A 144179-nucleotide genomic window follows, 5' to 3' on the forward strand; every position below is an offset into this window, starting at 1 on the left:
TCCCGAATAGGGCTGGACGTCATTTACGTTCACGTCGAATCCAATACGTCCTTGCGGCGTACTTTGGCGCAATGCACACTGGGATATTTTACGGACGGCGCATGCGCCGTTAAAAAAAAACGTGAAAAACGTGGGGTCAAGTAAAATTTTAATATAACACTCCCCCAACATCCCCATTTGAATTAGGTGGCCTTTCGCCGCAACACATACGTTACGCCGCCGTAAATAAGGGCGCAAGTTCTTTATGAATACAAAACTTGCGCCCAAAGTTACAGCGGCGTAACGTATCGGAGATACGTTACGCCGGAAGAAAGATACGCTCAGGTATCTGAATCCGGCCCACTGTCTTTTATGTTGCGCATCAAGACCTTCGGGTAAGACTGCGTAGGTTAAGCATTTTAATAAATAAATAAACCTTCCTTAGCAAGTGATGTCAGATGAATGTGGAACCAATTTCTGTATAGTTTACAGAAACCAATCATATTCTTTTCATTCCATATAAACTAGTTCTGAAGAGGAAATGGTGTCAATGTGTTTTCACTTTTTTGTTGAAAAACAGATCCAATGGAAGTGTGTCATGGTGGCTTTACGTCCTTCTCCTCCTAGATCAAATACATTTAGGACAGTGGGTAGAGTTGTGACATTTCTGGTCCACTTGTAAATTACCCATTCAGCATAATTCAGTCTCTACCATATACACCCAGCAATAAATCCTAAATCCTTGGCAAACAGTGCCTTGAAAAAGTATTCATACCCCTTGACATTTTCCACATTTGTCATGTTACAACCAATAACATAAATGTATTTTATTGGGATTTTATGTGATAGACCAACACAAAGTGGCCCATAATTGTGAAGTGGAAGGAAAATGATAAATGGTTTTCAACATTTTTTATAAAAAATATGTGAAAAGTGTGGTGTACATTTTTATGGCGCCCACCTGAGTCAGGCATCACATGATGTGAAACATGTCAGCCACCTTTTCCTGTTGTTCACTTAATTTTGACTGTATCGCTTTGGTTGTTTTTTGGATTTTATTTGTACAATAAAGACATTGGCCCAGATTCAGTAAGCAATTGCGCCTGCGTAACCATAGGTTACGCAGTGCAATTGCTGACTTGCGCCGGCGTAACGAGTTCTCCTGATTCAGAGAACTCGTTACGCCGACTGCAGCCTAAAATCTGCGTGGCATAAGGCTCTTATGCCACGCAGATTTTAGGCTGCATTCTTGCGTTGACCGCTAGGGGGCGCTCCCATTGTGGTCAGCGTATAGTATGCATATTGCATACTTACGCCGATTCACAATGTTGCGCGGGCCCTGCGTACGCAAGGTACGGAGTTTCCGTACGGCATCTTTAGCGTAAGGCTGCCCCTTCTTATAGTAGGGGCAGCCAATGCTAAAGTATAGCCGCCGTTCCCGCGACGTAAAATTTGAATTTCACGTCGTTTGCGTAAGTGATTCGTGAATGGCGCTGGGCGCCATTCACGTTCACTTTGAAGCAAATGACGTCCTTGCAACGTCATTTGCCACAATGCACGTCAGGAAAGTTTCCTGACGGGAACGCGCCTAATTTAAATGATTCCCGCCCCCGGCGGGATCATTTACATTGCGCGCGCTTACGCCGGGCAATTTTGCCAGCGCGCCCTCGCAATTTACGAAGCTACTGCTCCGTGAATCGAGGGCAGCGCAAAATATTTGCGTGGGCGCAGGGCAAAATCGTTGCCCTGCGCCTCCGCAAATATAGCGCAGATCTCTTTGAATCTGGGCCCTTGTTTTAAGGAGTGTGGCAGTCCAGGATCTTCTTCTATCCCATGCAAACGGGAAGCACCACTTTAATAATAAACTATTCAATTATAGGTATTGGAATTTCCTTTCAATTTGACTAACTGTTAGTGAACGTAATGAAAAAATAATTTATCCAAAGTTACTAATTATGCGAAATAACGAATGCAGCATATAAACGAATAGAACGTAACAAATACAAATGCATGTGAAGTTGCAAATTATATTTTTTAGGTCTGGCGGTGTGGCGACGTGGTGATTGACAATGGATTTATTAAACATGTGCAATTTGTTTCTTTCCGTTTCGTTTTTCGTCAAAATTCTGCATTTTTGTTCATTTGGGTGCATCCGAATGAAGGAAAAACTATATTACACATTTTTTTCGAAAACACATTTTATAACTGAACGAAAACTCGAAAATCAGAAAATCAGAAAGAACGAGAATAAGAACGAAAATTAAAAAGTTCGAAAATCAGAAGGAATGAAAAATATTTGAATACATTTGATTTTCGTATTTTCTATTATATCCAAATTATTAAAGAGGAAGTAAACCCTCTCTTTAAAAAAAAAAAAAAAAAAAACCCTGCATGACAAAGGTATAATGAGCTAGTATGCATAGCATACTAGCTCATTATAAATTACTTACCTGAGAACGGAGCCCCCGCAGCGGTCCAGGGACACCTCATCCGTCGCTGCCATGATACCCAGAGTGACTTCCGGGTATCACTGCTCCGGCGCTGTGACTGGCCGGAGCAGCGATGATGTCACTCCCGTGAATACGCGTGGGAGCCTCCACTAACGGCATGATGCCGTTAGTAGCGGCACGCCCAGTGCACCTGCGCGCTGTTGTCTACGGCGCATGCGCTGTAGACATTGGTGCCGTCTTTCTTGGGGATATCTCCTTAACCGTGTAGGTTAAGGAGATATTTGTTGCACCTACAGGTAAGCCTTAATCTAGGCTTACCTGTAGGTCAAAGTGGTCTGTGAGGGTTTACAACCACATTAACCATTATTAAAGTTTTTTAATTATTGTTATTATTTATTAATAATAATAATAAAAAAACTATAGCAATACTTTAACTATAATAATAACAATAATAATAATTTAAAAACTTTAATAATGGTTAAAGTGGTTGTAAACCCTCACAGACCACCTCAAGAGATAAGCTGGTTGGCTAAGGCTGCATTCACACCTGACGTTCGGCGTTTTTTTCGGCGTTTTTTTCCGGCGTTTTGTCGCGCGTATTCATGCTTATTTGCGCGTTTGCATACAGCGTTGTCCGACGTTTTTGTACTTTGACGTTTTTTATTTTAGCCAATAGGAAAAACTATCATCTTTTCATCACTTGTTGCTATGTTGGTAGATTTTTTTAATCTTCTGCATGGGCGACAAGTTCTATTGATTAAAGCGTCGAAACGCCCGTAGCAAACGCCCGTTGTCGCGCAAGTCGCTTGAATCGAGCGTTTCCATTACTTTCTATGGGAAAGGGAAACGCTCAAATACCCCCAAACCGCCCGATACGCGCAACAAAAAAGGGTCCGGAACTTTTTTTGGCTACAGGTGATGGGCGTCAGGCGCATCAGCGTTCAGATGTGAACCATCCCCATAGACTTTCAAGTATTTTGGTCCCTCTGGCGTTTGTGAGCGTCGCGCTACAGGCGACAAAACGCCTAGGTGTGAATGGGCTCTAAGATATTAAGTAAGATACATCACTCTCTATACTGCCCATTCAAAAGAACGATTCAAGAACACAACATTACGAACAGACAAAGAAACAAATTTACGAACATACGAATGAAAATGCAGACATACGAAATTCCGAACATACATTAAAACGAAATTACGAATCTACAAAATTACGAACACACGAATGAAATACGAACATACTAAATTACGAACAGACAAAGGATTGAAAATACGGAATGCAAATAATTTCTTTATAGATGTCATTTTCGTTCTTTTACTCTTTCGGTGTTTCGTATTTTCGTAAGTTTGTCCATTCGTACGTTCGTATTTTCACATGTTGGTTATTTTGTTTATTCGTAATTTAATAATTTTCGTATTTTGGTTCTTTCAGCTACTTGGATGCTCGAATTGATCCGAATGTACGAATACTAACAAATTTGTACGAAAATACATTTGTTACGAACCGAATCGCACATGTCTAATGAACACTGCTCCAAGCAGTTATCCCATAGTTACACCATCCCAGGTGACAAGCACAGGTGCTGGCTTTGCACGTAACATCAAATTCAGAAGAAAGAATCTGGATGGCCTTTATTGAAATCCAATATGATCCATGCAGTTATAGGACATCAGAGATACAGGAACCAAATGGATAATGCGTTTCACACAACCTATGGATGCTTAGTTATAGCTAATAGGAAGCAGGTAGAACATCCATATATATGGGAATAAACGTCCAATCACAAGGCTGTTAGAAAGAAAAAATCACCTTTGTATATGGTCAAGACTGGTTCCCAAAGTACTGTATATTGAAAACACATGGGAGAATGTAGGTGCAAAGAACATGAGATTTAAACATGGTTAAACCAAAAATAAATTGTTCTTGTCACAAGCCTGCACCAATCTCAGGGTCTTTCAATCCATAATTATATACTGTACATAGATCAACTAAACATATACATGTGCATATAAAAATAAATGAATAGAAACATCACACAGATAGATATAAGCTACTGATGAACCAAACTCAATCTAACCCTTCACTCCAAGATACTTTAGACCCATAATGACCTTCTCCATAAATCCACCTGATACTTTTAGTTAAATACGTGACGTAGGTCCTCCCTCTCCTAAACAGGGGAAGAAAGAGGAGGACCACTCTCGAGATATCTAAGTACATGCCTAAAACTTTTGGACTTGGCTGTTCTGAATGTATTTCATAAATTCCTGTTGGTGGAGACTGAGAAGTGCACCCCCCTAACAACTTTCTTCACCCATCATGCCTCCCCATTCTCCACCCCCCCCCCCTCTTTTACCCGCTTTCTCTTCTTCCTCTCTTTTGGTTTACATCTTCACTAGGGATGAGCTTCGAGTTCGAGTCGAACTCATGTTCGACTCGAACATTGCCTGTTCAGCGAACAACGAACAATTAGGGGTGTTCGCGGCAAATTCGAAAAGCCACGGAACACCCTGTTAAAGTCTATGGGAGAAATCTAAAGTGTTAATTTTAAAGGCTAATATGCAAGTTATTGTCCTAAAAAGTGTTTGGGGACCTGGGTCCTGTCCCAGGAAACATGTATCAATGCAAAAAAAAAAGTTTAAAAATGGCCGTTTTTTCAGGAGCAGTGAATTTAATAATGCTAAAAGTGAAACAATAAAAGTGTAATATTACTTTAAATTTCGTACCTGGGGGGGGGGTGTAAAGTCAGCATGTGACCCGTACATAGAACTGTCCCTGCACAAAGTGTAATTTCTGAAAGAAAAAAAATCATTTAAAACCGGCTTTGCGGCTCTAATGAATTGTCGGCTCTGGCAATTCAGAGATGATTCATTCATAAAAAATAAAGCGTGGGGGTCCCCCCAAATTCCATTAACAGGCCCTTCAGGTCTGATATGGATATTAAGGGGAACCCCGCCGTCTATTTAAAAAAAAATGACGTGGGGTTCCCCCCAAATATCCATACCAGACCCTTCAGGTCTGGTGTGGATTTTAAGGGGAACTCCACCCCAAATTTAAAAAAAAATGGCGTGGAGTTCCCCCAAAAATCCACACCAGACCCTTATCCGAGCACGTTAACCTGGCCGGCCGCAGAAAAGAGGGGGGGACAGAGTGCGGCCCCCCCCCTCTCCTGAACCGCACCAGGCCACATGCCCTCAACATGGGGAGGATGTCCCCATGTTGATGGGGACAAGGGCCTCATCCCCACAACCCTTGCCCGGTGGTTGTGGGGGTCTGCGGGCGGGGGGCTTATCAGAATCTGGAAGACCCCTTTAACAAAGGGGACCCCCAGATCCTGGCCCCCCCTATGTGAATTGGTAATGGGGTATACTGTACCTCTACCATTTCACGAAGGAAGTGTAAATAGTTAAAAGAAAACACACAGACACCGTAGAAAAAATTCCTTTATTAATAAATAAAAAACTCCAGCGGTGGTAATCCACTCTTGATGCGGCTCCCTGCTCCAACGTTGTCTTCTATCCAGCGACGGATGATCTCTCCAGCGACGGGTGATCAGCGGTCCGGTCCATCGATGAGAAGATCCATCAGTCCAGAGCGCAGCAGGCGAGCTCCTCTCTCTCCGCTGGACACAGCCCAGCGGAATGACGCGCTGGAGCTTTGACATTTCTTATATAGGGGAAGCGGCCACCCGTCACGTGACCCCGCCCCCTCTGACGCACCCTCGTATGTCACTGGGAAAGCCTGGTCTTTCCCAGTGATAGGCGGCACTTATGGGCACTGACTGGTGGCTGGAGCTGATGCGCACTTATAGGTGGCACTGACAGGTGGCTGGCACTGATAGGTGGCACTTGTGGGCACTGATAGATGGCACTTGTGGGCACTGATAGATGGCACTGATTGAACTGATAGGTGGCACTTCTGGGCACAAGGAAAATATTAATTTAAAAAAAACTATGCTGCAATGCCCATTTTGGTACACCCTGCACTCTTGTTACATCCAGCCCGAACTATATGGGCTGGGTGTAACAAGATGTCTGCTGCTGGCATAGGCATGTTCAGCCGCTGACGGCGACCGAATGTGACAGCACCGGTCACCGATCCTGATGAGGCTGCGCCCTACACCCCTGCCAGCTTACCAAGTTCCACTGCATGTCTCGCTCTCCACCCGCCCTCTCCGTCCACAAGCTCTGCCTGCCCTCTCCTTCCACAGGCTCTGCCCGCCCTCTACGTCCACAGGCTCTGTCCGCCCCCTCTGTCCACAGGCTTCACCCTCTCCATCCACAGGCTCCACCTGCCCTCTCCGTATACAGGCTCCTCCCGCCCTCTCCATCCACAGACTCTGCCCACCAACCAGGTATCGGTTAAGGCATCAGGAGCATTCACGCGAGTACAAGTACTCGCGCAAATGCTCGGTATCGGTCCCGATACCGATACTAATATCGGTATCTGGACAACCCTAGTAACTATCAATATGCTTTACCAACTCTGTTCAACAATGTTGTAAACCCACACTCTTTTTTCTACTAATAAAATATTGTGGAATAAAAAAAAAACATAAAGGTACAAAAAATCAGAAAATATTTTTTCAATGAATAAAATATCCATGATATCATGGAGTTACAGAGGTGAGATATATTGAAAAAATCCAGACCTAATATAAAAAAATAATGGCCCGGATTCAGATAGGAGATACGAAGGCGTATCTCCTGATACGCCGTCGGATCTCTGAGTGCGGGCCGTCGTATCTATGCGCCTGATTCAGAGAATCAGTTACGCATAGATTTCCCAAAGATCCGACTGGTGTAAGTGTCTTACACCGTCGTATCTTAGGCTGCATATTTACACTGGCCGCTAGGTGGCACTTCCGTATATTTCCGCGAGGAATATGCAAATTAGGTAGTTACGCCGATTTAGAAACGTACGTCCGGCCGGCGCATTTTTTTACGTTGTTTACGTTAGGCTTTTTTCGGCGTATAGTTACCCCTGCTATATGACGCGTATCCTATGTTAAGTATGGCCGTCGTTCCCGCGTCGAGTTTTGAAAATTTTACGTTGTTTGCGTAAGTCGTTCGCGAATAGGGCTGGACGTAATTTACGTTCACGTTGAAAGCAATGGCGTTTTGCGGCGGAATTTCGAGCATGCGCACTGGGATTTTTTCACGAACGACGCATGCGCCGTTCACAAAAAAAACGTAAAATACGCGGGGTCAAGTGAAATTTAAATAAAACACGCCCTCAACATCCCCATTTGAATTAGGCGGGCTTAAGCCGCCACACATACGTTACGCAGCCGTAACTAAGGGCGCAAGTTCTTTCTGCATACGGAACTTGCGCCCAAAGTTACGGCGGCGTTACACCAGCAGAAAGATCCGCTGATCTTTCTGAATCCAGCCCAATATATCTACACACTGGCCCAGATTCAGGTAGATTTGCCCATTAGTTGCACATGTGAAGAGCAGCTGATTTGCTCTGCGCTGGGGCAAATTGGAAAGATTGCCACCTGATTCAGGATTCCTTTTGTCTGCTAACTTGCTCCTTTGTAAGGCAAAAATCAGGGCCTAAGGCAGCGCAAGTGAAAGTGGGTGTGCCCTATGCAAATGATCTTTTTTTCCACTCAGCAGTGGTTTGCGCCTATTTTCAGGGCAAATTCTGCCCAGCTGCTTGCACTGAGCAAATAAATAGGGGCAGACCTGCGCAGGTCCTGTGCAAAATTACATCCTGCTTGTTCCACCCCCCCCTGAGCAAGGTAATTTTGCCCTTTTTTCTGAGATGGCACCTCCTGATAAGAAAAAAAAAAGAAAAGCAAATTTTGTCTCCGCTGAGATGGATATACTGCTTGCGGCACTGACGCGCCATACTGCCGTTCTTTTTGGTTCAGAGCGGAAGAATACCACTGTAGCCCAAAGGAGGGCAATATATGAGGCTATTACATTGGACATAAATGCCCTGGGCATTGAGAAGAGGTCCTGGGAGGACATACAAAATTTTTTTACTGACATGCGTCGTTGAGTCAGGGACAAAATTGTCCTAATCAGAAAGCATAGCAGGGGCACGGGAGGAGGACCAGCCTGCTCTTTACGATTAAATCCAGAGGAGGAGGTTATCGCACAGAGTTTAGCGCTGGAGCAGGTGGAGGGAGTCCCAGGCTATGACTCCACTGTTGGGGACTTGGGGACTGGTAAGTTTTTTTTCTCATATTTGCTGTGTATCATGGGAGGGGGTAGAAGGGAACATATGAGGGGGTAGAAGGGAAGATGTAAAAAGTTTTTATTTCTCATATCTGCTGTGTATCATGGGAGAGGGTAGAAGGGAACATATGAGGGGGTAGAAGGGAAGATGTAAAAAGTTTTTATTTCTCATATCTGCTGTGTATCATGGGAGGGGGTAGAAGGAAACATGTGATAAGTGTGTTGCTCCAGCAACATATTTTTTTTGTGTCATCCACAGATGTTGATGATGAGGCTGGGCCATCGTTGGCTGTAGGGCGACCCACGCGATCCCCAGAACATCATGGGGTGCAGTCAGGCCCTCTGCAGATCCTGGGCATGTTGGTGGAGGAGGATATCGCCCATAGTCCATCTAGGGGGGAGGAAGTGGTGGAGGAGTCCATTATCCTCAACCTGGATGAATCTGTGTACCTCCAGGAGGATCCCACCATCCCTGACCTCCCCACCACCCCCCCCCGACCATAACGTCACCCCCCTCCAGTGTGGCCCCCTCCCCTGCTTCTCCCTCAGTTCATGCCCCAGCCTCTCCTCCAAGGAAGGCTCTATGTAAAACCGGGGGGTGTACCCTCCAGCCTCCGTGAAGGTCTGCAGGAGGAGCAGGCCCGGCATAACCGCCATATAGGGGACATGGTGGGAGATTTGAGGCGGGTGGCGGACAGCCTGGCATCCTCCTCCTCCTCTCTGCAGCAGGCCCTCACCCTGCATGCTGACCGGGGGATACGAGATACTGAGAGCTTGGAGGAAGTCAGTGCCAACTGTGGAGCCATGGTCACCTGCATGGTCGAGCAGCAGGGCACCATCGCTTTGCTAACAGCGGAGGTGAGCAGGTTGGCAGGTGCGGTGGAGGCCAACACTGTTGCTGTGCGGGAGGAGGGGAGATTAACCCGGCGGCAGCAGAGGACCAATACCACCCGGCAGCTGCGGATGTTGGCCCAAACCAACAGCGTGCTCACCCGCCTGGCCAACGCCATGGAGGGCATGCAGGCACCACCTGCCAGGAGTGAGGAAGTAGGGGTTGATGCTCCTCCCCCCCTCCATCCCCACCCCATGCTCCATCCCCACCACAGGCTCCATCCCCACCACAGGCTCCATCCTCAGCCCATGCTCAACCACGCAGACTGAGGAGCCAGAGCCGGGGCACCCTTGGCACAAGGATGTCCAAAAAATATATATATATTTTCCTTTTATTTTTTGTATTTTTTTACCTATTGCTGCTCATATAATGAGCTTTTTCTATTTATTTTGATTATGCTTATATTTTTTTTTTTGGGGGGGATATTTTTTTTTTGCTCAGATTATGAGCTTTTCTATATTTAGTTTATGCTCAAAGTTTTTTTTTTTTTTTTGTAGTCCCTACACACGGGGAGGAGTGCTGTAGTTGCTCTCCAGCTGACCTGTGGCCATCTGTTGCTAACTTGCCCCTGCTTTTATAAAGTGCAAACTTGCCACGGCCAAACAGCTTGCGCGCTTTGGGAGCAAAATGCTCCTCACACGCGCAAGTTTATGAATCAGTGGCAGTTCCTAATTTGCATATTTGCTGAGGGAAAACCATGAGAGCGCAAGTTGCTCCCTGAGCAAAATTGCCCCTTAATTGCGCCGGGGCAGAGAAACTGCCTCCGTGCAAAAATGGCACATTTCAGGCTTAGCTTGCTTTCTGGGTCACCCGCAAATTTGCCTGGGAGCAAATCCGTACTTGCGCGGCGCAAATCACACTTGCTCCCGCGCAAGTCGTACCTGAATCTGGGCCAATGACAATAGGGTCAAAAATGCATACTAATTCATATATATCGAAAAAACCTCTGGCAAATCCATGTTAGCTACTTTTAGCAAATCCTGAAAGTACACTTTAATGATAATTTCATACTTAAACACAAAATGAAGGATGTATTCCTTAATGGCCCATTCAATTATTCCTCAAGAAACCAATTAGTAACAGACTTGTTTGTTGTTTTCTTGTTGCAAATAATTAATGATCTGCTCTGGGATGGATGGGAATTGCTCCCAAGATAAAGCAATATATTATAAAAAGGATTTCAGATTCCCATATAGAAGCCCTCATATCAGACAGGTGTGAATTCAGGAGAGGTGAGAAAATTACATATCAAATGGAAGCCAAAGTCTATTTATTGCTCAGTTTTGAAACACTTCAATGCAGGACTTTTTTACCACCTCCATACCGGGGGGCCTATTCTGGCACCTCTCTCCTACATGTACAAATCATCATTCTTTTGCTAGAAAATTACTCAGAACCCCCAAACATTATATATGTTTTTTTTATCAGACACCCTAGGGAATAAAATGGCGGTCATTGCAAAGTTTTATCTTGCACAGTATTTGCGCAATCATTTTTCAAACGCCTTTTTTTTTGGAAAAAAATGGTTTCATGAACTAAAAAATAACAAAACAGTAAAGTTAGCCCAATTATTTTTTTTTAAATATGAAAGATGATGTTACGCTGAGTAAATAGATACCTAACATGTCATGCTTTAAAATTGCGCACACTCATGTAATGGCGCCAAACTTCGGTACTTAAAAATCTCCATAGGCAACGCTTTGAAAATGTTTACAGGTTACAAGTTTAGAGTTACAGAGGAGGTCTAGCACTAGAATTCATAAATTCACAAATTCTGGCTCAAACGCACGCAGGGATACCTCACATATGTGGTTTGAACGGCATTTACTAATGTGGGTGGGACTTACGTGTGCGGTCGCTTCTGGGCGCAAGCTACCGGGGACAGGGGCGTTTAAATTTTCTTTTTCTTATTTATTTTTTTATTTTACTTAATTTCTTTTTATTTTTACACTTTTTTTAACATTTTTTTTTTATAATTTTTTGCCCATCACAAGGAATGTAAACATCCCTTGTAATAGGAATCTATTGTGACAGGTCCTCTTCATGGAGAGATGCGGGGTCAATAAGACCACTCATCTCTCCTCCAGGATAGAAAGCATGAGATTGGGAAAAAAAATTCACCAATCTCATGTTTACTAGCCGCAATCGCGGCTTTGTTTACTTCTGGGAACCCGGGCGTGACGTCATCACATCGCGCCCGGCCTCTGACGGTCATAGAGATAACTGGTGACCATCTGGTCACCAGACATCTATATGCTCGTCATGTGACAAGACACCGGCGCCGGACGATTCTTTCCCCCCTTCCGCCAATGACACGGGAGAGCCCAGGGAAGGCGGCGGGAGGGGGGAATGTCCCCTCCCGCCGCCTATAAGAACGATCATGCGCCTGAACTGCCGCTATGATTGTTCTTACCGTGCGCAGAATCGCCGGCAGAAGAGAAGGATATCTGAATGATGCCTCTAGCTGCAGGCATCATTCAGATATCCCCCCACAAAGCCCAGGCCGTCATATGACGTCCACCCAGGGTGGTAGATCCCATCTGTGGACGTCATATTACTATGGCGGGGTATTGAAGTGGTTAAACAAAATTAAGACAATTTCCATCACGATGCACCAGATTTTTTTTTTTTTTATTAAAGGCAAAGTGCAGTGTATTTTTACTGAGCACATTTTTTGTTATATCTGAGGAATTTGCCTTAACGCATTTTTTTTTTATATGGCACCATTTTTGCAAGATTGTGCTTTTTAGTATCAAATATAGAGATTTGTATTTTTTTTTATTATTATTTAGTAATTTTTATTTTTTTTAAAATGTTCTTCCCGAATGCAACTTTAAATATAGCACTAATACAGTTAGGCCCCGTACACACGACCAAACATGTATGCTGAAACTGGTCCGCGGGCCAGTTTCAGCATACATGTTCGGTCGTGTGTAGGCGCGAGCGGGCCGAATTCCAGCAAACATTTGCCTGCCGGGCCTTTTCCCAGCAGACAAATATTCCTGGACATGTTTTAAAACCGTCCGCTGGAATCCTGCCCACTCGGACATGTACGGTCGTCAGTACAGACCTACCGTACATGTCCAGGCGCCCGCCGTCCCTCGCATGCGTCGAATGACTTCGACGCATGCGTGGAAGCCTTTAAATGGCAGGCCCGCCCACGTCTCTGCGTCATCGCCGCGGCGACGACGCGGACACGCCCCGCGTATTGTTTACGCGCGGACTTCTGTACGGACCGGTTTCATCGTACATGTTTGCTCGTGTGTACCGGGCCTTACAATTCCGAACAGAGATTTGTAATTTTTCTTTGTACGCCATCCAGTTCTGGTCACCAGTCCTCTGGAAAGATGTCCTGGAACTGGAGAGAGTCCAGAGAAGGTCAACAAAGCAAATGAGCGGGCTGGAGGACCAGAGTTGTGAGGAACGACAATCGTTAAACTTATTCTCCCTGGAGAAGATGCTTAAGAGGCGATATGGTTGCAATATACACTGAACATTAACTTTAACCACTTCCCGACCCCCGCATGTACATATACGTCCACAATATGGCACGTACAGGCACATGGGCGTACACGTACGTCCTCGCCTATTATCGGGTGGGGGGTCCGATCGGGACCCCCCCCGCTACATGCGGAGTTCGGGTCCGCTCGGGGAGCGATCCGGGACCACGGCGCGGCTATTTGTTTATAGCCGCTCCATCGCGATCGCTCCCCGGAGCTGAAGAACGAGGAGAGCCGTGTGTAAACACGGCTTCCCCGTCCTTCACTATGGCGGCGCATCGATCGCGTCATTCCCTTTATAGGGAAGACACGATCGATGACGTCATTCCTACAGCCACACCCCCAAACAGTTGTAAACACATACTAGGTGCACCCTAACTCCTACAGCGCCACCTGTGGTTAACTCCCAAACTGCAACTGTCATTTTCACAATAAAGAATGCAATTTAAATGCATTTTTTGCTGTGAAAATGACAATGGTCCCAAAAATGTGTCAAAATTGTCCGAAGTGTCCGCCATAATGTCGCAGTCACGAAAAAAATTGCTGATCGCCGCCATTAGTAGTAAAAAAAATAAAATAAATAAAAATGCAATAAAACTATCCCCTATTTTGTAAACACTATAAATTTTGCGCAAACCAATCGATAAACGCTTATTGCGATTTTTTTTACTAAAAATAGGTAGAAGAATACGTATCGGCCTAAACTGAGGAAAAAAAATGTTTTTATATATGTTTTTGGGGGATATTTATTACAGCAAAAAGTAAAAAATATTGCTTTTTTTTCAAAATTGTCGCTCTATTTTTGTTTATAGCGCAAAAACTAAAAACCGCAGATGTGATCAAATACCACCAAAAGAAAGCTCTATTTGTGGGGAAAAAAGGACGCCAATTTTGTTTGGGAGCCACGTCGCACGACCGCGCAATTGTCTGTTAAAGCGACGCAGTCCCGAACTGTAAAAACACCTTGGGTCTTTAGGCTGCATATTGGTCCGGGGCTTAAGTGGTTAATGGCATCCCAGTCTTATGCCGCGTACACACGGTCGGAATTTCTGACGGAAAAAGTCAGACGGAATTTTTTCATCGGATATTGGAACCGTGTGTATGCCCCTTGCATCCCATTTATATAGGCATCACCGTCCCATCATGCTCCGGTAGGTACCCGCCGGAGCATGATGGGACGGTGATGCCTATATAAATACCAGAAGCGGCATTTCGACTCGAAATGCCCCCAGTGGCGGATGCGGTACTGCATCCTAAGATCCGGCAGTGTAAGTCCCTTACAGATGTCGGATCTTCTACCTAACTTTGGAAAACTGCTTCTGAGGATCAGTTCCAAAGTTAGAACCAGAGATACGACGGCTTACGCCGGAGTATCTCTTTTGAGGATTAAGGCCCATAGTGTACATTTAAATGGCGATTCTAGCATAGGGAAAAAAAAATATTCCATCTCAGATCACTTAAGAAGTTGGACGAGAAGCGGTTTGACCTTAAATTACGCAGGGGGTTCCTTACTGTTGGAGTGATATGGGTGTGAAACTCCCTTCCACAATTGGTGGTGTCAGCAGGAAGTGTTGATAATTTAAAAAAACACTTATATGAACATCTAAAGCCCTGTACACATGACTGGCAACACCGTCAGGAAAAAACTTTGGTTTTCTCGACGGGATTCCTGGCAGGCATTCCCTGAAAAGCCGTGTATACACACGACCACACAAAAACCCGCCATTCTTTTGAATGGCAAGAACGCAGTGACGTCATCGACTTCGACGAGCCAGTGTCTCGTCACATTCGATTCCGTCACCGCTATCTTGCTACACCCCAGACTAATGTATGCTACCGCGCATGCGTCAAAATGTTATCGAGCATGCATGGTTCCTCTACCCTGCAGGTAAGCATACAGACGACCGGTTTTCTCAGCAGGAAACACTCTGCCGGGAATCCCGATGGGAAAATAGTGAGCAGGTTCTCTATTTTCCAGTCGGGATTCCCGGCTGTTTTCCTGATGGGAAAACTGCTAGGGAGCATACACAGGGCCAAATGCTCTCCTGGCAGTTTTCCTGCTGGGAAAACCAGTCGTGTGTACGAGGCTTTAGGGTATGCAACATACAGGGAAGTGTTAAATGGAGTCATACAGTAAATACAGTACATACACATGGCCTAGGAAATGCCTTTGTTTCACCAGACAAAAGCTGTATACCTACACGTGAATTCCTTGCCGATGGCACATCTGAACCTTTAAATACACAATTGTATTGTGCAGCTTCTGATTATTATCTGCCGTTCGCGTTTCACCTGGGTCCTAGGGCCCCCTTATCTTAATATTTTAATACACAGTCAAAACAGCTCCACCTCTGCAGTTGCCCCCCCCCCCCCAGGTCGCCGCGGGAGAGTATCCTCCGCGGTTGGCTGCTGGCTCCTTAGCGAGTGGTTGTTCTTTGTATAGAATTCTCCTGACGAAGCAACCCTGTTGCGAAACTAGTTGAGATCCTACATTGTATGACCCCCCTCTTCTCACCGCCACCCTGTGCTCAGGGTTTATTCCATCTCAGTGACCTGTACGGTTGGTCGTGCAATATGTCCATCGCTGTACATTGTTTTTTTATGTATTTCATGGTTTTGTATGTCCTTTGTTTTTTGATACCATGCTAAATAAAACTGATATATACCTTTTATCATTACTACCTTCTCTTTCTACTTTCTCTTTATTTAGTACCAATATAGTCAATCTGCCCTTACTTCCCCTTTTTGGTCTTTTGGGCTTTTGGGGTCCCCTTAGTCCTTACTCTATTTCAAATTGATTCTCGGGATGATGGTACTACTACTCTTTTTCTATTATTTACACTAAGAGGCTTATATTTAAATCACAGTACATACACACTCATACACACACACACACCTACACATGTTGACATGCATGGACTGGTGTCTTTATTCAACCTTACCAATGACGTAACTATGTAAATACTGTATGTAATTCAGTCTTATAAATAATACTTTTAAATGGCACCTCAGCATACCTCCCTAATGCAAAAATGGGAAACGGCTTACTTTTCAGAATTTCAGATGTTCGAAAAGTTTGTGGAGGGAAGAATCTCCAAACCCTGATTAAGGGAACTCTGGTCCTGAATGATGCTAAGCCACATGCATGGGAGTCTTGAAAAGCAGCAGGAAGGAAGCAGAGATCGCTAAGGTGGTGTGAAGTGGTTCACAACTGTGAAAAAGGGTGGACTCTCTAGAGAACTGAGATTCTGGTTTACTGAACTCCTACAACTTGTCTTGTACCCCCAAAACAAGTATGAACTCCATTCCCCAGTGAGCCATGTTGTATGGCTTTCCTTATACCAGGAGCAGTGGCGGCTGGTGGTAATTTTTTGGGGGAAGCAGAAAAGAGTGCACCCACACCCCCCCCCATCTGGTCAGTCAGTCATCTATGGTGTGCAGCGCTTAACCCGGACGACAGGTGGTGGGCATCATGGGTGGCTTCCCCTTCTCTCCTCCGTGGGCATTACGATGGCTTCCGTCTCCTCCCTCCTCCTCCCTCCTCCCTTCCGCCAATCAGAATGCTTCTTCTTTTCGGCCATTTGGGAAACGCTTAACAGACCCGCTTTCTGGTTGACTGGGAAGAGAATCAGTGTGAAAATAGCGAATTTTCATAAAGTATTGTCACACAACTGGGTGGGCTCGGTTCACAGTGCTCTGCGACATGAGCCCACCCTTTTTTGAAGCCTATTAGAGCCTTTGGCATACCACAGGGAAAGGGAGTCACCGCTTCAGGTGGGTCTTCTAAGCAATCAAGAACCTCTCAGGAAACCGAGGGTACCGGCAATGCACTAGGCAAATGATAGAAACTTCAAAAGGATGGACAACCGCACTCCAAAAAAACTCTTGAGTTGTCTTTATTTGTAAAATCAATAGAAAATGCACCACATAATGCAGCAAAAAATGGGAAAAGAATAACCTACGCGTTTCACACTGTCTCAGTGCTTATTCATGGCCATCCCACGTGGGGTCCGGGCACATGGATAGTGGGGCGGCACCCATGTGCTCTTAATAAACGGGCCCCCCCTGACCAGGAGTGTAAATTGTTTGCTTTACTTTTTCTGATGAAATCCATTTGTGTTTGCTTGTTTTGAAGAGACTAATAAAAACGTTTTTCTTTTACAGACGGCTTGCTGGTGATCTTGGGTCATACTGTATATATGACTGTAGATGCCGCTGTAGATTAGCAGTTTTTTTTCTCAAAGCAGTCAAGAGGAAGCCAGGCAGCCAAGCACAAAGCAACATTTAACTCATTCCAGATCAATAGTCAGTCTACGCTTGGTATATTTTGGATTTTTATTTTTGAAGAATTTGAGATGGAGAAGGGGTGGTATGGGGGATACTCCAATTTTTCTATTTGCTTGTGTTAGGAAATTTCATCTTGCCATGTCTTTGTGAATAGTCTGTATGCAGGCTCAAATACAGCCAAGGCCAAGGTTCTGTATTCTCATTCACCCAGGGGAATACAGCACACAGTCACTAAAAACCCTGGGCTTAGGTCAGAACTCATAATGACTTTGGATCACCTACCAGTATCCACCAGACACCCTTCAGTGTGCTTTCCGGACCAGGTCCCCAGATGAGGAAACCCTTGATTCGCTCCAGAAGGGATCTCAAGAGATAGGCCCCCAGGACCTTGGTGAATAGCTGTTGGACCCAGGATGGCTGTTGCAGGTGAGGGTAGCCATCCCCTACCCAGATGGGTCGATTCCCTACAACAAAGAGAAGAAGGAACCCCTCTAAATCTCAGACTATTTATATGCCTGGACAAACTTCACCAGGGATTGGCTGCAGCACAATGAATATTCAGGATGAGATTTGCCTTGCCCACCTCTCTATGCTCCAGAAATCTCTGAAACCAATGGTGTCTGCTGACAGAAGAATGTCAGCAGGACAACCCTGGATCCGGAGGCTGGGTAAGTATCTAAACTCTGCTTAGAACAACAGGAAGTAAGCAGGGGCAGAGAAAAATAAAATAGGGGGGGGTAGGCTAAAGGTCCTCTCTAAGTGACAGAACATACCATATTTATTGGGGTAAAGCGTACACCGGCGTAAAGGCACGCACCCCAAACCTAGAAGGGAATTTTAAGGGGAAAAAAAGAAATACTTACAGTTTGAATGCCCCTCGTCTGTGTCTTGCCCGGCGTCCATCAGCGGCCTTGTCTGGTCCGGCGTCCATCTGCGGCCTTGGTGGTGTCCTCCCCTCTTCTCCCGCGCTGCTCCCCTCTTCTCCTGCGCTGTCTCTGAGCGCCGCCGCCGACATATACAGAGCGCAGTACACTCGGCTAGGCTCGGCCACGCTCGGCTCCTCTCTCATAAAGGCTAGGAGGCGGGACAGGGCATGACCGCGAGCGGAGCCGAGCGTGGTCGAGCTTAGCCGAGTGTAGCCGAGTGTACTGCGCTCGGTATATGTCGGCGGCGGCGCTCAGACAATTTATTCCCTGATTTTAAGTGGAAAAAAGTGTGCGTTATACGCCAATATATACGGTAAATACAAAGAACATGAAATTAAATAAAAAAAACTACCCATAATTACACCTTCTACCTTAAAAAGAAAAGTCCAAAACATTTTTTTCTAAGCAATAAGCGAAATTAAGGTGCAAATTTATAAAGCATACAATTGGTCATTTACCAACAGTCACTGCATGGGAATCAAGCAATAGCATTTAAAACAAATACACCAGGAAGAGAATGTTTGGTGAATGTCCCAATCGCTGCTTTATAAATATGCCAAGAATGTTACACAGTGAAATCAAAACTGTGCTAAAATCACTCCACACCCCATTCTCTCTCTTTCTCTTCTCAAGAAACAAAGCTGCACTGGCGGAAATATACAGAAAGAAACCCCTTACAAAAAGAAACAAGGTGGATATCATTGTTCTCCTTAAAATGACAGTTCCCTGGTTATCATGAGGATCCAATGTCTTCAATACATCTTCAATACATCCAATGACGTGGAACAAGTATACTGACCATAGATGTTTACTTCATTCTACTGACTGAGAAGGTAATGAAGCTAGAGTCAGCCCGATGATTATTCTTCGATATTCTAATGAGATTAGCTATGACAGCCTACGTATTTCTCTTGGTATAGGTTTCCTGGAAAAAAAAAACATATTCATATTATCCAATATTTAAGTTAATTTTTTATCTCTAAAGGAAGAGCTCAATGGCCATGGAAAACAACACACAGGTGACCGTGTTTGTATTTTCTGGACTGACCGATAATGATAAACTCATCCCGTTTCTCTTTGCTTTTTTCTTACTGGTGTACCTCGTGACCATAATCGGAAACATTGGCATTATTATTCTTGTCCTTGTTGCCTCCAACCTCCACACTCCAATGTATTACTTCTTGAGTTGTCTCTCAGCAGTTGACCTCTTCTACTCTACATCTGTCACTCCTAAAATGTTGTCTGACCTTCCAACCCTCAGGAAGACCATATCGTTTAATGGTTGTGCCGTCCAATTTTTCTTTTTTGCTGGCCTAGCAGGAACTGAGGTTTTCCTACTCTCCAGTATGTCTTATGACCGCTACACTGCTATCTGCCACCCTCTTCACTATGTTTCCATCATGACCAAAGGCAAATGTTTGTCTCTTGCCAGTCTTTCATTCTTACTGGGCTTCTCTCAGTCAGTTGTGCACACCAGCTGCATGTTCAGTCTACGGTTCTGTGGCTCAAATCTTATAGAACATTTCTACTGTGACGTCACGCCCATACTCCGATTGTCTTGTTCCAAAACACTTCTTTGCAACATGTTAGCTATTCTCTCTGTTGGTTGTTTTTGTTTTTTTTCACTGTCAACAATCCTGGTCTCTTATGTTTTTATCTTTACCACCATACTACGTATAAAATCTTCTGAAGGACAACAGAAAGCTTTCAGCACCTGCTCTTCTCATCTCATGTGCACCGGCGTCTTATTTGTTTCAGTTTTTATTACTTATTTGCGTTCCCCTTCCAGTGCCTTGGACAAAAAAGACAAAGTGGCCTCTGTCTTTTATTCTGTAATGACCCCAATGTTGAACCCTCTTATTTACAGCTTGAGGAACCAAGAGGTGAAAAAGGCCATCGTGCAAGCATGCAAGCGAAAAAGTAAAACATAAAATAAAATACATTTTAGATAAACTTTAAGTATATTATTCATTTTTTTTTTTCATATTTAACATTTTAAAGGGGTTGTAAAGGTAAATGTTTTTTCACCTTAATGCATCCTATGCATTAAGGTGAAAAAACATCCGACGGTAAAGCCCCCCCCCCCCCGAGCCCCCGTTTTACTTACCTGACCCTTCGAAAGTCCCGGGCACGTCCATGTGATCTTCTTCGGTTCCCAGCCTGGCCATTGATTGGCTAGGCTGGGCAGATTGATAGCAGCGCAGCCATTGGCTGGTGCTGCTGTCAATCACAGCGGATGACGAGGCGCGCCGGGGGGTGGGGGTGAGTGATACAGTCGACGGCTATGCCCGCCGCTGTATCATGGGAGTGCGCTCGCAAAAGCTTTCCACCATGCGAGCTCGCATGAAGGTAGAAAGCTTTTGCGAGGAGGAGGCGAGACAGCCGCCGAGGGACCCCAGAAGACCGGATTCGGGGACACTCTGTGCAAAATGAGCTGCACAGTGGAGGTAAGTATAACATGTTTGTTATTTAAAAAAAAAATGTTTTGCCTTTAGTGACCCTTTAACATTTCAGTGGCAATTACAAGCTGCAAAGAGGGATTGAGTATACTATTGCTATTTTTCTCTTTTTTTTTTGTTAAGTTAAAATTTGGAAGAGGGAAATTTTAACTATATCTATGCAATCCGTAAATTCCTCTCCTGTATCAGCCAATTCACTCTTTTCTACATAATGTAAATGTAAAGTGGTTGTAAAGGCAGATTTTTTTTTATTTGAATGCATTCTATGCATTAAGATAAAAAACCTCCCCTCATCCCCCCAATACTTAACTGAGCCCCATCTGTCATGGAGATAAGGCTGTACGCAGAGCGCACAGCATATCTCCTGTGCTAATAAAATTTTGTGTAATGATATAATGCATCTTACCCATCATTCTATTTCCTGTATATCCCCAAGTAAACAGACATCACCACAGCTTACGTCTCAGCTCCATCAGCATGACTGCCCTCTGCCTAGCATTCTTGGCTTTTTATTCGTAAATGACAAAAGCTATGACAAACAGGAAGTGATGGCTCTAGCAGCCAATCGGTTCCTCCATGGGAAGTGACATCACAGGATATGACCTAACAAGAAATCCTTCCAACAGGGTGAGTTAATACAAACAACCAGTCCTATGGGTGTGTCTGATCTGAGACAGAGTTTATTGCCTTTCCTGAATTCCAGTAAACAAAGGAAGCCGCATGGCTTTCAAACATGGACTCCGTCTCTGACCATAACAACCCAAAGACTCCCGTATTTCCGCTGATAGGAATCCTTATTCTGCTTTCTTCCAGAAAACAACGCATACCCAGATTATACTACCGTTCCTTGTGGATGGGAGGCTATCTGCAGGTGTACACTACGAATCTCCACCTGTGCTGATCAGACACCGAGCAGAGACAAGAGCGTACATCCACCTATAACCGATAATGTCCTTGCAGAGCGAAACATATCCCCCCCAGATGAATGTATGTGCCAATGCACAGGGGCCCTTTTGCTGGCGGACACATCCCCTCTCTGCAAACACCTCTCTCCAACCCCAGGAAGTTTTCCACTACCAGATGGGACTTAACCAGCGTCAGTCTGACCCAGTCAGCTCTTTAGAGCAGGCTGCAGGAGTACTAACACTGGGCGTCACTATGACAATACGTATTAAATACATCTTCATAACATTTCCACAACACTTCTCAATCCAAAAACACAAATGCCTCAGCCGTCTGGTACCTCCTGATTGACTGAGACACAGCAGTGGCATCATTGGCTCCAATCAAAGTCAGTTAGTCAATCAGGAGAAGGACACACAGAGCAGCAGCTTGGCTTGGGTGTCCCCATAGCAAGCTGCTTCCTGTGGGGGCACTCGACAGGAAGGAGGGGCCAGGAGCACCGACGAGGGATCAGAGAAGAGGAGGAAACAGCCTGCTCTGAGTATAACATGTTTGTTATTTTAAAGAAGAAAAAAAAGGCTTCTGTATCACTTTTACCTTTTGTTTCCATACACACTTCACCTGCTTCTCAATCCATTATACTAAAGAGCAACCCTATCTATGCCAAAAGATGCCAGCATCAAGATCCCAAGGACAAAATGTACTTTGTATCACTAGAGATGAGTGATCCTCTGAAAAGTCTGATCATTTAGAGTTCTGCTGAACTTTTTACAAACTCTGTAAAGTTTTACATTTACAATTTCCAAACTGAAGGTTCCATTTAATCAATGGAAACCCAACACTGGCTCAAGAAAATGTGCAGAAATGTTATAAGATTGTGCAGAATGTTTTGTGAAACTCAGGGCGGTCTGGCCTGATGATGAGTTGATGGGGCCAAAAAACAACCTAGCACACTTCTTTTAAAAATTGTTTCAGGAATATTAAGGTAAAAGGGTGGGAGCTTGTGGCAGTGTTAGTCAATTTAAATGTACAGTAAGGGGCCATCAGCCTTTGGAATAGACTTTGGTCCCTTTTTCCCAGTAGCCTTTTTCAAATCTGAACTTCCAAAAATAGAGATTGGATTGGATGGAGAGCATCTGTAAACAGCAATTTTCAAGTCCCAATCTAAAGTCTTTTGCAGACTCTAAAGGCCTGTACACACGATCTGTTTGTCTGATGAAAACAGACCAATGGAGCGTTTTCATCGGACAAACCGATCGTCTGTGGGCCCCAATCGGTTTGTTTTCCATTGGTGAAAAAAAATAGAACATGTTTTAAAATGTTCCTATGGATAAAAAAACGATAAAAAAAAAACGATCGTCTGTGTGGAAGTCCATAGGTCGAAAATCCATGCATGCTGAGAATCAAGTCGACACATGCTCGAAAGCATTGAATTTCGTTTTTCTCAGCACGTCGTAGTGTTTGATATCACAGCGTTTGGACACGGTCGGATTTTTGACCGATGGTGTGTAGGCAAGACTGATGAAAGTCAGCTTCATCGGATATACAATGAAAAAATCCATCAGATTAGATTCCATCAGATATCCGATCTTGTGTACAGGGCTTGACTGGTATTCTTCTGAGATTGTCCTGTATTTGTCTCCATCCATCTTCCCATAAACTCTGACCATCTTCCCTGTCTCTGCTAAAGTAAAGCATCCCCACAACATTATGCTGCCACCACTACATTTCACAGTGGGGATGGTGTGTTCAGGGTGATGTGCAGTGTTAGTTTTCTGCCACACATAGCGTTTTGCTTTTAGGCCAAAAAGTTAGATTTTGGTCTCATCTGACCTGAGCACCTTCTTCCACATGTTTGCTGTGTCCCCTCCCCCACATGGCTTCTCACAAACTGCAAACAGGACTTCTTATGGCTTTTTATTAACAATGGCTTTCTTCTTGCCACTCTTCCATAAAGGCCAGATTTGTGGAGAGCACGACTAATAGTTGTCCTGTGAACAGATTCTCCCACCTGAGCTGTGGATCTCTGCAGCTCCTTCAGAGTTACCATGGAGCTCTTGGCTGCTTCCCTGATTAATGCTCTCCTTGCCGGGCCCGGTCAGTTTAGGAGGAAGGCCATGTCTTGGTAGGTTTTCAGTTTTGCCATACTATTTTCATTTTTGGATTATGCCTTACACTGCACAGCCAATTAACATTGACCTAGCACAGCAAAGCTCTATGTATAGCACAGAAGGGCACATTATTTAGTACATTATAGATTGACTATCCATGTGTCAGCAATGCATTTATAACACCACACACACTGGCAGATGCATGCTGGGAAACCTGCCTTTTATAGTGATATGGCTGGCTGGCTCATTCTACAGCCCCCATTATTAGCCATTCTAAGTCAACTGACCTAAGTTCAGAGGCAAGGAAGAACATTACTGGTCATTTTCTGCTATGGTAGTGAAAGGTCACATAAGTTTGCCATTTTTCCAAACTGTGAATGACTTCCTTTTGCTTGACTGAAGCTCGTCTCTACCCAACAACTTATCAGATTCCACAGGCTACAGGTGATCAAATTCCTTTACAACCTGCCACTAACACATCAAAATCTTCTGTCCATGACAGTGGATGTCAGCCTCCTAAACAGGGCTGGACTGGGACAAAAATTTGGCCCTGGACTTCATCCAGACCGGCCCACTTTAATTCAATAAAATGAAAAAAATCTCGCCCACCAAAAGGCCCCTACATCCATTATTGTATATGATGAGAGGGTGAGAGAGAGGGGAATGAGAGAGAGAGGGAGGGTTGAGGGAAAGGGGGTGAGTGTAAGAAAAATAGAGTGAGTGTAAAAGAGAGGGGGTGAGTGTAGGACCCCTTTTTACACTGAGGCGTTTTTTAGGTGCTTTTGGGCGCCTGTAAAGCGACTGAAAAATGCTTCCGCTGCAGTCCCAGTGTGAAAGCCTGAGTGCTTTCACACTGGGGCGCTGCCAGGGCGTTAAAAAAAGTCCTCCAAGCAGCATCTCTGTTTTAAAAAACGGCCCACTGAGCCATCGGCCCACCGGGAAACTCCCTGTAGTCCCTATGGCCAGTCCATCCCTGCTCCAAAATGTCTCTCTTATACATCTGAACATTAATTGAAGATTCAAGGAAGTAAAGAAGACAAAAAAGCCTGCTCCACATGAAGGTGAAAAGCATGATTAGTCGTGTTGGCAAAGGTATGGTGGGATTCGAGGAAAAAGAAGTGATGCAGGAGGAGAAGCAGGAAATTAAGGGGGAGGAGAAGGAGTAGAATATAGTGTGTATATATGTATATATATATATATATATATATATATATATATATATATATATATATATATATATATTCATATTCACTATATTACCAAAAGTATTGTGACACCTGCCTTCACCCACACATGAACTTTAATGGCATACCAGTCTCAGTCCGTAGGGTTCAATATTGAGTCGGCCCTCCCTTAACACCTATCAGCTTCAACTCTTCTAAGAAGGCCATCCACAAGGTTTAGGAGTGTGTCTATGGGAATGTTCTTTCTTTTTTCTTTTCCAGAAGCGCTTTTGGGAGGTCATTTTGGAGGTCAGGCACCAATGTTGGAGAGAAGCCTTGGCTCACAGTCTGCACTCGAATTCATCCCAAAGGTGTTCTATCGGATTGAGGTCAGGGACTGTGCAAGCCAGTCAAGTTCCTTCAACCCAATAGAATACCTTTGGGACAAATTAGATAGGAGAATGCCAGCCAGGACTTCTTGTCCAACATCAGTGCCTGACCTCACAAATGTACTTCTGGAAGAATGATCAGACATTCCCATAGACACTCCTAAACCTTGTGGACAGCCTTCCCAGAAGAGTTGAAGCTGTTATAGCTGCAAAGGGTGGGCCAACTCAATATTGAACCCTACGGACTAATGCCACGTACACACGATCATTTTTCAGCATGAAAAAAAACTTAGTTTTTAAAAACGTCATTTAAAATGATTGTGTGTGGGCTGCACATCGTTTTTCAGGTTCTGAAAAACGAAAACAAATCTTTTAAGGTCGTTTTAAACAATGTCATTTTTCGGGTTGTAAAAAATGATCGTGTGTGGGCTAAAACGACGTAAAAAACCTGAGCATGCTCAGAAGCAAGTTATGAGAAGGGAGCGCTCGTTCTGATAAAACTACCATTCGTAATGGAGTAAGCACATTTATCACGCTGTAACAGACAGAAAAGCGCAAATCGTCTTTTACTAACACAGGATTAGCTAAAGCAGCCCCAAGGGTGGCGCCATCCGCATGGAACTTCCCCTTTATAGTGCCGTCGTACGGTGTTGTACGTCACCGCGCTTTGCTAGAGCATTTTTTAAAAACGATGGTGTGTGGGCAACATCGTTTTAATGATGAAGTTGGAAAAACGTTGTTTTTTTTTCATGCTGAAAAAGGATCGTGTATACGCGGCATAAGACTGGGATGCCATTAAAGTTTATGTGCATGTAAAGGCAGGCGTCCCAATACTTTTGTTAATATTGTGTATATTATATATGTATATAAATATATATGTATAAAAATATATATATAAAACAGAGACATTTCAAAAGTGCCTGGCCTCTGCAGTGAGCACTCAAACTACCACATCAAAAACATTTTCTTTTGTTTTTGCACTAACATCCAAAGCTTTCGGGGTTTACCCCTTTCTTCAAGGTCCAAGCAGTACTTTGAAGAAGCTGGACCTTGAAGAAAGGGGTACACCCCGAAAGTTTGTCCTGAAAATTGGATGTTAGTGCAGATTAAAAAAAAAAAGGATCTCTGACAGTAATTGTTTTTGTTGCAAGTGAACTAATACAAAAAATATATATATATATTAATATGCACACATAACAGTGAAAAAAAATGTGCTCTATCCTTTTTAAATAACGTGTCCCCTAAATTCATGTGCGCAATACTATTTAATACATATACACAATAAATTAATAAAAACAAGTCCAAAAGCATTGAATTAAATTTTTCTTTCCAAGTGCTTCAAACTAACGTATTTATCGACGTATACTGTGCACTTTTTTGCCCTGAAAATCAGGGCAAAATCGTGGGTGCGCGATATTGTTCGAGTTTGAATACTGCACCGGCATATAACGAGCGCAGTACACTCGTGTATAGTCGGGCAGTCTCGGCTCCTCTCGCGCTGACGTCCTGGACGTACAGGACGTCAGCGCGAGAGTAGCCGAGCCTGCCCGAGTGTACTGCGCTCGCTATATGCCGGCGCAGTATTCAAACTCGGCGCAGGAAAGCGGGAAACGAGTGGGGAGGACGCCGCAGAAGGATGCCAGACCCGACAAAGAGGACACCTGAAGCCGCAGACGGACGCCGGACCCGATGAGGCCGCCGATGGACGCCGCGCAAGACACCAAACTGTAAGTACAAAAATCTTTTTTTTCACAGGAATTTCGGGGCAAATTTAGGGGTGCGTGCTATACGCGGGAGCGCGCTATACCCCAATAAATATGGTAATATAAGGTCTGAAGAGAGAATACATTCTGCTCCTCTAATCTTTCCTCATAGTTGAGCTCCTTCAGGTTGTGAACAAGCAAGCTATCACTTGTGAACGCGTCTACAATTGCCTGTATCTGTCTGACCCTTATGACAATAAAGATGACATCAAGATAAGTTGGAGTTCCAGTGTGCGACCAATTTCTTGTTTTATTCATCTTCCATGGTGATGAGCTGAGGTCTGCACCTCTGATCTACCTTGCACCTGATTCTGCCGGGAGCGGTGTGCTCCTCCTTGTTCTGAGCTCCTCCATGCCTCTTATCAGTTTGGCTGCCGTCATTTTGAATAAAATTTTAATTAACACACATACATATAGACTCTTACAATAAATAAAACGCACCTCGTGACGTAACGCCGTAGGGAGATTGAGGCCAGCGCATACCGGAAGGAGCGGAGGGAACAGTAAGACAGCGGACAACGCTGCAGTTTACCCTTACTGGCTTGCTATTATTTTATTCATTGTAAAGCCTCGTACACACGATAGGTTAACCAGAGGACAACGGTCTGAAGGACCGTTCTCATCGGTTAAATGATAAAGCTGACTGGTGGTCCGTCACGCCTACACACCATCGGTTAAATAACCGATCGTGTCAGAACGCGGTGACGTAAAACACAACGACGCGCTGAAAAAAACTAAGTTCAATGCTTCCAAGCATGCGTCGACTTGATTCTGAGCATGCGTGGATTTTTAACCAATGGTCGTGCCTACTAACGATTGTTTTTTTCCCATCGGTTAGGAATCCATCGTTTAAATTTAAAGCAAGTTGGCTTTTTTTTAACCTATGGGGCCCACACACGATCGGTTTTGACCGATGAAAACGGTCCATCAGACCGTTGTCCTCTGTTTAACCTATCGTGTGTACGAGGCCTTACTTGTCTTCTATGTTTCTAAGAAAAGGTCAGGGTAGGGGATCTTTAGATAATCTTTAAAGTTCACTTTAATGATAATTTCATAATTAAACACAAAATGAAGGATGTATTCCTTAATGGCCCATTCAATTATTCCTCAAGAAACCAATTAGTAACAGACTTGTTTGTTGTTTTCTTGTTGCAAATAATTAATGATCTGCTCTGGGATGGATGGGAATTGCTCCCGAGATAAAGCAATATATTATAAAAAGGATTTCAGGTTCCCATAAACAGAAGCCCTCATATCAGACAGATGTGAATTCAGGAGAGGTGAGAAAATTACATATCAAATGGTAACCAGACAAAGTCTATTTATTGTTCAGTTTTGAAACAAAATGAAGACAATTTCCATCACGATACACTTTTTTTTTAGTTGCTGCACTATTTTCAGATTGTTTTATATTAAAGGGAAAGTGCAGTGTATTTTTAGTGAGCAAATGATTTGTGTTATATCTGAAGTATTTACCTTAAAGCTATTTTTTTTAATGGCACCATTTTTACAAGCTTGTGCTTTTTTGTATCAAACGTAGAGACTTGTAATTTTTGCGTATGCCGTCCAGTTCTGGTCACCAGTCCTCAGGAAAGATGCGCTGAAACTGGAGAGAGTCCAGAGAAGGACAAAGCTAATAAGGGGGCTGGACTACCAGAAGAGACACTGAGCCCAGGTTCACACTGGGTACGATTTGCTTTGATTTGAGATGCGATTTCACATGTGAAATCGCATCTCAAATCGGCGGCATTTGCCGGCAATTGTCGGCAATGACACCGTCCTAATCGGTGTACTACTTTTTGAGATTTTGGCCCGCGATTTACATTGGCATCTGTGCAGAAACCTGCACAGATGTCTCTTAAATCGGGACTGCAGCGGGAGTGAAATTGTGCGAGTTCAGCTGAACTTGCACGGCTTCACTCCCGCAGCCCAGTGTGAACCAGGGCTGAAAAGGTGGTATGATTGCAATATCACTATATTCCAGTCTTCGTCCATAAGGTTCAATTTTGAGTTGGTCCACCCCTTTCCAGCTATAACAGCTTCAACTCTTCTGGGAAGGCTGTCCACAAGGTTTAGGTGTGTGTCTATGGGAATGTTTGATCATTCTTCCAGAAGAGCATTTGTGAGGTCAAGCACTGATGTTGTACAAGAAGGCCTGGCTGGCATTCTCCTATCAAATTCATCCCAATAGTGCTCTATCGGGTTGAGGTAAAGACTCTGTGCAGGCCAGTAAAGTTCCTCCACCCCAAACTCACTCATCCAGGTTTATGGACCTTGCTTTGTGCTGTGGTGCACAGTCATGTTGGAACAGGAAGGAGTCATCCCCAAATTGCTCCCACAAAGTTGAGAGCATGAAATGGTCCAAAATATCTTGGTATGCTGATGCCTGGAACTAAGAGGCCAAGCCCAACCCCTGAAAAACAACCCCACACCATAATCCCCCCTCCACCAAATGATTTGGACCAGTGCACAAAGCAAGGTCCATAAAGACACGGATGAGCGAGTTTGGGGTGGAGGAACCAGACTGTCCTGACTTCAGCCTGATAGAACACCTTTGGGATGAATTAGAGCACAGACTGTGAGCCAGGACTTCTCGTGCAACATCAGTGCTTGGCCTCACAAGAATGGTCAAACATTCCCATAGACACACTCCTAAACCTTGTGGACAGCCTTCCCAGAAAAGTTGAAGCTGTTATTGCTGCAACGGTTGGGCCAACTGAATATTGAACCCTACGGACTAAGACTGGGATGCCATTAAATTTCATGTGCGTCTGAAGGCAGGTATCCCAATACTTTTGGTAATATAGTGTACATCTAAATGGTGATTCTAGCATAGGAAAAAAAATCCAGTCTCAGATTACTTAAAGCGGAGCTCCACCCTAAAGTGGAACTCCCGCTGATCGGAACCCTCCCTACCTATGGTGTCACATTTGACACCTTTCAGGGGGGTGCAGATATATGTCTAAAGACAGGTATTTGCACCCACTTCCGGCCACAGTCTGCGGGAAGACTGCGGGCAGGACGTCACCTCCCGTCCTTCCCCCCGTTGTGCTCTGGGAACACTCGGCTCCCAGAGCACAGCGGGAGCCAATCAGCAGGCGCAGCGCAACTCGCGCATGCGCCGCAGGGAACCGGGCAGTGAAGCCGGAGCGCTTCTTTTCCTGGTTCCCTCACCGAGGATGGCGGCAGGGCAGCAGAGTGACGACCGATCGCTCGTCCTTTGCTGCGGACGGCACTGGACTCCAGGAGAGGTAAGTGTGCCGATATTAAAAGTCAGCAGCTGCAGTATTTGTAGCTGCTGACTTTTAATATTTTTTTTTTCAGCGGACATCCTCTTTAAGAAGACATGCGGCCACTCAATGAAGTTGAACGAGAAGCGATTTGACCTTAAACTACGGGTTTGTTACTGTTAGAGCGGTAAGGATACAAAACTCCCTTCCAAAATTGGTGGTGTCAGCGGGAAGTGTTGATAACTTTAACAAAAATCTAAGGGAATTAAATATACAGGGGCATGGGAAATGGTAGAGACATACAGTAACTACAGAACATACACACTCAAATACACACACCTACACAGGTTGAACTGGATGGACTGGTGTCTTTATTCAACCTTACCAATGATGTGACTATGTAAATACTGTATGTAAATCAATGTTTGTTAACCGGTTCCCGACCGGCTCACACAGATATACTGTGGCAGAATGGCTCTTCTGGGTGAAATCCTGTGTATATATACGGCTTCACCCAGGACAACCACCAGAGGGTGCGCGAGTGCAGACGGAGGCCCCATCATTGGGCAGCCAAATCTTCCGGGGCTGAAGCGGTTAAAATAAGTCTATATAAATAATAATTTTAAATGGCACCTCAATACACCTCCCCAATGCATAAATGGGAACCAGCTTACCTTTCAGAATTTCAGTTTTGGGAGGGAAGAATCTCCAAACCCTGACTATGGGGACTATGGTCCTGAATGATGTTAAGCCACGTGTGTGGGAAGCTTGAAAAGCAGCAGAAAGAAAGCAGAGGTCGCTGGGGTAGTGTGGACTGGTTCACAGCTGTAAATAAGGGTGGACTCTCTGGAGAACTGAGATTCTGGTTTACTGAACACCTGCGGCTTGTCTTGTACCCCCAAATCAAGTGGGAACCCTAAACCCCAGTGTGGGACTAGGAGATTGGCAGTGAGCCATGTTGTATGGGTTTCCTTATACCAGAAGTGTAAATGGTTTACTCTACCTTTTTGCTGACGAAATACATTTGAGTTTGCTTGTTTTGAAGAGACCAATAAAGACAATTTACTTTTACAAGCAGCTTGCTTGTGCTATCGGGTCCTATATATGACTGTAGCACTAGCCCTGGTGGTGCCTCTGTAGATTAGCAGGTTCTTTCTCAAAGCAGTGCAGAGGCAGCCAGACACACAGCAACATTTCACTCATTCTGGCTCAATAATCAGTCTACGCTTGGAATATTTTGGATTTTTATTTTTGAAGAATTTGAGATAGTGAATAGTGTTGAGCAGAATATGCCATATTCGATTTCGCGATATATCTCGAATATATATTCGAATATTCGAGATATATTCGCTAAATTCGAATATTCGTGATATTTTATCGAAAGTAAATGATTGCGATTTTTCGCTATTGCGAATGCGAAAATAATTGCGATTTTTTGATAACTGCGGTAGGAGCACTCTGATTGGCTCAGAATATTCGTGATATTTTATCGAAATATCGCAACATGCGAATGCGATATTTATTGCGCAATTTCGAGAAATGCTGGAGGAGCGCTCTGATTGGCTCAGAATATTCGTGATATTTTATCGAAATATCGCAACATGCGAATGCGATATTTATTGCGCAATTTCGAGAAATGCTGTAGGAGCACTCTGATTGGCTCAGAATATTCGTGATATTTTACAATACAAAATAATTGCGAATATTCGGCAAATGCGGAAGGAGCACTCTGATTGGCTCAGAATATTCTTGATATTTTACAATACAAAATAATTGCGAATATTCGGCAAATGCAGAAGGAGCACTCTGATTGGCTCAGAATATTCTTGATATTTTACAATACAAAATAATTGCGAATATTCGGCAAATGCAGAAGGAGCACTCTGATTGGCTCAGAATATTCTTGATATTTTACAATACAAAATAATTGCGAATATTCGGCAAATGCGGAAGGAGCACTCTGATTGGCTCAGAATATTCTTGATATTTTACAATAGAAAATAAAAAGTGTTTTGCATTGGTGGTGATTCTTTACTCTATCCATCTGTCACAGCCGTTTGTCAATCAAACACCTTAAAGATTGAACACGTTCATGCTGCATGCTTTGGACTTTTTTTCACTTCACATATCAAAGACATTTTTATGAAAGATTATTTTTCTATTATTGGGACTATATTTCTTTATATATTTGTTTCACTGTGTATTTCACAAGTTATTTGCGCTTGCTTATTTTATAATTTGCCCACATGTCTTGTCACTAGACATATTTTTTATTCTTGTAGAGCGACTCCATTTTCTGTCTTGTATTAATTTATGTTGTATAACATTTTTGAGTTGCTGCTGTATTCTCCCCTTTTTTAAGGTATGCGCAATTTTTTCCTTCTTACAAAAAATAATAATATCAAACATACAAATATTCATAACATACACATACACATACACAAAGCCCCCCCCTTTTGCATCAGAGACAATCAGAGTTCTCCTACCACAGTTATCGAAAATTCGCAATCATTTTCGCATTCGCAATAGCGAAAAATCGCAATTTTTTTTTTTTCAATTTGGCAACATAATAGGATCGCCTCAGCTTAGCTACTCGGCCCAGGGTCTCTAATCATACCAGCAATGCTTTTAGACGTCGATAGGATGTGATCTGTTTTAAAAATCAAATTGAAAAAATGCGAATATTCGGAATTGCGAATATTCACCGCGAAATTCGAAATATAGCGCGATTTCTCGAATATGCTATATTCGAGTCGAATATTCGCAATGCGAATATTCGTGAGCAACACTAATAGTGAATGGGTGGTATGGGATACTCCAAATTTCCTTTTTGCTTGTGTTGGGACATTTCACCTTGCCATGTCTTTGTCTTGAATAATCCGTACGCAGGCTCAAATACAGAAAGTGTTACAAAATCTGCTCTTTGGAAGCTGTAACGGAATGGCCTGTGACACCCAAAGACTTTTAAATGATGAGGGGTACTCCTGTGCCAGCGTCACTAATGACTCTTGGGTCTAGGGTCACCATGTGCCCCTTTTGGGCATAGGGTGACTGAGAAACGATAATTCATGTTTTGCAGGATATCTTGGAATACTACAAGTTGTTCTGAACTCAACAGGTTAATTGAAAGACGTTAATTCCCTCCAACACCCTGGCTGACTATTATGGGATGTCTTAAGTGTCTTGCTGTGATTACATTTTGTGTCCATTGTACTAATTAAGTCTGTAAAGGTCAATGTTTCATTCAATGTGGGGACACATGCTTTTTAGGTGTTAATTGCGTCTGCTCCTGGACATTCCATTGTGAGATGCTAATACATTCTGTGTCCATTGTGCTAATTAGGTCTGCTCCTAAGACCTTTCATTATGTATGCTAATAACACTGTTTTGTGTGACTTGTCAAGCTGTATGTGGAGACGGGCTGTCTGGATAATGACTAATCATTAACTCAACTGAATGTCATTGTCTAAGAGAATGTGTATGAAGCCCCATTGTGTGATGGTTTGGGGGTGGAGTGTTTCTTTGTCCCTGTGATTAACTGTAACTTGCTTGTACTGTATATACAGTAAGAAAGCTAAGATACCATTAAAAGTATTCGTTCATACATTTTGAAACCAGTAACAGAGCTTGTCAGTCTCGTTATTCTGGGAAATGGAATGGATCGTGTCTGATGTCTGCTGGATTGTAGATTGTCGGATAAGCTGTCGTGGTTGATGGAATGAAATATCGTAAACAGTGGTGACTGTTACAGAAGCTAACCCAGGTCGGGGTTCTGTATACTCATGGGGGATCCAGCAAACAGTCACTAAATCCCTGGGTTTAGGTCAGTATGCACAATGACTCCAGATCACCGGATGCCTCCTTCCAGTATCCACCAGACACCCTTCAGCAAGCTTTCTGGCTAGGTCCCCACATCCAGAAGGGATCCCAAGAGATAGGCCCCCAGCCCTACCACAGCTGGGACCTCAGTGAATGGCTGCAGGAACCAGGATAGCAGCTGCAGATGAGGGTAGCCACCCCCGACCCAGATGGGTGGATTCCCTAAAACAAAGAGAAGAAAAAGGAACCCTGCTTTAAATCTCAGACTAATTATATGCCTGGGCACACTTTACCAGGGATTGGCTGGAGCACAATGAATTTGCCTTGCCCAACTCTCTATGTTCCAGAAACCTCTGGAAGACAGGGAAGAGCAATTAAACCCACAGTCTGAGACCCATAACAGCGAAAAGCAATCAAAGACTACCCCACTGACAAAAAAGGATGCCTAAAATAACTTAATTTGCCTACCTTCCTAGCAACCTGACTAGGAGGGTGCTATATGACAAAGCATACACAGGGTTGTAAATGTCTCCCAGGGGGTAAATTTAAACTATTCTGTACTTGAGTCAAGAAGAGACCCCCATATTACTTACTGTATTTATAGCGTATAACACTCACTTTTTTACCCTGAAAATAGAGGCTAAACAGTGCCTGCGTGTTATACGCAGGGGGCTGTGGAAAGTATTTTCCTGAAACTTACCTATGAAAGTTAGGGTGCGTGTTATACGCCGATAAATGCGGTAGTTTATGTTACATTACATTTACATTACATTTCCCTTCTTTTGACAAAATTAAATCCATCATTCCATAGCCCTCTACTTTCCCTATCCAACCAACTATTCTAGTTTAGTCACCATTGTTTTATATGTGCTTGTTTTTTTTGGGTTGTTTTTTTCAGAGATTGGCTTACTTAACATTTTGTAGAAATTAAAAAAAAAAAGTATCATTGACAGTACTCAATTATTTTTGTTGACAAAAAAAATGTCAGTTAAAAAAGGAAATACAAAAACTAAATTAAAGCAGACCTTCACCCTCTATGAACCTCTCCCCTCTCTCTACCCTTCCTCCCATCCTCTTCGTGAAACTTTTTTTTAAATGTATCTTCTTTTTGTAAAAAAAGTGGGGTTACACCCCTCAGTGCACGTCATTTGCCTAGACGAATGACGTGCATAGTCACATATCCCAGGAGGCTTTTAGTCATTCATTCAGAAATAGGAGGGGGGCAGGCCTAGTGGCGCGTCATAACAAAGCCATACCGACTGAAACCCAGAAGAGCCGGCGGGTCTCTTGATGAGGTCACAAGTAAGATGACAATACGGGGGCCCAGCAATGTCTGCTGACAGAAGGATGTCAGCGGAACAAGCCTGGATTCGGTGGCCGGGTGAGGATCCGAACTCTGCCTATAACAACAGGAGGTAAGTAAAAAAGGGGGGGGGGCTGAAGGGCTTCTTTAACCACTTCAGCCCCAGAAGAAATTACCCCCTTCCTGACCAGAGCACTGTTTGCGATACGGCACTGTGTCATTTTAACTGACAATTGCGCGGTCGTACAACATTGCACCCAAACAAAATTGATGTCCTTTTTTTCCCACAAATAGAGCTTCCTTTTGGTGGTATTTGATCACCTGTGCGTTTTTCATTTTTTGCGCTATAAACAAAAAAAAAGCGACAATTTAAAAAAAAAAAGCAATATTTTCGACTTTTTGCTATAATAAATATTCCCCCCCCCCAAAAAAAAAATATATATATATATATATATATATATATATATATATATATATATATATATATATATATATATATAAAATCCTCAGTTTAGGCCGATATATATTCTTCTACATATTTTTGGTAAAAAAAAAATGCAATAAGCGTATATTGATTGGTTTGAGCAAAAGTTATAGCGTCTACAAAATAGGGGATAGTAATTATTTTTATAGGCAATGGCGGTGATTTTTATATAGCGACTGCGACATTATGGCAGACACATCGGACACTTTTGACGCTATTTCGGGACCATTGTCATTTATGCAGCGATCAGTTCTATAAAAATGCACTGATTGCAGCGTTAATGACACTGGCAGGGAAGGAGTTAAACACTAGGGGGCGCTGAAGGGGTTAAGTGTGTCCTAGGGAGTGATTCTAACTGTGGGGGACTGGACTACCAGTGACACGACAGTGATCCCTGCTCCCGATGACAGAGAGCAGTAGATCACTGTCCTGTAATTCGGCAGAACAGGGAAATGCTTTGTTTACATAGGCATCTCCCTGTTCTGCTGCTCCGTGACACGATCGCGGGACACCGGCGAACATCGAGTCCACGGGTCCCGTGGGCACGGTCATGGAGCACGCGGAGGGCGTTTTAAAGGGGACGTACTTGTACGCCCATTTGCCCAGCCGAGGCATTGTGCCGACGTATATCATCGTGCGCTGGTTGGCATGTGGTTAAGTGACAGAACATAAATACAAAGAACATGAAATTAAATCAAGTTAAGTCAAATTAAGTCTTGCTAGATCACTTCGGGCTGGACCCTTTTGCAGGTGTAGCTATGTAAAACATAAAAAAAAAATCCCTATACTGTTTAACCACTTAAGGACCGCCTCCTGCACATATACGTCGGCAGAATGGCACGGCTGGGCACAAGCACGTACAGGTACATCCTCTTTAAGTGCCCGCGCGCCCGCGACCCGGTCCGAAGCTCCGTGACCGCGGGACCCGATCACCGCTGGAGTCCCCACGATCGGTCCCCGGAGCTGAAGAACAGGGAAAGCTGCTGGAAATATACAGAAACTAAAACTCTTTTACAAAGAGAAATAAGATGGATATCATTGTTCTCCTAAAAATTGCAGTTGCCTGGTTATCATGAAGATTCAGGCCCGGATTCACAAAGGACTTACGACAGCGTATCTCCACGTACGCCGTCGTAAGTCCGAATGTGCACCGTCGTATCTATGCGGCTGATTCTTAGAATCAGTTACGCATTGATTTGGCCAAGATGCGAGCGGCGTAAGTCTCCTATGCCGTCGTATCTTGGGGTGCATATTTACGCTGGCCGCTAGGTGGCGCTTTCGTTGATTTCCGCGTTGAATATGCAAATGAGCTAGATACGCCGATTCACGAACGTACGTGCGCCCGGCGTATCAAGATACGTTGTTTACGTAAGGCGTCTGACCGGCGTAAAGTTACCCCTCATAAAGCAGGGGTAAGTCATGTTAGGTATGGATGTCGGAAACGTCCGAACAGCATCGTATTTTACGTCGTTTGCGTAAGTCGTCCGTAAATGGGGCTAAGCATTGAGCGGGCGTAATTTACTTTGAAAATTCGACATGATACTGAGCATGCGCTCGCATGCGCCGTTCATTAAGCGCGTCATTTACGTGGGGTCATGAATCATTTACATACAACACGCCCCCTACCAGCCTAGTTTGAATTAGGCGGGCTTACGCCGGCCCGTTTACACTACGCCGCCGTAACTTAGAGCGCAAGTTCTTTCTGAATACAGGACCTGCTGCTCTAATTTACGGTGGCGTAGTGTATCTGAGATACGCTACGCCCGCCTAAAGATAGGCGCTTCTTTGTGAATCTGGCCCTCAGTGTCTTCAATACATCCTGATGTGGAACAAGTATACTGACCATAGATGTTTACTTCATTCTACTGACTGAGAAGGTAATGACTATACAAAAAGTAAAAACTGCGATATTATGAAAATCGAAAAAGAATATATATATATCATATAGGACCTATGCTAATCTGTTGAAGAGAGGATCGTAAAAACTTCCAACTAACACAGTCGAACGCCTTTTCGGCATCAACCATTAGTAAGCAAAGAGGAATATCTTGAGTACGGGCATAATTCATCAACAGGAGGGCTTTAAGCGTGTTATCTCTAGCCAACCTGGTCCAGATGTATTAGTTCGGTCAGTAATGGTTGTAGGCGACTAGCTAAAATCTTAGCAACATTTTTTACTTTGACCTCAATTAAAGATATGGGTCTGTAATTAGCACATAGAGAAGGATCTTTTTTTGGTTTCGGGATAAGTGAAATATGTGCTTCCATCGTTTGTGTAGGAAAAGTAGACCCATTCACTATGGAATTAAATACCTGAGTCAGAAAAGGAGTAAGAAGGGGTGCAAAATGCTTATAAAATGTAGGCGTAAAGCCATCAGGGCCTGGACTTTTACACCCTGGAGTGTTAGCGAGTGTTAGCCAAGGTCTCTGTTTATTCAAGGGTACTTGGGTTGGAGGGAACAGTATCCAAAACTCTTAGGAAGTCCCATGATAACCCAGAAAGATAAAAACTTTCCATAGCATAAAATCTTTTATACATGTATTCATATAAAATATATTGCACTTACAGGAATCACTTTCAAATACCCATCAACCAAATTTTGAGTCTTTATAAGAATGGTGGATACCGTTCCCTCAAGTCCCCTTGTATGGACAGAGGCCTTGGCTGGGTTTTAGAGCCACAAGCCCGAGCAACCTTCTGTAATAGGAGGTCAACACTAGCTGGTAAGAAGACATTTTGTAAGGTAGATGCTTTCACTCAGGATCACTCACTTTTCGGGGGACGTATAGTGCACTCACTGATTGAATAGATTTTGGTTTATCACCTTTTGTAATTTATTCTTTTTCCTTCTCAATATATTTACAAGCGCAACTCTATTGGATTGTACAGTATATGAGAAGGTAATGAAGCTCCAGTCAGCCAGGTGATTATTTTTTGAGATTCTAATGAGATCAGCTATGACAGTCTACGTATTTCTCTTGGCATAGGTTTCCCGAAAAATCAAAAAACAAATCCATATTATCTAACATTTGGGTAATTTTTTTATCTTTAAAGGAAGAGCAGCTCTATGGCTATGGAAAACAACACACAGGTGACAGTTTTTGTATTTTCTGGACTAACTGATAATGATAAACTCATCCCGTTCCTCTTCGCTTTTTTCTTACTGGTGTACCTCGTGACCATAATCGGAAACATTGGCTTAATTATTCTTGTCCTTGTTGCCTCCAACCTTCACACTCCAATGTATTACTTTTTGAGTTTCCTCTCAGCTGTTGACCTCTTCTACTCTACATCTGTCACTCCTAAAATGTTGTCTGACCTTATATCCCTCAGGAAGACCATATCGTTTAATGGTTGTGCCGTCCAATTTTTATTTTTTGCTGGCCTAGCAGGAACCGAGGTCCTTCTACTCTCCAGTATGTCGTATGACCGATACACTGCTATCTGCCACCCTCTTCACTATGTTTCCATCATGACCAAAAGCAAATGTTTCTCTCTTGTCGGTCTTTCATTCTCCATGGGCTTCTTTCAGTCAGTTGTGCACACCAGTTGCATGTTCAGTCTACGGTTCTGTGGCTCCAATCTTATAGAACATTTCTACTGTGACATTCCTCCCATACTCCAGTTGTCTTGCTCCAAAACATTTATTTGCAACATGTTATCTATTCTCTCTGTTGGTTGTTACTGTTTTTCTTCAATGTCAACAATCCTGGTTTCTTATGTTTTTATCTTTACCACCATACTACGTATACAATCTTCTGAAGGACGACAGAAAGCGTTCAGCACTTGCTCTTCTCATCTCATGTGCACCGGCATCTTATTTGTGTCAGTTTTTATTACTTATTTGCGTTCCCCTTCCAGTGCCTTGGACAAAAAAGACAAAGTGGCCTCTGTCTTTTATTCAGTAATGACCCCAATGTTGAACCCTCTTATTTACAGCTTGAGGAACCAAGAGGTGAAAAGGGCCATCATGCAAGCAAGGCATAACATTTTACATGTTTTCCCATTCTATCCAAAACTCAAAAAATAATGCAATAATACAAGCAAGGCATAATATTTTACATGCATTTAGGATTGTATACATTTATAGGGGGAAAATATTAATTGTAAAGTTGGAACCCATGCCAGGTTTTTATTGCTGTCTGTGTCCCCCAGGGAGAGAATAATCCTATGTGTTCTGGAAACCAATGTCACTACTACTGAAATTGATAGGGAATCCTAAATGTTATGGTTGTCACTCCTAGAATGACCATCTAGGAGAGTATTTGCCCTCACTTTCTCCTGTATCTGGGACAAGAGATAATTAGGTAGATTCACAAAGAGTTAGGCCTGCTTATCTACAGACCTAACTCTGCGCCATCCTATCTTAGATTGCAATGTTCTGGCTTACCGCTAGATGGCGCTTACATTGCGGCCGGCCTAGATTATGTAAATGAGGGGATACGCCGATTCCCGACGATTTACGAGCGCACGCCGGGCCTACACCGTCGAGTTACATAGTTTCCATAAGGGATAGGCCGCCTAAATTTAGAGCTATGCTCTAGTGGACTAACTATTGTTAAGTATGGCCATCGTTCCCGCCGCAAGGTTCGAATTTTTAGCGTCGTTTGCGTAAGTCGTCCACGAATCGGGAGTTACGTTGTTTACGTCCACGTCGAAATCAATAGGGCCGTACGGCGTACTTAGCCGCGATGCGCCCTGGGAAATGTAGTCACCCGGTGCATGCACAGTACGCAAAAACGTCGAAAAACGTGAGGTCAAGCCTCATTTCCATAGTACACGCCCCCAAACAAGTCATTTGAATTAGGCGCGCTTACGCCCGCTCTGTTTAGGCTACGCCGCCGAAAATTAACAGGTACCGGTAAGTGGTTTGAGAATCACTAATAGCCTAAATAATTTACGGCAGTGTAGCCTAAAAAGACTAGGCTAGGCCGTCCTAATTTTAGGCCATTGTGTGTAAATCTACCCAAAAGAGATCTCCTCAAAAAGACTGCTAAAAAATAAAAAAAATAAAAATAAAATATGTTTTAGATAAACTTTAACTACTGTATATTATTCTTGTTTTCATAGTTAAACTTTTTAACATTTCAGTGGCAATTACAAGCTGGAAAAAGGAAATGGGAATAATATTGCCATGTTGCGCTTTTTTTTTTTTGTTTTGTTATTTCTTTTGTTACATTTTGGAAGAGAGAAATTTAAACTATATCTATGTAATCCACTAATCCCTCTTTTGTACCAGCCAACTCACTTTTTCCTACCTAATGTAAACTTAAAGAGGAAGTAAACCTTGATGGGTTTTACATCCTCTTTTGCTCCCTGCAAAGCCTGCAAATTAAAAGCATAATGGGCTAGTATGCATCGCATACTAGCCGATTACGTGACACTTACCTGCAAAAGAATCAACGCTGTCCCCTGTGTAGGCTGCGTCCATCTTCTCGCACCTCTTCCTTCCGGGCCGTGTACTCCACGGACTCTGTGATTCGCCGGAGCCGCATGACATCACTCCCGCGCATTGCGCGCGATAACGGCACAGAGTTTTGTTTCTTCCCAGCACATGCGCCATGAACATTTTCGGTGGACTACAAGTAAAATATATCTTAAACAGTGCACGTTTAGGATATAATTCCACTACCTATAGGTAAGCCTTATTCTAGGCTTACCTATAGGTAGAAGTAACAAAAAAGGGTTTAAAACCACTTTAAAGGGGTTGTAAAGGTAGAAGACTTTTTATCGTAATGCATTCTATGCATTACGATAAAAAGCCTTCTGTCTGCAGTAGCCCCCCTCAATACTTACTTGAGCCCCCTCTTTTTTTTTTTTTATAAAGTGTATTTTGTGCGTGTGCTCGAGAGAGGAGCTGGACTGCAGGAGTTGGGAGTAGGCAGGCCTCCCCCAGAGGCAATCTGCCACCTTTCTCCATGCCCCGGGTGGCAATGGCGGGTGTGTGAGGGGGTCCTCCCACACAGCCCGCCCTACCTGCTCCGCTTTGAAGCCCAACGGGGCAGAGGGACTCCCTATAAGGGAGTGAGAGGATTAGCCCGCTCAACCAGCCCCATTAGTCCTTCGCCTCTCTTTAGAGACCGCGTGGTCAATGTGCGTGTGTTAACCCAATTTAGAGTGCGTGTGTAGGTGTGGTGGTTTTTGTGGGAGGGGGGTGGGCGTACTAAGCACAGGCTTACCTTGCATAGCACACCCACCGGGAGCCGGGCTGAGACCACCAAACTCAATTCACATGAAGCCGAGACCGGGTTTCGAACCTCTAGCTGCAGAGGTGAATGGCTTGTCAGCGCAGTGCCAATTGCGTTGAGCCACCGCAGCTCCCTTTTGAGCCCCCTCTTGATCTAGCTATGTCTATACGTGCCTCTGCCGTGTGGGACTCTCCCTCCTGATTGGCTGAGACACAGAAGTGGCACCATTGGCTCCCACTTCTGTCAATCAAAGTCAGTTAGCCAATGAGGAGAGAGAGGGGGCAGACCTTACCATAACTCTGTGTTTTAATGGACACAGGGAACTGTGGCTCCGCTCCCCCATAGCAAGCTGCTTGCTGTGGGGGCCCTCAACAGAAGGGAGTCTTTGTACCAAAGACCAACCCTTTCTGTGCCAAAAGATGCCAGCATCAATATCCCAAGGACAAAATTTAATATGTATCACTAGAGATGAGTAAAAAGTCTGATCATTTAGAATTTTGCTGAAATTTTTGCAAATTTTGTAAAGTTTGAAATTTAGAACTTCCAAACTGGAAGTCCCATTTAATCGATGGAAACACAACATGGGCGCAGGAAAGTGTGCAGAAATGGTATAAAATTGTGCAAAATGCTTTAGGGCTGTCTGGCCTGATGAGTTGATGGGGCCAAAAAACAACCTGGGACACTTCATTTAAAAAAATTTACCAGGTATATTAAGATAAAAGGGTGGGATCTTGTGGCAATGGCAGTTAAGTTAAATGTACAGTAAGGGGCCATCAGCCTCTGGTCTCTTTCTCCCAGTAGCCTTTTTCAAATCTGAACCGCCAAAAATAATACTGATGCCTCGTACACACGACCGGGTTTTCTGACGGAAAAACTGCGAGGAGAGCTTTTGGCCGGCAATCCCAGCTGTGTGTATGCTCCCTGCCTCGATGGGAAAAGTGCCAAACCCGCCGTAACCTGCTCTCTTTTTTCCCGTTGGGATTCCTGACTGACTTTTTCCCTTCGGAAATCCTGAGCGTGTGTACAGGGCATAACAGTTGAGCTAAGATCTGGCTATCCATGAAATTTGATATGAATTTAGCCTTATTAAAACTTCAGGATCACGTCTTGTATCTATAAGGAGTGACCATCCACTGGAATAATATTTGAGGAACAAGAACTGATATGGTCTTGCCTAATTAAATACTATATAAAATACCCTGTCAGTCTCAAAAATACAAGAGGGGGTAGCAGCTAAACAGCAATTACAATTGTTTCTGACCAACACAAAAAAAGGTAGTCCTAGAAAGGACTGTTGAGTCTATACACTGTGAACAAAGGGGATTACACAATAATATGTAACCCACCACACTGCACACACAATTAAAAGTAACCTAGCACAACAAAGCACTATGTATAGCACTGTCAGGCACTTTATATACAGTAGTACATTATAGATAAATCAATATTCAAAACATTTCCATAATCATTAAATTTATCATTTTACAACTGTCCAAAAAGTGCTCATTACTCCAAACTAATATAAGTGTTCCAGTGCGTATAAAGTGCTCTTCCAAACCGTGTAAATATTAGACATGTGCATTCGTTTTCGTCCGAATGCATTTTCGTCTGAATTTCAAGTATTTTCGCTATCGTTTTAACAAACGATAACGAAAGCACAGAAAACGAAAACCGAAAGATCTGACATAAAAAATGCTTTATTTTCATTTTCGTTGCGGTCGAATGTGCCTAACCTTAACTCTATTAGTCCAATATTATTCTACATAAAGAGAAAAGATCTGACATTGAGAGAAAATATTCAACATTATAGAGACATGAAGAAGAGTCGATATAGAGAGAAAAGATTTGACATAGAGAAAAGATTTGACATTATAGAGAGAAAAGATTCGACATAGAGAGACATAAAGGTTCAACATAGAGAGACATGAAGATTCGACATGGATAGACATAAAGAGTCAATTTTTTTTTTTTTTTTTTTTAAAGATTCTGTCAAATCTTTTTTTTTTCTTAGAACATTCGACAGACACCATAAGCCTTCAATGACAGATTCTACCTTAATTTGGATTTTCGGATGAATGCATTTTTTTACGAAAAACTAAATAAATAAAAACGAATTTTGGGAGTAACAAAATAAATGTTTTTTTCGGACATGTCTAGTAAATATTAGCCAATTACCAAACGGTGGATATCTCAAATTATGGGGTTCAAACCAGCATTTGATATGTCTCCCGGATATCCCATCTTCTCACCATCAGGTGCCTCCTTTAGCCAAATGATCCGGTCAATTGGAAGTAGTTGGAGTGTCCCCACTGCTGGAATGTAGGTCTAATATGCACGCCATGGGCCTGATTCTCAAAAGAGATATGCAGACTTAACTGCTGTTCAGCCTGCGTATCCCTGTGCCTAACTTTGGAAACGATTCTCAAAAGGCTTTTTCCAAAGTTAGGCAGAAAATCTGACATGTGTAAGACACTTACACGGTCAGATTTTAGGATGCAGTACCGCATCCGCCACTGGGGGCATTTCTCATTGAAATGCAGCTTTGCGTATGCAAATGAGGACTTAAGCAGATTTTCAAAGCATTTCAGCACTGTGATTTCTGCGTAAGTTCCGAATTTGCCTGCGCAAAACTAGGGCTGGTTTTATAATTTGGAAAGTTAGTCACACATTGTAAAGGCCCATTCCAGCGACGGCATTTGGTATGCATTCCTGAGGGAGAACTCCACGGCAATTTTTAAATTCAAAACCGCCATGGGTTCCCCCCCAGGAGCATACCAGGCCCTTAGGTCTGGTATGGGTTGTAAGGAGACCCCCCTCCGCCGAAAATTCGACGTAGGGGGTCCCCCTACAATCCATACCAGACCCGTATCCAAAGCACGCTACCCGGCCGGTCAGGAATGGGAGTGGGGATGAGCGAGCGTCCCCCCCCCTCCTGAGCCGTGCCAGGCCGCATGCCCTCAACATGGGGGGGTTGGGTGCTCTGGGGCAGGGGGGCGCACTGCGGGCCCCCCCACCCCAGAGCACCCTGTCCCCATGTTGATGAGGACAGGACCTCTTCCCGACAACCCTTGCCATTGGTTGTCGGGGTCTGCGGGCGGGGGCTTATCGGAATCTGGGAGTCCCCTTTAATAAGGGGGCCCCCAGATACCGGCCCCCCACCCTAAGTGAATGGATATGGGGTACATCGTACCCCTATCCATTCACCTGGAGGCAAAAAGTAAAAGTTAGTAAACACACAACACAAGGCTTTTTAAAATAATTTATTATTCTGCTCCGGATGCCCCCCCTGTCTTCGTTATTAGCTCAATTACCAGGGGGGGCTTCTTCTTCCACTCTCCGGGGGTCTTCTCCGCTCTCCGGGGGGGTTTCTTCTTCCGCTCTCCGGGGGGGGCTTCTCCGGACTCCGGGGGGCTTCTTCCATCTTCTCCCCTCTTCCGCTGTTGACTCGGCGAACCCCGGTTCTTCTGCAGCTCTCCGGTGCCTTCTTCTTCAGCGCTGGCTGCCTGCTATGTTTGTGTGTTAGCTCAATTAGTAACAGGCAGCCAGCGCGGTCTTCTGTGACGTCAGGGTCTTCTGTTCTTCTCCCCTCTTCCGATGTTGACTCGTCGCCTGTTGTCGCTGTAATGATGGAAGCGCGCCTTGCATCACATTTATATAGGCATCACCGTCCCATCATGCTCCGGCAGGTACCCACGTGGTGGGTGCACGTGGCTGCACGTCGGGAAAATTACGTCACACGCATGCGCAGTACGGCCGGCGCGGGAGCGTGCCTCATTTAAATTTTAAATGCCCCCAGGAGAGGAGGACCGCCTTACGACAGCGGCACTTAAGTTACACGGCCTGAAATTTCTACCTAAGGGCCATATTCTCATACATTTCAGGCGGCGGAACGTATGTACTTTACGTTACGCCGCCGCAAGTTTAAGTGGCAAGTGCCGGATTCCCAAACCACTTACCTGTGAACTTGCGGCGGCATCGCGTAAAGTCCACCCGTGTAAGCCATCCTAATTCAAATGATCCAGGCAGGGGGCGTGGATCATTTAAATTAGGCGCGCTCCCGCGCCGATCGTAATGCGCATGCTCCGTCGGGTAAATTACCCGACTTGCATTGCGCTAAATGACGTCTCACGGACGTCATTTGTTTTGACTGTAACGTAAATGGCGTCCAGCGCCATTCACGGACGACTTACGTAAACGACGTTCAATTTTGAAATTTCGACGCGGGATCGACGGCCATACTTAACATTGAGTACGCCACCTAGGGGGCATCTTTATCTTTACGCCGCGTATCGCTTACGGAAACGACGTTAAAACACTACGGCGGGCAAGCGTACGTTCGAGAATCGGCGTGAGTAGTCATTTGCATATTCTACGCTGACCGCCACCTAGCGGTCAGCGTAAATATTGCAGCCTAAGATACAACGGCGCAGGCTGGTGTATCTTAGGCATGTTTAAGTGTATCTCAGTTTGAGAATACACTTAAACATAGGAAAGGGACTTACGTAGGCGTATCTGTTGATACGCCTACGTAACTTGTTTAAGAATATGGCCCTAAGTGCTTTGACGATCGGGCACTTAGGTAGAAATTTTAAGTCAGTGTAACTTAACTGCTGAAATTTAAGTTAGGCAGACTTTTTGAGAATTTGGCCCCATGTCCCCACAATGGTTATCCGGGCAAATTAAACATAAAAAGAAGAAGCTGCATAGTTTGATATAGTTAACAGAAATCACTTTTAATTAAAAAAAATTGTGCTTACATGTATCCAGAATTGAGCTTGAATTAGTATGTAGCATGACCACGGGACCATCCATTAGATTCATGCGGAATGACGTCACGTATTAGCTCCGCCCATTATAACAGTCTGGTACTGTGTAGAAATGCAGGTAAAGCCCAGTCTTGCATGAACCAGGTGTGAGATTAATTGGAAGTTATGTGTTGGACCACCAAAAGCAGTAACTTTGCCTGGTCCAAGCTCTTCCCTCACTAGAAGAATCATGCTTCAGGAAGTAGCAGAGTGCGCACAGACAAACTAGTCATGTGTTCTGGCCAGTATGGCCGTAAAGTCAGGCAACCTGACCAGGCCATCACATGAAAGTTTTGAAAGCCTGTGTGGAGATAAACTTGGATACTTAACCCCTGTGTGGGAGACATCATGCATTTTTTTTTAAGTGGATGGAAAAGCCTTTAAACAAATGTTTGGTGCTGACAGAGTCCTTAAAATTCTTGACACTAAGGGGCAGATCCTTTAAAGAAATTACGCCGGCGTATCTCTTGATATGCCGCGTAATTTCAAATTTTGCGCATCGTATCTTTGTTTTGGTATCCACAAAACAAGATACGACGGCATCTGGGTTAGATCCGACAGGCGTACACCTTAGTACGCCGTCGGATCTTAGATGCAATTTTTCTGCGGCCGCTAGGTGGCATTTCCGTCGTATTCCGCGTCGAGTATGCAAATTAGCTATTTCCGACGATCCACGAACGTAGGAGCGGCCATCGCATTTTTGTACGTCGTTTCCGTTCGGCTTTTTCTGGCGTATAGTTAAAGCTGCTATATGGTGGCGTACTCAATGTTAAGTATGGCCGTCGTTCCCGCGTATAATTTTGAAAATTTTACATCGTTTGCGTAAGTCGTCCGTGAATGGGGTCGTCCGTGAATGGGGCTTCACAACGAAAACAATGACGTCCTTGCGACGTCATTTGGAGCAATGCACCCTGGGAGTTTTTACGGACGGCGCATGCGCAGTTCGTTCGGCGCGGGGGCGCGCTTTATTTAAATGAAACACGCCCCCTACCCGCCGAATTTGAATTCCGCGCCCTTACGCCGCAAGAGATACACTACGCCACCGTAACTTACGGCGCGAATTCGTTGAGGATTCAAACAAAGGCAAAGTAAGTTACAGCGGCGTAGCGTATCTGACATACGCTGCGCTCGGCGCAGATGTATGTGGATCTGCCCCCTAATCTCTACACTATAAAAAAAAAATAGCATATGTAGCGCTACTCCAGTAAGGGCTGCTGGTGAATGTGCTTGTCTCCCACCCTGCACAGCCAGGCACATAAACGAGACAAAAAGCAGTCATTGGAGCTTTGTTTTTTTTTTGTTTTTTATTTAGGGGATTTGAACTTGCATGGGGAAGGGTGCATATGGGATGCCCATTTGATCAATGACACTCTGTAGGGACTTGAATTGTATACACTCCTGTATATACATTCTCTCCTCTTCTACCTCCAGAACACAATTGCTTGCAGACTGTCACTCCCAGGACCAGCTAGCACATATTTCAGATCAAACACAGACTCACAACACAGACTCTTAGCAGAATGCCCTTTGCAGGCAGGGGCCGTGGTGTTTGTGGTGTAGCACAAATAGAAGTCTTTGGTGCTAGATGTCCTATCTGTGACTATTGCTCCCAGTACCACGTCTTCAGGCACTGCCAGGCCTCCTGGCTGAAGCTGCCCCCCTTTCCACTTCCTGTGCCACCACAGTTCTCCTGACTGACTCTGCACCCATACCAGACTGCTCAATCCCAGTCCTCTCAGGCTTGCCTCCCAGTCCTCCCCACTGTGTGTCACTCACCAGCCCTCTTGGCTGTTCCTGTTGCTCCAGGAGTTTTGCCTGGCAGTGTTATCCTGCTGCTGTTTTATTTTCCTTGCTCCTGTGCTTCCTGGCCAGGACACCTCCGTGGATTTTGAGAAGGTCCCATCCACACCTCCCCCAGACTTGGGAGCCCCCTCAAAGGCCACAACAGCCTAACGCAACATCTCCAGCTTCCACCAAACTCTCCTCCCCAGCTGGGCTGACCCAGAATATTTTAGGGAGCCTGTCCCCTGCCAACCCAAGTTGGGGATTGGTCAGGGCCCTCAGAATACCCCAGGCAGCTCCACCTCACTTCCCCTCCTAATTTTCTAGAAGGTTCCAGTACATTCTAGAAAAAGGAGGATGGTCTCAGTGATGTTGTCTGGGAGTCATCCAGCTCTCCTTGGATCTCTGCCCAACCCAGGAAAAACACAGACAGGCTTGTTGGCAGCCAAGCCTGCACAAATGTACCTACTCTAAACACACACAAAAAATGATCTACACTTCTAGCACTAAAGAGTGCTACACATAGGTAAAAAAAATGCAGCTGAGAATCTGCCACTCTGGGGCCACTAAGATAGGACATTTCCACTTGATTTTTTAAAACTCCAGATGGCAGCTGATCTCTGCTGCACCAAAACGCTGTGACGTACAACACTACGACGAGCCGAAAAAAATGAAGTTCAATGCTTCCGAGCATGTGTCGACTTGATTCTGAGCATGCGTGGATTTTTGTCCGATGGAGTTCCACACAGACGATCAGATTTTTCTATTGTTTTTTTATCCACAGGAAAAATTCAAAACATGTTCTGTTTTTTTTCACCGATGGAGCCCACACACGATCGGTTTGTCCGATGAAAATGGTCTGTTTTCATCGGACAGACCGATCGTGTGTACACAGCTTTAGCCTTTCATCAGCCTTCTATGTTTCAATTAAAAGGTCAGGGGGTGTATAGCTCTAGCAAATCTGAGTTCACTTTAATAATATTTTCTCTCACCGCTCATAATTGTGGGGTTAATGCATGAAACACAAACAAAAGGATGAATTTCTTAATGCCACAATAAATTAATCCACAAGAAACCAGTTATTATTGACCTTGTTTGTTGATGATAATTAATGATATGCTCTGGGGTGGATGAGAATTGCTCCCAAGCTAAAATGATATATTATAAAAATATTCCGGATTCCCATGAACAGATCTCTAACATCAGACTGGTGTGAATACAGGAGATGTGAGGAAATGGTATAGAAAATGGTAACCAGATATAGTCCATTTAATTGTTTGGAAACACAATTTTCATCACAATTCACCAGACTTTCAACTGATACTTATTTTCGAAAATTGTATTAATGGGAAAAAACAGTGGCCCAGATTCACAAAGGACTTACGACGGCGTAACTCCACGTACGCCGTCGTAAGTCCGAATGTGCGCTGTCGTATCTATGCGCCTGATTCTTAGAATCAGTTTTGCATGAATTTTGCCTAGATACGAGCGGCGTAAGTCTCCTACGCCGTCGTATCTTGGGGTGCATATTTACGCTGGCCGCTAGGGGCGCTTCCGTATATTTCCGTGTCGAATATGCAAATGAGCTAGATACGCCGATTCACGAACGTACGTGCTCCCGGCGTATCAAGATACGTTGTTTGCGTAAGGCGTCTGACCGGCGTAAAGTTACCCCTCATAAAGCAGGGGTAAGTCATGTTAGGTATGGACGTCGAAAACATCGGAACAGCGTCTCATTTTACGCCATTTGCGTAAGTCGTCCGTGAATGGGGCTGGGCATAGGTTACGTTCACGTCGACTAAGCATTGAGTGGGCGTAATTTACTTTGAAAATTTGACGTGATACTGAGCATGCGCGCGCATGCGCCGTTCGTTAAGCACGTCATTTACGTGGGGTCACGAATCATTTACATACAACACGCCCCCTACCAGCCTAGTTTGAATTAGCCGGGCTTACGCCGGCCCATTTACACTACGCCGCCGTAACTTAGAGCGCACATTCTTTCTGAATGCGGGACCTGCCGCTCTAAGTTACGGCGGCGTAGTGTATCTGTGATACGCTACGCCCGCCTAAAGATAGGCGCTTCTTTGATAATCTGGCCCAGTGTATTTTTAGTAAGCTCATATTTTTTGTTTTAATTGCGGTAAATTTACATATGGATTTTTTTTTTACAATTTTGATATATATTATTATTATTATTTTAATTAGTCATACATATATATAGTGTGAGTGACAGGAGGAACTCCGAGTCGCCCAAAAATATTAAATTTTAACATTTGAACAGAGGAGATAAATTACAAAATAAAATAGAATAAAATAAAATAAAAATATACTGATACAAGTGTAAGTAAATTTTTCATAAGAAGCTCAATTAAGGGGCAAATTAATAAAGCATAGAATGTGAAAGTTACCAAGTATTGAAATTGAAATCTTTGAATACAAGGAATGCATTAAGGCAGTGGTTCTCAACCTGGGGGTCGGGACCCCCTCTGGGGTCAAATGATGATTTACCAGGGGCCCCCGGATCCTGGGCTGTTCCTGAAGCCCGCACCGCTCTATCAGCCTTTTCGCAGCTGCCCCTGGAGTCTGTGGCCGTCCAGCTGGGCTGTTCCTGGAGCATGCGGCCGCCCACTCAGCTTCATTGCAGCTGCCCATTGAGTTCACGGCATGGCTGGGGGGCAGAGACTAGAGGTCAGCTGACTGGTGAGTAATGCAAAGTGGGAGGGGCTGGAGGAGACCCTATCTCCTTATTTCGGCATAAGTGTCACTGCTACGAGACACCACAAAGTCAGAGACACTGTGAGTAAGGCCTCACGAGGTACTCACGAGCAAACATGTCCGATGAAACCGGTCCGCGGACCGTTTCCATCGGACATGTCTGCCCGGGGACTGCCCGGGGACTTCTGTTCGATGGCTATACACACCATCGAACAGAGGTCCGCGCGTAAACAATACGCGGGGCGTGTCCGCGGTGTCGCCGCGTCGATGACGCGGTGTCGCCGCGACAATGACGCGGCGACGTGGGCGGCCCGCCTTTAAAATGCTTCCAGGCATGCGTCGAAGTCATTCGACGCATGCGAGGGATGGCGGGCGGCAGGACATGTACGATAGGTCTGTACAGACGACCGTACATGTCCGGGCGAACAGGTTTCCAGCGGACTGTTTTAAAGCAAGTCCAGGAAACAGTTGTCTGCTGGAAACCTGTCCGATCCGCCCAAAAATGGTCCGCTCGGGCCAACACACGGCCAAACATGTCTGCTGAAACTGGTCTGCGGACCAGTTTCAGCAGACATGTTTGGTCGTGAGTACGGGGCCTCACACTACCTGTGATTTGAGTTGCCATTAAAAGCCCCCACTACAGTTCTCAGATCAGCAGATGACCTTGATCAAGAGCACCAAAGTTGGCCGATCAGAACTCCCCCCAGCACTGCCACTCATTCCATTCCCCCCACCCCCCACCAAAGAGTAAGAGACGGAATAAAAAATAAAGAATACATGAAAAGAGGGGGAGGAACAAAGAAAAAGGGAGAGAAAGAATAAGAGAAAGAACAAGAAAGAGAGCGAGGGATGGAGGGGGGGGGGGGGGAGAAACAACAAGAAATTAGGATAGAGAGAGATAAAAGAAAAAAAAAAGGAGAACAAAAGAGAAAGAGTGGTACATCCTAAAATGTACCATAAAGGGTTTAATATTGTACAAGTGGAAGGGACTCAGGGAGCGATAAATGTCCGTGGGTTAGGGGCGCAAATTACTTGTCTTGGATGCCGATAACCTCCTCTACAAAAAATGATTTTACTGTTAAGGGTCCCCACAACTTGGGAAATTTTATCAAGGGGTCATGGCGCTAGAAGGTTGAGAACCACTGCATTAAGGTAAAAAAAAATAGACTTTAGAACCACTTTTAGGGCTTGCAAATAAAATCTTTCTTATTATGAATTTGCAGACTTTGCCCTGAATGGGTACATTTTTGGGCAAATTCACAGCGGTTGAATTTCGGCACCCACCATTAATGTCCTGTGCTGTGCACCCATGCTCAGCAGACTTACAACAGCCAATAATTGGGGGGAGATACTGGGTACCCCAGTCATGACACCACGAAAAAGAAAAAAATGATAGAAAAAAAAAAATGTAAGAACAGAAAATTTAATAAATGAAACTACCCAAAATGCAACAAAAATTCTAAATTAAAAAAGTAACTCAATAAGTGACATTATCCACTTATGGAGCGCTCGCCATCGATATATGTCGCTACTTTGAAGATGAATATTGGGTCATGGTAGCAGCTAGCAAGAGTGGGTGTAATTAAATTATTTTTAAAGTGCCCCGTCGCGGCAGGCTTGAGCGCAGAAGCGAATGCAAACATGAGCAGCGTACATGTGAGGGAGAGAGCAATAATTCTAGCCCTAGACCTTCTCTGTAACTCAAAACATGCAACCTGTGGAATTTTTTAAATGTCGCCTATGGAGATTTTTAAGGGTAAGGGTAAAAGTCGCCATTCCACAAGCAGGCACAACTTTGAAGCTTGACATGTTGGGTATCAATTTACTCGGCGTAACATTATCTTTCACAATATAAAAAAAAATGGGCTAACTTTACCGTTGTCTTATTTTTTAATTAAAAAAAGTGTTTTTTTCCCCAAAAAAGTACCCTTGTAAGACCGCTGCACAAATACGGCGTGACAAAAAGTATTGCAACGACCGCCATGTTATTCTCTAGGGTGTTAGAAAAAAATATATGTAATGTTTGGGGGTTCTAAGTAAATTTCTAGCAAAAACAAATGTTTTTAACTTGTAAACACCAAATCTCAGAAAGAGGCTCGGTCCTTAAAGCGGAGGTTCACCCAAATAACATGTACTGTATATAAGATCATATTCTTTATACTTCCAACATGTACAGTATACAATTTTTTTTTTTGGCTCTACATACCTTATTATGGCTATTTTCCACCCGGCTTCCGGGTACTCACTCCCGCGGGAGTAGGCGTTTCTATGCAGAGGCGCAATGTCACCTGGGACTTCGCCCAGATGATTGACGTCCTTGAGAAAAAGTTCCCCCCCGCGCCCCCCTATTGCGTAGGCGCGTCACGAGAGTCACGGAGTTTCCGAAAGTAGCCGAACTGCGAGTCAGCTCTACACGGCGTCTGGGCACCGACTAGGAGCCGTGTAGAGCTGACTGCGCAGGTGCCATATAGAGCTGACTCGCAGTTCGGCTACTTTTGGAAACTCCGTGACTCTCGTGACGCGCCTATGCAATAGGGGGGCGCGGGGGGGACTTTTTCTCAAGGACGTCAATCATCTGGGCGAAGTCCCAGGTGACATTGCGCCTCTGCATAGAAACGCCTACTCCCGCGGGAGTGAGTACCCGGAAGCCGAGTGGAAAATAGCCATAATAAGGTATGTAGAGCAAAAAAAAAAGGGCATACTGTACATGGTGGAAGTATAAAGAATATGATCTTATATACATGTTATTTGGGTGAACCTCCGCTTTAAGTGGTTAGGGAGCAAATTTATAAAGCATGGACTGTGACATTTACCAGACATTAAAATTGAAAACATTCAAAATTAAAACACATACACTAGAAAAATACACCTACAGTAAATATTTTGGTGAATGTCACATTTTCTGCTTTATAGACATACCCCTAGTTTTCGATCTGTGCTGAAGACATTCGACTTTCAGCGGCAATGATGAAAATATACAGAAACAAAACCTTTAGTGCGCTTGCACACTGATGTTTTACCACCCCCAGGGCCATCCACCTAAATTCTAACATTATAGCTGGACAGGGTAGTACACATGCCATGGCCACAATGCTTTGATTTGCACCCACAGCAATTTTAACTCGGCCTGCAGCGTTTGACAGTCAATGAGGTCAATGGGAGCTCACTGCAACCACGGGCCAAATGCATGGTTCATGCTCTGGTGTAATTTAATTCTTAAAACCAGACTCCCATTGAGAATAAAAAAAGTCAGATGTTCAGGGGGTTCCAGGATCACCACCTAAATGTCTGTCAGCTATTGCAATACTGCTCCCACTGAAAAGACATCCAGCTCAGCTTTTCCGAAGGTGGTAGGCACTTCCCTCTGTGTGAAGGAGTCCTTAATGCAAGAAATAACATGGCTAACATTGTTCTCCTTCTCTTCTAAAAATGATAGCTGTCTGGTTATCATGAGGATCCAATGTCTTTGAACATATATGTTGATCAACGCTCTTTACCTCATTCTGAGGCCTCGTACACACGATAGGTTAAACAGAGGACAACGGTCTGATGGACTGTTTTCATCGGTAAAAACCGATCGTGTGTGGGCCCCATAGGTTATTTAACCATCGGTTAAAAAAAGCCAACTTGCTTTAAATTTAACTGATGGATTCCTAACCGAGGGGAAAAAGAACGATCGTTAGTAGGCACAACCATCGGTTAAAAATCCATGCATGCTCAGAATCAAGTCGACGCATGCTTGGAAGCATTGAACTTCATGTTTTTCAGCACGTCATTGTGTTTTACGCCACCGCGTTCTGACACGATCGGTTATTTAACCGATGGTGTGTAGGCGCGACGGACTATCAGTCAGCTTCATCGGTTAACCGATGACAACGGTCCATCAGACCGTTCTCATCGGATGGACTGATCGTGTGTACGAGGCTTAACTTTACTTGCTTTGTTCACGACTGAAAAGATAATGATGCTAAGGTCAACAAAATGATTAGGGGGTTTTATTGTTGCTATAACATATATATTTTTATTGTTGCTATAACATATATATTTCACACGACCGTTTTTCCGGTTCTAAAAAATAGAGGGCCAGATTCACAAAAGAGATACGACGGCGTATCTCCTGATACGCCGGCGTATCTCTGAGATACGATTGTCGTATCTATGCGCCTGATTCATAGAATCAGTTACGCATAGATAGCCCTAAGATCCGACAGGTGTAACTGTGTTACACCGTCGGATCTTAGGCTGAAATTCTAGGCCGGCCGCTAGGTGGCGATTCCATTGCGGTCGGCGTAGAATATGCAAATGACTAGTTACACCGATTCACGAACGTCCGCTTTGCCCGTCGATCTAAATTTATGTCGTTTCCGAAGAGATGCGTGGCGTAAAACTAAGCATGCCCTCTAGGTGGTCTAACCAATGTTAAGTATGGCCGTCGTTCCCACGTCAAATTTTTAAATTTCACGCCGTTTCCGTAAGTCGTCCGTGAATGGCGCTGGACGCCATTTACGTTAACGTCGAAACCAATGACGTCCTTTTGCGCAATGCACGTCTGGAAATGTTAGGGACGGAGCATGCGCAGTACGTTCGGCGCGGGAACGCACCTAATTTAAATGGTGCCCGCCCCATTTGAATTAGGCGGGCTTGCGCTGAGCGGATTTACGCTACACCGCCGCAAGTTTACAGGTAAGTGCTTTGTGAAACAGGCACTTACGCTGTAAACCTGCGGCGGTGTAACGTAAATGGGATACGTTACGCCGCCGCAGCGTAACATATTTCTATGTGAATCTGGCCCAAAGTTTTTAAGGGTCTAGAAAAAAACTAAGTTTTTTTCAACCCGATCATTAAAACGGCCTTGCCTACACACGATCATGAAAAAAACTGCTCTAGCAAAGCGCGGTGACGTACAACACGTACGACGGCACTATAAAGGGGAAGTTCCATGCGGATGGCGCCATCCTTTGGGCTGCTTTTGCTGATTTTGTGTTAGGAAAGACGATTCGCGCTTTTCTGTCTGTTACAGCGTGATGAATGTGCTTACTCCATTACGAGCGCTAGTTTTACCAGAACGAGCGCTCCCGTCTCATAACTTGCTTCTGAGCATGCGTGTTTTTTTCACGCCGTTAAAGCCCACACACGACCATTTTTTACAACCTTAAAAACGACAACGTTAAAAATGTTATGAAAAATTAGAGCATGTTCGAAATTTGTAATGCCCATTTTTCAGATCGTGAAAAATGCTCTGGAGCCCACACACGATCGTTTTTAATGACATTAAAAAAAAATCTTAATTTTTTAGAACCGGAAAAACAGTCGTGTGTATGCGGCATAAGGTTTCCTAAAGGTGTGGTAAACCCTTGTGTTTTTTCACCTTAATGCATAGTATGCATTAAGGCGAAAAAACACCTGGCAGTGAACGCCCCCCCCCATCTTACTCACCTAAACCCTGGAATTTCCCACGGCTGGGGAAGCGCTGTCCATCTGCCTGGGGTTCTTGGCTCTTGATTGGATAGATTGATAGCAGCGCAGCCAATGGCTCCTGCTGCTTTCAATCAAATCCAATGACACGGGCACTGGGGGGCAGAGCCAAGTCCTACATTCGGTGTCTATGGATGCCGAATGATGGACTCGGGAGTGTGCCTGCAAGGTAACCCCCCAGGAGAGCACTTCTCCAAGGGGATTATACGATGCAGGGAGGAGCCATGAGAGCGACCGAGGGATCCCAGAAGACGATATTCGGGGCCACTCTATACAAAATGAACTACACAGTGGAGGTTAGTATGAAGCTTTAGAATCACTTTAAACAAAATCTATATCCATATTATCCAACATTTAGATTCATTTTTTTTTTTATGTAGAAAGCGCTCAATGGCTATGGAAAACACCACACAGGTGACAGTGTTTGTATTTTCTGGACTAACCGATATTGATAAACTAATCCCGTTCCTCTTCGTTTTTTTCTTGATGGTGTACCTTGTGACCATACTCGGAAACATTGGTTTAGTTATTCTGGTGCTTTTTGCCTCCAACCTCCACACGCCAATGTATTACTTCTTGAGTTGCCTCTGCGTGGTTGACCTCTTCTACTCTACAGCTATCACTCCTAAAACGTTGTCTGACCTTACATCCCTCAGGAAGACCATATCGTTTAATGGTTGTGCCGTCCAATTTTTCTTTTTTGCTGGCCTAGCAGGAACTGAGGTTCTCCTGCTCTCCACTATGTCGTATGACCGCTATGTTGCTATCTGCCACCCTCTTCACTATGTTTCCATCATGACCAAAAGCAACTGTTTCTCTCTTGTAGGTCTTTCCTTCTCCATGGGCTTCTTTCAGTCAGCTGTACAGACCAGCTGCTTGTTCAGTCTCCAGTACTGTGGCTCGAATCTTATAGAGCATTTCTACTGTGACGTCCCTCCCATACTCCAATTGTCCTGTTCCAAAACACTTCTTTGCAACGTGTTAACCATTCTCTCTGTTGGTTGTTATTGTCTTTCTTCATTCATTACAATCCTGGTTTCTTATGTTTTAATCTTTACCACCATATTACGTATAAAATCTTCTGAAGGAAGACAGAAAGCTTTCAGCACTTGCCTTTCCCATTTCATGTGTGCCAGAGTCTTTTTTGTTTCATTTTTTATTACTTATTTGCGTTCACCTTCCAGTGCCTTGAACCAAAGAGACAAAGTGGCCTCTGTCTTTTATTCGGTAATGACCCCGATGTTGAACCCTCTTATCTACAGCTTGAGGAATGAAGAGGTGAAAAAGGCCATCATTCAAGCAGTGCGTAATATTTTACATGTAATTAGAATTTTATAAATGTTTAAAGTGGATGTAAAGCCACTCTCATCCTTTCTAAACTACTGCCATGGTGCTGATCTATAAGGATATAGATGTCTCCTGCATGTATCCTTACCTGTCAAATGTCTCCCCTCTGTCTGTTATAAGAACTGAAAGACTGCAGATTCTGTGGGTGGGTCTGTTGTCTGGAGCTCGGTGGGTGAAGTCGTGATGTCAGTAGACTCCCCGCCCTCCTCTACACTCCCCTTGTCAACATGCATTTTTTCCTGTGTATTCTTTACACTAAATTCTGCTATGATCACTAACATCCAGTCAAAATCCAGAAAAGTAACCACATGACTTGAAAAGACCAGAATGGGGGTGGGAATTAAAAAAATAATGCCTGTCTCCAGGCTAGTGCATGAGATATGTAAATAACCTGTCACTCACAGCAAGGGGGGGGGGACGGACTAGGGTTTTTCTCTGTAAGTCCATTTTTTTCACTGAACAATGATAGCTCAGAGCTGGATTAACTCTGTGTGGCAAGACTGGGCACAGATGATAGGAAATCTTAGGCCTCGTACACACAATAGGTTAACCAACGGTCTGAAGGACTTAGGTTAACCGATGAAGCTGACTGATGCTCCGTCATGCCTACACACCATAGGTTAAATAACCGATCGTGTCAGAACGCGGTGACGTAAAACACAACAACGTGCTGAAAAAACCGAAGTTCAATGCTTCCAAGCATGCGTCGACTTGATTCTGAGCATGTGCGGGTTTTTAACCAATGGTTTTGCATACCAACGATCGGTTTTGACCTATCGGTTAGCAATCCATTGGTTAAATTTTAAAGCAAGTTTGCTTTTTTTTAACCGAAGGTTAAATAACCTATGGGGCCCACACACGATCGGTTTTGTCCGATGAAAATGGTCCATCAGACCGTTGTCCTCTGGTTAACCTATCGTGTGTACGAGGCCTAATACTGTACATTGTGACATAAAAAAAAATGGGGTTTACATCCACTTTAAAGTTAAAATATATATATTTTTTAGTTTTAAAAGGCATGGGAAAAGGTTAGAACCCATGCCAGATTTTCATTGCTGTCTGTGTCGCCTGGAGAGAATAACCCTGTGTTCTGGAAACTGTAGTGATATAATGTATAGTGTCCAGTAGATAATTGATATTTAGGTATTAGTATGATGATGTAAGTTATGTTCCAGCAGCAACACCCAAGTTCTCCAGAGAGTGCAATTTATTTGACTTCCAACACAGAACAAAGTCCACAGATGATACAAATCCAACAGAGTACATATAATTCAAAGTCCCATTTGACTAGATCAATTCTAGACCTGTGCCTTCATATTCATAGAGAATATTCTGAGACCCATTTCTCCTAGATAAATTCTAGACCTGTGCCTTCATGTTCATAGAGAAAATTCTGAGAATGACTAGACTGAACTCCAGAATTATATTGCCTATCCACTGAATGGCTGAGCAATTTAATTGGCCGTCTTTAATCTACATTGTGTCTCCCGAGTGACAGATAATGACCCCTAACCCGGAGATGGCTTCAGTCATCACATGCAATAATTTGCATTCTTGCATAATAACATCAACAAGCACATCCGAGTCATTATCTGTCCCCTTTGATATGTGTAGTAAATCTTGTTTGGCCACTAACCCCTTTGGTTAGCAAAAACCCTTTGATGTGTAGTCTTGAATGCCTGTATGTAACACATATATACCGTGCCATACATATAACACATTATATAAAATACCTACACATATATATTAATATTACAACTAGGGTTGTCCCGATACTACTTTTTTGAGACCGAGTACAAGTACCGATACTTTTTTCAAGTACTCGCCGATACCGAATACGGATACTTTTTTTAATGTCAGACCTCTGACATCTCCCCTCTGAGACAGGGAAAGGGACTAGGGACACAGATTCCCCAGTCCCTTTCTCAGCAGCCTCAGCTGCGTTGAAAATGAATGGACAGGAGACAGCCGCTTCTCTTCATTCATAAACTGAAACATTGTAAACACAGTTTACGATGTTTCAGTTATGTGAATGGACAGAGTCAGTAATCACTGACTCTGTCCATTCGGAACATTTGGCTCCTACCCCCGCTCTCCATCCTGACAGTTCCAGGCGGTGGAGGAGGAGTACGGAGGGCGAGAGAAACACGGAGGGGGACACGGGGAGAAGGAAACACGGAGGGGGACACGGAGGAGAAGGAAACACCAAGGGGGACACAGAGGGAGAGAGAAACACCGAGGGGGACACGGGGAGAAGGAAACACCAAGGGGGACACGGAGGGAGAAGAAAACACAGAGGGGGACACGGAGGGAGAAGGAAACACAGAGGGGGACATGGAGGGAGAAGGAAACACAGAGGGGGACACGGAGGGAGAAGGAAACACAGAGGGGGACACGGAGGGAGAAGGAAACACCGAGGGGGACACGGAGGGAGAAGGAAACACTGAGGGGGACACGGAGGGAGAAGAAAACACAGAGGGGGACACAGAGGGAGAAGAAAACACAGAGGGGGACACGGAGGGAGAAGAAAACACAGAGGGGGACACGGAGGGAGAAGAAAACACAGAGGGGGACACGGAGGGAGAAGGAAACACCGAGGGGGACATGGAGGGAGAAGGAAACACCGAGGGGGACATGGAGGGAGAAGGAAACACCGAGGGGGACACAGAGGGAGAAGGAAACACTGAGGGGGACACAGAGGGGGAAGGAAACACTGAGGGGGACACAGAGGGAGAGAAACTGCAGCAAAACAGAGGGGGGCTGGAGGAGGACACAAGACAGTCAGCGGTGATCGTGTGTGGGGGAGTTACAAGCACCGATCACCGTTGATTTTAAAGCAGCTGAAAGTCGCGGGGGGTGAAGAGAGAAGTGGAGAAATTACTTTTTTCTATACATCGGTGCTTGTAACTTCCCCACGCACTGATCACCGCTGACTGTACAAGTATCGGGTGAAGCATCGGGAACATTTGCCCGAGTACAAGTAAATAAAAAATAAAGTGGGGTTCCCTTGTGCACCTTCCCATAAGTATTCACAGTATGGAAACATATGTACTATCAAGACATCCTGGCCCGGATTCCCAAAGCACTTACGCTGACTTATCTCGAGATACGCCGCGTAAGTGTAACTATGCACCGTGTCTACAATCTGAGATACGCCTAAAAATAGGCGTCCTACGACCGACGTAAATTGCCTGCTGCATTTGCCGCTCCCATTGATTTTCTATGCACATATGCAAATGAGGGAGATACGCCGATTCACAAACGTACTTGCGCCCGGCACATAATAAACGCGGTTTGCGTAAGTTGTATGTCCGGCGTAAAGTTATTGCCCATATATGAGGCACAACTCATGCAAAGGTATGGACCAGGGAACACAGCCGTCGTATTTTCAGCTTTCAGCGCTGACGCACTTTGAATGGCAATTGCGCGGTCATACAACACTATACCCAAATTATATTTATTTCATTTTTTTTTCCACAAATAGAAATGTCTTTTGGTGGTATTTGATCACCTCTGCGGTTTTAATTTTTTGCGCTATAAACAAAAAAAGACCGAAAATTCTGAAAAAAAACACAATTTTTTTTTACTTTTTGCTATAATAATATCCCATTTTTAAAAAAAAAAACTATTTAAAAAAACACAATAAAAAAAAAAAAAAAAAAAGTCTCAGTTTAGGTCAATACGTATTCTTCTACATATTTTTGGTTGAAAAAAAATCGCAATAAGCGTATATTGATTGGTTTGCGCAAAAGTTATAGCGCCTACAAAATAGGGGATGGATTTATGACATTTTTATTATTATTTTTTTACTAATAATAGCGGCGGCGATCTGCGAATTTTTGTCAGGCCTGCGATATTGCGGCGCACATATCGGACACTTTTGACACTATTTTGGGACCATTCACATTTATACAGCTAACAGTGCTATAAATATGCACTGCTTACTGTATAAATGTGACTGGCAGGGAAGGGGTTAACACTAGGGGGCAATCAAGGTGTTAAATATGTTCCCTGGAAGTGATTCTTACTGTGGGGGGAGGGGACTGACTGGGGGAGGTGACCGATCTGTGTCCCTATGTACACAGGGATAGGGACACATAGGGACACAGCATCGGTCTCCTCTCTCCCTGACAGGACATGGAGCTCTGTGTTTACACACAGAGCTCCACGTCCTGCCTCTGTAACTGCCGATCGTGAATACCTGGCGGACATCGCAGCTGCCAGGCACGCACATTGACACCACGTGACACGGCGGGCACAGCTTTTCCCCGCCACGCGCCCTCATTGGTGCGGGGGGGGAATGTAAACAGAAAGATGTCCAGGGACGTCCAACCGGCAGTTGAGAGCCGCGCTGTAGATGTCTTTTGTCTATAGCGTGGCTCTCAAGTGGTTAATTCCTGTCACCGAGTATACCAGGTTAAATGCATGAATCCAAAATCTAGTGACAGTCGGACATTGTCATCAAACGTGATACATTGTGCCCACCTGGCCACACCATCTAAAAATGTTGCAAAAGCTTAAAAAGTAACAAATATGAAAAACAAAATCTCTGTCAGTCTGTCATTCATTGGTTTCTTTCGTAATGCGAGACTTGTGTAAGATCTCAGGGGGAACTCGATCACTCTAATGCCGCGTACACACGATCGGTCAAACCGATGAGAACGGTCTGATGGACTGTTTTCATCAGAACAAACCGATCATGTGTGGGCACCATCGGTTATTTATCCATAGGTTAAAAAAAAGCAATCTTGTTTGAAATTTAACCGATGGATACCTAACCGATAGAGAAAAAACGATCGTTAGTAAAAGCTGTGCCCGCAACCATCGTTTTTTTAACCGATGGTGTGTAGGCATGACTGACCATCAGTTAGCTTCATCGGCTAACCGATAAAAATGGTCCATCAGACCGTTCTCATCAGATGGACCGATCGTGTGTCTACGCGGCATTATTATATATTTCAGTCAACATTTCCCAAAAAGATTCTGGATACATTTTGGATCTCAATCAAGAAATCATATCCTGCAATCATTTCAAAAGCAATCAAAGTAATTCTGCCATTTGTGTCTTCATGGTTTTGTGAGTTTGGATTTTCAGCATTGTCTGAAATCAAATTGAAAAAGAGAGAGAGAGAGAGACTTCTTAAAATCGACGATAAAATTTGTGCTAGTTTTGTCGACTTTGGAGCCTTGCTTCAACCTGATTTGCTCTCGAAAGCAGGCACATCCTTCACATTAAATTTAAAATGAAATATATATGTAAAAATAAATAAGTTCTTCACCACAAAAACTGTTAAATCTTCAGGTGTGCCGTGAAATTTTTTAGATCTTTTTGGTGCGCCACAAGTCAAAAAGTTTGAGAAGCACTGGTCTAGAAGAGGATTTCCCCTCACTATGGGCCAGATCCACAAAAACGGGCGTATATTTAGGTGGGCGTAGCGCATCTCATATGTGCTACGCCGCCGTAAAGCAGAGTGGCTCGTAGGGTATCCACAAAGAACTTGCTCCCATATGCGGGCCGGCGTAACGTAAATCTGCCGGCGTAAGCCCGCATAATTCTAAGTAGACTTGGAGTGGGCGTGTTGTATGTTAATCTAGAATGACCCCACGTAATTGACGCTTTTTACGAATGGCGCATGCGCCGTCCGTGGACGTATCCCAGTGCACATGCGCAAAATCACGTCGCAAATAGTCAATGCTTTCGACGTGAACATAACTTACGCAAAGCCCTATTCGCGAATGATTTACGCAAACAACGTAAACAACGGAAAATTTGACGCTGTCCCGACGTCCATACTTAACATTGCATACACCTCATAGAGCCAGGGGTAACGTTACGCCGAAAAAAGCCTTACGTAAACGCCGTAAAAATATTGCGCCGGGAGGACGTACGTTTGAGAATCGGCGTATCTAGCTAATTTGCATACTCTATGCGGAAATCAACAGAAGCGCCACCTAGCGGCCAGCGTAAATATGCACCTAAGATCCAACAGCGTACTAAGACGTACGTCGTTAGGATCTAGGCCACATTCAGGCATATCTTGTTTTGTGGATACAAAACAATGATACGACGGCGAATCAAAGAACTTACGCCAACGTAACTCTTTGTGGATCTGGCCCTATGTCTTTGGGATGGGAAATAAAGAAATCTCCCAAACTAGACCACTAGGAAATGAAAACTAAAATGTAACAAATAAAAACTAAAATAAGCTTTAGATAAACATTGAAGATTGTTATTCTTTCTTTTAATTTTAGTAAAAAATTTCAGTGACAATTACAAGCTGCAAAAAGGGAATGAGGATAAGGCCTCGTACACACGATAGGTTAACCAGAGGACAACGGTCTGAAGGACCGTTTTCATTGGTCAAAACCGATCGTGTGTGAGCCCCATAGGTTATTTAACCATAGGTTAAAAAAAGCCAACTTGCTTTAAAATTAACCTATGGATTCCTAACCGATAGGTCAAAACCGATCGTTAGTAGGTACGACCATCGGTTTAAAATCCACGCATGCTCAGAATCAAGTCGACGCATGCTTGGAAGCATTGAACTTCGTTTTTTTAGCACGTCGTCGTGTTTTACGTCACCGCGTTCTGACACGATCGGTTATTTAACCTATGGTGTGTAGGCGTGACGAACCATCAGTCAGCTTCATCGGTTAACCTATGACAACAGTCCTTCAGATCGTTGTCCTCTGGTTAACCTATCGTGTGTACGAGGCTTAAGATTGACATTTTTTTCTGTTTTTGTCTTTTAGTTTGTTAAATTTTGGAAGAGAGACATCTCCTGCACCAGCCAATTCACTCTTTCCTACCTAATATAAATGTAACCATTTGTTTCCTGCGTGGAAATAAACCTCATGTGAAAAAATGTATTTTGAATAAAAGTTCTTAGGCCCTGTACACACGAGAGGATATCCGTTGGAAACGGTCCGCCGGACCGTTTCCAGCAGACATTTCTGCTCCCGATTTTGATCTGATAGGCTGTACACACCATCAGATCAAAATCCCCACAGAAAACATACGCGGTGACTTGGCCGCGCCGTTGCCGCGGCGATGACACGGCGACGTGCGCAACCCTGGAAGGTAAATACTTCCACGCATGCATCAAATCACTTTGACGCATGCAAGGGATGGGGATCGCTTGGACTTATCCGGTGAGTCTGTACAGACGACCGGATCAGCCTGACGGACAGGTTTCCAGCGGATAGATTTCTTAGCATGCTAAGAAATTTTTATCCGCTTGAAAACCGTCGGCTGGAGAAATGTCCGCTGAAAAATGTCCGCTAGGCCGTACACACGACCGGATTTGTCTGCTGGAACTGATCCGCGTGTACGAGGCCTTAAAGCTCTGTTCTTGGCCTCTAAATCTCTACAATATGAAAATAAAAATAAAAAGATAGCATAAGTTAAAAACAAAAATGCTGCTCGGAATCTGCCACTCAGACACTGTCACTAAGACCAAGAAATGTCCACTTGATTCTATTGCAAAGGTGGCAACATAAAGCATTTGGGCAAAGTGAGGGTCGATTTTCTGGTTTTTTTTACAGCTCCAGGTGGCAGCTTGACCATCCAGCCACTGTACAATATTTTGTGATCATTTTCATAATGACAACTGCACTCCTGGAACCACAGGAAAAATGTTGTCCATCCTTTCTACAGCATCCCGTACTTACTTGGCCAGCAAACATTGCATTCCTGGGAGCAGTCACATACCAGTAGGCTAGGCTTGCTTGGCGTGATTCTACACTAAGCTATACTTTACATCGTTTTTGATACAATGTTAGTTGAACTTTGTTATACGCAAGATACAATGTCCAGTAGATAGTCTTACACAGAATGTGCTTTGGGGCGAAAATGTGGGGTGTGTGAAAAATATCGTATTAAATTATCAACTAGCCATTTGACGCCATATAGGATGGTGAGTTGTGACAATGCATGCATCAGTGACACAATCCCTGTTGTGTTCCTGCTGGAGCAGACTATGCGTGGCATTATGGACATGGCACTTGAGGCAGAGCTTCCTCTACTCTTAAGGCACACTTTATGCAGACACCATTGTTCCTATGCCCTAGAACACACAAGAGGAGAGTAAGGAGGAGGAGGATTCTTGCAGTTTTGGAGGCATTGAAGCAGAGGAAGACATATGTCAAACAGTAAGAGATGGTTTTCCATCCCCAGAACCCTTAGGAGTAGTACGTGGCTGGGAGGAGGCAGTTCCAGATACTATAATCCTTAGTGACCCCGAGGAGTCTGCTTCTCATGCCTCCGCAAATTTGCGGTGCATGGGCTCCCTCATGCTTTAAAGCCTGTGAAAGGACCCAAGAATACGTGGCATAAAGGAGAAGTATCACTATCAGTTGGCAACCCTCCTTGACCACCGTTACAAGGTGAAAGTCTCAGATCTCATCCCGTCCCCACAGAGAGTGCAGAAGATGAAATCTCTTGAGGACATCTTAAAAAGGAGTTTATCTAATACTTTTCCCGACTCTGGTAGGTTACAGTGTCATGGAAAACTTAGTTTTGAGGCTTCTGATGGTCAAGAGAGGAGCGGTGGAGAAGGCGACTGCCTGAGTGATGCATTTCACAATTCTTTTAGTTCTCGCCGTCCAGGGCTGGCGGCTTCCACAACCCATCGACAGCGTCTGCATCACATGGTGGACGATTATCTAGGGGTGAAAACAGAGATGGGGAGCTTTCCAGTCAACGATCCACTGGCTTACTGGGTCATGAGAATAGACCACTGGCCATAACTTGGCCAGTATGCAATGGAGCTGCTGGGCTGCCCTGCATCCAGCGTGCTTTCTGAATGGGCATTCAGTGCTGCTGGAGGTTTGTTACTGATAATAGAATGCGTTTGTCCACAGACAGGTGCTTATCATTTAAATTCTTGACAGTAATTATTGCTTTTATCAAGAGTTCCTCTATAGGCTTACGATGTGAAGGCGCCACGGACACCCAAAGACCAATATTTCCACACCTGTTACTTCTATCCAAAGTCTGTGGAAGAGACGTCAGAATTTATCCAAAAAATCTCTAATCTTGTTCCCCATGCACTACAATTTGACCTTATCATACAGACTAGCTCCCCAAGCTGTTGCTTACAAAATAATGAAAGCTTGCAGGGAAAATGTCATTTTTTTGGGGGCTTTATAAATTCAATTATTGCTGCAGCAGCTTCTATGCACAGTACAGATGTGCCACTTTACAGGTAGATTAAGGGGACCCCCCAAACACTATATTAAAATACATTTTTTTTATGCTTTCACTTTAACCATTAATAAATCACTGCCCATTTAAAAAATTTGTTTTTACAAACTTCTTTTAATTGATACAGTACCGGGACCTTCATAACCATTGTATGCCCAATTACTTGCATATAAGCTTTCAAAATGGTCACTTTTGACTTTTCACATTCACGTTCGGGACGCATAGACTTTAATGGAGTTCGTTATTCATTTACGAACTTTCACAATCTTCGAAAGTTCTGGTGCGAACCGAACAGGGGGTCGTCCCTAGTAGCAAGAAAATGAAATCTTCAAAAGACCCAGTATGCCTCTTAGGAAATGCTTTGTGGATTTTGCTTTCTAAAATGGGGTAATTTTGTGAGTGTTTTCACCGTCCTGGCACTCCAGGGCCACCAAAAATGTAATAAAGAGTCAGGAACTTGGATGTTAATTGATGACCCTGTAAACCCAAAGGTGCTCCTTGGATTTTGGATTGATGCCCCTGTAAACCGATAGGTACTCCTTGGATTTTGGGCTTGTTTATGTAACAATGCTCCAAAAAAGTCTCACATGCAGTGTATAACCCCTCCATATTCTAAGCATGCTCATGCAGTGTGTTAGAAATACCTTATGAATTTAAAACTTTATTTAAAAAAATACATTTTCTATTTTTTATGCAATGTTCTAAGCTCCTGAACCATCAACGGCTGCATTTGGTGTGATGTTAGGTAATAGGCAGTAGAGGCTAGACATACACAACCTTGTAGCCATTCAAAGCAGGGGAGCCCAGGGAAGGCAAGGGAGCTACAGTTAGACACAATCTAATACCAGGATACTGAAGAACCAGCAAAATGGCAGTGGTGTACAACCAGAAATACCATCATCGGAAGCCACATATCCCATATGTGAGAGGGCTGGTACAGGACAAGATAAGGACCACACTGATAATCTCTAAGGTGGATAATGCATTTTGAAGTGGCTTCTTCTTTCTCAAATCCAAGAAAGGGAGATACTAAAAAATGCCTATATAAAAAATAAAAACAGACTAATGGAGGGACCGGATCTGAGCCAAAAAAAAAAAGCCATTTATCACACCATTTTTTTGTACATGGGGTTATTAGCTTTATGCAATTAGTCCTTTATATACTTTGGTGCACTACAAGGATGGACATCTGTTTTTTTTTTACAGCAGTCATATTTCCACAGCAATTCCTGACTGTCGTTTTGCACGTTTAAGAGGGGCAGAAGAACTAGGCAGCTTACACTTGCAAGAAATGGAGATGCTAAAGAGTTCTTAAAATAAAAAAAATGGGCAAATGGGAAGGAGGGGCCGGATCTGAAACCAAATTAAGCAAATTAAGGGAATCCTTTTGTAACTCCCAAGTCCCCTTTGGAGGATTTGCACTTTATTACTTTTATGGGGAAACTTAAAATTTGAAATTTTCTTTTACTTTCTCTTTCTGTGCTAATGGTAAACAAGACAAATAAAGAGGGTGAATCTCCTTAACTGGGGCACAGAAAGCAATAAAAGCCAACATGTGTTTTAATCTCTCTCCACTCTGTCCAAAACTAAAATAAAAAAAATGCCTTTAGTTGTACTTTAATGGGCCATTTGGTATTTTTGTCATCAGTCTTCTATGTGATCTTTCTATGTCATTTATGTATCTATGAAAAGTGTGGGGTTGTGTATACCTTTAGCACTTTAAGAATAATTTCTCACACCTCTCATAATTCTGGGGTTAACACATGAAACAAAAACTAAAGATTGAATTCCTCAATGCCACAATAAATGAATCCACAAGAAACCAGTTATTATAGGCCTTGTTTGTTGATGAAAAATAATGATATGCTCTGGGGTGGATGAGAATTGCTCCCAAGCTAAAATGATATATTATAAATATATTCTGGATTTCCATGAACAGATCTCTAACATCAGACGGGTGTGAATACAGGAGAGGTGAGGAAATGACACAGAAAATGGTAACCAGACATAGTCCATTTATTGTTCAGTTTAGCAACAAAATGTCCATCGTGATTCACCAGTTTCAGCTCCCACTATAACTTTCAAAATGTTATTAAAGGGCAATTACAGTGAATTTTTAGGAAGCATGTATTTTCTGTTATAACTAAAGCATTTACCTGAAAGTAATTTTCGATATGTATTTTTTTATTTATTTATTTATTTTACATATTAATACATTGAGATCATATTTGTGAAATTGAGTAAGACTCTGACTTTATTGGACTTGGTAGATGTGGCATGGTGTGGTTGATGGTTGGGAGGGCACTTCTCAGAGGAATGTGTAAGTTTGTTTAGGTCTATTTTTTTTATTTTTATTTCTTCCTTTTTCTGTCAGATGCCTATTAGGAACACTTGACAACACAATGAAATCATTATGGAAGATTAAGCAAAAATAATTATTATTTTGGATTGTGAAATTCCTATTTGCTTGTGTGTCTCTTTTTTCCTTTTCCTCGTCTAGCTGTCACTAATTATAGAGGAAGACTTCAAGCTATGAACTAGGAATAATCTAATCTTAGAATAGATATATGTGATTAAGCTATTTATGTGCTGTGAGTGGAACTTGTGTAAATATAAAAATACCTAATAAAATCTGATGAAACAAAATACATGTTAATGCATTAGGCCGACTTATTAAAGGAGCTGAGCATGTTCACATTAAAAAAAAAAAAAATTGAAAATATTCAATTAACTTATCCAATCATGTGAAAAGCAAATCCCTATTTTATCCGCACATGATTGGATAATTCAAATAAATATTCACACAATTTATTATGCAAAGAGTCCCAACACCTTTAGTAAATCAGCCCGATTGCATCCTTAAGCAGTCTTGTATCTGTGGTCTTGAAAATGATTATATTATTTAATATGTAATATTATAATATTAATATTATTATAATTAAAATTATTATAATGTACTGAATGTATTGTTTTATAGTACATGTTCTTCGACAAAATTTTTTTACACTCGAGCTGGAAAAGAGAACAAAAAGAATGGTTAAAAGTAACAATGTGATTGGGAGGATATGTGGGCTTACCCTATGCAACACCTGGTCTCCGTCATGGAAAGATTTATGGAATTTAAAATTCTTTATAGAGTCTACTTCACTCCCCAAAGGTTACATAAAATGTTTTCCATAGACTCATCTAAATGCTGGCGCTGTTTGGAAGACCCTGCCACGTTTTTACACATGTTTTGTGACTGTCTGGGCATTAAAGTTTTTTGGACTGAAATTTCTTAGTGCATTTGTTAAGTTACTACCATTTCGGTACCGGTATCCATTGATGTTTGTATATTGGGTCTAGTTCATTTGCTAGCCACCTCCGGTGCCATGAGAATTTTGATAGCACTGTTATTGTTTTATGCTCGCAAGTCTATACTCCTCAAATGGAAATCTCTGCAGGCCCCTACTTTAGACTTCTGGAAGTCTATTGTTAATAAAATGGTGCCATTGCATATGAGGGGGTGCTGATCAGGGCCGGTACTAGGGGTGGGCGGGAGGGGCAGCTGCCCAGGGCGGGATGATTTAGTGTGAGAAGAGGGCGCAGTTTGCCGGGTACAGCACTTCCCATTACAGAATATGCTGCAGAATGTAACACAGGCAGAGAGCGGCTTTGTCCCTGCACGTAGATCGTAGCACTGCACCCGCCCCCTGCCCGCACAGAGCACAGCACACTGTACTAGTCTTTCGGCAACAGTAGTGGAGCAGGCAGGGCACGTGAGTTTTGGAAGGTATCAGCCCTGATTCAGTGTACATGAACTTTCCCTCTCCTGGACATTGGCTTCTCTCCCCCCCCCCCTCTCCAGTCATTTCTCTCCTGCTTTCAGTTTCACACTGTCCCGATGTCTGTGGGAGATCTCCACAGCGGCCCCCCCACCCCCCAGCCTCGTGTTATCTCTCAGCCTCCTGTTATCTCTCCTTGCTGCAGACGATCTCAGAGCCTATTCCTGCTCTGTATAGTGACCCCCCCCTCGTCTCCTGTGCCCTTCTCTTGGACCCCCTCCTCTCTACATGCACAGCCAAACTGAGTGATGGACTCTCCTGCCTGTGCTGCTGAACCTGTCTCTAATCAGGTAACAGTAACTGACTTTTAGGCTTCATATCATAGTCATTCTTATTAAAGAGACATCAATTTAATGATCAGCTTCTCTCCAACCAGCAGAAATGTTTCCTTAGATTTGCAGCACCGACATCAATGTCTCAGCGGAAGAGATTCCCTCATCCACCTTAGTTGTGTGAATTGGGGGGATTTTTTTTTTTTTTCGATCACAAGAAAATAAAAACGATACATGGCCAGCCTCCAGCTTACCATACGTTATACAATCTGATTGTACAATATTTTTTGGATCTACCACCAACACTATGTAGTACAAAGGCCTGCCTGATTGGATACTACTTAAATTAATTGTTTAGGTTGTCCATATATTACAAAGTTTTCATAAATCTAAAAGAGATTGTACAATCAGATTGTATAGTGTATGCTATACCTACAGTATAGTGTTCTTGTTCATGAGTACTAACAGTGACAAATGTTTTCCCTGTTATTTTTATTCTCACCTATGTAGATTTGTTTGCCCAGGAGCTTTGTCTTTGATTCCATTAAACAACCTGACACACAGTCTAAAGCTGGGTACACACTAGGGTTGCACCAATACCTGTTTTGTACCAACAATACTTGTGCTCGAAAACTCGCTGACACCAGTTGCCAATACCTTTGTGGTGCGATTTGAGCTAAACAAAATTAATGGGCTCAAATTGCACTTTAAAGAACTACAGGAATGTGGTGCGATTCCTGTGTGAATCACATGTGGTTTCCCTGCACCACTCCTGTGTGAACCCAGGCTGAAGTCATTATGACAAGCCGGGGTTCACACAGGAGCGGTGTGAGAAACAGCACATGATTCAGACACGAATCGCACCACATTCCTGTTCAAATAACATGTGGATCTTTACAGTGCGATTTGAGCCCATTAATTTTGTATGAGCTCAAATCGCATAGAAAGTGTTGGTTCTATATATTGTAGCATTTGCAAGTACTCTTGCAAATGCTTAGTATCAGTAACAATGACAATGGTGATGATGAACGGTAACGATAATTGGGGGGGGGGGTGGGGCGCAGTTTGCCATCTTCGCCCTGGGCACCAAATGACCTTGTCCCAGCACTGGTGCTGATAAGTATTGAGCCTTACCCAGAAAAAATTGAGCTAGGAAGCTGTAACTTGCCACACTATTCTAAATATTGCTCCAGGAAATAAATGCACTTGCAACATCTGTCCTGCAGCTTCTTAAGCCCCTGCAAATACAATTCTTCCAACTGCTGGTGTAACCACTCATTTGCAGCTCAGTATTTGTTATCATTTAGTTCATATATTTAATACTGTGTTTGGTTTATCACTATATAGCGCTGCACACCCTTTTCTTTACTCATTTGCAGCATTAGTTGCCTCCGGAACACTCCCAAATCATTGTCCCTTTTGGTGTTTTTTTGAGATTAGGAAACAAATGATAGTCAGAAAGAGGTTGGGCAAAAAGGGTGGATGGGTCATTGCTTGAAAGCCTAAGGAGGTCAGTTTTGCCATTGTTTTACCTGCAGTGTGTGACGAGGCGTTGTCGTGCAACAGTTCGGTTGTCAAAAGTTTTGGGATCCACTTTGCTGCAAGCTTTCTCATTTCCAAGTCGTTGTGGATAATGGCACCAACTCTCCTACATGATATTCCCAGATATGTATCAATACTTTTGGCTGATATTTGGCAGCCCTCCATGGTCATGTCATGGATGGCTTTCGCATTTACAAGCACAGCGACAGAAACAGGCCTTCCACTGGGTTTTTTTCACTTTCAAACACCGAAATGGCCAGTTTTAAAATTGACAACCCAATGTTGCATATGAAGGGCCACTGTTACCCAAAGTTTAGGATATTTCATCATGAATCTGCTTCACATCTTTTCCTTGGAGAAACAGGAACTTGATTATGGTCCTATGCTCTTCCACATAAAATTTTTCTGGAGGTGCTGCCATGCTCACTTTGGACCTGAAAAAAGAAAGATAAGTTAAAATCATAGGTAGTTTTTTTTTTTTTTGCACTATTGAAAATACACAAATTGGCCAGTATACCCTGCAATTTACAGCTTCCTACCTCATTTTTTTGGGGCTAAGGATCAATACTTATCAGCACCACCTCGAATATTCCCATATGAACCTTAAATATGCCCTAACAAAATCTCCAAGGTATCAGGGATATGGTTGTCTCACCGTCAGTTCCCCCATGATTATCGCCTATCTGCTTCCCAGTATTTAACATAGGTTATTTCATTGTAATGTGGGTAATTGTTCTCCTGAATCCCACTTAGTGCCTACTAGCAGAACTGAGTAAGGTTAATTTGACTTTGATTGCCAACTTATTATGTTTTGTGTGCCTTTATTTTATTTTAAAAAATGTTAAAAGAATATATATACATATATATACATGTATATGACAGATGATGGACTTTGAAGGCGTATTAAGTTAAACATTTTATATTTATTGAAAAAAACACATAAAAATCATTGAAAAACATAAAATTCATAGATAAGGCCGTTCCTAAGAATGCCTAAGAATACAAAAACGCTAACATGACAAAACACCTATTACATATGGGTACAGTACAAAAATATGAGTGGAGGACTAGCAACCACTTCCTAATAGTAGTTATAACAAAACCCTTGTAGTTTGCAGGAGGTGGTTGCTAGTCCTCCACTCATATTTGTGTACTGTACCCATATGTAATAGGTGTTTTGTCATGTTAGCGTTTTTGTATTCTTAGGTATTCTTAGGAAGGTCCTTATCTATGAATTTTATGTTTTTCAATGATTTTTATGTGTTTTTCTCAATACATATTCAATTTTTAACTTAATACACCTTCAAAGTCCATCATCTGCCATATACATGTATATATATATACAGTACAGACCAAAAGTTTGGACACACCTTCTCATTCAAAGAGTTTTCTTTATTGTCATGACTATGAAAATTGTAGATTCACACTGAAGGCATCAAAACTATGAATTAACACATGTGAAATTATACATAACAAAAAAGTGTGAAACAACTGAAAATATATTTCATATTCTAGGTTCTTCAAAGTAGCCACCTTTTGCAGCAGACACATCTCTAGAACTGTTAAGAGGATACTGTGTGAATCAGGCCTTCATTGTAGAATATCTGCTAGGAAACCACTGCTAAAGAAAGGCAACAAGCAGAAGAGACTTGTTTGGGTTAAAGAACACAAGGAATGGACATTAGACCAGTGGAAATCTGTGCTTTGGTCTGATAAATCCAAATTTGAGATCTTTGGTTCCAACCCCTGTGTCTTTATGCGATGCAGAAAAAGTGAACGGATGGACTCTACATGCCTGGTTCCCACCGTAAAGCATGGAGGAGGAGGTGTGATGGCGTGGGGGTGCTTTTCTGGTGACACTGTTGGGGATTTAATCAAAATTGAAGGCATACTGAACCAGCATGGCTACCACAGCATCTTGCAGCGGCATGCTATTCCATCCGGTTTGCGTTTAGTTGGACCATCATTTATTTTTCAACAGGACAATGACCCCAAACAGACCTCCAGGCTGTGTAAGGGCTATTTGACCAAGAATGAGAGTGATGGGGTGCTGCGCCAGGTGACTACCTCTTGAAGCTCTTCAAGAGAATGCCAAGAGTGTGCCAAGCAGTAATCAAAGCAAAAGGTGGCTACTTTGAAGAACCTAGAATATGAAATATATTTTCAGTTGTTTCACACTTTTTTGTTATGTATAATTCCACATGTGTTAATTCATAGTTTTGATGCCTTCAGTGTGAATCTACAATTTTCATAGTCATGAAAATAAAGAAAACTCTTTGAATGAGAAGGTGTGTCCAAACTTTTGGTCTGTACTGTATATTATATATATATATATATATATATATATATATATATATATATATATATATATATATATATATATATATATATATATATATATATATATATATATATTCTTTTAAAATCTTAGTTATCGGGACGTGGCATTGCATACTTTTTTAATTCATATCCACAGTTCCACTCTGTGATGATCTGATTTGATATTTTATTTAAAAAAATGTCTTCCTTTTTTTGTTTGTTTCTGTGTTCCTAAGACTATGTATGCCCAATTATCTTTGTTTTGCATATCTTAACTTTTTAAATTTAATAAATAGAATTTACAAAAAAAAAGTAACAATATGAGGATATTTTTAAACATGTATATAAAAAGTGGATCGATCCAGAAACCTTGACGTGCTTTGAATTTGTTTACTTTCACTGGTCAGTAAGGTTTAGCAAAATTTACAGATTTAGCTTCCTTGAAAATTAGAACATTTCATCAAAATGTCATCATTTGGGCAAAATACAACAAAAAGTTAATGGGGAAGATGAAATTAGGTGGCTTTGCGATGTTTTTAAAGATCCACTGAGTTTTTCAATGGCTCATGAGGGTTATGGAGGCTACTGTAAAGTATTCTGGACTGTCCTTGTGCCAAAAAGTGCCCCTCATTAGTCTCATTATTTTTCATCCTTTGACAAAAAGAAAAAACAGACAATGAAAAAAATGAAATAAAAAAATGAAGATCATAAAATTCAATAAACGAAACTACCCAAAATACAAAAAAAAAAAACCTTCTAAATAAAAAGTTAAGTTAGGTAGCACATTTATAAAGCATGGACTATGACATTTGCCAAGCACTGAAATGTAAAGTTTTTAACAAAAAGAAAAAAACAGAGTTTAACATAGGTAATTTCATTGTAATGTGGGTAATATTTTCCTGAATCCCACTTAGTGCCTACTAGCAGAACTGAGTAAGGTCGATATGACTTTGGTTGCCAACTTCTTGTGTTTTGTGTGCCTTTATTTTATTTTTATTTTTTCTTCCTCTTTTTTTTTTTATTCTCTGTTGCTAAGCCTGGGTATGCCCAATAGTCTTTCTTTTATATACCTTAACTTTTGAATTGAATAAATAGAATTTACAAAACAAAAAAGTAACAATGTGAGGATATTTTTTAAACATGTTATAAAAAGTGGATCGATTCAGAAACCTTGACGTGCTTTGAATTTGTTTACTTTCATTGGTCAGTAGGGTTTAGCAAAATTGACTGATTTTGCCTCCTTGAAAATTCAAACATTTCACCAAAATGTCATCATTTGGGCAAAATACAACAAAACGTTTATAGGGAAGATGAAATTAGGTAGCTTTGTGATGTTTTTTTTTGTAATACAAATGCTTTTATTGAAAGATTGATAGCAAAACAAAATAATGACATTTACATACTTTGTCGGGTAACATTCAAGAGAGAAATTGTCTTATTTCTGGGAGGTAATGCAACAAGCTTTGTGATGTTTTTAAAGATCCACTGGGTTTTTAAATGGCTGCTGAGGGTTATGGAGGTTACTTCAAAGTATCCTGGACTGTGCTTGTGCCAAAACGGAAAATTGTATACTCACCTTTCCGTAATTTTCCTTTCCTGACGCATCTTCATGGCAGCACACACTGGGTTGTGACTCCGCCCCCACAACCTGACAGGATTGGTTACCTATAAATTTGAAGAGGGAACACCCCGCACCATTCTCTGTATATATCATCATTAAACAGCAGGGTGGGCATCTGTGTGCTGCCATGAAGATGCGTCAGGAAAGGAAAATTACGGAAAGGTGAGTATACAATTTTCCGTTTTCCTGACGCATTCATGGCAGCACACACTGGGAAATAACTCGCCAGTCGGGAGGGTTTAATGCAATAGTATTTATTTCCTAGCGAGCAGAAGAATTGGCCCTGATGATGGATCTACCAAAGTCAGCTGTAGACAAAAGAGCAGCGTCCACTCTATAGTGGGAGATAAACGTATGCCTGGAAGACCAGGTAGCTGCCCTGCAGATGGATTCTGACGAGACACCACAATATGCTGCCCAGGATGTTGCCACTGCCCTGGTCGAGTGCGCTCTGATGCCTTCCGGAACTGCAAGTTGTTGAATAGAGTAGGCCTTCTCAATAGCTTTGACTAGCCAGGAGGCGATGGTACGAGAAGTAGCTGCTTGGCCGCGTCTAGCTCCGTGTGGAATAATCAGGAGAGCCTCTGTCTTTCGAAGGTGAGTGGTAGCTGAAAGGTAGCTGGATATGGTAGTTTTAATGTCCAGGGCGTGAGGTTCGCCGTTCTCGTCCGTAAGATGTGGAAGGACGATATCCTGGTTGTAGTGGAAGGCCGAAGCAACCTTTGGTAGAAAACGGTCTGAAGGCCTTAGTACCACTCTGTCGGATAGAAAGACTAAATAGGGCTCCTTGGCCATAAGAGCCTGGATCTCTGACACCCTTCTGGCTGAAGAAATAGCGATGAGGAAGGATAATTTCAGAGTCAAGTCCCACAGGGAAATAGAGTCAAACGGAAAAAAAGGTGGTATGGAAAGGGCCTCTAGAACCACCGAAAGGTCCCATGCAGGAAAGGATGGTCTTCTGGGGGGTCTGATCTTCAGACAAGCTCTCATGAATTGAATAACCAAAGGGTGCATAGCCCATCTAGTGCCTGTTTTGGCAGACAGGGCTGATATTTGTAACTTGAGGGTACTCGAATTCAGTCCCTTATCAACGCCCGACTGCAGGAACTCCAGAATTTGGGATGGAACTGGAGAGACAGGATCCCAGCCTTTCGATTGTGCCATCAGAGTGAATCTTTCCCAAATCTTAGTGTAGGTGGAATTTGTGGAATTCTTTCTGGCTTTCATCAGGGTCGGTATAACCTCTTGGGAGCAACCTTGTTCTCTCAGCCTAATCCTCTCAACCTCCATGCTGTTAGGTGCAGTCTGTCCGGGGCCGGATGGAGGAACTGGCCCTGATATAGGAGATCTGCTGAGACCGGCAGGTGGATTGGAGGCCGGGTGTTAAGCTGCAAGAGGGTCGTGAACCATGGCCTCCTCGGCCAGAATGGCACCACCATGATTACTGTGACTGAGGACCTCCGGAGCCTGGCTAGGAACCTCGCTATTAGAGGAGTTGGGGGAAAGATGTACCCCAGATTGAAGTCCCAAGGATGTATTAGGCAGTCCGTCCCCTCGACTGACCGAAAGGGTGCTCTGGAGAGGAACCTCGGGCATTTGGTATTTGCTGGTGTTGCTGCTAAGTCGACCTCTGGGATGCCCCATGCCTTCGTTAGGAGGGAGAATGCCCGGTGGTTCAGAGACCACTCGTTGTTCGAGAGCGATTCCCGGCTCAGATAATCGGCTAGCGTTCTGTGCCGCCGGGACATATACTGCATTCAGGTCCAGAAGGTGTACCTGGGCCCACTCCACTATGGGACGAACTTCCTCCAACAGCGTGCGACTCCGGGTACCACCCTGTCTCCGAATGTAGGCTACCGCGACCTTGTTGTCTATCCGGAGAAGGAAACTCTTCCCTTGTAGTAGGGGTGTGAAGGCTAAGAGGGCTTGAAAGGCTGCTCGTAGCTCCAATACGTTGGAGACTACACCCTGAGCTGGAAAGTGCCACTGGCCCTGGACCGCATGGTCCCGATAATGAGCCCCCCAACCTCTCTGACTGGCATCTGATGTCACTATCTCCGGACTTGGAGGGGCTATAGGCCTGAATCTTCTGAGGTTGGGGGGGTGAGTCCACCACCAAAGCGAGTGCTTCACCCAGTCGGGGATACGGATGGACTGGAACATTGAGATCCCGTTCCATTGTTTGAGGAATGCGTTCTGCAAAGTTCTCATATGCCACTGGGACCATGGCACCATAGGTATGGTTGATGACATGGAGCCCAGCATGCTCAGGCAGGTTCTGGCTGACGGACGTCTGGAGGACAATAGATTTCGTACTTTCCACACTAAAGGTTCTACCTTCTCTAACGGGAGCTGTACCCTGTTCCGCTTGGTATCCAGTTCTGCCCCCAGAAATATCATAACCTGGGAAGGCTGCAGGCTGCTCTTCCGCCAGTTGATCAACCAGCCAAAGTTCTGGAGGGTCGATTTTAGGGTCTCCCGCTGGAGGAGCAGAGTCTCCCGATCTTCTGCCAAAAGGAGAATATCGTCTAGGTAGTGGTGCACCCGTAACCCCTTTTCCCTGAGGAGTGCTATGAGGGGAAGGAGAACCTTCGTGAACGTCCTGGGTGCCGAAGAGATGCCGAATGGTAGGCATCGGAACTGGAAGTGACACTTGTTGATGGAAAAACTGAGAAATTTCTGAAAAGCTGGATGGATTGGCACATGGAGATAGGCGTCCGACAAATCTACGGACAGCATCCAGTCTCCCAGGTTCACTGCCAGAAGAATGGACTGGAGGCTTTCCATCTTGAAAGCCTCTATTCTGATTCTTTCGTTGAGCCGTTTGAGGTCCAGAACGGGCCGAAGATCCCCCGATTTCTTTCGCACCAAGAAAAAAGGGGAATAAAATCCCCTGCCCCTTAGGTGCGGAGGAACCTCTATGACTGCCCCCTTCTGAATTAACTCCGAGACGTACTGAAGAAGCAGCTTCCTCTTGTCCGGGGAAGAAGGTACTTTGGTAGGTTGGAAGAAACTTCCTGGTAATGCCCCCATAAAATTCCATTTGTGGCCATATCTGACCGTGGAGAGTGTCCACGGGTCCCTTATGTGCTCTGCCCAAATCCGTGCAAAACTCCTGAGCCTGGCGCCCACCTGAGCTGGGTGGGCAGGCGAGCCTTCAAAAGGACTTCTGCTGGTCTCCGGCGGTGATGGCCTTGGATTTCTGGAACCTCATAAAAGAAGGACGAGTCGACTTCCAATCCCTTCTGAATTCCTTGCCCGGGCGATATGATCTAGCCTCCCTGTACCTGTCCGGCAGATTGCGCCTGAAGGCAGTGCCCTTCTGAGGCTTGGGTTTTCTGTCGGAGGGAATAAGTCCAGACTTTCCCCCAGTGACCTTAGAAATTGCTGAGTCCAGTTTCGCACCGAACAGGTTCGTGCCGTCATAAGGTATCTTACACCAATTAGATTTAGAAGCAGAGTCAGCGACCCAGGGTTTCAGCCATAAGGCCCTGCGGGCCATTACAGAGGCTAGCATAGATCTAGCGGCGGAGCGAATAATGTCCACTGAGGCCCCTGCCATGAAGTCGCCTGCTAGCCTGATCTCTTGTAGGGAGGAGATTACTTCATTCTGGTCAGTCCCTTCTAGGAGGGCTTTCTCCGCATTGGCCGCCCATGCAGAGATGGCCTTAGCCACAGCCGCTGTGGTAATAGCTGGTCTGCAGGCCCCCCCGCCGAGGAGTAAGCTTTTTTCAACTCTAAGTCGATCTTACGATCGAGGACATCACGGAAGGTGACCGCATCTTCTATCGGCAAGGTGCATGCCTAGCGAGTAGCATCAGGGACGAATCCACAATAGGAGCATTCATGAAGGAGGTGACCTTGGACTCCTTTAGAGGATACAGTTTTTCCAGCTTGTTGGACAGGCTAGGCCGCTTGTCCGGTTTTTCCCATTCATCCTTAATGAGATCCTCCAGTTCTTCAATAAATGGAAATAGCTCGGGATCTCTTCTTAACTCAGGGAAGTATTTCCCAACCTTTTGAGGTTCTTCTATGGTTTCTTCCCAGCCAATGGCCTCTTTAACGGAGCGGGCAAAAGGCTCAACTAAGCCGAAATCAAACCCCGATGTTGGCTCACGTTCTCCGTAGTCAGAGTGGGTCTCTGCTAATTGGACATATGAGCCGTGAGCAGATGAAGGACCCGGAATAGGACTACTAGGCAGGGCTGAGGTCTCCAGGATAGATTCTCGTACTGACTCTCTTATGAGTTCCGAAGCCACTCTGGTGTCCGCCTCCTTTTCTCTGGTCGCCTCGACAAAACAAGTGCGACAGGCTAGTTTTCCTGGCAATGCAGTAGCACCGCACACCCAGCAAGCGTTTGCTGCAGGACGGGTATGAAAATGCTCGCGGTGAACTGAGGGTGACCGTCTGCGGTGAGACCGGCTTCGACGGGAGTGGCTGCGGTGTGATCGGCTATGCCTTGACCGATAGTGACGGGAGGGTGATCTTGACCGACTTCTGCGTGAGCGCTTGCTAGATGCACGGCTGGATATCCTTCTTTGCCGTGGGCTTGCATCTCTAGGCCTGATGGGACTGCAAAGACAATGCAGTGTTAGTGGCCGGCGCTCTTTTGTCTCTTCACTACTTACCACCTTGGACGGCCTCCTTACCTTGTTTGCTGGTGGTGGTCTGCTAGGGCAGTGGGCTCCATGAAAAGGATGCAGGGACAGCAGCAGGTGTCTGAAAAAAGCAAAGGAGATGTTAGAATAAGGAGAGGGAGATAGGAGCAAAAGGGTCTGGAAGGAATGAAGCCCCCAAGTACCTGGAGAGCTTTTCCCGAAGTTTTCATGCAGAGCAGCAGCCTAGAAGGAGAAAAGACAAATTTTCCCTTATTTAAAACCGGCGCCGTAGTCGCCGCGCTGATGACGCGGCCGCGCATGCGCAGTAGCGTCCCGCGCCGACCACCGCCATCTTGGATGAGGGCGAAGGGAACCGCCGACGCCATCAGCCTGCTGCGCGCATGCGCAGAGCGACCAGGAGACGGCGGCGAGAGGGACAGCAAAGCCCAGCAAAGCCCGGTAAGCTACTGGGCAAAAACTAGCAGAGGATAAGAAAAAATATTAATGGGAATAGAGCCCAAACATCAACTTCTGGAGGGAGCAAGTAGAGGAGCAAAAGGTAGCCAAAAAAGAGGAGCCATGCCAATATTAAGCTTATTTAAAGCTTGTAAGAAAGCCAGGATAAACTGCCAGGATGAGACCTTGAACAAACCCCTGAGACCACCAGAGCGGGGTTCCCACCATATAGCTCTATTAGAGACTGTACAGGAGGGACTTCCAAACAGGAGAGGCTGAACCTGCTGTGGCGATTGCGGTAAGAGGCAAATCTTCTTGCGTCCAGTCATGTCAGGTGAGGATAAAAAAGAGAATGGTGCGGGGTGTTCCCTCTTCAAATTTATAGGTAACCAATCCTGTCAGGTTGTGGGGGCGGAGTCACAACCCAGTGTGTGCTGCCATGAATGCGTCAGGAAAAAGTGCTCCTCATTAGTCTCATCATTTTTCATCCTTTGGCAAAAAGAAAAAACTGACAATGAAAAAAATGAAATAAAAAAATGAAGATCAGAAAATAAAATAAACAAAACTACCCAAAATGCAAAAAAACCCTTCTAAATAAAAAGTTAAGTTAGGTGGCAAATTTTCAAAGCATGGACTATGACATTTACGAAGCACTACAATGTAAAGTTTTAAACAAAAAGAAAAAAACTGAGAGTAAAAAAAATGAAATGAAAAAATGTAAGAACAGAAAATTTATGAAGCTAAATTACCCAAAATGCAAAAAACCCCTTCCAAATGAAAAAAAATAAAGTACATTTTGCATAAGTACCTCAATAAGTGACATAAAGGGGCAGATTTATAAAGCATGGGATGTGACATTTACCAAGCATCGACATTTAAAGCTCTTAATAAAAAGAAAAAAAAATTAGAGTAAAGAAACGTTAGAACAGAAAATAAAATACACTAAACTACCCAAAATGCAAAAATCACCTTCTAAATTAAAAAATAAATAAAACAAGTACATTTTGCCTAATGCCGCGTACACACGATCGGTCAAACCGATGAGAACGGTCTGATGGAGCGTTTTCATCGGACCAAACCGATCGTGTGTGGGCCCCATCGGTTATTTATCCATAGGTTTAAAAAAAGCAATCTTGTTTTAAATTTAACCGATGGATACCTAACCGATAGGAAAAAAAACGATCGTCAGTAGGCACGACCATCGGTTAAAAATCCACGCATGCTCAGAATCAAGTCGACGCATGCTTGGAAGCATTGAACTTAGTTTTATTCAGCACGTCGTGTGTTTGACGTCACCGCGTTCTGACCCGATCGTTTTTTGGAACGATGGTGTGTACACACATCAGATCATCGGGCCACTTCAGCGGTGAACAGATGGAAATGGCCCGTCGGACCATTCTAATCGGTTTGGAACGACCGTGTGTACGCGGCCTCAGTCTTCTATGTGATATTTCTATGTCATCTATGTATCTATGAAAAGTTTGGGGTTGTGTATACCTTTAGCACTTTAAGAATAATTTCTCACACTGCTCATAATTGTGGGGTTAACACATGAAACAAAAACTAAAGATTGAATTCCTCAATGCCACAATAAATGAATCCACAAGAAACCAGTTATTATCGGCCTTGTTTGTTGATGAAAATTAATGATATGCTCTGGGGTGGATGAGAATTGCTCCCAAGCTAAAATGATATATTATAAATATATTCTGGATTTCCATGAACAGATCTCTAACATCAGACGGGTGTGAATACAGGAGAGGTGAGGAAATGGCACAGAAAATGGTAACCAGACATAGTCCATTTATTGTTCAGTTTGGCAAAAAAATGTCCATTATGATTCACCAGTTTCAGCTCCCACTATAACTTTCAAAATGTTATTAAAGGGCAATTACAGTGAATTTTTAGGAAGCATATATTTTCTTTTATAACTGAAGCATTTACCTGAAAGTAATTTTCGATATGTATTTTTTTATTTATTTTTTTATTTTACATATTAGTACATTGAAATCATATTTGTGAAATTGAGTAAGACTCAGACTTGATTGGGCTTGGTAGATGTGGCATGGTGTGGTTGATGGTTGGGAGGGCACTTCTCAGAGGAATGTGTATGTTTGTTTAGGTCTATTTTTTTTTTATTTCTTCCTTTTTCTGTCTTGTTTTTGTTTTTGTGCAGATGCCTATTAGGAACACTCGACAACACAAAGAAATTATTATGGAAGATTAGGCAAAAATAATTATTATTTTGGATTGTGATATTCCTATTTGCTTGTTAGTCTCTTTATTTCCTTTTCCTCGTCTAGCTGTCACTAATTATAGAGGAAGACTTCAAGCTATGTACTAGGAATAATCTAATCTTAGAATAGATATATGTGATTAAGCTATTTATGTGCTTTGAGTGGAACTTGTGTAAATATAAAAATACCCAATAAAATCTGATTAAACTAAATACATGTTAATAGATTAGGACGACTTATTAAAGGAGCTGAGCATGTTCACATTCAAAAAAAAATTAAAATATTCAATTAACTTATCCAATCATGTGAAAAGCAAATCCCTTTTCCCATTTCACTAAAATGTCATCATTTGGGCCAAATACAACAACAAGTTAATTGGGAAAATGAAATTAGGTAGCTTTGTGATGTGTTTTTTTTGTAATACAAACGCTTTTATTGAAAGATTGATAGCAAAACAAAATAATGACGTTTACATACTTTGTCGGGTAACATTCAAGAGAAAAATGGGTACAATGCTTATACTGTACTATCGTCTTATTTCTGGGAGGTAATGCAACAAGCTTTGTGATGTTTTTAAAGATCCACTGGGTTTTTAAATGGATGCTGAGGGTTATGGATGCTACTTCAAAGTATCCTGGACTGTGCTTGTGCCAAAAAGTGCTCCTCATTAGTCTTATAATTTTTCATCCTTTGACAAAAAGAAAAAACTGACAAAAAATGAAGATCAGAAAATAAAATAAACAAAACTACCCAAAATGCAAAAAAAAACATTCTAAATAAAAAGTTAAGTTAGGTGGTAAATTTATAAAGCATGGACTATGATATTTACCAAGCACTGCAATGTAAAGTTTTAAACAAAAAGAAAAAAACTGAGAGTAAAAAAAAATGAAATGAAAAAATGTAAGAACAGAAAATTAAATAAGCTAAATCACCAAAAAAAAGGCAAAAAAAACCATTCCAAATAAAAATAAATAAATAAATAAAGTACATTTTGCATAAGTACCTCAATAAGTGACATAAATGGCCAGATTTATTAAGCATGGAATGTGACATTTACCAAGCATTTAAAGCTCTTAACAAAAAGAAAAAAAAAACTAAGAGTAAAGAACAGAAAATAAAATACACTAAACTACCCAAAATGCAAAAAAACTCCTTCTAAATAATAATAATAAAAAAAAAGTAAATTTTGCCTAAGAAGCTCAATGAGTGAAATTAAGGGGTAAATTTATAAAGCATGGCGTGCAACATTTACCAAGTATTAAAATGTAAAACATATACACCAGGAGGATACACCAGCAATGAATATTTGGTGAATGTCACATTTGCTGCTTTATAAATATAATATATATATAATTGTTTCAAATTGCACTGAAGTCACTAAACTTCAAATGTTTCTTCAAAAAAAAAAAAAGCTGTAGTAATGGCAATATACAGAAAGAAAACCTTTAGGGCTGTTTCACACAGGTGGCCAGGAAGCAATTAAAAACAGGTGGCTGAGCAGAGGTCTTAGCACCTCCAGGGCCGTCCACCTAAATTCTAACGATATAGCCGAACAGGGCAGTAAACATGCCATGGCCACGATGCTTTACTTTGCACCCATAGTAATTTTACATTGGCCTACAGAGTTTGATAGTCAATGAGATCAATGGGAAGTCAATGGGAGCTCACTGCAACCAGGAGTCAAAAAGCTTGGTTCGTGGTCTGGTGCAATTTTGTTTTTTATTTGTTTTTATTCAATTTTTTAAAACACAGATATATTTTACATTTCATTGCCAGTAAGCATACAAAATACATTTTCACATTTAAAATAGATTCAACATTTCATATACATAAATAACAAAAACAACTACACATAAAACAACAATGGTGCAATTTTTTAATACAAAATAATTGAGAATTAAAAAGACAGACATTCAGGAGGTGCCAGAATTACCTCCTAAATCAGTGGTTCTCAACCTGGGGGTCGAATTATGATTTGCCAGGGGTCACCGAATCCTGGGCTGGTCCTGAAGCTCTCCCAGCCTTTTTGCAGCCACCCAGCTGGGCTGTTCCTAGAGCCCGCAGCCGTCCACTCAGCCTCTTCGCAGGCGCCAATTCAATTTACGACATGGTTGGGGGGCAAAGACTAGAGGACAGCTGACTGGTGAGGAATGTGAAGTGGGAGGGGCTGGAAGAGAACCTATCTCCTGATTTCGGCATAAGTGTCACAACTACGAGACACCACAAAGTTGAAAACACAGTGAAGCTGGAGACACAGTGAGTAACACTACCTGTGATTATAGTTGCCATTTAAAGGACTCAGGTAGCGCTAAATGTCTGTGTGTCAGGGGCACAAATTACTTGCCTTGGGTGCTAACAACCCATGCTACAGAATTTTTTTTACTGTTAGGGGTCCCCACAACTTGGGAAATTTTATCAAGGGGTCTGAAATCCACTGTCCTAAATGAGTGTCTGCCATTGCAATACCACCCAACTGAAAAGACATCTAGCTCAGCTTTCCAGAAAATGTTAGGCACTGCCACTGGTATGAAAGAGCCGTTACTGAAAGAAATAACATGGCTAACATTTTTCTCCTTCTCTTCTGAAAATGATAGTTTTCTGGTTACCATGAGGATCCAATGTCTTTAATACTTCCTGGCATGGAACATATACTGTATGCGGGGGCGGACTGACCATTCAGGCTCTCGGGCACTGCCCGAGGGACCCATGCCACTAGGGGGCCTCATCAGGGTTGCCAGCCTCAGTAAAACCTGGGACAGTATGTAAAAAACTGTGTTTTAAAAAAAAAAAAAGATTATAGCTGCCCGCCTCTCCAGTACCTTTTCAGTGTGTGTATGCGTATTCTGTGTGTATGTATTCTGTGTGTGTATACTGTGTGTATATTGTGTGTCTGTGTGTGTATACTGTGTATGTATACTGGATGTGTGTGTATACTGTGTGGCCCCATAATCTATTGCCTGGGGGCCCCATAATCTCCTATTGCCCAGGGGGCCCATAATCTCCTATTGCCCGGGCTCCCCATGAGTTGTCAGTCCGCCCCTGACTGTATGTAGAATAAAGCTCTTTCTAACTTTGCTTGCTGCATGCTTGTCCTTGGTTGCTGACCAAAAAGATAATGAAGCTAGAGTCAACAAGATGATTCTTTTTTTTTTGTAGAAGGAGTTCAGCTATAACAATCTACATATTTCTTTCAGCATAAGATTCCTTTAAAAAAATCCATGCTCATATTATCCAAAATGTAGGTCCATTTCTTATCTAGTAAGAGCTCAATGACTATGGAAAACAACACACAGGTGACAGTGTTTGTATTTTCTGGGCTAACCAATAGTGATAAATTAATCCCGTTCCTCTTCGCTTTTTTTTTGATGGTGTACCTTGTGACCATAATCGGAAACATTGGCATAATTATTCTTGTCTTTGTTGCCTCCAACCTTCACACTCCAATGTATTACTTCTTGAGTAGCCTCTCAGCAGTTGACCTTATCTACTCTACATCTATCACTCCTAAATTGTTGTCTGACCTTTCAACCCTCAGGAAGACCATATCGTTTAATGGTTGTGCCATGCAATTTTTGTTTTTTGCTGGCCTAGCAGGAACTGAGGTTATCCTGCTCTCCAGTATGTCGTATGACCGCTACACTGCTATCTGCCACCCTCTTCACTATGTTTCCATCATGACCAAAAGCAAATGTTTATATCTTGTCGGTTTCTCCTTTTTCATGGGCTTCCTCCAGTCAGTTGTACAGACCAGCTGTTTATTCAATCTCCATTACTGTGGTTCGAATATTATAGACCATTTCTACTGTGACGTCCCCCCCATACTCCGGTTGTCTTGCTCCAAAACACTTCTTTGCAACATGTTAACTATTGTCATTGTTGGTTGTTATTGTTTTTATTCACTGTCAACAATCCTGGTCTCTTATGTTTTTATCTTTACCACCATATTACGTATAAAATCTTCTGAGGGACGAAAGAAAGCGTTCAGCACTTGCTCTTCTCATTTCATGTGCGCCTGCGTCTTCTTTGTTTCAGTTTTTATTACTTATTTGAACTCACCTTCCAGTGCCTGGGACAATAAAAACAAAGTGGCCTCTGTCTTTTATTCAGTAATGACCCAAATGTTGAACCCTCTAATCTACAGCTTGAGGAACAAAGAGGTGAAAAAGGCCATCATGCAAGCAAAGCTTAATATTTTACATGTTTTCCCACTTTATCCAAAACTCAAAAAATAATGCCTTTTGTTGTACTTTAATTGGCCATTTGGCCCTTTTCTGTCATCAGTCTTCTATTTGAACTTTCTATGTCATCTATGTATCTATGAAAAGTTTAGGGGTGGGCATACCTTTAGCACTTTAATAATAATTTCTTACACTGCTCATAATTGTGCGGTTAACAACACATGAAACACAAACTAAAGGTTGAAGTCCTCAATACCACAATAAATAAATCCACAAGAAACCAGTTATTAGCAGCCTTGTTAGTTGATGAAAATTAATTATATGCTCTGGGATGGATGAGAATTGATCCCATGCTAAAATGATATATTAAAAAAATATTCTGGAATCCCATGAACAGATCTCTAACATCAGATGGGTGTGAATACAGGAGAGGTGAGTAAATGGCACAGGAAATGGTAACCTTTTATTGTTCAGTTTGGCAACAAAATGTCCGTAGTGATTCACGACAGTTTCAGCTCCCACCCTATTTTCGAAAACTTTATTAACCACTTGCTTACTGGGCACATATACCCCCTTCCTGCCCAGGCGAAATTTTAGCTTTCGGCACTGTCATGCTTTGAATGACAATTGCACGGTCGTGCGACGTGGCTCCCAAACAAAAGTGACGTCCTTTTTTCCCCACAAATAGAGCTTTCTTTTAGTGGTATTTGATCATCTCTGCAGTTTTTATTTGTTGCGCTATAAACAAAAATAGAGCGACGATTTTGAAAAAAAAACACAATAGGCCAGATTCATGTACCTGCGCTGCGGCGTAACGTAACTCATTTAAGTTACACCGCCACACAACTTTTCAGCGCAAGTGCCTGATTCACCAAGCACTTGCGTTTAAACTTACGGCAGTGTAACGTAAAGCCGTCCGCCTGCTCCGTGTGAAAATTTTCCACCGTGCTTTGAGCGAAATTACGGCGTCTCGACGTGTTTTTTGAACGACGACGTGCATTACGTCCTTTCGTATTCCCGGACGTCTTACGCAAAAAAAAAAAAAAATTTAATTCGAAGCGGGAACGACGGCCATACTTTAACATGGATGGTCTAATTTTACACCATCTAAATAGGACTCGTAACTTTACGACGGGAAAAGCCGACTAGCGACGACGTAAGAGAATGCGACGAACGCGCGTACCTTCGTGGATCGCCGGAAACAGCTAATTTGCATACCCGACGCAGGAAAACGACGCAAACTCCACCCAGCGGCCGCCGGATAATTACACCTACGATCCGAAGGCGTACGAAGCCGTACGCCTGTCGGATCTATGCAAAAAGCCGTCGTATCTTGGTTTGAGGATTCCAAATCAAGATACGACGCGGCAAATTTGAAAATACGCCGGCGTATCAGTAGATACGCCGGCGTATTTCTGCTGTGAATCTGGCCCATAATTTTTTACTTTTTGCTATAATAAATATCCCATTTAAAGAAAAAATATTTTTTTCTCAGTTTAGTCCGATACGTATTCTTCTACATATTTTTGGTAAAAAAAAATCGCAATAAGCGTATAGTGATTGGTTTGCACAAACATTATAGCGCCTACAAAATAGGGGATAGTTTTATGGCATTTTTTTTTTAACCAGTAATGGGGGCGATCAGCGATTTTTGTCAGGACTGCGATATCACGGCGGACACATCGGACACTTTTGACACATTTTTGGGACCATTGACATTTATACAGCGAACGATGCTATAAATATGCACTGATTACTGTATAAATGTGACTGGCAAGGAAGGGGTTAACACAAGGGGGCAATCAAGGGGTTAAAAATGGTTCCCTGCTAGGTGATTCTTACTGTGGGGGGAGGGGACTGACTGGGGGAGGTGACCGATGGTTGTCCCTATGTATAAGGGACACACCATCTGTCTCCTCTCTCCCTAACAGGATGTGGATCTCTGTGACTGCCGTTCACGTGTGCCTGGCAGACATCGCGGCCACCAGGCACGCGCATAGGCACCTGAGTGACGCGGTAGGCATGCGCCTGTGCCACCGGCGGTGCGCGCCACCCCAGCGGTGGGAGGCCAGGGGGGAACCCCAAATCATTTTTTTTTATTTGACGCAGGGTTTCCCTTAATTTCCATACCAGACCTGAAGGGCCTGGTAATTGAATTTGGGGGGACCCCCACACATTATGATTTTTTTTATGAGTGACTTTTCTCTGTATTGCCGGGAGCCGACAATTCATTATAGCCACGAGTGGTTTTAAATGACTTTTTTCCTTTAGAATTTACATTTTGTGCAGGGACAGTTCTAAGCACAGGAAACATGTGCTGCTTCACAGGCATACTATACACACCCCCCTAGGTACGAATTTTAAAGGAATATTTAAATTTTATTGTTTCACTTTAAGCATTATTAAAATCACTGCTCACGAAAAAACGTCCGTTTTTAAAACTTTTTTTGCATTGATACATGTCCCCTGGGGCAGGACCCAGGTCCCCATACACTTTTTAGGACAACAACTTGCATATTAGCCTTTAAAATTAGCACTTTAGATTTCAAACGTTCGAGTCCCATAGACTTTAACAGGGTTCTAAAGTTCACACAAACCTTTGGTCTGTTCGCAGGTTCTGGTGCGAACCGAACGAGGTGGTGTTCGGCTCATTCCTAGTAGGCATTGCCACTGGAGTGAAAGAAATAACATGGCTAAGATTGTTCTCCTTCTCTTCTGAAAATTATAGTTGTCTGGTTATCATGAGGATCCAATGTTTTCAATGCTTCCTGGCATGAAACATATACTGTATGTTGAACAAAAGCTCTTTCTAGCTTTTATGTTTTTCCGTTGTTGCTGACCTAAACGTTAATGAAGATAGAGTCAACAAGATGATTTTTTTTTTTCCGAAGGAGATCAGCTGTAACAGTCTTCACATTTCTCTCGGCATAAGATTCCTAAAAACGTAGGTCAATTTCTTATCTAGAAAGAGCTCAATGCTTATGGAAAACCATACACAGGGGACAGGATTTGTATTTTCTGGACTAATCAATAATGATAAATGAATTAATCTCCCCTTTGCTTTTTTTTGATGGTGTACCTTGTGACCATACTCGGAAACATTGGCATAATTATTCTTGTCCTTGTTGCCTTCAACCTTCACACTCCAATGTATTGATTCTTGAGTTGCCTCTCAGCAGTTGCCCTTTTCTACTCTATAGCTATCACTCCAAAAATGTTGTCTGACCTTACATCCCTCAGGAAGACTATATCGTTTAATGGTTGTGCCGTCCAATTTTAATTTTTTTGCTGGCCTAGCAGGAACTGAGGTTTTCCTACTCTCCAGTATGTCGTCTGACCGCTACGCTGCTATTTGCCTCCCTCTTCACTATGCTTCCATCATGACCAAAAGCAAATGTTTCTCTCTTGTCGGTCTCTCATTCTCTAACGGCTTCTTTCAGTTAGTTGTGCTGGCCAGCTGTTTGTTCAGTCTACGGTTCTGTGGTTCCAATCTTATAGACCATTTATCTGTGACGTTTCTCCCATACTTCGGTTGTCTTGCTCCAAAACACTTCTTTGCAACATGTTAACTATTTTCGTTGTTGGTTGTTATTGTTTTTACTCACTGTCAACAATCCTGGTCTCTTATGTTTTTATTTTTACCACCATATTACGTATAAAATCTTCTGAGGGACGAAAGAAAGCGTTCAGCACTTGCTCTGCCCATCTCATGTGTGCCAGCATCTTTTTTGTTTCAGTTTTTATTACATATTTGAACTCACCTTCCAGTGCCTGGTACATTAAAATAGGCTTTAGATAAACTGTTGTTGTTGGGAGCTGCGCTGATAAGCCATTCACCTCTGCAGCTAGGGGTTCGGATCCCGGTCTCAGCTACATGTGAATTGAGTTTGGTGCAGGGCTGGTGCAAGGATTTTTGACACCCTAGGCGAAGCCTCATGTTGGCGCCCCCCCCCCCCTGAACACATGTTCCCCTCTGCACCCCCCACCTTTCTTCCCCTTAAACCCCCCCCCACACACACACACACACAGTTCCTATATGTACCCCCTGCACATCTGTTCCTTCCCCCACCCAATCAGTTCCTCTCTGTAACCCCCCTAACACACACACACATCTGTCCCCCACACACACACACACATCTGTCCCCCCCCACACACACACACACATCTGTCCCCCCCCCACACACACATCTGTCCCCACACACACACACACACATCTGTCCCCCCCCCACACACATCTTTCCCCCCCACACACATCTGTCCCCCCCCTACACACACACACACATCTGTCCCCCCACACACACATCTGTCCCCCCCACACACACATCTATCCCCCCACACACACACACACATCTGTCCCCCCCCACACACACACACATCTGTCCCCCCCCACATCTGCCCCCCCCCCCACACACACATCTGTCCCCCCCCCCACACACACACACATCTGTCCCCCCCCCCCCACACACACACACATCTGTTCCCCCCCACACACACACACACAAACCAGTTTCCCCTCTGTACACAGTGCACTGTAACCATGACAGCAGAGTAAATTTTTTTATTTCTTGTGACTTACTGACTGACTGAGCGTCCTCCTACCTGTGCGTCCACTAAGGCTTTTCTGAAGGAGAACTGCGCTGCTGCTCGTCCCTCCTCTTCTCACAGGTCACAACACATCCCCAAGCGACCTGGAGGAGGGTGGAGGCGGGGGATCGGACATCGCGGCGGCAAGCCAGGACTTGCATGTAGGGCTTCAGCCTTCAGCCACCATCTCACCCACCGTTTCTACTTTCTACCATCATGCAGCACTTCCGGCCACTGCCAGCTGCTGTCCATGCTCTCTCCCCTCATCTCACTACCGCTGCTACGGGCTGGCAAGTGCAATAGAGTGGTGAAGGTGATGTGAGTGTCTCCACAGGCGCAACCGCCCAATAGCCTAGCGGCTGGCGCCAATTAGGCATGGTTTTTAAAAACGCCGGTCCGGGAGTTATTTTAATGGTCCGAATCCCCAGCGAGTGGCTGGGAATCAGGATTTTGCCGCCTCCCCTTCCCTGGCGCTCTAGGCAGCCGCCTGACTTGCCTATGCCTAGCGCCGGCCCTGGTTTGGTGGTCTCAGCCCGGCTCCCAGTGGGTGTGCTATGCGAGGTAAGCCTTGCGCTTAGTACGGCCACCCCCCTCCCACAAAAAAACACCACACTTACACGCACTCGAAATTGGGTTAACATGCACGCACTTTGACCACGCGGTCTCTAAAAAAGAGGCGAAGGACTAACGGGGCTGGTTGAGCGGGCTAGATCCTCTCACTCCCTTATAGGGAGTCCCTCTGCCCCGTTGGGCTTCAAAGCGGAGCAGGTAGGACGGGCTGTGTGGGAGGACCCCCTCACACACCCACCATTGCCACCCGGGGCATGGAGAAAGGTGGCAGATTGCCTCTGGGGGAGGCCTGCCTACTCCCAACTCCTGCAGTCCGGCTCCTCTCTCGAGTACACGCACAAAATACACTTAAAAAAAATAAATAAAGATAAACTGTTGTTATTGATTGTTGTTTTTTCTTTCATATTTATGTAGCACCCCCTTGCATTTCTTTTACAATCATTGATTTTTATTTGCTTTTCTTAATTCAATAATTGACAGGTGCAGTTAACATTGTTACAAAGTAAGATAATATAAAAAACGACAAACTTGTACCATAAGAAGGGAGTATACAATTGCATTTAGCCCAAGAAAAACTACCTTCCTCCTAGTGTTCCCCCCGTGTCTATTCCCTTGTGTCTCCCTCCCCCCCCTCCCTACCCCAATCCTAAGGAGCGTGCCACCCTCGTTGTTTCCTTGCCTAGGAAATGGGCGGGTCAGACCAATAACCTCACTGCCACCATGAATCATTAACGGGGAAGGTCTGGCTAAGGAGCATTCTAAGCAGGCCCCCCCTAGGGGTCTCCCCATTGGAAACGGCTGGGCAGTTGGATTGTATTTATCCCTTGTTGCCAGGGGAGGTGTTGAGTCTCAATGGGCCGGGGCAGCTCCGCCGCTGGGTCCCCCTATGAGGGATCTCCTACAACCCTCATCCAGGGTCCCCAGAGTCTTGCAAATTTCCCATAGTTCCTTTGTCTGGTAAAGGTCACTCTCTCTCTGGAAATGGTTAGGTTAATGGTCGCTACCCAGTTTTCTACGGACGGGGGGGCATGTGCTTGCCATTTTTGAGCTATTATCTTGCGTGCCTGAAATAGGCATCTTAATATTGCTTCCAGGTTGCCAGGTGGAACTTGATTGTCCTCCATGCATCCTAGCAGGCAGGTAAGCGCCACTGGGTCGAGGGAAGACCCAAAAACCCTGTTAATCCTCTCGGTTATCTCCACCCAATAACTGTAGAGCTTTGGGCACCTCCAAACCATATGTAGGAAATCACCTTTACCTCCACATCTTGGGCATTCATTGTTTTGCCTCCACCCTAGTTTGAACATTTTTTGGGGGGTATGATATACCCTGTGCAATAGGAACAAGTGGGACAGTCTCTGCGCTGGAGCTATCGAGACCAAAGCTCCTCGATGCAGGATCTTGTCCCACTGTTCAGGGGTTACTATCCCTTGCATTTCTAAAGGCTAGAGTTTTTTTGTTAGGGGGGGTAAATTCAGTGTGACTCGAGGAGGCTGGCATCTCTGAGACCTCCTCCTACATCCCCCTACTTTTGGAAACTAGCAGAAGATTTCAGAAGAATGGGAGTCGAGGGGGAGGACGAAAAAAACAGGAGTATTCATGAGGGCCCTGACCAATCCCCAACAGATGGATTGGCAGACCCCTCCCACCAGGGACTCTTAAGGAAAAAAGGGGACTGTCATTTAACCTGTTTATTTTTCTGTCAGCAGAAAACAAACATATATGTGTGCACCTTGCTATTTGTTCTTTCTGTCAGTAGGATCACAACCCCCTGCTGACAGGACCTATGTACAGTTAGTCAGTTATTAGTAGTAGGGTTTTGTATATTGTGTTTTCCTGTTTTGCAGGTGTCATTGTGGGCGGCTGCTCACCCGGCTATTAATGGACAATATGTTCTTGCTGAGGGCAGAGGGCTTCCCTTGAGGGGGAGGTCCTCTGACCTTTTCTGTATATGCAGGGAATGCAGGGACATGTAGCCAGGATGTATATAGGATGTGGTGTATATATTAAAAGAAAACCAACTTGTGTATTTTTTTACTACTATTTATTTGTAACATAGCCTTGTCCCAGTTTGTTCTCTCTTCCCCTTCCAAAACTGTATATTTTTGGGGATGTCCTAGCTCCTTGCAGCCATTTTTTAAAATTTTCCCAGCCATGGGGACAGGCTTGACATCGGGGGGGGGGGGGGTTGAGTGTAGCACTCCCTAGCGTTGCTCGAGTGCTAGTGTTAGTTTTTGTGTCAGTGTACGTAAATTCGGGATTGGCTGGCAGCCAAGCCTGTGTGTTTTTCTGGGTCAGAGTTAAAGGAGTTGTAAAGGATTTTTTTCTTTTTGCCTAAAATTAATGTCTGCAAGGTAGACAGAATAGTGTAATTATTCTGTTAAAAAGCGAGTAAATACCTATTAAATTCCTTCATCTATATCACCTCTGGCATTCTAGTTTCTGTTCTCTCATTCACTTCCTGGTTTGCATCGTTCGTTCATGTAAGAACTACATTTCCCAGTATGAATTGCGGCTCACCCAGTAATTCTAACACGTAGAGAGCATCCTGCCGCACAGATGTAGTTCCCAGGAGGGGGTGAGCACGTTACTGACCACCGCAGTAAACCCTCCCGTCACGGTGGTCAGTAAAATCAGACAAGCAGGAAGTGAACAGAACAGAGAAGAAATAGAGCAACTTCTGAGCAAAAATGAACAATGAGGAAGTGAAAAGAGGAATGTCTGCAGGTAAAGGATGCTTATTATGAAAACAATTTATTTCCTTTACAACCCCTTTAAGTTGCTCAGATAGGCTGCTATGACTCATAGGCAAAGGGAGCTATAAGCAGTGCTCTATGAGTAAGATTTGCCTTACTCATTCTCATAGAGCGCTACTTGCAGTTCCTTTTGTTTGTTCTACATTATTCCAGTGTTGTGTCCGCTGCACTGAGTTTAATCATTTTCAACCATGAATTGTTTACTTCACAGACACATCCAATTTTATATGACCCTACAGCCCCTTGCAGCGCTTTAGGATATTTTTTGTTTCTCTCTTTGACTCATAGGCAGCATCTCTGACACCTCCCTTTACTTTTGGAAACTAGAAGAAGATTCCATAAGAATGGAAGTGGAGGAGGAGCTGCCTGGAGTATTCATGAGGGCCCTGACCAATCTCCAACAGATGGGTTGGCAGGGGGAAGGCCCCCTCAAATACTCAGGGTCAGCCCAGCTGGGGCAGTGGAATTCGGGTGGAAGATGAAGAGGGAATGATAGGCTGTTTGAGGCCTTTGAAAATAACCCCATAGTCTTAGGGGGGAGGGGTGAACTCAGGCCTGGACTTAGGCGCAGAAGCGACCCCTCTTCAAAACATACAGGGGGATCCTGACCATGAGGCATGAAGGAGAGGACAGCAGAACACTGCCAGGCAAATATCCAGGGAGGAAGACACCCAGGAGGGCTGGTGAGTGTTACAGTCAGAGGACTGAGAGGGACTAAAGGGACTGGGTGAAAGCAGTCTGGGATGAATGCAGTGTCCGTCTTGGAGGACTGTGGAGTTTTAGCCAGGAAGGCTAGTGAAAGGGGAAAGTGCATCCAGGTGGACTGGCAGTGCCTTAAGAGGTATTACAGGCATACCCCACTTTTAAGTACACAATGGGGTTTATTTACTAAAGCTGGAAAGCGCAAAATCAGGCTCACTTCTGCACAGAAACCAATGCCTTCAAAAGGCACTTGCTCTGGATCTAACTGAGTCTATGTTGGAGGTAGAAGAGGACGTGTATATATTGTATGTATATAGTTTGTGTCCCTGAAGAATTATTTTTGTGCTGATCAAGTGGACATCCCATAATACCCTACCTCCTATCCAAGTTCAACTTAGCTAATAAAATACTAAAACAAATCTGCAAGAACTGATTCCTGACTCCAGCGTGTGTGGAAAATTGATGTGCCTGGCTGTACAGGGTGGGAGATAGCCATATTCACCAGCAGCTCCTATGGGGGTAGGGCTCCATTACCTTCTTGCCGACCAGCCGCCGCAGTTATACGGTGGCAGGTCGGCTCCCCTGCGCGAGAGCCCGTAGCTATACGTCGGCTCTCGCGCAGGCCACTAGGGGCACGTGCGCGCTGCTGGAGGGGCATGTGCACGCTGCCGGGCACACGCGATCGCCTTCACTGCCAGTGGCATTTTTATAGTAATCCAATGCATTTTTATAGCACTGATCGCTATAAAAATGCCAATGGTCCCAAAAATGTGTCAAAAGTGTGCGAAGTGTCCGCCATAATGTCGCAGTACCGAAAAAAATATGTAGAAGAATACGTATCGGCCTAAACTGAGGATTTTTTTTTTATATATGTATATATATTTTTGGGGGATATTTATTATAGCAAAAAGTAAAAAATATAATTCAAAATTGTGGCTCTATTTTTGTTTATAGCGCAAAAACTAAAAACCGCAGAGGTGATCAAATACCACCAAAAGAAATCTCTATTTGTGGGGGGAAAAAAGGCGCCAATTTTGTTTGGGGGCCACGTCGCACGACCGCGCAATTGTCAGTTAAAGCGATGCAGTGCTGAATCGCAAAAAGTGCTCTGGTCTTTGACCAGCAATATGGTCCGGGGTTAAGTGGTTAAATAACAAATTTCAGTGACAATTACAAGCTGCAAAGAAGGAATGAGGATAAGATTGCCATTGTTTTATTTTGCTCTTTTTTGTTTTTTTAGTTTGTTAAGTTTTGGAAGAGCGATATTGATCTATAGCTATGCGATCCGTTAATCTCTTCTCTTGCACCGGCCAATTCACTCTTTTCTACCTAATATAAACGTAACCTCTTGTCTCCATACACACCTCACATGCTTCACAATCCACCAAAGACCCTTTTTTGTCAAAATTTGCCAGCATCAGGATTCCAAATGCTGCATACACATGATCGTAAATTCCGTCGAGAAAACCGTGGATTTTTTTCTGACGGAATGTTGGCCCAAACATGTGTTGCATACACCCAGTCACACAAATCTTGACGGAAATTCCGACCATCAAGAACACGGTGACGGACAAGACGTATGACGAGCCAAGATCAATGAAGTTCAATAGGCAGTTCGGCTCTTCTGCCTGATTCTGAGCATGCATGGGTTTTTGCACGTTGGAATTGCATACAGACAAGCGGATTTTCCGATAGGAATTTAATAAAGAACCTGCTCTCAATCTTTTATTGGCGGAAATTCCGACAGAAAAAATCCGATGGAGCATACACATGGTCGGGGTTGGAATTTCTGACCAAAAGCTCACATCGGACTTTTTTTGTCTGAATTTCTGATCGTGTGTACACGGCAAAAGACAAACTGTACTATATATCACTAGAGATGACTGAACTTCTGAAACGCTTTATCATTTAGCATTCTGCTGAACTTTTTATAAAAGCAGCAAACTTTGGAACTCAAAATTTCTAAACCAGAAATCCTATTAACCACTTGCTTACTGGGCACATATACCCCCCTTCCTGCCCAGACGAAATTTCAGCTTTCAGCACTGTGTCGCTTTAAATTAAAATTGCGCGGTCGTGCGACGTGCCTCCCAAACAAAATTGACATCCTTTTTTTCCCCACAAATAGAGCTTTCTTTTGATCACCTCTGCGTTTTTTTTTTTTTGCGCTATAAACAAAAAAAGAGCGACAATTTTGAAAAAAAAACACAATATTTTAAATTTTTTGCTATAATAAATATCCAACTTTTTTTAAAAAAAACTATTTTTTTTCTCAGTTTAGGCCGATATGTATTCTACATATTTTTTGGTAAAAAAATAAAAATAATAAAAAAATCGCAATAAGTGATTGGTTTGCGCAAAAGTTATAGGCCCAGATTCTCAAAGGGATTACGACGGCGCAACGCCATGTACGCCGTCGTAAGTCCTAATCTGGGCCGTCGTATCTATGCGACTGATTCTTAGAATCAGTTACGCATAGATAACCATTAGATCCGACAGGCGTAAGGCTCTTACGCTGTCGGATCTTAAGTGCAATTTTTGTTTTCGCCGCTAGGTGTCGCCTCCGCCGTTTTCCCCGTCGTGTATGCAAATTAGCAAAATACGCAAATTCCCAAACGTACGCGCGGTCGATGCAGTGAAGTTACGATGTTTACGTTAGATTTGCAACGCGCAAAGTTGCCCCTGCTATATGAGGGGCAACCAATGTTAAGTATGGCCGTCGTTCCCGCGTCGAAATTTAAAAATTTACGTTGTTTGCGTAAGTCGTCCGTGAATGGGGCTGGACGTCATTTACGTTCACGTCAAAACCAATGACGTCCTTGCGACGTCATTTAGCGCAATGCACGTCGGGAAATTTTAGGGACGGCGCATGCGCAGTACGTTCGGCGGGGGAACGCGCCTAATTTAAATGATCCATGCCCCCTACCCGGCTCATTTGAATTAGGCGGGCTTGCGCCGGGGGATTTACTCTACGCCGCCGCAACTTTACAGGCAAGTTCTTTGTGAATAAAGCACTTGCCTGTAAAACTTGCGGCGGCGTAACGTAAATGACATACGTTACGCCGCCGCAGTTTTACGCCCAGATACGATAATCTGGGCCATAGTGGCTACAGAACAGGGGATAGAATTCTGACATTTTTTTTATTATTTTATTTTTTACTAGTAATACGGCGATCTGCGAATTTTGTCAGTACTGCGATATTATGGCGGACACATCGGACACTTTTGACACATTTCTGGGACCATTCACATTAGGACAGCGAACAGCGCTATAAAAACGCACTGATTACTGTATAAATGTGACTGGCAGGGAAGGGGTTAAATGTGGATCCTGGGAGTGATTCTTACTGTGGGGGGGACTGACTGACTGGGGGAGGTGACCGATGCTGTGTCCCAATGTGTCCCTGACAGGACATGGAGCTCTGCGTTTACACAGAGCTCCACGTCCCTGCTCTAAAACTGCCGATCGCAGGTACCTGGCGGACATCGCGGGCCAACCAGGCACGCTCATCGGCATCGCGGTGACGCACCGGGCGCGCATGCTGCCGCCGTTGTGCACGCGCCCCCAGTGGCCGGAGGACCCGAGGCCGTAAACAGACGGCCTCCCGGATTTATAGAGCCACCTTGAGGCCGTCTTTTTACAGTGGCCCAGGTCTAAAGTAGTTAAAGACAAAGGAAAGCCAGCACAGGATAAAAAATGTGTGCAGAAATGTTATAAACTTGTGCAGGTGGTTTGGTGGTTTGGGAAACTCAGGACGGTCTGGCCTGATGAGTTGATGGGACCAATAAACAGCCTGGGACACTTCTTTTAAAAATTGTACCAGGTTTGTTAAGATAGAAGGGTGGGATCTTGTGGCAATGGCAGTTACATTAAACGAGAAGTATGGGCTTTAAAACAAACAAAAAACATTTATACTCACCTAGGTGGAAGCAGTATCCATCCGATGCTGCATCGGTCCCTCGCCAACTCTGCAGCGAGAACTGAGCAGTCAAACACTGCTGATTGCAAAGTTCTCCACCTCTGCTGTGAGCAAAGAGTCATGGCTGTCAGTCACCTGTTCTTTGCTTTGTCCCTTCAGCACTCACTGGAGCACTGGGCTGTGGAGGAGGCGGGAGGGGCTGGCTCAGGCTCTCGATGGATCACTGAGAGGCTCAGCCAGCTAAAAATCCAGGCATCTGGGTGGATCCTGACTATATGATTGGGATCTTTTCTCAGAACCTGGACCAACTGAGTGATGTCAGCCAACAGCAGACTTTAGCCCACTGTTGGCTGAAAAAAAGTATCAGGAGTGCAGAACTAAGTGCACTCCTGTGACCTACAGAAGAAGTACAGCCAAAAAAGCTTCTGCTCACAGATCCCTTATTGAACAGAGCAGAAAGGGCCCTGAGGGACCAACAGGCTTTTGTCCCTTTCTCCCAGTAGCCTTTTGCAAATCTGAACTGCCAAAAATAACACTAATGCCCCATACACACGAGCGGTTTTCCCTTCGGAAAAAAAATAGATTTTTTTTTTCGACGGAATACTGCTCAAGCCTGCCTTGCATACACACAGCCACACCAATCCTCTCACACGTCTGTTCACCAATTGCCAGATGCCTTGAATATGCCAATGGGGTCTCTGTCTCTCCTATAATGGCTCATAAAAAAGAGGAGTGCCCCTCATGGTGTAGTATGTAAAAAATGTATTGACTATTTAAAAACAAACAGGTATTGCACTCACATTTAGATGTGCCCATATGCCGGCACCAAGCTTCTCCAACCATGTATGCAAAGTAAAAGTCGTTCCTTTCATGTTCCCCCAGCGCCCACCTCACGATTATCGCACGGTTCTGTGGGTATCAGCAGCCTCTACGCGTTTCACAATAAATATTGCATCCTCAGGAAGCTGCTGTACTTCCATTTTACATACTACACCATGAGGGGCACTCCTCTTTTTTATGAGGCATTGTAGGAGAGACAGAGACCCCATTGGCATATTCAAGGCATCTGGCAATTGGTGAACAGACATGTGAGAGGATTGGTTATCCTGGGAATGAACCAAAGGCATTTGATTGATTGTGATCTGGTGAGTGGCCATTTCTAGCGGTGACGGGAATATCACAGAAGTGGTGCCATTATCGCTGTGTTATAAACTCACGGGAGAAGCACTTGTATGAATATTTGACCAGAACACTGGGATTTTAATAAATAGAGGACCAATTTTGCAATCCTCTACATAATTGCCACATATATATGTTTGTTTCATTTGTTTATATTATATTATTTTTATTTTTTCACTTGTTTGCCTTGGATGGGCAGCCACCTTTTATATATTGAATAAGGGCACCAAAGTAATATGTAAACACTATGTCATAACTGCATGGGCAGATCCATGTAAGCTTTATAGTTTCTTGTGTGCTTTTATAAAAAAATTTGAGAAGAATATTGGCACATTTATTTTAAACAGAGGTGATACGTATTAATGATCAATTATCTATCTAGTACCTAGAAATAGGTGGTGAGAGAAAAAAGAGGAGCGCAATCCACTTACTACACATATTTCTTACAGGACCAGGCACCATTCAGGTGTCTTGAGCCATCTTTCTTGATTGCAGCACACCCACTATTATAATTTAATATATTTTCATTTGCGCCAGCAATATCCCCACAGTTTTTAGTCATTTAACCAGCCTAGGTGACTCAGAGGTCATCTCCTAGCTCACAAACTACAATACACATTATCATAAGTATAAACACAGGACACCTTCACACAAAAGCAAGAGACCGCCAGTAACAGACTTTCTGGCTTCTACATTGTAGAGAGGCCAATTTGATCAGCTCTTTGAATTAACATGTATAGTTCAGAATAAAATAAACCAGGAATAATATTTGCATATTTCCAGGGTGATATTGCAGAGAAATATTACTGTCCCATCTGAGGTAATCTAAACCACATTCGCAATGTCCATTAGTAACTGTCCATCTATTTCTTTGTCACCCTGTTCCCCTAATAGACACAACGTAACTTATATATAAGAGGGGCCTGGGGAGCAGCAACAATGGTTTCTCAATCTCTCCATGGGTTTCTGGGTTTCATGGGCCCCCCTACCCAAAGCGGCTCCCATCACAGTCTATACTTAGACAAAAAGGATAAAACAAAAAAGATTTGATGGACAATTTGGTATTTTTTTGTCACTCATCCTCTATGTTTCTATGAAAAGGTCACGGGACCCCCTACCCAAAGCAACTCCCATTACAGTCTATACTTAGACAAAAAGGATAAAACAAAACAGAATTGATGAACAATTTTTTTTGTCACTTATCTTCTATGTTTCTATGAAAAGGTCATGGGCCCCCTACCCAAAGTTACTCCCATCACAGTCTATACTTAGACAAAAAGGATAAAACAAAAAGGATAAAACAAAAAAGATTTGATGGACAATTTGGTCTTTTTTTGTCACTCGTCTTCTATGTTTCTATGAAAGGGTCACAAGCCTCCTACCCAAAGTTACTCCCATCACAGTCTATACTTTGACAAAAAGGATAAAACAAAAAAAAATTGAGGAACATTTTTTTTTGTCACTCATCTTCTATGTTTCTATGAAAAGGTCATGGGCCCCCCAAAGTGACTCCCATCACAGTCTATACTTAGACAAAAAGGATAAAACAAAAACGATTTGATGGACAATTTGGTCTTTTTTTGTCACTCGTCTTCTATGTTTCTATAAAAAGGCCATGGACCCCTACCCAAAGCAACTCCCATCACAGTCTATACTTAGACAAAAAGGATAAAACAAAAAAGATTTGATGGACAATTTGGTCTTTTTTTGTTACTCGTCTTCTATGTTTCTATGAAAGGGTCACGGGCCCCCTACCCAAAGCGACTCCCATCACAGTCTATACTAAGACAAAAAGGATAAAACAAAAAAGATTTGATGGACGATTTGGTCTTTTTTTGTCACTCATCTTCTATGTTTCTATGAAAGGGTCACGGGCCCCCTACCCAAAGCAACTCCCATCACAGTCTATACTTAGACAAAAAGGATAAAACAAAAAAGATTTGATGGACAATTTGGTATTTTTTTGTCACTCATCTTCTATGTTTCTATGAAAGGGTCACGGGCCCCCTACCCAATGCGACTCCCATCACAGTCTATATTTAGACAAAAAGGATAAAACAAAAAAGATTTGATGGACAATTTGGTCTTTTTTTGTCACTCGTCGTCTATGTTTCTATGAAAAGGTCACAGGCCCCTTACCCAAAGCGACTCACATCACAGTCTATACTTAGACAAAAAGGATAAAACAAAAAAGATTTGATGGACGATTTGGTCTGTTTTTGTCACTCGTCTTCTATGTTTCTATAAAAAGGCCATGGACCCCTACCCAAAGCGACTCCCATCACAGTCTATGAAAAGGTCAGGGGGTTCTCTTAGCAAATCTTTAAAATACACTGTAATGATAATTTCATAATACAACACAAAATAAAGAATGTATTCCTTTGTGGCACATTAAATTATTCCTTAAGAAACCAGTTAGTATCAACCTTGTTTCTCAATAGAAATCATTAATTATATGCTCTGGGATGGATGAGAATTGCTCCCAAGCCAAAGTGATATATTATAAAAATATTCTGGATTCCTTTGAACAGATCTCTAACATCAGATGGGTTTCAATACAGGAGAGGTTAGGAAATGACAGGTTTTATTGTTCAGTTCTGAAGAAAAATTTGGAGAATTCCCATCATAATGCATAATTTTTCTTACCCGCTGCATTATTTTCAGAAATGTTATTAATGGGAAAGTGCAGTGTATTTAGTGAGCACATATTTTGTGTTATATCTGAAGTATTTACCTTAAAGCAATTATTTATATGTTTGTTTAGAGATCTCTACATAAAGACCTTCCATACCGTATTTATATTACAAGGTATGGGAACCGGCTTATGTTTCAGAATTGTAGAGGTCTGAAGAGTTTTGGGAGGCAAGAACCTCCAAACCCTGACTATAGAGACTGACTGGGGTTAAGCCATGGGCGAGGGAGGCTTATAAAGTAGCAGGAAGGAAGCAGCAGAGGTTTGTGAGGTAGTGTGGAGTTGATCACAGCTGTGAACAAGAGTGGACTCTCTGGAAAACGTATGCCGCGTACACACGATCAGTCCATCCGATGAGAACGGACCGATGGACTGTTTTCAACGGTTAACCGATCGTGTCAGAACGCAGTGACGTAAAACACAATGACGCGCTGAAAAAAACGAAGTTCAATGCTTTTAAGCATGCGTCGACTTGATTCTGAGCATGCGTAGATTTTTAACCGATGGTTGTGGCTACTAACGTTTTTCCCATCGGTTAAATTTAAAACAAGTTGGCTTTTTTTTAACCGATGGTTAAATAGCCAATGGCGTCCACACACGATCGGTTTTGACCGATGAAAACGGTCCATCAGACCATTCTCAGCGGTTTAACCGATCGCGTGTACGCGGCATGAGACTCTGTTTTTTCTGGACTCCTGTGGCTTGTCTTATACCCAAAAACAAGTGGGAACCCTAAACCCCAGTATGGGACCAAGAGACTGGTGGTGAGCCCTATTGTATGGTTTTCTTTTTACCAGGCATGTGAATTGTTTCCTTTGCTTTTGCCGAAGAGAGCCATATGTGTTTGCCTGTTTTGAACAGACCAATAAATATTATGAAGTGGCTTGCTGGTGATCTTGGGTCCTATAAAGGACTATAGTTCTACTCCTGGAGGGGCCACTGTAGATTAGCAGGTTCGTCTCAAAGCAGATGTGAGGCAGACAGGCACACAGCAAAATTTCAGTCTTTCTGGTTTAATAATCAGTCTAGGGCTGGTCTTTTTCAAATGTTTATTTTTGAATAAAGTTTGGGATTCTCCAAATTTCCTAAGTGCTTGTATTAGGACATCTCATCTTGTCCATTCTTTGTTAATAGTTTTTCTTATGCAGGCTCAAATACATAAAGTGTTACTAAAACCCAGGCCAGAGTTCTGTATACTCGCTCACCCAGTGGAATACAGCACACAGTCACTAAAAACACTGGGCTTAGGTCAGTACTCACAATGCCTCAGGACCACTGTATGCCTCCTTTCAGTATTCTATGCACACTCTTTAGTGAGCTCTCCAGACCAGGTCCCCAGGTGAGGAATCCCTTGATCAGCTCCAGAAGGTATGCCAAGAGAAAGGTACCCCAGATCTGCACAGCTGAATGGCTGCTGGAACCAGGATAGTTGCTGAAGGTGGGTGTATTCCTTCCAACAGGGAGATAAAGCAGGAACCCTGCTGCTCTAAATCCCAGCCTGTGAATATGCCTCTTCAGCCACCTTCTGGGCACATCTCACCAGTGATTGGCTGCAGCACAATGAATATTCAGGCTGAGATTTGCCATGCCCAACCCTCTATGTTCCAAAAACCTCTGAATTACAGGGAAGAGCATTAAAACCCACAGTCTGTGAGACCCAGAGCAGCCAAAAGCAATCAGCAACACCTCCACTGATTACCGAGGAGCCAAAAAGCACAAAATTAGCCTAGCTTCCTAGCAACCCAACTTGGGGGGTGCTACATCACAAAGGATACATGGAGTTGTAAATGGCTCCCAAAGGGTTATGAAATCTACTTTAAACTATCCTGGACCTGTGTCAAGAAGTGGCGCCACATTAGTTTAATTATTTTACATATCATACATCATTTCATAGCCCTCTCCTCTTCATTACCCCACCAACTATTCTAGTTTAACCACCATTTTTTTTGACAAATTGACTCAAACATGAAGATAATGGCCCGGATTCACATACAGCGGCGCATATTTATGCCGCTGTAGCGTATCTCCTTTACGCTACGCCGACGCAGCACAGAGAGGCAAGCACTGGATTCACAAAGCCAGTGCTGCCAAAACTGCGCTGGGTTTCCTAGGCATAAGCCGGCGTATGTGTAAGTGGGCGTGATCCATGCAAATGAGGCGTGACCCCAAGCAAATGATAGGCCGAGCGACAGACAGATACATATAAAGAACGGCGCATGCAACGTCCCGTGGGTGCATCCCAGTGCGCATGCTCAGAATCACGTCGGAACTACTCCCTAAGATACGCCGGATCACTGCCTAAGGCGTGAACGTAACCTACGCCTAGTCATATTCACGTCCTACGTAAACTACGTAAAATATGTCGGCTTGTGTTCCCTTTGCATGGATGCTGCTGAGTTATACCTCCTTTATGGGGCATAACTTTGCACCGGACGTATGACTTTACGTGCACTGCGTCGAACGTACGTACGTTCGTGAATCGGCGTATCTCCCTCATTTGCATATGTGAATAGAAAATCAATGGGAGCGCCAAATACGACCAGCGTAAATATGCACCCACTCTATCCCGGCGTAGGCAAGTTACGTCGGATGAAGCCTATTTTCAGGTGTATCTTAGTTTCTGAGTCAGGCGCACAGATACGACGGCGCATATTTGAACTTACGCGGCGTATCTCGAGATACGTCGGCGCAAGTGCTTTGTGAATCCGGGCCATTATATTTAAAGAGCATATTGATTTAAACGTTAACATATAACATATCCCAACTAGTTTTATGGCCTGTGAACCGCTTTGTCAGGAGAATATTAGTGACCCAGGTAGAAACAGAGCAAGAACACTGCCAGAGGTTCCCCCGCAACAGCTAGGGGGATGTGCAAACAATGGACGTATATTTTAAATGTAGTATAAATAATGCTAGGGTCTGGAAGAAGAGGAGATGGATTTTTTTCACTGTGAAATTAAAACTGTACTGAACTCATTCCACTTCTCTGTATCTTGAAATATGATTTAAATATTGTTAAATATGAAGTTAAATATTAAGAAACCATTGAGCTTTATCCAAATCCACCATTTTGGTTGACACGTGGATAGTTTTGTCTTTGTTTTTGTTGCTTTGATTTTTGTTTGTGTTTTGTGTTTAGTGTTTAGTTTTGTTTGTGTGGCTTTTTTTTTCTGTATTTCTATTTGGGTATGCCCAATAGGCTTTGTTTTGTACCCTAAGCTCAAAATGCTAAGGCAACCGCTAGAAAAATAGCTGCACTGCTAAAAATATACAGAAAGCAAACCTTTACAGGGAGAAATAAGATGGCTAGTGTTGTTCTCCTTTTCTTCTGAAAATTACAGTTACCTGATTATCATGAGGATCCAATGTCTTCAATACATCCTGGCATGGAACAAGTATACTGACCAGAGATTGTTACTTCTTTCTACTGACTGAGAAGGCAACAAAGCTACAGTCAGCTAGATGGTTATTCTTTGAGAGTCTATTGAGATTAGCTATGCCAGCCTACGTATTTCTCTTGGCATAGGTTTCCTAAATAAAACAAAAAAAACATACATCAGCTTAGCTCAGCTCAATGGCTATGGAAAACAACACACAGGTGACAGTGTTTGTATTTTCCGGACTAACCGATAATAATAAACTCATCCCGTTTCTCTTTGCTTTTTTCTTGATGGTGTACCTTGTGACCATAATCGGAAACATTGGCATAATTATTCTTGTCCTTGTTGCCTCCAACCTTCACACTCCAATGTATTACTTCTTGAGTTTCCTCTCAGCAGTTGACCTCTTCTACTCTACAGCTGTCACTCCTAAAATGTTGTCTGACCTTCCATCCATCAGGAAGACCATATCATTTAATGGTTGTGCCATCCAATTTTTCTTTTTTGCTGGCCTAGCAGGAACCGAGGTCCTTCTACTCTCCAGTATGTCGTATGACCGCTATGCTGCTATCTGCCACCCTCTTCACTATGCGTCCATCATGACCAAAAGCAAATGTTTCTCTCTTGTTGGTATCTCATTCTCCATGGGCTTCTTTCAGTCAGTTGTGCTGACCAGCTGCATGTTCAATCTCCAGTTCTGTGGTTTGACTCTTATAGACCACTTCTACTGTGACATCCCTCCCATACTCCGCTTGTCTTGATCCAAAACACTTCTTTGCAACATGTTAACTATTCTCTCTGTTGGTTCTTATTGTCTTTATTCACTGTCAACGATCCTGGTCTCTTATGTTTTTATCTTTACCATCATAATACGTATAAAGTCTTCTGAAGGACGACAGAAAGCTTTCAGCACTTGCTCTTCCCATCTCATTTGCACCGGCGTCTTCTTTGTGTCCGTTTTCATTACTTATTTGCGTTCACCTTCCAGTGTCCTAGAAAATCAAGAAAAAGTGGCCTCTGTAATTTATTCAGTAATGACCCCAATGTTGAACCCTCTTATCTACAGTTTGAGGAACCAAGAGGTGAAAAAGGCCATCATGCAAGCAATACATAATTTTTTACATGTATTTCAAATTTTATAAATGTTTAGGGTTAAAATATTATTTAAAAAAAATCTGGAATGGTAAAGGGTTAGAAACCATGCCAGGTTTTCATTGTTGCCATGTGGGAGAATAACCCTGTGTGTTCTGGAAACCAACGTCACTACAACAGAAATTGATTGGGAATCCAAAATGTTATGGTTGTCACTGAAATAGGATTTTAGGGGAAGTCTTCTAGTAGAGATACCTGTTTAAATGATGATTGACTGTCTAGGAAAGGATTTACCATCACTTTCTCCTGGCTCTGTGACAGGAAATAAAGGAAATCTCCCCAACACGACTGCTAAAAAATTAAAACTAAGAAATAAAATAAGCTTTAGGAAAACTTTAGTGTTATTATTTTTCATTTTCTATTTAATAACACATTTTAGTGAGAATTCCAAGCCATAGAGAGGGAATGAGAATATTATTGCCATGTCGCTCCTTTGTTTTGTTTTTTTAAGTTTTGGTAGAGAGAATTTTGGAACTACAGTACCTGTCACCGAGAATGTGTTTCCGGCACGACGGCATCGCGATGATTCTCGGCAACATGGTGCCGACATCTCGCACTCGCTGGAATAGAAAAAGCACATTCCACCGACCTGGATTCCCGTCAATTCTAGCCGCGGCATTTAGTATGAATCATGAGGGGGAACTCCACGCCAAATTTTAAATGAAAAACCGGCATGGGTTCCCCCCAGGGGCATACCAGGCCCTTAGGTCTGGTATGGATTGTTAGGAGAACCCCCTACGCCGAAAAAACGGCGTGGGGGTCCCCCCACAATCCATACCAGACCCATATCCAAGCATGCTGCCCGGCTGGTCAGGAAAGGAGTGGGGACGAGCGAGCGTGCCCCCCCCTCCTGAGCCGTACCAGGCCGCATGTCCTCAACATGGGGGGGTTGGGTGCTCTTGGGCAGGGGGGGCGTTTTTTTCAGCGTAGGGGGTTCTCCCATGCCGTTTTTTCATTTAAAATTTGGCGTGGAGTTCCCCCTCATGATTCATACCAAACACCGTGGCTAGAATTGGCGGGAATCCAGGTCGGATCCCCATCGCTTTTATGATGGCTTATTCCCATTGCATCAGGGCGGCTTGGTGCTGGCTTCCGCAACGGGGCTCGTAGGTGGTCAATCTTGCCGAGAAAGGGAGCGAGATTGACACAATATCGCGGTCATCTACTGTATATATGCAATGCATTAATCTCTTCTCTTGCACCAGCCGATTCACTCTTTCCTACCTAATATAAACCTAACATCTTGTCTCCATACAAGAGGCTGGGTGTGACGTCATAACATCACGCTCAGCCTCTGAACGATCACACCTCACCTGCTTTACAATCCATTGCACCAAAGACCAACTCTTGCTGTGCCAAAAGACGCCAGCATCAGGATCCCAGAAACAAAATATACTATATACAGTATCACTAGAGATATGTGAACCTCTGAAAAGTCCGATCATTTAGAGTTCTGCTGAACTTTTTACAAATTCAGTAAACTGTGAAATTTGGAACTACTAAAGGACCGAGCCTCTTTCTGAGATTTGTTGTTTACAAGTTAAAAACTGTGTTTTGCTAGAAAATTACTTAGAACCCCCAAATATTATAAAAAAAATTCTAACACCCCAGAAAATAAAATTAGCGGTCGTTGCAATACTTTCTGTCACACCGTATTTGCGCAGCGGTCTTACAAGTGCACTTTTTTTTAAATAATATACTTTTTTGAATAAAAAAATAAGACAACAGTAAAGTTATCCCAATTTTCATAATAATAATGTTGCGCGGAGTAAATTGATATCCAACATGTCATGCTTCAAAATTGTGCCCGCTCGTGGAATGGCGACAAACTTTTACCCTTAAAAATCTTCATAGGCGATGTTTAAAAAATTCTACAGGTTACATGTTTTGAGTAAGGCCCCGTACTCACGACCAAACATGTCTGCTGAAACTGGTCCGCAGGCCAGTTTCAGCAGACATGTTTGGTCGTGTGTGGGCGCGAGCGGGCCGAATTCCAGCAAACATTTGCCCGCCGGGCCTTTTCCCAGCAGACAAATATTCCTGGACTTGTTTTAAAACAGTCCGCTGGAATTCTGCCCGCTCGGACATGTACGGTCGTCAGTACAGACCTACCGTACATGTCCAGGCGCCCGCCGTCCCTCGCATGCGTCGAATGACTTCGACGCATGCGTGGAAGCATTTTAAAGGCGGGCCGCCCACGTCGCCGCGTCATTGTCGCGGCGACACCGCGTCATCGACGCGGCGACACCGCGGACACGCCCCGCGTATTGTTTACGCGCGGACTTCTGTACGATGGTGTGTACAACCATCGTACAGAAGCCCTCTGGCAGACATGTATGGTGAAAACGGTCCGACGGACCGCTTTCACCATACATGTTTGGTCGTGAGTACCCGGCCTAACAGAGGAGGTCTAGGGCTAGAATTATTGCTCTCTCTACCGATTGCGGCGATACCTCACATGTGTCATTTGAACACCATTTTCATATGCGGGCACTGCTTACGTATGCGTTCGCTTCTGCACGCGAGCTTGGCGGGACGGGGCGCGTTTAAAAAAATTATCTTTCTTATTTATTTTACCTTTTCTTTTTTATTTTTGCACTGTTCTATTAAAAATAAAAAATTGTGTCACTTTTATTCCTATTACAAGGAATGTAAACATCCCTTATAATAGTAACAAGCCTGATAAGACCTCTTAAATTTGAGATCTTGGGTCAAAAAGACTTCAGATCTCATAGTTACACTAAAATGCAATAAAAAATGGCTCTTTAAGAGCTATGGGCAGAAGTGACGTTTTGACGCCGCTTCCACCCTGCAATGGTATGGATATGGGTGGGGGTCATCTTTCCCCCCCCCCCCACTCATCTACATACCAAGCACGAGAGCGGACCTGATTGCCTCTGCCGCTGCCGACGGCTCGGGTAAGCCACTGCCGACGGCTCCGGTAAGCCGCTGCCAATGGCTCCGGCTTAGGCAAGGGAGTGAGGGCATGGGAGAGAGGGAGAGAGGCAGGGAGGTGGCCTCTCCCGCCGTCAATAAAAGTAATCTTGCTGCGAATCCACCGCAGAGACCACTATTATCAGAACCGGGCCATCTGCTGAAGAAGAGGATACCTGGGCTTTGGCAGATAGCTGCTGCCATAACAAATATATCCTTCTTCAAAGTGCCGACCTATATCGGTGTGTGGCGGTCCGGAAGTGGTTAATTTATGGAAACCCAACATGGGCTCAAAAAACTGCAAAAATTGTGCAGAATGATTTGGGAAATTCCTGGTGGTCTAGCCTGGTGAGTTGATGGGACTAAAAAAAAAAAAAAACAGCCTGAGACACTTCTTTCAATTGCGTCTATAGGCAGGCTGATGTAAATGGTCATGTGTCTACCAACCTCAGAGTTCGCCCAGGTCCTTTTCCATCTTCCCTGACCTAAATGTGACAGATCGGAGGTAGCCTGGTGTATACAGAAACAATGGGAACAGAGCAGAGTTTACAGCGCTGAGTGGTGGGTTACATATTAGTGTTTTCTCCCCTGTGTTCACAGTGCATAGACTCAACAGTACTTTCAAACAGTCCACCCTTTCTTTTACACCTGCCTATGGTTGTAAGATCCTACACTTAACCTTTTGAAGACACCTATGACCATAAGTTTTCTCGCTATATCGCAGCTATATCTTTTGCTGGCAAAATCAGTGGAATTTCAGACATTTCTGGCCTCTGCATCCCAACTACCACATCAATATCCCAAAATTAGAAAAAAAATGATATACACAACACATTATAACAGTCTCATATTCTATTGAGAAGCAGGCTATGCTTGGTCCTGCATGAACCAGGTGTGAGGTTGATTGGCAAGGGTGTGTTGGCCCACTAAAAGCAGTACCTCTACCTGGTCCAAGCCCTTAAAGAGAGACAAGCTGACCAGGTCATCACCTAAAAGTTGTGAAAGCCTGTGTGGAGGCAAACTGAGAGACTAAGGCCCGGTACACACGAGCAAACATGTACGATGAAAGCGGTCCGTCGGACCGTTTTCACCGTACATGCCTGCCAGAGGGCTTCTGTATGATGGTTGTACTAACCATCGTACAGAAGTCCGCACGTAAACAATACGCGGGGCGTGTCCGCGTCGTCGCCATTTAAAGGCTTCCACGCATGCGTCGAAGTCATTCGACGCATGCGAGGGACGGCGGGCGCCTGGACATGTATGGTAGGTCTGTACTGACGACCGTACATGTCCGAGCGGGCAAGATTCCAGCGGACGGTTTTAAAACACGTCCACGAATATTTGCCCTCTGGGAAAAGGCCCGGCGGGCAAATGTTTGCTGGAATTCGGCCCGCTCGCGCCTACACACGACCGAACATGTATGCTGAAACTGGCCCGCGGACCAGTTTCAGCATACATGTTTGGTCGTGTGTACGGGGCCTAAGGCCGAGTACTCACGAGCAGACATGTCCGATGAAACCGGTCCGCGGACCGTTTTCATCGGACATGTCTGCCCGGGGACTTCTGTTCGATGTACACACCATCGAACAGAGGTCCGCGCGTAAACAATACGCGGGGCGTGTCCGCGGTGTTGCCGCGTCGATGACGCGGTGTCGCCGCGACAATGACGCGGCGACGTGGGCGGCCTGCCTTTAAAATGCTTCCACGCATGCGTCGAAGCAATTCGACGCATGCGAGGGATGGCGGGTGGCAGGACATGTACGGTAGGTCTGTACAGACGACCGTACATGTCCGGGCGGACAGGTTTCCAGCGGACTGTTTTAAAGCAAGTCCAGGAAACAGTTGTCCGCTGGAAACCTGTCCGATCCGCCCGAAAATGGTCCGCTCGGGCCTACACACGGCCAAACATGTCTGCTGAAACTGGTCCGCGAACCAGTTTCAGCAGACATGTTTGGTCGTGAGTACGGGGCCTTAGATGTCCAAATAGCCACAAGGCTGGAGTATTGCAGTCTGTACAGAGTGGATTTGGGGTGCTTAAAGCGTAACCTTTTTTTATAGCTGTTTGCTGCACCAACAAGCCATTGTTTAATACTTGTGATCATTGTCCCACCAAAATTACACTCAAATCACCCAATAGTCTCATTTACTTTTCTTATATTGTCGCCCAAGTTGCTTACATTCTGTCTAGCCACTGAATAATATTTGTATCTATTGTTCCTCTGATAATAAACTCTAATCTTTATTGCAACAATTATTGTCTCTTTTTTTTTTTTTTTTTTTGCTGTCTTTTCAAGTGCTCGCATATTGTCCTGATGCTAGCAGATTTCTACCACGCACATACCTGAAGTCTAAATTTGGAATATTCCGGTGAATAATTTGGGATAAATGATAGGAGGGGATTTGAGAATGTGTTATTAGGGTTTTCAATTGTTTTAATGCATTCTGTGTTGACATTTTAATAAAATGTGCAGCGTAGTGCTGTAAAAAAAAGTTCACAAATCATACTAGAATACATTTTCCTATAGTTTTTCAAACTGATGCAGCTGCTACTTCCACAGTTCAATTGAGGCCTATTACTACATGATGAAACATCTGATTTTACAGCCAAAACTACCCATAAAAGCCTTTTTGAAGATGAAATGTATCAAATTGGGGTGCTGCTGTGGAATTTAAACTGTAAATGTAAAAGTTAAAAGTTATTTTTATTAGTATTGCTCAGTCTGTCTTCTACTAGGAGCCCTAGATCTTTCCCCATCCTTGATTCCCACAGTTTTTCCTGTGAATTCTTTGTGACCAAGAGTTGCTTGTAAAAAACATTGTGATTGTGCTTCATGCGCTCTTTCCTAAACCTTTCATACCAAACATACCAATCAAACCATCTACTTAGTGCTATGTTATAGCTTAAGCTCAGTCATGTTATCAACGAGCTTACCGGGTAAAGCAGTCCAGTTCTTCTACAGTCCCGCCTTATGGGTTGCCAGCCACTGGAGTGTCAAAAACACAGTCTCCCCCAAGGCAGTTACTCGTAATCTTGCAGGGTATATATTCCCCAAACTTGGCTCTCCACTTTTAAAGATAAGGCGAAAAATCTGGCTATATAGATATCCTGGTACTGTTATAGAGGATATTACCCATTTCTCTGGCTCTACGCAGTATAGTCACTCTATCCTTATAATAAAGCATTTTTATCAGAAGAGACCTCGGAGGGGCTCCAGGTTGGGGAAGCCTAGAGGGAACCCTATGTGCTCTCTCCATTGCAAAAAAAGATGAGAAGGATTCCTGTCCAAATATATCCTTAAACCATTTTTACAGGAAAGCGACAGGGTCTGAAACCTCACTATGCCCAGGGAGCCCCACAATCCTCACATTCTTTCTTGTCATCCTGTTTTCCATTTCATCCATTTTTGTCTCATAATTATTAATTTGTTCTCTTACAACTCTCATTTCCTGTTTGAGGGGGTTTAGATCGTCCTCCATTAAACTAACTCTCCCCTCCAGAGCAGTAGTCCTTTCGCAAACTTTTTGCAGGTCATGCCTAACAAAAGACAGCTCTTCCTGGATGGTTTTGAGTTGGTCAGACATTTCATTCAAAGACATTTTGCAAGAATTAATTGCCTGTAGGACCTCTTTTAGTGAAGGCTCTGGTTCCCCTGAGGCCCCTACCCCAGGTGGTAACCCTGGAGTCTCTTCAACCTCTTCCCCCAGGGATCTCCCCCCTAGACCACTTACTTACATTGGTGTTAATGCTTGACTATGTCCTTGGCTCTTTCTTACCCAAGAAGCCCCAGCTTGCGGTTTAAGATGTGCCTGTTTACTCTGTTGGGTATTTTTTGGGGGGGTCTGGTCCAATGTCTGGCCCAGGATATGCACAAATTTCTCGAGTTTCGCAGCTGCTGGGCTTCCCTTCATGGTGTGCTGCAACAGCATGATAGTATAAACAGGGGGGTTAATACTCGGAGGTGTATCTTTTTTCCACACCACTGTTTAACTATGTTGTCCCCCTAGATGGGGCTGTATGGGTAAGCTGGGTCTCTTCTATCCAGATCCTTAGTACAAGAGGGAGATGGGGGAAAAAACAAGAGAAGTCCAGAAAAACACACTCGCACACATGTCCTCATCCGGTCACGCCCCCCCCCCCCCCCCAATTAAATAGTTTTTAGTGAAAAAATGATCTCCCTCTCCATGAGTTTTATGGTGAAAAAAATTATCTCCATCCTTGTGGTGCACCAAAGTATATAAAGGACTAACTGCATAAAGGTAATGACCCCATGTACATAAAAAAGTATTCATCACTAAATTTAAAAATAAGCTATTACATGGCTCAATACGCAAGCCCAATATGAGATTATGTTAGCATACAAAATTTACAACACAACCAAGTTTAGAAAACATTGGCAAATTTGGACTGATCATCCTAGAGCAGGGGTGGCCAACCAGTGGCCCGGGGGCCACATGTGGCCAGCGGAGCCCTCTGATGTGGCAGCGACCTCCCACTCTGGAATGGCGGGTTGGCAAGCCAAGATCGGAGGTTGCCGAACCCGTCATACCACAGCATCAGTGTTGTGAATGAAGCTGGTTTTAGAGGAAGAAAACGGCCCATAAGCCGATGCTTCCTGTACAGCGCCGGCTTTTGCCACAGGTGGAGTCTATGGCAAAGTTCAGCTAACCTGCAGGATAGACATAGGGGACTATGCTGCACCCGTTGAGTGGGTTGACCACAGCACATCAGTGTGAATGCAGTCTTAGGCCCTTTTCACACGATCAGCCCTACCCAATCGGACCCTCAATTCACCTCTACAGAGTGGCAGATGTAAACAGACTTTTGTCCGTTTAAGCCCGCCTCCCTCCAATCTGATCCTGTAAAAAAAAAAATAAGGTAATTTGTCCACTTCCATCTGGGCGGATCGTATCAGAGGGCCTATAGAATAGTCGTAATCTGTCATTGCCTGCTCTGATAATTGTGGCCCACGCTTCATGCTTAAGTGGCCCTCACTCTTCAAAAGGTTGGTCACCCCTGTCCTAACTCTCTCAAAGAATTGATTCACAATTTGTGAATCACAAACCAATATTCTTCCAGTGAGTGCCATTGAGGTTTTGAGTCCTCCTCTAATTCCTTCAGTTATACTCATTGTTATTCTTATAGCATAGCATTCCCTTGTGCCTGCTTATAGCTAGTACCCATTGGCGTAAACAGGGATTCACCTTTTTTTTGTTAAGTTTGTTACAATTGTCCTTTCTCATGTGTAGGACCTACTATAGCGATTGAGTAGTTATGCAATCTTTATATTGCTACATTTGATTGCTTTATACTTAAAATAGATGTATTTGTTATTAATGTTATTTGTATGGAAAAATTTTATAAAAAGTATTTAATGTTTAAAAAAAAAAACATTCACCATACAATAGATTAGGGCAAAAACCGGTCCACTTTAATGTCGAAAAGGTAAAGCACAATAAACAATGTGGTCGATATTCAGCTCCTGAACCAAGAACAGCTGCATTTGGTGTGATGGTAGGCAGTAGAGGCTAGACATATCCAACCTTGTGGCCATTCAAAGCGGGGGAACTCAGGGCAAGCGGGGAGCCGCAAGACACAATTTAATGTTTGGATGCTGGGGAACCAACAAAATGGCCATGGTGTACAACCATAGGAACCTGAAATGCTGTCACTGGAAGTCATATGACTCGGATCTGATGTCACTTGGCCATACGCCTGGTACAGGACAAGAATGGGACCACACAAATAGCCTCCCAGGTGCATGATGTGTTTTGACACAGCTGCATTTTTCTTTAATGTAAAAAAAGAGAAAAAGGGGGAGAGGAACTGGAACTGAACAAAAGACAAGAAGAAAGCCATCACACCACTTTTTTGTATTTAGGGTTATTAGCTTTATGCAGTTTGGCCCGGATTCACAAAGCACTTACGCCGACGTATAACAAGTTCAGCCGACGTATAACAAGTTACGCCGACATAAGTGCAAATGTGCGCCATCGTATCTGTGCGCAAGACCCACAAACAGAGATGCGCCTAAAACCAGGCTACACCCCGCCGACGTATCTTGCTTACGCCGGCGTAGAGTGGGCGCACATTTAGGCTGGGAGCATGGTGCCGCTCCCATTGATTAGTCATTCAAATATGTAAATGAGGGAAATACGGCGATTCACGAACCTGCGTGCGCCCGACGCAGGCTACGAGAGGTGCGCGTAAGTTGTACATCCGGCATAAAGTTAAGCCCCATAAAGGAGGTGTAACCCAGCAGCAGACATGCAAAGGTCTGCACCAGGGAACACAAGCCGGCCGGCATATTTTACGTTGGACATGTGTCTGGCTGGGCGTGGGTTACGTTCATGGCGTACGCATTGCTCCGGCGTATCTTAGGCAGTTGTTCCAACGTGGTTGTAAGCATGCGCACAGGGATGCGTCCACGTCACGGCGCATGTGCAGTTCGTTAAACGTACTTGTCTGGCGCTCGGACCATCATTTGCATGGGGTCACGCTTCATTTGCATGGGTTTGCATGGGTCAAGCCCACTTTCACCTACGCCGGCCTGCGCCTTCGAAACCTACGCCACGGCGACGCAGCGTGGAAAGCACTGGCTTCCTGAATTCCATGCTTGCCTCTCTGCGCTGCGTCGGCGTGGCGTACATTGGTTTGTGCTACGGTGGCGTAATGTGTGCCCGCTCTCTGTGAATCTGGGCCTTAGTTCTTTATATACTTTGGTGCACTATAAGGATGGACATCTGTTTTTTTTTTACAGCAGCTGTATTTCCACAGAAACTCCTGACTGTCTGTCAGGGTCGCTCTGGCCATAGTGCAAGTGAAGCTCCTGAGATGCACACAGATGTGCAGTCTCGGGCCTGCAGGTACTCGTCTTGCGGTGCTCACATATGTGTGCAGGTGTGTGCATATTCCCCACTGATACTGCCACCCTGTGGCCTATATAATTGCAGTAGCTACACTACGTAGTTAGTTGCTGTATGATCTGCAGCTCTTCCTGTGCCCGATCCTGTACTTGATTCCTGTGTTTGACCCTGCTTGTCCTGACCTTGCCTAAATGCTACCTGCCCTGACCTCGGCCTGTCTTTGAATTTTGCTTATAGAAAAAAGGAATCCAAAGGATTTCTTCAAAGAGAAACAACCAGTATTATCAAAAATGTAGTAAATCTTTATTAAACAATAAAAAGTATGACCTCCACCACATTCAATTAAAAATAGACAACGTTGTCTGAAGACACAGGTAGCTACCACAGACATTCATCCGGCTTACATATACCAATAGTCACTGAATCTGTGGAGGCTACCTGTAATAGGGAATAATAGCAGAGTTATCACTCAGTATAAATAAATTTCATGCTCCACAGATGAAAATAATGATTGATTCAGTATGAAATGGAGAAGCAGGGGCGTTGCTACTACCGTGTTTCCCCGAAAATAAGACGTAGTCCGAAAAAAAGCCGTAGCGGGATTTTGACGCAAGATCGAAATATAAGCCATAACCCCGAAAATAAGACATAGTGATGGCGTGTCGAATCCCCGAAAATAAGACGTAGTGATGGCGTGTCGTATGCGTAACGGCGTGGAGCGGTAAACAAGACGTGATAGGCGTACTGTACTGGTGCGGAGCTCAGGAGCTGTAAAGAAGTCGTGCAGCCCTTCTTATCTGCTCCACGGTATCTCTAAGTAACCGGAGAGGTGTCGGCAGCCCCATAAATACGGTAAGGTCGGCTCCCCCTGTCAGGTGAAAGTGAAAGTAAAAAGTCTCCTCAGTGAAGTGAGGAGAAGGATGCTCTGTACTCAGGGGAAGAAGTAAAGCTTCTCCCCAGCACTGACCAGCAACAGTCTCTCACCCCACACAAACACCAGGGGATAGTTGAATAAATGTAGATTGTTGTACCATACTTGCCGGTAATAAAAATAAGACATCCTCCGAAAATAAGCCATAGTGTGATTTCTTGAGGAAAAATAAATATAAGACAGTATCTTATTTTCGGTGAAACACGGTAGGTCTACAAAAGATCTGGGGCTAGAGCCCATAGCAGTGAAGTGAAGAAAGTATACGCTTGGGCGGGCATACACATGTATATATTATACATGTGTGTATATGTATGTGAATATATATATATATATATATCAAATATCGTTACATATCTGAGGCCCCATACACACCATAGAATCTATCCGCAGATAAATCCCATCAAATGGGTTTCTGCGGATAGATCCTATGGTGTGTACACTCCGTCGGATATCTATCCGCAGATAAATCTCCCCTGGAATGGATTTCCAGCAGATAAATATTTGTCGACATGCACAGAATATCTATCTGCTGGAATCCATTCCAACGGATGGATCCGCTCGTCTGTACAGACTTACCGGATCCATCCGTCCAAAGGGATTCCCCGCACGCGCCGTAATGAATAGACGCATGCGTGGAATTCCTTATATGACAGTGTCGCGCCCGTCGCCGCGTCATAATAGCGGCGACGGCGCGACACGTCATCGGCAGAGGATTTCAGCGCGGATTTCAATGCGATGGTGTGTACACGCCATCGCATTGAAATCCTCTGAAATCTTAGAGAGGATTTATCCGCGGATACGGTCCGCTGAACCGTATCTGCGGATAAATCCTATCGTGTGTATGGGGCCTGAGTGCGGGGGGAGCACAAATATGCTGTCACGTTGAAGAGTTTGGAGCACCATCACAAGAATTTGACTGCATATTTTGAATGGACTTTATTGATGAATTACTATTATTAATGCACTTGAATGAGTAAACATATGTTTAAAAATATATGCACTTTAGCACTTTAATTAAGCACTATTCACTTTATTAATATTTGCATGAAAATTTATTGCACAGTATTATTTGTTGATTCTTTTTCTTCTATTGTTTATACGCAGTTTTGGAATTTTATAACAGTGTATAGTGCGGCACTATTTTGATTTATTTTTTAGTACTCTTTTATAACTGACTTTGTGAGAAATGCATTATATCTGGCTTTGTAACAAATGCATTATATCTGGCTTTGTGAGCAATACTTTATAACTGTCTTTGTGAAAAAGAACTGGCTTTGCAGTAATTATAAAGTATTGCTCACAAAGCCAGATATAAAGCAATACTTTTTTTATAACTAACCTTGTAAAAAATGCAGGGCGGCCATCAGGGGGGTACAGGCATTACATCTGTAAGGGGCCCAATGGTACATCTGTATAGAAGTGGAGTGTATGCACTGATAATCAGTTCCCAGTTGGGTATATTAGATGTAAATACAGCTCACCACTCTTTAGGTTCCCGAACCATTCCAAGTCATCCAACCACCTGACCGTCCAGTCGTAGTAGAAGCCTTATCCTCTCCGAGATAGAGGGGAGATAAGGGGGTAAGAGCCATTCACTGTTCAGCGTGTATCACTGGCGTCTCACGTCACGGCTCCTGCTGACCTCCGGGAATCACTTCGGCACCACGTCATTCATCTGTGGATGTCGGATATGGGGATGTCTGTGACAAGCAAGCTGTGCCTTCGCTAGACAGAGAGTGGTGGCGTCATGCTGAAACGTTTCACTCTAGACACAAGTTTCTTCAGAGCATGCGCATGTACGTATTCCCCACAGATACTGACACCCTGTGGCCTAAATAATTGCAGCAGCTACACTAGTTAGTTGCTGTCTGATGTGCAGCTCTTCCTGTGTTCCTGTGCTTGTCCTGACCTCGCCTAAATGTTACCTGCCCTGACCTCGGCCTGTCTTTGGATTCCTTTTGCTCATCTGCACGCTCAGGTGTTGCTGACCTCTGCCTGTATCCTGACCATTCTCCTGCCTGCTGTCCATGCTTGTACCTGATTGTCTGTTGCTGACCTGAGGGGCAGAAGGACTGGGCAGCTTACACTTGCCCTTTATACTTTAATGACTTTTTATGAAAAGTGCAGCACACCAGTCTCCACAACTGCTTAAACGTCCTTAGACAACAAGGTAAAAAAAATACCTAAAGTTTTTTTTTTAATTTTGGATAGAGTAAGGGAATATCATAATCCAAAATGCAATCTGTGTCCTATTGAAGAGATTTCCCTTCACCTCCTGTCTCATAGCCAAAACAGGAAGTGAAAGCAAATCCCTGCAAATTAAGGGAATACCTTGGGGACCCCCTAGTCACCAGAATTAGTTTCCCCATTGGAGGATTTCCCTCTATTACTTTTTTGGGGACAACCCTAAATGTGAGATTTTCTTGACATTCACTTTGAATTATAATGCTAAACATGACATATAGAGAGGGTACATCTCTGTAATAGAGATCAAATGGGGGCACAGGCAGCAATAAAAACTGACAAGTGTTATAACCCCTCTCCACTCTATCCAAAACTAAAAGTTTTGCCTTTAGTTATACTTTAATTTCCCTTTTTCTGTCATCAGACTTATATATACTGTATTTATAAAATGTTTGTGTATACTTTTAGCAAATCAGAATTCACTTTAATAATAATTTCTCACACCGCTCATAATTGTGGGGTTAACACATGCAACACAAACATTCCCGAATGGCACATTACATTAGTCCACAAGAGACCAATTAGTAACGGCCTTGTTTGTTGATGAAAATAATTAATGATATGGGATGGATGGGAATTGCTCCCAAGGTAAAATTATTTATTATAAATATATTCCAGATTCCCATGAATAACATCTCTAACATCAGACGGGAGTGAATATAGGAGAGGTGAGGAAATGGTACAACAAATGGTAACCAGATACAGTCCATTTATTGTTTAGTTTGGAAATAAAATGTCCATCGATATTCACCAGAATTTTAGCTGCCATACTATTTTCCAAAAAAGGGCAAGTACGGTGCATTTTTAATAAGAACATATCTTGTGTTATAACGGCAGCATTTACATGAAAGTTTATTTTTCTAAATAGTTTTTACATATTAAAGGTGTTGTAAAGGTTCTTTTTTTTTTAAAATAACAAACATGTTATACTCCGCTGTGCAGTTAGTTTTGCACAGAGTGTCCCCGATCCTGGTCTTCTGGGGTCCATCGGCGGCTGTCTCGGCTCCTCACCGCATTAGCTAACCCCCTTCATGGGAAGCGCTCTCCCAATGGGTTTAACTTGCGGGCACGCTCCCGTAATACAGCCGGTGGCCATAGCCGCCGACTGTATCACTCAGCCCCGCCCCCTGGTGCGTCAATGATTAGATTGACAGCAGCGGGAGCCAATAGCTGCGCTGCTATCAATCTCCAATGAAGAGCTGAGAACAGCCAAAAACACTGAGGCCAGTAGCTAGGGCATTCACTGGGAGGCTTGTAAGCATCGGATGTTTTTTTACCTTAATGCATAGGATCAGTGCTTTAAGTAGGCCAAAAGAGGTGCCAGTACTCTATTAGGCACCGGTGCTCCCCCCCCCCCAATACTGAACATGAAAATATATATATTTTACAAACCCTCTCTTAGACGAAACCTAACATTTGATTTTGCTGCTAAAATTACATAAACCAGCTGATGATGTCAGAAACTAAAAAAAGAGAAGATAAAATGGGCACAAAGCATGACAAGGGACAGACACCACAGAAAAGATAGGAGAAGTGTATACATATCAGTCTGTGAGCTTGCACATGGACTGCTCAGAGTGACTGATGAATAACATCCATTATTCTATCTATTTTCTGTGGTGTCTGTCCCTTGTCATGCTTTGTGCCCATTGTATCTTCTCTTTTTTTAGTTTCTGACATCATCAGCTGGTTTATGTAATTTTAGCAGAAAATGCACCAATATATTGCAAACCATAGCAGCTATCATACAATGAACATCTTCCTACTTTTCAAGACGGTTTAAAATAAAATAAATAAATAAAATAATAAATAAATAAACATAAAAGGAAAATAACAGGGCAAGTCTGCATGGCTGTCTGAAACGAGCCATGATAAATTGATAGATGAAGTGTATACATATCAGTCTGTGAGCAGCCATAGGTAGCAACAAAACACTCACCAGTACTCTGTACTTCAGAAGTTCAGATCCAAAGCAAAGTCCGGTGTTTTTCACTTTGCTGCACCGTCCTGACTCCTAGGAGGGCCAGTCACCCGCTCACATTCACCACGCCGCACTGATCGCTCCTCACATGCGCGCAGAAAGGAGTTGACGTCACCTAACGTGAGGTCAACTCCCTGCCTGCGCCTGCACGTACGGCTCAAGCCGTACTCTGCACACGGCCCGCCCCCCTCCACTAGCTGATGGCCGGCCCAGCCAATGACATTATGGAGGAGAGAGACGGTGCGCGATGTAATTCGCCCAGCGCCGGCCAGCCACTACAATGCTGTAGCTAGCTCTCTGCTGCGTTCCGGTACCGGAAACCCACATACTGGGTGCACGGAGAGGTGCTGGTACTCTCCAGGGCCATTTTTGGAAGTGGCGGTACTGAGTACCGCCGCGTTCCGGCCCACTTAAAGCACTGCATAGGATGCATTAAGGTGAAAAAACGCAAAGCTTTACAACCCCTTTGATACTTTAGGCCAACTTATTAAAATAGATGAGAATCTTCACATTTACAAAATATGAACATTTTCAATTGACTTATCCAATCATATGAAAAGCAAATCTCTTTTTTTTTTATTTGCACATAATAGGATAATTCAACTGAATATTCACCCCCCCCCCCCCTTGATACAGGGGTTCTGAGGCACAGTACAGGACAAGTCCTTGGTACTACATTGCTCCTTGACCTGATACATTATCTCTTGGGTCTTCCTTTTGAAGGCATCCCAAAAGAAATCCAGAAAGTGTAGAGTTTATATTTTGACTGCTGCAAGACGTCTGATGCCGAGGCATTGGAAATCGGTAGAGATTCCCTCTCAAAATCACCTCCTGACAGCTACAGGTATATCTGAGATACGAGCTTTGGAACACTTGACTGCCCCGACTGAAGAATATTTTGAACAATTCTCCAGAGTCTCTCCCATCCTCTAGAACTCCCTGCCCCGGTATGTCAGATCAGCCTCTACCATGTCCACCTTTAGGAGATCCAGGGAAGCCTATCGCACACCCACCTAACAACTGTCCCCGAGCCACCCCCATCAAATCATTCTCCGCAGCTATTACCTTTTGTACCACCACCGCCTCCCTTTAGATTGTAAGCTCTACGAGCCAGGCCCTACTGTACCTTTTGTATTGAACTGTACTGTAATTGTGTTGTCCCCCTATACATTGTAAAGCATTGCGTAAACTGTTGGCGCTATATAAATTGTGTATAATAATAATAATAATAATACAATATGGGACCTGTGGGACAATTTAAGTTTCAGTTCCTTCCCCACATCTATCCTATTGCTTCACAACCCTTCAATACACACTAACTATATATATTGTTTTATCATGCTGTGTGAGATACATGTGGTGGCCACTACTGGGCACCTACATGTAGACTCGATCTTTCTCATTGTTACACATTGGTTTCTTTTACAACCTTTCTTTCTTTTTATGTTGTGCTTTAAAGATTTCATAGGTTTAAGTCCTTTGTTCCACAATTTAATTATTTCTGGGCTAAACTTGCCAGACAGGCCAAACTTTTGAATCTGAGGGAAGAGCCCAGAAAGGGGATGCCAGGAACACAGGAAACCCCATTAAATGTGCTGGTGATGATCGACACTGGTAATTTGTGATGATAGGTATTCTTGTGGAGTATTGTATAACTATAAGTAATGCCCTCTATCAAAGACATTCTGCCAGAGGTTACTTTGCTCACCATGAATTTGTTACCATTCATTTTTTTTACATCAATTAAATATGATCATTTTTTAACTATGACTTGTCCTTTGGCCCCACTCGCCCACCTCACTCAAAGTCCCAAACCCTTTCTTTTGTAAAGCCCTGTATACACGATCGGATATCTGATGGAATCTAATCCAATGGATTTTTTCGTTGGATATCCGATGACTTTTATCAGTCTTGCCTACACACCATCAGTCAAAAATCTGACCATGCCAAAACGCGGTGACGTACAACACTATGACGAGCCGAAAAAAATTAAGTTCTATGCTTCCGAGAATGCGTCGACTTGATTCTGAGCATGCATGGATTTTTCTCCGATGAAGTTCCACACAGATGATCAGATTTTTCTATCTGTGTTTTATCCATAGGAAAAATTTAAAACATGTTCTATTTTTTTCCACCGATGGAAAAAAGACTGATGGTGCCCACACACGATCGGTTTGTCCGATGAAAACAGTCCATTGGTCTGTTTTCATCAGAAAAAACGATCATGTGTACGCGGCTTAAGAGTACTCGAAAGAAACCCACACAGGCAAAGGAATAACATGCAAACTCCATGCAGGTAGTGCCGTGGGTGGAATTTGAACCAACAACCCTAGTGCTGCTAGGTGGAAGTGCTAACCACTTAGCCACAGACATCCAGGAAGTGCCAGGATTACCTCCTAAATGCCTGTCGGCCATTGCAACATCCCCTACCCAATAGAAAAGATATCCAGCTTAAAACGCTTTTCACAGGGCAATAGGCACTGCCTCAAGTGTGAAAGAGCTCTTTTTGGCAGAAAAACATGGCTAACATTGTTCTCCTTCTCTTTGGAAAAATATAGTTGCCTGGTTATCATGAGGATCCAGTGTCTGCAAAACGTCCTGATGTGGAACATGTATGCTGATCAAAGCTCTTTACCTCATTCTAACTTTGCTTGATACATGCTTCTTCTTTGTTGCTGAATGAAAAGGTAATGAAGATAGAGTCAACAAGATGATTATTTTTTTTTCGTAAGGAGATCATCTATAACAGTCTACATATTTTTCTCGGCATAAGACTCCTAAAAAAAATCCATGCCCATATTATTCAAAATTTAGGTTCATTTCTTTTTCTAGAACAAGCTCAATGGCTATGGAAAACAACACGCAGATGACAGTGTTTGTATTTTCTGGACTAACCGAGAATGATAAACTCATCCCGGTCCTCTTCACTTTTTTCTTGATGGTGTACCTCGTGACCATAATCGGAAACATTGGCATAGTTATTCTTGTCCTTGGTGCCTCCAACCTTCACACTCCAATGTATTTCTTTTTGAGTTTCCTCTCAGTTGTTGACCTCTTCTACTCTACATCTGTCACTCCTAAAATGTTGTCTGACCTTATATCTCTCAAGAAGACCATATCGTTTAATGGTTGTGCCGTCCAATTTTTCTTTTTTGCTGGCCTAGCAGTAACTGAGATTCTCCTACTCTCCAGTATGTCATATGACCGATATGCTGCCATTTGCCACCCTCTTCACTATGTTTCCATCATGACCAAAAGCAAATGCGTGTCTCTTGTTGGTTTCTCCTTCGTCATGGGCTTCCTCCAGTCAGTTGTACAGACCAGCTGCTTGTTCAATCTCCATTACTGTGGTTCGAACCTTATAGACCATTTCTACTGTGATGCCCCCCCTATGCTCCAGTTGTCTTGCTCCAAAACACTTCATTGCAACATGTTAACCATTCTCTTTGTTGGTTGTTACTGTTCTTATTCGCTGTCAGCAATCCTGGTCTCTTACACGTTTATCTTTAACACTATATGCCGTATAAAATCTTCTGAAGGACGTCAGAAAGCTTTCAGTACTTGTTCTTCCCATCTCGTGTGCGCCAGCATCTTTTATGTTTCAGTTTTCATTACTTATTTGCGCTCACCTTCCAGTGCCCTAGAAAAACAAGACAAGGTGGCCTCTGTGTTTTATTCAGTAATGACCCCAATGTTGAACCCTCTTATCTACAGCTTGAGGAACCAAGAGGTGAAAAAGGCCATCATGCAAGCAATGCGTAAAAGTTCACATCTAATTAAAAAGTAATACATGTTTATATTATGTTATATTATTTTGATTTTATAAGGCATGGGAAAAGGTGGGAACACATGTTGGTTTTTCCACTGGGGTTATTCACCCTACGAGCCCTGGTAACCAATATCACTACAACAGAAATTGATATGGAATCCAACAATTTACAGTGTTCACTGAAACAGGAGGTTCGGGGAAATCTTCTAATAGGGACACCTGTTCAACTGACAAATGGCCATTTAGGAGAGGATTTCTTTTCTCCGGGACAGGAAGTGAAGAATTCTCCCCATCAAGACAGTAAAAAAAAAGAAAACAAAAAAAAAAAAAGCTTGGTTATTTGATAAACTAAGATAAATTAGGATGTTTTTTCTTTTAGGTTTAATAACACATTTCAGAGAAATTTTTAAGCTGCAAAAAGGTAACAGAATAAGATTGCCATTGCTTAATTTTCCTTTTTTTTTTGTTCTTTTAGTTTCTTAAAGTTTGGAAGAGTGTTATTGAACAATAGCTATGTTTCTAATTAAAGGGGTTGTAAACCCTTGCAGTTTTTCACCTCAATGCATTCTATGCATTGAGGTGAAAAACCTCTTGTGGTCCACCAGCCCCCCAGAGCCCCTCTTTTACTTACCCTGAGCCTGATCGTTCCAGACGGTTTCTCTGGTCCCGATTGGATAGATTGATAGAAAAAATATATAGTCGCGCTAAAAACTAATAAAAATGAATTAAAACAAATATGTACATATACTGAAGTACAATTCAAAGAAAATATCAATCCTTAAATGATGATTGTGAACACATTTTGTGGTGAAGACATTAATCCCCATTCAAAAAAGTCCATGAAATGAGTGACTAAGTGAATAAATTCTTATCGCTGGCCGCAAAGAGAGTGTTCCACCACCAGTGTGAAAGTCCTTAAACGATATAATCAGATTGAATCACAGATGAAAGTGGCTACCAATCCAATGAAATCCTCCACCGATAAAGCACACAGATCTGCTTATCAGACCCCGGTGGCCCCTTATTATGAGGGACCCCAGGAAGCATGTAGATATAAGAACTGCTGGGCTTTGTTACTCCAGGTGCCTTGCTAATAATCATCTCCACATTCCATGGCGCTGAATACCAAATGAAGTGAGGGTATGGAAAAAGACGAAAAATCTTTGGATAGTGTAAAAACTTCTTAACTTTAATAAATAAAAGGAAGTACAAACATTGCACTCACAGTTTTGCAGTGACAGATAAGCCTAGAGTCTGCTGTGCCGGCCGGACACAAGCAGACAGACCCGTCCATCTGGGGAATACGAGCAGTCCAGAGAGGTGACGTCAGCGCGCCGCTCGTTCCGCCCTACTAGTTTCGTGAAAAATCACATCTTCCAGGGGCAGCGCAGCCATCGGCTCCCGCTGCTGTCAATCATATCCAAAGATGCAGGAGCCGGGGAGCGGAGCTGAATCCTGCTGTTTGCGTCAATGGACGCAGCAGGAAAAAAAATAGAAAGTAACAAAGATACTACAAACGCAATGACGTCAGCACGTCAAATCCTCCCGACGCGCGTTTTGTCATATAATGACGTTTGGTGCCCCAATATTCATCCAATATTGGACTCTTTATTGGACTATACTGTATATTGAAAATTCTGCACACCATGTTCTAATAATGTAAATATATTGGTCTATCAATATTTACATCACTGTGTAACTTTAATTAGTATTATTTATATGTGGGTTATTCAAATATTTTTTACAGGTTGGGTTAGCGCGGCTACACTTCTTGCCATTGTTTATAAGTGTGTATTTCACTTTCTAGCTGCTTAGTTTAGGTGTAATATTATTTTAATCTGTATTAGCGCAATTATTTTCCATTTACATTGTGTTTTTAAATATACCCTTTCTTTTGCCTTTTATTAGTTCTTTAATGTATTTTGGGTAATGTTGTTCATGTTCAATCCAGCGCTTTGAGGGTTGATCTGGATATATTTCAGCTTATTTTACATGCTCTTGAAGCACGTTGCACACTGTTTGACAATTGTAAGCTGCAGTAATTGTGACTCTTCTCCAATCTGCTAATGATGATTGCTAAATTTAAACAATTGATTAACAATTGATTATTGCTTTCTGTTGTTTTGTGATCCATGTTGGACGTAACTCTATTGTTGTGGAATATAATAAAAAAAATAGGTGGCTGCTGTTGTCCTGTGTTATTAACACCTCTTAGTATATCACATATAAATACCCCAATACCTAAAAGGTAACAGCTCTATCTTGAAGAAACATGGCAAAAGGGGCAGGGAAGGGGCAGGGAAGGGGCAGGGGAGGGGGGAGTGGGACTTTATATGAAACAAAACACTGGGGCAGGATGAGTCAATCAATAAGGTAAACACAACATTTAATAGTAGCATCATTGAGTATAATACATAAAATGACATGCATAGTACATCCATAAAACAATATCAGGTATGGTATAAAATGATTGGTAAATCATATCAAACATGGTAAAAACTAGTTGCATAAAGTGCATATAGTAACCCATGATTCTCATAGATGTCAGTAGTGTACCCAAATGTTGAACATATTAAAATAATACATTGGAATAACATTGATTAATGACTCAAACTTCTCAATATGACCCAGGGTGACAGTTCTATCTTACATTCCTAATTTATATCACAGATAAAACCATATATACGATTCAGAAAACATAAGAGAGTTCACTTATATGTTTAGTGACAGGAAAAAAAGAAAGAAATTGCATCTGGGAATCTGCCACTTTGGACTACTAAAACCAGGAAAGTTTCACTGGATTATATTGAGTGTTAAACTACCCAGCCACTGTAAGATATTTATGGATCCTGTCTCACAAATAATACACTCTGGCCCCATACACACGATAGAATCCATCCGCTGAAAAATCCCAGCGAATGAGTTTCAGCGGATAGATTCTATGGGCCAAATCCACAAAAGAGATACGCAGGTGGAACTGCTGTTCCGCCTGCGTATCTCTGTGCCTAACTTTGGGAGCGATCCTCAAAAGGATTTTTCCCAAGTTAGGCAGAAGATCCGACATCCGTAATTTAGTTACGCTGTTGAATCTTCGGATGCAGTACCGCATCTGCCGCTGGGGGCATTTCGAGTCGAAATCCCTCCTTGCGTATGCAAATTAGTACTTACGGAGATCCACAAAGCTTTACACATTGTGTGATTTGCGTTAGTTACGAATTTGCTTGCGCAAAACTAAGGTTGGTTTTATATGGACTAACTTTAGTAGACCATGCAAAACCATACCTTTTTTTCGATCGCCGCGTTTTTTTTTTAAATTTGATTTTTTTTTCCTGTCGCGTAACTTTTTTTTTCCCGTCGCAACTTTACGAACCCGTCGCTATCCACAAAGCCCGACGTAAACTACGTATGCGCGATGCACGTCGGGAAAAATGACGTCACACGCATGCGCAGTCCGTCCGGCGCGGGAGCGCGCCCTAATTTAAATGGGAATCGCCCATTTTAATTAGGGATCGCTTAAGATGCAAGGAGATCAGCTACACTGGCGCAATTTTAGAGGTAAGTGCTCTGTGGATCGCTACCTAAAATACTAAAATTGCGCCAGTGTAACTTTTCTGCCTAAAACTAAGATCCGCAATTTCTTTGTGGATTTGGCCCTATGTGTGTACAATCCAGCGGATCTGTTTCCGCGGATTTTTCTCCCATGCGATGGATTTCCAGCAGATAAATATTTGAAGACATGTCTTCAAATCTATCCGCTGGAATCCATCCCAACGGATTGATCCGCTGGTCTGTACAGACTCACCGGATCAATCCGTCCAAAGGGATCCCCCGCATGCGTCGTAATGATTCGACGCATGCGTGGAATTCCTTATATGACTGCGTCGCGCACGTCGCCGCGTCATCATCGCCACATCATCGCCAGAGGATTTCTGGACCGTATCCGCGGATAAATACTCCCGTGTGTACGGGGCCTCTGAGTTATTTTTTAAGATAAAATCTATCTTATCTCTCTTTCTTATATTCCAGCCTTACCAACCTGTTTTTATGCTATCTACCCACTGTACAATATTTGTGGCTATTGTCTCTATGATAATACACTCTAATTTTTATTACAAAAATTATCATTTCTATTTTCTGCCCATTCAAGTGTTTGTATACTGTCCAGACACTGGCCAATTTCTACTAAGCACATACATAAAATCTATATTTGAAATGTTTACAAAATAATTGGTGATACAGGGTTGGGTGGATTCATGTACTGTGGGGTTAGGGTAGATTATAGTGGGTGCCAAACTGCCCAGCCACTGTACGATATTTATGGATATTGTCACGCAAATAATATACCCTGATCTCTTTTTGAAGATCAAATCTATCTCACCTCTCTTTCTTATATTGCAGCCTTGCCAAGCTACTTATATGCTATCTACCCACTGTACAATATTTGTGGCTATTGTCTCTCAGATAATACATTGCAAAAATAATAGTTTCCATTTGCTGCCTAATCAAGTGTTTGTATACTGTTCAGACACTGGCCAATGTCTACCATGCACATACCTGAAATCAATATTTGAAATATTTTGGAATAATTAGGAATACAGGGATGGGGAAGGTTCATGAAATTTGGGTTTAGGGTGTTAAAGTGTTTATTCTTTTGAATAAAAGTGGAAAAGCCTTTGAACAAATGTTTTGTGAGCGGCCTGAGTCCCTAAAGCTCTAATCTTGATGCTAACACTTTACAATATACAGAAAAACTAAAGTTTTAAAAATAATAAAAGAAAAAAGTAGACAGTAACAAATAGATATAGCGTGATAGTATTGTGATATTGTGATAAATGGTCAGCTGCGTGTGGCAATACGATATGAAGGCTAGGACGTGTCTAACATTGCCTATTGCTGCTCCAGGGCAAGGGGCCAAAAATTTGCGGTTAGTGTTCCAAGCAGTGCGATAGGCCTTCAGTGTGTTGCGTGTCAAGGACTGGTTAATAAGCTGGGATGCGTTGGCGAGATACGACTTCAGTCCATCTTCAGCAATGTCCAGGGTGGGACAGGGATAGTTGTTGGGTTGGCTCCAGGCTCTTGCTGGAAAAACAAAGTAAGGTTGGAATGAAACAGCGCATCAGCTGCGATTTTGCATTTGCCTGGAATATGTCTACAGAAGATTTTAAACTGGTGACGGGGTGACAGCTGCGCGAGCCTGCGCAGGAAGGACGTGATGGGGAGTGACTTAGATCTACCTTAATTGATGATGTCGGCTGTGGGCTGATTGTCTGTGGTAGACCTGGGCAGCTGCCGCGATGGGGTACAGCACGAGGCGTGATGAAGACTGGGTGAAGCAGAAATTTAAGAGAATTTCTGGGGGCCAAGGTTTGGCGAACCAGTGGCGGCCGAAAAATGGCCGCAAAGCCTGTGGTGGCTCGGCTGACACTGCCGGGATGAACATTGAAATGCTGTTCTATCAGGTGGAGAAGTTGACCCACATAACTAAGTCTGCTACTGATGCTTGGTCTAGTTTAAGAAATTGGACTGGATCTTGCATTGGTGTGAGAAAATCAAGACGATACACAGGTGCTCAACAAGACGATATACATGCACTCGCTGACCAATGTGAACTCGCAGACCGACGTGCGCTCACTGACCGACGTGCGCTCATTGACCAACGTCCGCTCGCTGACCAACGTGAGCTCGCAGACCAACATGCGCTCGCTGACCAACGTGCGCTCGCTGACCAATGTGCGCTCGCTGACCAACGTGCGCTCGCAGACCAACGTGCGCTCGCAGACCAACATACGCTCGCTGACCAACGTGTGCTCGCTGACCAATGTGCGTTCGCTGACCAACGTGCGCTCGCAAACCAACATATGCTCGCTGACCAACGTGCACTCGCTGACCAACGTGCACTTGCTAATGATGGAAACCTGAAGTAACCTCAGGAAAAACAACAGAGAAAAGATGAGTGTCCCACGTGCCACTGAAGATGAATGGCCAACTGGGTGCCACTGTGTGTATGTGTGGCTGTTTGTTTGTCACTGAGGTGTGTTTGCAAGTTTCGTTTGTATTCGGGTTTGCATGTAGGTGCATGCTGCAAAGTGTTTTATACTACTGCAGACAATATTGTGTGGTTGCAAGGGTGTCAGTGAGTGTCAGGTTGCTGGGACGATATTGTGTGGTTGCAGGGGCCTCAATAAGTATGAAGGTTTGTTTTGAGACGATATTGCATGGTTGCAAAGGTCTCAGTCTGGTTTGCTGAGACGATATTGCATGGTTGCAAAGGTCTCAATGATTATGAGGTTTGTTTTGAGATGGCATTGTGTGGTTGCAAGGGTCTCAACACGTGAGGGGTTGCTGAGACGATGTTGCGTTTAGCAATGGTATCAAATGAGTGTCAGGCTGCTGAGACGACTTTGTATGGCTGCAAGGGTCTGAACGGGTGTCAGGTTGCTGAGACGATATTGCGTTTGCAATGGTCTCAAATGAGTGTCAGGCTGCTGAGACGACTTTGTATGGCTGAACGGGTCTGAACGGGTGTCAGGTTGCTGAGACGATATTGCGTTTGCAATGGTCTCAAATGAGTGTCGGGTTGCTGAGATGACTTTGTATGGCTGCAAGGGTCTGAACTGGTGTCAGGTTGCTGAGACGATATTGCGTCTGCAATGGTCTCAAATGAGTGTCAGGTTGCTAAGACGACTTTGTATGACTGCAAAGGTCTGAACATGTCAGGTTGCTGAGACGAGATTGTGTGGTTGCAAAGGTCTAGACGAGTGTGAGGTAGCTGAGATTATATTACATTTTGCAAGGTTCTCAAATGAGTGTCAAGCTGCTGAGACAATAATCCCTGACTTATTTTTTTTAAAACGATTGTGAATGGGGGGCGTGGCCGGATGTGAACGAGGCAGCAAGTGTTTCCCTGGAGCTCCGTGCTGATCCTGACTATTCATCCGTTTTTCGGACGATTTACCGAGCTATTCCCTGCTTACAAGGTCGGGCAGTGTTAGTGGCATCCTGGACAAGAGAAAGGGTGGGCACCGGCAGGGGAGTACAAGGCAGAACTCGCAGCGCCAGACCCGCTCTACACGTGGCATTGATCCGGGAGCAGCCGCGGCCATCTTGCCTCCCTGTCTGCCTAACGAGAGCAAGGGGAGGAAGAACAGGAGCATGGAGGAGCCTGAGGTGATTGGGGGTAGCGGCCCGGAAGGCCACCAACCTGATCCCCGGGAACTCGGTGCATCGTCGGACGCCATCACCAGACCCATCCTGGAGGCCATAGATGCCAGCAAGGCAGCGGTGCTGGTGAGAATCGACCATGTCGCCACAGAGTGCACGCTCATTCGGCATGACATAGACAAATTCCGGGGCCGACTCACGGAGGCTGAGGGACGGATATCCGAGGTGGAGGATGTGACCCACTCGCATGGAGCTCAACTGTTGGAGCTGCGGGAACAGGTGAACTCCCTTCAACGCAGAGCGGATGACGCGGAAGACCGCCAAAGAAGGAATAATGTCCGGGTGGTGTGGCTGCCTGAGGGGGCCGAAGGGACCGCGGCGGTCACTTTCGCCGAACGCTTCTTTAAGGACATCCTGAAACTGGGGGATCTTCCCCCTACATACGTGGCGGAGAGGGCACACAGAGTGCCCACAGGGGTGCGCCCCCCGGGTGCGTTCCCGCGCCCTTTCCTCGTCCGGTTCCTCAACTACCGAGATCGAGACATGATCCTGCGGGAGTCCCGGAAACATCAGGAGCTGCGCTTTGAGAACGCCAGGATAATGCTCTTCCCGGATTTCTCGGCGGAAACCCAGCGCAAGAGACGTTCCTTCAATGATATACGTAAGAGGCTGAGGGATAAGGGGATCCAATACAGTATGCTGTACCCCAACAGACTCCGGGTTCAACATAAAGCATCAGTCAAATTTTTCGAATCCCCGGCAGAGGCCTGTGAGTGGCTGGACAGTAACCCGTGATGCCAGTGGCGATTGCAGTAAGCTGCTATTGAGTGTGCTCTGAAGACGTTCTCACTCTCCTTTTCTTTTTTGTTTCCTTGATTTTTGAGAAGCTGTCCCTTGGTTTGGGGGGCCTGTTGCATCTTACCTTCACCGGACGTGGCTGCAGGCGACCTGTTATCCATGGATCTCTGTGATACACTTTCCCTGCTGCACAGGTATGTCTGGGGTATCCCCCAGTTTTGGTTGCTTTGTCCCCCCATTATGCTTCCTTATTTTTGTATCCCTGAGCCAAGGATTCCCCCCCTTTTTTCTTTTTCTGCTCAAAGCCCACTGACGATGCCTGTGAGTAGCCACTAGGTGGCGTTCCTGGACTGCAGGTCTGTCCTGTGCAGCTCGGACAGTGTGCAGGAAGTTTTCATGTTTCTCACTGTGTCCTAACTTTATCCCACGGAGTTACTTGGAGATACACTGGAACTTTTTTTTTCGTTTTTCTTTTTTGCTTGCTGAACTATTCGTTGAGAGGTCAGAGACTCCCTACGTAATTTTTGTTTTCTCCCTCTTTTTTGGGGAGTTTGGGACTAAGCTGCGTACCAAGTTTTTGTTGTTTAGGGGAGGTATGATAGCAGGGGAGGGAAGTTATAACTCAGTTCACCACCTACTAATAGGAATCAGGGTTACACACCTGAATCAGGGGCCGGGAGTGTCTAACAGCGCAGGTAGTATGTGTCCTATACTACGCCCTGGCGGGTTGCAGTCATTTATTTTTCAGTTATGGTTTCTATTATATTTTTGTCTCATCAATTTACAGTGGATAGATGGCGGATAGGGTCAATGTAATGTCTTGGAATGTACGGGGACTGAACAACAAATTTAAAAGGGCCTCAGTCTTTCAGATGCTTAAACAGTGTAAACCGCATATCGCCTTTCTGCAGGAGACGCACTTGGATGGCAGCAGGGTCCTGGCTCTATGCAGGGCCTGGGTCCAGAAGTCTTTTCATGCTACCTATTCCACCTTTGCGAGGGGGGTGTCCATCCTCATTAGTAAAGCGTTGCCATGCACTATACACCAGGTGTTCTCCGACCCAGGGGGGGCGATATGTGGCGGTCCTCCTAGACATATTTCATTATAAGATGTTAATGGTAAATGTTTATCTGCCTCCGCCTGTGAATATCCAAGTACTTTATGACTTATTTGTTCGACTGGCCCCATTTGCTCACCTTCCTATGGTGGTGATGGGTGACTTCAACGCCATTCTGGATGCGTTGTACTCGTCTAATCCGGGGAGGCTGGGGTCAGCGGAACTACTCTCGTGGGCATCAGTGACTGGCCTAACGGAGGTGTGGCGGGTGAGGAACCCACATCGGAGGGCTTACTCCCACATTTCTGCGGTTCATCACTCCTCGGCCAGGATAGACTTGGTGTTTGGGAATTCAGATCTACTGCCTATGGTGCAGGACGTCACTTACCTGGCAGGGGGGGTTTCTGATCATTGCCCCCTGTCTCTCACTCTGGGCCTGTCCGCTGGGAGGGGGAGGGGGTGTTGGCGGTTGTCACCAGGATGGCTGCAGAATGACCAAGTGGTGGACCATTTGAGAGAGGCGGCTGCCTCTTACTGGCTAATAAACAAAGACTCTGCGGATCCGCCTGTGGTGTGGGACTCCTTTAAAGCAGTAATGAGGGGTGAATGTGTGTCGGCCATCAAGACAGAGAGGGTGACTCACAATGCTGAAGTACAAAAATTGCAGGAGGCTAAACGGGAGTGGGCGGAGAGACATGCCAGCTGCCCCTCCGATGCTTCATATATATCCCTGATGGAGGCTAGGCGGACTCTCTCTGTGCACTTTTCGGATCTGGCCCACACAGAGGTTCGACATAGAGCCGAGTCGGTCTTCTCGGAGGGGGACAAGAATGGGAAACTGCTGGCGAGACTGGTGGCGGTGGACAATCACATCACCAATATCCCGGTAATTAATAACAGGGATGGGACCCTAGTTAGTGACCCTTCTGAAGTGCTAGAGGTTTTTCAAAAATATTTCTCAGACATTTATGCCCCGATCTCGAGCTATGACCCCGCTGAGTTGGATACCCTCTTGGGGGGCTTGGCCCTCCCGGGGTTGTCCGATGGTGAACGGGAATTGCTGGATGCCCCCATTACTAATAAAGAGATAGTGGCGGCCATTTTTTCTTTTCCCCCTCATAAAGCCCCGGGACCCGATGGCTTCCCGGCGGATTTCTACAAATGTTTTGCCGAGGAAATTGCCCCTAGATTAAATGCCCTCTTCGCTCGGTGCTTGGAATTGAATAGGCTCCCTGCCTCTATGCTAGACGCTTACATGGTACTGCTGCCCAAACCTGGCAAAGACCCGCTAGAATGCTCTGCATACAGACCTATTGCCATTTTGAACGTAGATCTAAAAATTCTAACGAAAATTCTGGCCACGCGGCTGGTGGGGGTGATCTCCTCTCTGGTCGATATCGACCAGACGGGGTTCATGCCCGGGAAATCTACAGACACGAATTTGAGGCGTCTGTTTACGCATCTTCAGCTCCCTGGGCCGGAGGGGGGTACCAGAATTATTGTGTCAATCGATATAGAAAAGGCATTTGACTCAATAGATTGGGGGTATATGCACCGAGTTCTAGAGAGTATGGGGTTCGGTCCGGTTTTTAGACAATGGATAACGCTACTATATAGTACCCCTAGGGCAGCAATCAGAATGGGCCGCTCAATTTCCCCTTTTTTCTCGGTGAGTAGAGGAACTAGACAGGGATGCCCGTTGTCCCCTTTTCTTTTTGCCCTTACCATGGAGTCCTTGGCGGTGGCACTTAGGAAATCTACTGAGGTGGGAGCTATTAGAGTGGGCACGATTCGGGAATGTCTGGCGTTATACGCCAATGACATGCTATTGTTTCTTGAAGACCCTGGAACCTCGCTTCGTGCAGCCCTGAGGATTCTGAATGAGTTTACGGGGTTTTCAGGACTGAAGGTAAACTGGGGCAAGTCCTCGGTTCTGCCATTAGATGAGGGAGCCAGGGTGGGGGCCGACCCGGCGTTACCACTACAATGGGTTTCGTCCATCACTTATCTTGGGGTCAAGGTCACGGCCGACAGTGCAGACTATATGGCCCTTAACTTGGTCCCCCTATTGTCCTTCTTTAGGCAGAAAGCTCAGACGTGGCAGAAACTTCCGCTCTCACTGATCGGTCGAATAAGCCTACTAAAGATGAAAATTCTACCAGTAATTTTATATTTCCTAAGGCACGCTCCAGTGCGAATCCCTAAGTCCTTCTTCAAACAACTGGATAGCATTACTAGTACCTTTCTTTGGGCCCCCAAAATGCCGCGTATTGGGCTCAAGGTTCTTCAGGAACCCTGGGGACAGGGGGGGCTGGCTTTGCCCGATTGGAGGAAGTACTACCTTGCGGGCCAGATGGTTTTCGTGCACAGGTGGCTGACCTCCGACGTTGGGGATTCTGCCACGGTGCTAGAGGCAGCTCATTTGGGGTCGTACGAGACTCTCCGACTGGCTGTACATAGGGGAGGGGGGTCGGACCTGCCTTTGACGTCGGCCATGCGGGCGACAGTTAGAGCGTGGGACGAGGCGGTGGCCCTAGCCTGCCCCAGCTATTTGGGATTCTCGCCGCAGACACCGCTGTGGGGGAATCCCAGGCTGCCTCACTTTTATTCATACACGGATCCAATGATATGGGCGACCAAAGGTATTAAACTTCTCAAGGACATAACCAGCTATGGGGACCTACTCACTTTTGATCAGCTCAAGGCCAGATTTGACCTCCCAAACTCCTATTTTTTTAGGTACATTCAGGTTCGCCATGCCTTCCGGGCTCAGTTCCGGGAAAAGGCGGTGGAGTCCATAAAGTCGTCTCTAGAAGACACACTCATGGAGGAAGATCTTCATAAAACCTTGTCGGTCACTTATAAAGAAATGTTCAAGAAACGTCCGGCGGCGCTGAATAAATGCAGGGAGAGGTGGGAGAGGGAGGTCCCTGGTATAGATGGTGAGGATTGGGACGATATGTGGGATTGCCCCTTTCAACATTTGGTCTCGGCAAGGGACAGATTGATACATTTTAAATTTCTGCACAAAATCTATTACACCCCAGCGAGACTTTCTGCTTTGTTTCCCTCGGCGGCCTCTGAGTGCTGGCGGTGCTCCTTTGCACCGGCTGATGCCAAGCACATCTTTTGGGAATGCCCGCTAATAAAAGAGTTTTGGGAGGGGGTGGTTTCTTGCCTGAAAGATATTCTACTGGTGCCTGTCCCGCTATCGGTACAGGTGTGCCTTCTGGGATTGGTGGAGGACGTGGTCCCATCCAGGGCCCAGAGAACCTTGCTGAATATATTACTATTCTATGGGAGGAAGGCCATATTACTTAGGTGGAAATCACCTGCTCCACCGGGTATAGCGTTTTGGAAAAGCTTGGTGAACTCGATGATGCCCTTCTACAAGGCGACATATCTCTCAAGGGGATGCAAAAAGAAGTTTAACAAGGTCTGGCGGGCCTGGTTTGATGCAGATGCCACTGCTGGTTAAGCCTCACGTTGGACTTGACTACTATACATGGGAAACAAAGGGGAACACATCCGAGAAAATGGGGGGGGGGGGCGGGCAGTGCGGCACCGAGGGAGGGGGGGGCGAGTCGGGGCGTATGGTCAACAGCTAATAAATAATGAGTGGGGTGATGTATATCTGCCATTACCGGTATTTACCGCCAGGAAACATGTACCTGATCTTCAATTCTCCAGATACGGATATCGGAGGTGGTGGTGGACTGAGTTAAGGGGCTAAGGGAGGGTGGGAGGGGGGGTTAGGGGTTGGGAGTTTATGTATTCCTTGGAAGGTAGCTGCCTATGTTAGGTAGGATGCCAATGATACGACCATGTTGGTCATGAGAGACATGGTGTTGTGCCATGACTCTCTCTTGTTTGTGTTTGTCTGTCATGTTGAAAAATTTCAATAAAAATAATTTTACAAAAAAAAAAAAAAACGATTGTGAATGAAACTCTGGTAAACATGAGTTACCGCGTCTGGAATCATTTACAAGCTTATTACGCATTGGCGTTTTGAATGCCTTTGAACATCCGTCTGAACCCTTTTTTTTTTGGAAAGGTTTCTAAACTCAACTGCCTAGAAACGACTATAAATGATCCTGTGTACATGTACTGATAAGATAACATAGAGGAGAGATCAGGGGCAGCTGAAAAACACCCAACTGTTCCTAAACATCCGTTTACCAACAGCAGTGTACATGAGGCCTAAGACAGACTCCGAGAGCTCTTTACGACCTTTCGTCTATGCTCAGGCTTTCACATTAACTCTCAATCCACCCCAGGATCTCTGCTAAATGATGACACTTATCCCCATTTTCCATAGCAGCGCAACATGTCACATTTCTGGGCATTCATATCGGCCGAGAACCATCCTTCTTATATGTACCTAACTTTCCACCATTAATAACCAAAATTGTAAAGGAGCGTGTCGTTTTCACGCCTACTCTACCCGATGCAGACCATACTTCATAGGGCTTTCCCAGTGACGTAGCACAGTGTGCTCTGAATGGACGGATCTGCTCATCGCTGGACCAATCGTGGGCGAGAACACCCGTACACCCGTCGATGGAGAACTAACTCGCCGCTGGATACAAGACAACGATGGATCAGGGAGCAGCATGGATCGTCTATTTTCACCGCTGGATTTTTATTTGGTTTAATTAATAAAGTATTGTGTTCAACGGTGTGTGTGGTTTTTTTTCAGACAACTACTATTTTCACTTCCTTCGTGAAATGGTAGGGGTACAGTGTACCCCATTACCATTTCACACAGTGGCGGGTCAGGATCTGGGGGTCCCCTTTGTTAAAGGGGTCTTCCAGATTCTGATAAGCCTACCGCCCGCATACCCCCACAACCACCGGGCAAGGGTTGTGGGGATGAGACCCTTGTCCTTAGATATGTGCATACCCGTTCGTACGAATGTTATTTTCGTACGAAAATGTTCATTTTCGTACCCCGCATAATAATGTGTACATACGAAAAAATTTAAGCACCAAAATACGAAAACGACGGGATTACGAATGAGTCGCATAACGAACAACCGCAAATACGAACGAACGATCCGACGAAAATACGACAAAACGAAAACGGCAAAAGAACGAATATGACATCTATAACAAAAGACTTGCATTCTTTATTTTGTTTGAATCCTTGTTCTGTTCGTATTTTGATTTTCAGTTGTATGTTCATATGACATCTAACAAAAGATTTTCATTCTGTATTTTGTTTGATTCCTTTTTCTGTTTGTATGTTCATATGACATCTTATAACAAAAGATTTGTATTCTGTATTCTGAATTCCTTTTTTCTGTTCGTAATTTGGTTTCAAAATACAGAATGCAAATCTTTTGTTATAAGATGTCATTTTCGTTTTTTTGAATGGACAGTGAGTGTAGTTAGTTAGTGAAGCACCCCAAAGCACCCTCCCAATGTTGAGGGCATGTGGCCTGGTGCGGTTCAGGAGAGGGGGGCCGCACTCTGTCCCCCCCTCTTTTCTGCGGCCGGCCAGGTCAACGTGCTCGGATAACGGGTCTGGTGTGGATTTTAGGGGGAACTCCACGCCATTTTTTTTTTATTTGGGGTGGAGTTCCCCTTAAAATCCACACCAGACCTGAAGGGTCTGGTTATGGATATTTAGTGGGAACCGCACGTAATTTTTTTTTTTTAATTGACGGCGGGGTTCCCCTTAATATCCATACCAGACCTAAAGGGTCTGGTTATTGAATTTGCGGGGACCTCCGCGCATTTTTTTTTCCCGAACTCCGAACCCGAACTTTTTCCAATTATTCGGGTTCGGGAAAAACCCAAAGTCTGTACCGAACCCAAACTTTACAGTTCGGGTTCGCTCAACTCTACTCCTAATGTGATTCTATAGTGTTGCTTCCAGTAGTAGATAGTTTGGTTTATTTCTTTCACACTCTCTAACTTTTTTCTGTGCTGGGAAAATAGAACTTTTAGACTTTAGAAAGCAAAAACTACAAGCTTCTCCTGTGTGATAAGGAAATGTTCCTGTGGGCACCAATTACATTTTGCCATGGTACCACAGTGATTAGTGGGCATTGAAATAAGTAGGTGCTGATTGTGACATCTTTGATTGAAAACAATTAGCTATTTCATGATGATACAAGATGGCTGCTGCTCTGTGAAAACGGCATGCACTTACATAAATAAATAAATAAATACATAATAATATATCCTGCCATCCTTAAAAATAAATAATTAGTAAATAGAGCCCACATGTGTGTAATTTAATCCCAGTTTAAATAAGGCTGTTCTGTGAATGCCTCAGAGGTTTGTTAGGGAACTTTAGTGAACAAACAGTATCATGAAGGACAAGGAACACACCAGACAGGTCAGGGATAAAGTTGTGGAGAAGTTTAACCACTTGGGATCCGCCTGCCGTCAATTGACGGCTGCAGTGCGGATCCCAATTTCCAAACTGCCGTCAATTGACGGCCGCCCCTTTGGGCGTTCCCCGCGCGCGCTCCAGAGCGCGCTGCGGGGAAAATCTGTGTTGGCCGTGTCCCTCGGACACAGCCAATTACAGATCGCCGCGAACGGCCAATCAGAGTGGCCGTTCGCGAGGCGATCTGTGCGGCCAATGAGAGAGGATCTCATATGTAAACATATGAGATCATCTCTCATTGCCGTTTTACACAGAGACAGCGGTGCTGTCTCTGGAGAGGAGACCGATCTGTGTCTCTTGTACATAGGGACACAGATCGGTCACCCCCCCAGTCACCCCCCCTCCACCTACAGTTAGAACACTAAGCAGGGATACATTTAACCCCTTCCTCACCCCCTAATGTTAACCCCTTCAATGCCAGTCACATTTATACTGTAATTAGTGCATATTTATAGCACTGATCGCAGTATAAATGTGAATGGCGCCAAAAATGTGTCCGATGTGTCCGCCATAACGTCGCAGTCCCATTAAAAATCGCAGATCGCCGCCATTTCTAGTAAAAAAAAATAATTAAAAAAAAATAATTCTGTCCCCTATTTTGTAAGCGCTATAACTTTTGCGCAAACCAGTCGCTTATTGCGATTTTTTTTTTTTTTTTACCAAAAATATGTAGAAGAATACGTATCGGC

At 43.8% G+C, this 144179-nt stretch overlaps 4 protein-coding genes and 1 pseudogene across 4 annotated transcripts; all 5 read left to right on the forward strand.

Moving 5' to 3' along the window:
- The first annotated feature begins 18861 nt into the window (after positions 1-18861).
- LOC120930768 (olfactory receptor 1444-like) lies at positions 18862-20154 on the forward strand. Its single transcript, XM_040341940.1, has one exon. It carries the CDS (start codon positions 19219-19221, stop codon positions 20152-20154), a length of 936 nt encoding a protein of 311 aa, XP_040197874.1. The 5' UTR covers positions 18862-19218.
- An 18526-nt stretch (positions 20155-38680) lies between these two features.
- LOC120931017 (olfactory receptor 1019-like) lies at positions 38681-40200 on the forward strand. The gene has a single exon (XM_040342142.1). It carries the CDS (start codon positions 38916-38918, stop codon positions 39876-39878), a length of 963 nt encoding a protein of 320 aa, XP_040198076.1. The 5' UTR covers positions 38681-38915; the 3' UTR covers positions 39879-40200.
- A 17006-nt stretch (positions 40201-57206) lies between these two features.
- On the forward strand, positions 57207-88578 carry LOC120930769 (olfactory receptor 5T2-like). The gene is made up of 2 exons (XM_040341941.1): positions 57207-58118; positions 87480-88578. The coding sequence occupies exons 1-2, from the start codon at positions 57207-57209 to the stop codon at positions 88467-88469; spliced, it is 1902 nt and encodes a 633-aa protein (XP_040197875.1). The 3' UTR covers positions 88470-88578.
- Positions 88579-108392: 19814 nt separating this feature from the next.
- Positions 108393-110799, forward strand: LOC120930770 (annotated as a pseudogene).
- A 16088-nt stretch (positions 110800-126887) lies between these two features.
- Positions 126888-130250, forward strand: LOC120931018 (olfactory receptor 5B12-like). The gene has a single exon (XM_040342143.1). The coding sequence runs from the start codon at positions 127147-127149 to the stop codon at positions 128089-128091; it is 945 nt and encodes a 314-aa protein (XP_040198077.1). The 5' UTR covers positions 126888-127146; the 3' UTR covers positions 128092-130250.
- Positions 130251-144179: the final 13929 nt, after the last annotated feature.

Source organism: Rana temporaria, chromosome 3 (genome assembly GCF_905171775.1).
Source record: "Rana temporaria chromosome 3, aRanTem1.1, whole genome shotgun sequence".
Classification (NCBI taxonomy): Eukaryota; Metazoa; Chordata; class Amphibia; order Anura; family Ranidae; genus Rana; species Rana temporaria.

What these genes read in the sequence shown, in the direction of transcription:
- LOC120930768 (XM_040341940.1), top strand. Translation starts at nt 19,219, where the DNA reads ATGGCCATGGAAAACAACACACAGGTGACCGTGTTTGTATTTTCTGGA.
- LOC120931017 (XM_040342142.1), top strand. Translation starts at nt 38,916, where the DNA reads ATGGCTATGGAAAACAACACACAGGTGACAGTTTTTGTATTTTCTGGA.
- LOC120930769 (XM_040341941.1), top strand. Translation starts at nt 57,207, where the DNA reads ATGGCTATGGAAAACACCACACAGGTGACAGTGTTTGTATTTTCTGGA. An exon ending in AAAAGGCCATCATTCAAGCA is followed by an intron (nt 58,119 to 87,479) that starts GTGCGTAATATT and finishes TCCAAAATGTAG; the next exon opens with GTCCATTTCTTATCTAGTAA.
- LOC120931018 (XM_040342143.1), top strand. Translation starts at nt 127,147, where the DNA reads ATGGCTATGGAAAACAACACGCAGATGACAGTGTTTGTATTTTCTGGA.